At 36.5% G+C, this 144,179-nt stretch overlaps 1 protein-coding gene across 1 annotated transcript; it reads left to right on the top strand.

Moving 5' to 3' along the window:
* Window positions 1-23,265: 23,265 nt before the first annotated feature.
* Window positions 23,266-91,651, top strand: SLC7A11 (solute carrier family 7 member 11). Its single transcript, NM_001301862.1, is given in 11 exon segments — window positions 23,266-23,605; window positions 27,154-27,280; window positions 30,807-30,922; window positions 39,132-39,257; window positions 42,914-43,013; window positions 56,757-56,801; window positions 85,048-85,171; window positions 87,248-87,351; window positions 88,240-88,336; window positions 89,884-90,033; window positions 91,256-91,651. Coding segments are annotated over 11 exon segments (1,584 nt in total). The 5' UTR covers window positions 23,266-23,328; the 3' UTR covers window positions 91,574-91,651.
* Window positions 91,652-144,179: the final 52,528 nt, after the last annotated feature.

A 144,179-nucleotide genomic window follows, 5' to 3' on the forward strand; every position in this document is an offset into this window, starting at 1 on the left:
TCTAAACTTCTCATCTTTCAAATGTCTCTGCTCAGGCTCTAGTGATATAGTTAAAGTCCAAAGTGCAGTGACTGTTTACAAAACACTGAACATTTTTGGAGAACCCCTAGGAACTGGTTTAGTTTATGTCCTAGTGAAAGCATGAACTTAATAACCAATCATAGCTTTAAGCAAGTGGAAGGCATATCTTACTTTGCCTGTCATGCAGAAAGGTTCGTCTTTGTGTGCTCCCTCTGGTAGGCTGCATGATACCCGCCCCCCCCCCCCCCGCCAAAGATGTCCATATCCTAGTCTGAGCCTTGTAAATATGTTACCTTACACTCCAAGAAGAACTTTGAAGATGTGGCTAAGGATTTTAAGATGGGAAGATGATCTGGGTGTATGTAGGTGGGACCAGTGCAATCACAAGGGTCCTTACAGGAGGGAGGCAGGGGATCAGAGAGGAGTAGTAGATGTGAGGACTAAAGCAATGGAGTGAGACACAGAGTAGCCACGAGCCAAGGGAAGCAGGTGGCCACTAGAAGCTGAACAAGGTAAGGGAAATGGATTGTCTCCTGCAGCCTGCAGAAAGAACCAGCTCTGCTGACAGCTTGAGTCTAGGCCATTGAGGATGTTGAATTCACTTCTGGCCTCCAGAAACGTGAGAGGATAAATTTGCATTGCTTTAAGTCAGTAAGTGTGTAGGAATTTGCTACAGCAATCCTAGGAAACGAACACACTCCCGTATTCCCTCCAGCTTCAGTTCCAGTGTTCTCTTGCAAGTGAAGCTTTCCCTGAATCCTTTGTGTAGAATAGTCACGCTCTTCCTACCAACCCACCACCTCTGTGGCACCCTTCCTCTTCGTGTGATACTCTGCCGTTGAATCTCTCCTTGGTGCAGGGCCTCGTCTTGGAAGGCAACTCCATTTGGTTAGTTTTAGGAGTCTGTGAGGTGTGGGTAACTCAGCACAGTCACACCTTACTATGGTCCCCTTGTTCTCAGCCATAGACTGGAGCCTGCAGAACCCACTCGACATTTTGGTGGCTGTTTATAGCTGGCCCTACAGAGCGTTCCAGTGACTACTTCTGGGTAATATTTGGTTTCTCCAGTTCTCAGGGCCCTCAGAAGTCCCTTGTGCCTTGCCTCTTATCTTCTTAACAGTTTCTGATGCTATGTGGTTCGTTCCACGTATGGTGGCTTGCAGCCACTGACTAATATTTTGGGGTTTGTAGGGATACTCTGTCACTTAATTTTGCTGTTGATACCGTCTGTGGGTTTTAAGTCTTTGCTTGTTGATTATGGGGGATTCAGGGAGATTCCAATGCTATGCCTCCAATGCCATCTCTTCCCAGAATCTTCTAGTGTCATTATAAATATTCACAAATCTGGGAATGGAGCTCTTTGTTTTGTTTTTATTTATTTTTTTTTTTTGAAAACCGTTTTTGGAGAAACAAGAAATAACAATGATACATTACTTAGGGACTTTTGAAACTAGAATTTTTTTTTTCTTTCCTTATTTTTTTTTTTTATTGGTGTTCAATTTACTAACATACAGAATAACACCCAGTGCCCGTCACCCATTCACTCCCACCCCCCGCCCTCCTCCCCTTCTACCACCCCTAGTTCGTTTCCCAGAGTTAGCAGTCTTTACGTTCTGTCTCCCTTTCTGATATTTCCCACACATTTCTTCTCCCTTCCCTTATTTTCCCTTTCACTATTATTTATATTCCCCAAATGAATGAGAACATATAATGTTTGTCCTTCTCTGACTGGCTTACTTCACTCAGCATAATACCCTCCAGTTCCATCCACGTTGAAGCAAATGGTGGGTATTTGTCATTTCTAATAGCTGAGTAATATTCCATTGTATACATAAACCACATCTTCTTTATCCATTCATCTTTCGTTGGACACCGAGGCTCCTTCCACAGTTTGGCTATCGTGGCCATTGCTGCTATAAACATCGGGGTGCAGGTGTCCCGGCGTTTCATTGCATTTGTATCTTTGGGGTAAATCCCCAACAGTGCAATTGCTGGGTCGTAGGGCAGGTAGAAACTAGAATTTTTAATTGACATTTACTAAATAAACTATTGGCCCAGTAAAAACTTCTACTTAACACTTTCTTAGGATAGATCTCTCTTATTTAGAAGGAAAGTCAAAGCTATTTCCTTTACTATATGTTTGGCACCATGCTGAGTAATTGGTGCGCGTTTGGTCAAGTATTCTACATTGCCTTATGAGGATATGTTAGCTACATGAGACAGATAAAGAAATTTGGGCTGAGTATGTTTGGTTTGCTCAAGGCGCTCATAGAACACTGGTTTCTGAGTGTGATGCAAAGACAAGGGCTCCCAAGAGAGAGATAGTCAAGGTAGGACTCTCTAATTATAGTAGAGAAGATGTGGAGAAACAGGCAGAAAATTATTCCCATGGGCTGGGGAGTATGTTATGGGTTTGGAACTTTAGAAACAGGATGGGTATGTGAATGAGCAGGAGCTACTTTTGCTGGCCTTTGGGGGAAATAGGACACGGCTTTCTCATCCTAACTCCTGAGTGAGTGAGGCTGAAAATTCACTACCTGTCTTCAGTAGCACCAGGGTCAAGAGAGGAAAGAGTGCTCTGGAGACAAGACAAGGCCAGTATGCTTCAGATTGATACAACCTATTAGAAAACCTATTGATTTGGAATAAGACTACTCTTCCCAGAAAAAGCAAGAGATGCTTTGAAAGTTTCCATGCCAAACAGACAAGCAAAACAAAAACAAAATGAGACAAATAGACAAAAACACCTTCCTACACATACCATACCATCAATTGATTTTAGTTAGAAAATATGCCTTTGACCTTTGGGCTAGTATCAGCCCCATCCATACTTAGTATGTCTTCAGTGAGATTGCTTTTTTTCCCAAAACATAACAAAAATATTCAGCTAAAAGGATGGAAAGGGATGACCAAAGGATGCTAGCAATAAATTTTTCCTAATTTACCATTTTCCTAAGTGTGTTATTGGAAATGTTCTCTTTGGAAGACTCTGCATGCCACCGATTGCCTGTACTTCATCTTTGAAACCAAATTAATTTGGTTCTTCTTTCTTAAAATGCAAAAAAATGTACTGACTCTGTTAGAAAATGATATATAACACTAAGAGATACAATTTGAACCCTTATTTCTTTGGCATTGTGAATACCAAAACTTCAAAGCTATAACTGGTCAGATTTCCTAACATTCTTTTTTTTTTTTTTTTCCTATCATTCTTATCAAGAAATCCAAGACACCAAAATGGGCCAAATAACGAGTTATACACTGAATATTGCAGCTGGGGACTTCATTGAAATGGCTGCATTCTGACTTGATGTCAGTGGAAGGAAAAGGCCTGTTTGCCAAATTAAAACCTTGCTTCCAATTTAGAGCTTTGCAAATTTAAGTCATTGTCAATCATGCTGCATTTGAGTATGTAGTCCCTAAGCACAGATAACTACCTAGGTTAATTCAAAATTTCGAACACGCCCTGAGTCAGTTTTATTTTTCATCTTCCCCTCCTCTTCAACTTTCTCAAAAACACCTATCAGGTCTTGAAACTTTTTTCCTTTAACATTTTTCAAAAAGTATTGGTTCCAGATTCATTGACACTTTCCCAGGGCATGATATATGTTTTTGGTTAATTCCAGCCTGGCTTGCTTTCTTGGTTCTTTCCCAAGACATTGTGCATTTGATCATTGTAGAGTTGAAGGGGACAGACTGCTAGGTTGTAGTTTGCTCATTAACTTGGCCAATTAATCAATTCAGAGTTTCCATGGAAGGTAGAACAAATGTATCAGATTGATATGTTTTGTATGGTTGACACTTGAGTGGCTACTTTAGTTATTCTCACATTTACTATCCTCACTTTTTCAACCAACATCTCTCTACCAGTCACCTCCCCTGTACTCCCCACAGACTTGCACCATGTATTTAACTTCCAGGAGGCATAACTATGCCTGCATTTGTTAGGTTTCTGCTTGCCTGTTAGCCAAAGTCTTAACATTCTTTTTCCTTTGTCCTCTTATTGTGTTTTGCCATATATTAGACTTTTCATTACTATTTTAGAAACTAATAGACACACACAACACACACACATATATATAGTGTTAGATATAAACTTGTATTTATTGGAGGGAATTCTATGATGACCATTTTAATGAAACACTGTTACTATATGGCACTGGGCCAGAACTTTTAGACATATTTATTTCAGCACATTTTACCTTTCAATATTATTCCTTTCAGATTGATTTGTTTGCTTTTGTTTGATTTTTATTTACAATTATGCTTTCACAATTGTAACGAGGAGGAAAAAAAGAATCTTTTAGCTTCAGAGCAAGGAAAGAATTCCTCTGCAGTGAAACAAATGAATTTCTTGAGCATTGTGAGGGACCATTTGACTTCTGGAATGATGTATTTCATACAAGAATAGTCTAGGCTGGGGGGAGTGCATAGGTGCCTCAGTAGATTAAGCGTCCAACTCTTAAGTTCAGCTCAGGTCATGGTCATAAGGTTGTGGGAATGAGTCCCGTGTCAGACTTTGCTCAGTGTGGAGTCTGCTTCACATTCCCTCTCCCTCTGCCCTTCCCTGCTCAGATGCTCTTTCTCTCTCTCTAGTCTCTGAGGTGAATAAGTGAAATCTTACCAAAAAAAAAAAAAAAAAGTCTGGGCTAGGAGTGAGGCAAAGGCAAACCAGTTGCTCTGAATGGCAAAATAAGAAGTTTGAGTTTCTCTAGGCAGTGTGAGAGGGAGACAGAAGATGAAACTAGGTGAGGGAAGACAGGATAGTTAGCAACTTCCTATATGGAAGGAGGGTGGCCAGACAATGTCCCCAGTGTCAGGAATGGCTAAGAGATTTGAAAAACCAGTATGCCTAATGTTTAATTTCAAACTGTCCTCTATATTGCCCTGGTCGGTAACCCCCACCTCCAACTCTGATTGCACCAAAATTTTACTCTCGTCTGCTGGACACATGTAAATAGATAACTTTAAGTGGTTGTTATTTGAAAAGGTTAGGGCAGTGTCCAAAAGGGATGAGGTAAAGAGGGAAGGAAAATCAAAATAATAAGCAAAGGCAGAACAGGGATATAAAATTCAGCAGAAGTAAACAGTGGCAGTGGCAGTTGGCAGAAATGTAAGTGCTGCCCTCTTCTCCTGCCAAATCTGTAATAGACCTGAGATGAGTGGTTTGTCCAGCTTTGCTTAAGGGACAAGGCAACCTCAATACCATGGAGCATTTATTGCACTAGGGGCTGACTTTTGCATTATGGAGGGAAGATATATGATTCTATTAATGACCATGATACAGGTTTTAAATTGTGCATGTATGTGTACTGATAGCCACAGGAGATAAAAAGGAACACAAGGAGAAAGGTGAAAGGAAGTAGGAAACAAACAATGGGAGGGAGAAAAAGGCATGTCAAAGTTCTCCTGTGCTTTGAAAATTGATCCTGAACTTTCTGGTGATGCCTTTCTTTCCTTCTCCTTCTTCTTTTTTCTCTTCTTTCATTCTCTCCCCCTCTGTGCCCTTCTGCTCTCATTTTCTTCTTTGCAATAAAAGAGAACAGATTGAGAGGTAGAAGTGGCATGTGAGAATTTGGGGAAAAAGGTAGCTTTCCATTGGCAACTGGTTTTACTTTTGATACAAGGAAACAACCGTGTGAGTGCCCGGATGAGTCTTTGCACATTAAATGGATGAATGTATTTGCCAAAATTTGGAGATGGAGGCTAAGGATAGGCTCATTACTGAAGAGTAGACCAGGATGTGGGGAAGAAAGGTATAAGAGGGAGGAAAGGGCTGAGTAAAGTCCATAGGGGTACACCATTGACTTCCAGGGACAAGATGTTCTGGGCGGCTGGAACAAGGTAAGGTGATTGCTAGAAACTGAGAATATTCCTGTGCCTTCTCAGGAACATCATCCCTGACTCTCAGACCATCTCCCTGTCATTTTGACTCTCACAGAATTCCTTTTTAGTATTTATTATAAGTTTAATCAATTTATTAGTTGTTCCTTCCCTACTAGTTTGTAATCTTCATGAAAGTAGGGATTGTAAAGTGCTTACACAATGCCTGGACATAACATCATCATCATCATCATCCACTAGATATTCCTGCCTAGCGTTATGTGTGGCACACAGTAAATATTTATTGAATATTTGCTGCAGGAAGAACTGAATGGATAGAGGTACAGGAGGAATGCATAGACGGAAGAGGTCAACGAGTTAGATTAGGTCTTCTGAAGTGGATGGTCCCCTCTAAGGGCTGTATATAGTCAGGGATGGAACCTTGTATAGTATTTATATGCCTTCAAAGGATGTTCAAAGTGAAAAAGGATTTGTTTAGCAAAATTAATTCAAATATTTACTAACACAAACATATTTGAAAGATAATTCAGTTTTAGCAAAAGAATTTAATATTCCATTGGTTTTACCATTTATTTATAGTACTTTGCGACACCTGAGAAGGTGAGTCAACCAATTTATAGAAATTGCTTTGGTGAACTCTGGTCCCAAATTTTACATTGAGATTTTCATACACTTGTGGCTGAATTAACTTGGTTTGATTTCACAGTTCATTAGTTGTTTTGTTTAATAGATAAAGCATGTAAATTTATTTATGTTAGAGACAGGATTCCACCCTTCCCTCCTTTCAGGAATGCTTTTATTTTGTTTGCGAGTATTCTCTGGCAAATTTCTTTAATAAGCTTTTTTCCCCCCCCAGTATGGAGTATGAAGTATAGAGCTTCTAAGAAATTATTGTAGTGAAATTTGACATAAACCATAGTGTTGAGATGCTGTCAGTAGTAATGAAGGGTGTATCCTTTACAGACATTATAAGATTTCCCGCTTCTTAAAAGAACAAGGAGTGGAAATCCAAGTTGAGACTTGCCCATAGCTCTATTGTGATGACTCAATATCATGATTGAAATCAAGGCATACAATTTTTTTTTATAGCATCAGTTCTTGAAATGGAAATACCATAAGAATCATGGTAGTTCAGTTGTACCTATGACCCATATTTAAATGTATAAGTTACATTAACAATTTTTCTTCACTGCTTCTGAAATTTTCTCTGGAGCTCATACATTTTCAAAAAAATCTCACTACAAAAATTTGAAGATTTTAATTACTCTAAGTGTTCTGAAATTACTCATATAGGGATGATTTTAGTTTGTTTAGGTTTAATATAACTTCAACCATCTGTTATGAAAGAGTACTTCCTGCCATTCCCTGATGATTGATAAAAATTTATCTTATAGGAGGCTGAGTATTCTTCCCAAAGTCTCTTTCATGTCACAACTTAGGCTAAATTGAGTAAAATAATTATAAGCAAAACTGGATAATAATAATTATTATTACTCTGTGATTATTAATAATTACTTAGGCTAAATTGAGTAAAATAATTATAAACAAAACTGGATATATCGTACCATTCCAAGGATTACAATGATACCCTTATATGTGTGCTGTGAATTTTTACGGAGCTGATGGTGCTCACTGGACTTTGGGTACAGTTTGAGATGTCAAATTATTTTGTTACAAAATTCAATTAAATTTTATTGTTGAAATAATTCAAACCTACAGAAAAAGTTTAAAAATGTAATAAATACAGGGTACACAATCTGGATTCAATAGAATTTATTTTGCCATGTTTCCTTAAGTTCACACCTTATTTTTGTTTGAAAGAAATGAAATGTTAAAGATCTCCACAAAACCTCATCCTTGTAACCCCACTCTTCTGGAGTTAGCTATATCCTCATGTGTTTTGTTTTTTTTTTACTACTCATGGAATAGATTCATTAAAAATATGTAAAATTGTATTGTATGCTTTTAAAAATATTTATTTATTTGAGAGAGAGGGAGGGAGAGTGTGTGCAGGGGGAGGGGCAGAAGGACAGGAAGAGAATCTCAAGCAGACTCCCTGGTGAGCCCAATGTGGGGCTTGATCTCATGACCCTGAGATCATGACCTGAGGTGAAGCCAAGAATCCAACTCGCAACAAACTAAGCCGCCCCAAGTACCCCTGTATAAATTTTACATAAATGGAATCATACTGTGTATATTCTACTGCAACTTCCTTTTTCTCACGTAAGCTTATGTTTTGTAGCTATTAATGCAAGCAAATTTAGTTCATATATCTTATCAGTTGTATTAATTTTATAGGAATAAATTACAATTTATCCATTTCCTTATGATGAATATATGGGCGTTTCCACACTTTTATGGTTGTAAACAGGAGTGCAGGGAAAGATCCTTGTACTTATCTCCTTGAGCAGCTGTATGGGAATTTCTTTAAGACTAGATATCTGGAAATTTATTTATTTATTTATTTATTTATTTATTTATTTATTTATTTATTTATTTTTAAGATTTATTTATTTATTCATAGAGACACAGAGAGAGAGAGAGAGAGAGGCAGAGACACAGGCAGAGGGAGAAGCAGGCACCATGCAGAGGGCCTGACGTGGGACTCGATCCAGGGTCTCCAGGATCACACCCTAGGCTGCAGGCGGTGCTAAACCACTGCACCACCAGGGCTGCCCTGGAAATGAAATTTATAACTCATAGGGCAAGTGCAACTTTCAAGCGTTTTTAGGTATTTCTGCATAGTATTCTAAAGTGGCTGTTGTATGAATTCATGCTCTCAGATCAACATTAAGGTTATTTTCCCCACATCCTCACCACCATGTGGATGTTGTCCATCTTAAACATTTGTCAGCCTGGGAGGGGTGAAACATTAACCCCTCTTTATTTCATTTTCCTGCATAAAATATCTGGTTAAGATTTACTGCTATGAAAGCAGAAGATGCAGTTACTTTCCTTTAGGATCTCAGGCAGAAGGAATCACATTTATTATATTCCTGGGTTCATGATGCAAAAATCATTATCAGTCCATGCATAATCATATTTTTATTTCCCTATGTATGTATGAATAATGTCATGGACACCCCTGAACTTTTAAACCTCTCTCTTTGCCTCCTATGACCCTAAATTTTAAGGTGTTTATCATTTCCTCACTTTTTAGGAATTGTGTATTCATGTGTGTGTTTGTTTTTGCTTTTTGAACTTCATGAAGACAGTATCGGACTGAATGATTTTGGAGCCTTTATGCTACTTAACATTATGTAAGATCCATCCGTGTTCTTTCATGGATGAATAGTTTCTTCATCCTCACACCTCACTGTGTGAGTAAAACATAACTTTAAAAATATTCTCCATCAAAGGGAATTTGAATTGTTTGTAGTGTTTTGCTTTCTGATTGTTCTTGAGGACTTCTCATAGTGCTCACATGAGAACAGTTCTCTTAGCTAAACCGCTATGAGTAGAATTGTAGGTTGTAGGGTATGCATGTTGCCAACTCTAATAATCTTGGAGGTTTTTCTAAGACTCACCTGTAAAACCATCTTGATCTGTGTTACTCTCTCAAGCTTTTGCAACTCTCCAATTTCCTTAAAAGAGTGCCATTCAGATATTTTATGTCTTCACAAGTTAGTTTCGTTAGGCTAACGTTCCCTAATAATTTGTTCTAGGTTCTCATTACATTTGAATAAAGTTGTTGGTCATATTCACTCATTATCTTTTTAATGTCAGTTGCATTATTAGTATTCTGTCTCCTTTATCAATCATAGTATTTATGTGTCCCCTGTCTCTTCTTATCCCTCAGTGTAACCAGAGGTTCACTTCTATTTTGTCATCATTCAAAGATCTGATTTGCAGTTTATGGAACTTCTCTATTTCATCTTTCTAATGATTTCCTTTATATTCTTTGGGCTTATTGTTTGTTTCTAATTGTTTATGTTTATATGTTTACCCTTTTAATTTTTTAGTCCTCTTTTCTAACATGAGTTAGTGAGGTCACTAAATTTAAACATAGCATTTTGACTTTTATTAATCTCTACAAATCTTAAAATTTTTGTCACTTGTATTGTGACCAGTGAGTTCTTAATGAGCATTTTATTTTTCCTATGTGCAACCTCTAACTTAACTGTGTTGTGATCAGAGTACATGACCTATATGATACCTTTCATCTGAAAAGTTGTGAGATTTGTTTTATGGCCTAGTGTGTGGTCAACTGTGGTAATCATTACGTGTATATTCAAGAAGAATGTGTTTTTTTCTTCTGACTGTGTTTTGGACAAGACTATGTTAGCCTAGGGTGAGTGAGGAAGTTGAATGAAGTTTGTTCATGTTTAAGTGTAACGTAGGGTAACTTGCAATCAAATTGTAGATTGTATACTTCTCAGATTGATGAGATAAACCTAGGCCAGAGGAGATGGTTTGGGCACTTACCCAGATTAGTAGAATTAGTCTAGGATTATTTATACCAGGTGAGGTCTGGAGCATGGATGTCATGCTAACAGAAAGTCAGGGGGACCGCACTCATTCATATGATATGTTCTGTGACTGGTCAACTGAAACCTCCATTGCTGTTGAAGAATGTAGCCGAGATCTCTGAGGGATGTCTCGAGTGTATTTGCTTCCTTCTCTGTGCTTTAGGGAGGTAAACCTCATTCGATTTTTCCAAGTGGACTGGAAGTGGCACATTTATTCTTTGTCAGTAAAGTGGTTGTGCACCTAGCATGATGCACATTTTTATGTTTCTTGTCAGGTAGATTTTCTTTTCTGTGAATAGTCTGATTAAATCCTATCTTTAATTATTTTTCTTTTCTTATAGGTTTGCACATATCTTTACATATTCTGGGCATTAGGCCTTTCTCTTAGGGTGAATGTGAATGTCTTTCAATATGGCCTATTCTATATTCATGAAGATTATTAGAGAAAAATTTCAAATCATTGTGATAAATTTATAAATATTTTTCCTAGGGTTTTTTAAAAAGTATTTTTATAGTTCTATAACTGTTATTAAGAGAATACTATGTGCTAGGTCCTAGATCTCGGGGACAGAAGATTGAACACAGTAGACAAAGTCCCTACTCCCATCTCAACAATAGGAATAATTTGCATGATGACAAATAAAACAGGGTAATAATATAGAGAATATTGAGCATCAAGTATAGGGGCTAGTATTCTAATCTGGTGGCTAAAGAAGGTCTTTATGATAAGATGACATTAGAGCAGAGAACCTATTGAATAAAGAAGCAAGCCATGGAGATATCTGTCTTGTGTAAGAAATCTTTCACTATCTGGTGATATACATTCTCATAAAATATTTTTTTTAATTTGCTTTTCATTGTTTAAGGCTTTCTCTGTCTAAAGTATTTGTGTGTATTGTGTATGTGGTGTGTGTGTGTGTGTGTGTGTGTGTGTGGTGTGAGGTAGGGGTATAATTTCAATTTTTTCTGGCTGCGTATCTGTTCCTACACTGTGCATTAAACAGGCCACTCGGTCTCCTCTGTTCTGTAGTGTTACCTGTCAAATACCAATTCTCTCTATATAATTATTTTTTATTAGTGCTCTGTTCATTTCCACTGGTCTATTTGTTTTTGTACCAGTATCACATGAATTTATTTACCATGTTTTTGTAGTAAGTCATGATTTCCAGTTGGTTGAATTCTCTTCTAATTTTTTTCCAATGTGTTCTGGATATTCTTAGCTTTTCATCATAACATAAATTTGAGAATGAGCCATCTAGTTTCATAAAATGTTAGGTTTTGATTTTAGTTTGATACACAATTCATTGATAACTGACATCTTTAAAATATAGAGTTTTGCCATGCAAGAAGAGGGTATATATCTGTTTAATAAATCTTTTTTGTAAGTCTTTCAGTAAAGACTACATTTTTTCTGAACTTTGAACTTAGGATTCTGAATCTTTTAAAAAAATATTAATGATACTTTTTTTAAGAGGCATAACTTGGTATTTCACTTTTGATCATTTGCTAGATGGAAATAAGATTTATTTCCATATGTTAGCTTATTTAATTCTCTGCCACAGACTCATCATTTAGCAAATTTCAATTTATGATACTTTTTAAAGGATTATATTTTATAGTTGTTTATTGTTTATTTTTAAAAATGTAATCTTTTTATATAGTTATCTTATATCCAGAAACTTTCCTATTACTATATATATATATATATATATATATATATATATATATATATATATAGGTAGGTTCTCTTGGGCTTTCTATTTAGATAGTAATGTCCTCTATGAATAACAAGGATCTTTAAAAACTAATTCTTATGCTTTTAATTTCTTTTTCTGGCCTTTTTGTGTTGGTTCAGAATTCCAATAAAATATTGACTAGGATATGTATGTGTATATTTAACTATATATGCATACATAAAAATAATATATAGAAAAGATACAAAATTTATAATTTTTAGCATCCAACTAATTACATAATTTAAAATTTGCACTTATTTTTCTATTGTTAAACTAAGTTTATATGATTTAGGTAACATGATTTGATCATAATGAATGGTTAAATACATTATTGAGTATAGTTTACTAGTTTTTAAATGATTTATGTTAATACTTTAGCATGTATTTATCTGTGTTTCAAGTAAAACTGAATCCTCATTTTCCTTGTTTTTACTGTCCTTCTATATTTTGATATCAAGATTATACTAACTTAATAAAGAGAGTTGAGATTTTTTTTCTCTCTTGCTACTTTGGGTAACAGATAAAGTATGTGTTTCTTTGAAAAATATAGATTTTTCCTATAAAATCACCAGTATGTTTTTTGTTCATTTGTTATACATGATTTTTTAAATTGCTAATTAGTTTCTAACTATTAAAAAATTCAAAAATTCTATTCTTGAGTGATTTTAGTGATATAGATTTTTCTAGAAAGTTGTTTCATGTGATTTTTCAGATGAATTTGGTTTGAATTTGTACCACTTTATTAGTTTTTAAGCCTGTATTTTGTTGATAATTATGACCCTTATATTTCTTTTACAAAGATTTACTTTACTTTGTCTGGTTTTACCTTAATCCATCCTGTCAAAAGTACATGTAGTTTGTCAGCTTTTCATAGAATCATGTTGTTTCTTTTATTTGTTATCATTTTTATACCGATTTCTATTGCTTCATTATCTTCTTTTTTCTAACTTCTTTGAGCTGTCTCCAATGTTCTTTGTTAAAAGTGTTGTTATTGTTAAAATAGGTATTCATTCATGGTGATTAAATATCAAATAGCACTAAAAAAGTATATAGTGGAAAGTTCTTTCCTACTCTGACCCCATCTGGTCAATTTCCACGTGAAGATTTTATACAGTCATGTTTATGCACACACCCATATAATTATTGTTCTTCCTTTATTACTTAATAGTGTATATATTTTAGAAGTCCATGTATATTGACATTAAGAAATTTGCAGGTTTTGGGTTTTTTTAAATAGCTGGCTTGTTTAACCATTCTAGTTTGGATGGGCATTGATGTTTTGAAACATTTGCTGCCACAAACTATGAAACAATGTTAATATTTTACTGTATTTAACTTATCTCTCTTTACACATATTTTTGCTGAACCATTTGGAAGTCAATTGCATACATCATGAAATATACCCATATATATATATATACCCATATATACTTTACATACATCTCTGAAGAAAAATTATTTTCTCCCAGGTAATCCTAATTTCATTATCACACTTAAGATAATTAAGAAAAATTCCATATATTATTTAAAACACAATTCTTATTCAAATTTCCTCAGTTGTCCCCAATATATTTTTTATATCCCTTTTTAAAAATCTGAACTTGAATTATGTTTCACAAATTACCTTAGGTTATAATATCTTTTAAATTTCTTCTAATACAGAACAGTCCTCCTCCTGCCTTTTTTTATATCACACTGAATTTTTTATTTATTTTTTATTTTTTTTTATTTATTTATTTTTTTTTCACACTGAATTTTTTAAAAAAGCATAGGCTACTTGTTAAAAAATATTCTCTGATTATGTACATTTATGATTTTTGGGTTAGAATTCTATAGGTAATATTAGATTATCAGTATTGGTTGCATCAATAGGCACTATTGATGGTATCTACTTTGATCACTTAATTAAGGTAGTGACTGACAGTCACATCTCTGTGTTATAAAAGGTCTGTTTGCTTCTTTGAAAATTATAAATAATTTTTGGAGAGATAATTCAAGCTTATGCAAATATTCTCTTTTTCAACAAGGTTTTAACCTGTGGTTTTGAAACTCATTAATTATTGATCTGAATCAATTATTGTGTTGAATTGAAAAATAATTGATTTTCTAATTCTTCACTCCTTTTACATATTAGCTGTGATTCTTTAAAGAAAAACTTTCATTTTTTCCTGCCTCTCCCTTCTCTCTTTTTCCCCTAGGAAAACTATACTTATTTTTTTAATGATTTAAAAATTATTTTAAAAATTATTTTTCTTTCCAATCATTATTTTTCATGATGCTCAAATTATTCCAAGTTTGGACAATAAGAGCTGCTTCAAGAAAGCTTCTCTTCTTGACCAGCTCTACTTATTATTAAGCATATCCTTGATTTATGGAATTACATTTCTCTCAATATGAGTGGGCCTGAGCATCTTTTCATATGCCATTTGTACTTCCTTTTCTGTGAAGAATTTATTGATATCCTTTGCTAATTTTCTGTTGGGTTGGATATCTTTTTTCCCTATTGATTTGTATAAAATTTTTAAATTTAAACAATTTTAATATTTTGCTGTAATATTAAATAGATTATCACCATTTTCATTTTTGACTATGATTCTTTTGCCACACAGATTTTAAGTTTTAAAATTTGTATTCTTTTAATATTATCATTTTTTAATGGCTTCTGGATTTTGTATCACTTAAATCTTCTGCAGTCTTAGATTCTACAGGAATTCTACTATGTTGTTATAGGACTTCCATAATTCTATTTTTACAGTGATACCTTGGATCTATTAGGATTTTATTTCTGTTGTATGGTGTGTAGGACTGATTCAACTTCTTGTATTCTCAATGGCTATCTATCTTTCCTCACTTCATTATTGAATAGTTCATATTTTCCTCTCTAGTTTGAGATGATACTTTCATCATTTGACAAAGTTCTGAATGTATTTGGGTCAGTTTCTGGGTTTTGTATTCTGTTCTATTACTTTGTTTTTAAAATACTGATGCTTCGAAGCTTTAACTACTGAAGAATAAAAATACATCTTGATAGTAAATGCTCTTATTTTTCAGGTAAGAAACAACATTCTCATATAATTATAGAATTACCTTTTCTTGTTAAACAAATTTTTGGCATTTTCATTTGGATTGTGTTCTATTTACAAATTAATTTAAAAAGTTGACAGCTTTATATTAGTCTTTCTATCCAAGGACATAACATACCTTTTTATTTGCTTAAGCTGATTTTTTTTTTTTCAAGCTGATTTTTTAAATACAGGCTTTCCCAATTTCTTGTTAATTTCAGTCTTCAGTTTTAAATTCGTTATTGGTATTATAAGTAACATAATTCTTTTTTTATTATTTCATATAATTGTTTTTATATATAAACACACATATATATGAAATCTGCTTTTCTATTCATTTGTTTTTGTTACCTTATAACACTTTGATTATAGTAGGAATTTTTCATTGTTGTTGTTAAATGTTTTGTTTTTGACAGGTAATTATAAAATAGAAGTTTTTCCTTCACTTTTTCATTTTTTTTAATGCTTGAGTTCTTTATCTTATCTGATTGCAATGCCTAGTTCCAAATAGATAATCTGAAATGATAATGGTGACGTGAATTTATCTTATTCCTGACTTTGAGGAATGTTTCTAGTGTTCCCAAATACCAAAGAACTTGCGCAAGGCAGGGCATCCCTTTTCAACTGTGTTTTCTTCTAGTTCACCTCAGGGGAAAGTCTTAGTAATTGCAATACAGCAGCCTGACAGTGGCTATTAGTATTCTACTTGGCACTAGTGTTGGGGTCCTTCATGCTATTTGACAGGTGAGTGAGTAAATTACAAATCTCTTTCTTAGAGTTTGCTTTCTAGACTACTTTCAGTATCAACCATCTTTGGTCATATTCTCCAGAAAAATACTGTGCGCTGAAGAATCACATGCAAATGATCTACTAAAGAATGCTTTAATGACTACTGGTAAGGGAATACAGAAAGCAGGTCAGGGAGGATAAAGAAAGTAAAGATACAATTTCAGGTAAAATCCCAGCCTGTTCCTACAGGAAGAATTCTTAAGTCTCTTAAATAACTTCTCTAAGAAAGGAATTATTTCATGAAAATTCAATAGGTCTTACATGTAAAATAAATGAGGCCTAATTTTTGTTTATTGTTATTGTTGTTTTGATTATTTGGGTCAAGCATGTCCTTGATTACCATTTTAAATTGTTATTCAATTTTTCTATTCATTCAATATTTTTATTTCTCCTTGTGCCATTTCAAATCCTAATATTTGTTTTCCACAAATATGTCCATTTACACTAGATTTTCATAGTATTTGCCATATAGTTGTCTATTATATCCCTTTATTATTTAAAACCTGTCTAGCTTTCCAAAATATTTCATTTTTATTCTAGGTTTACTTAATTTCCTAATGTTTCCTTATTCACTCTTGTCAGACTTTTATCTATATTAGTCTTCGCAAATAATTACAATTTGCTTGTGGGAATATTTTCTATTGCCTTTTTGTTCTTTCCTCACTTCTGGAATTATCTTCTTCCTTCTTTGAATACAGTCTTTTGCTTCCCAAATTTTGTGTTGGATATTTGGCTTTTTTGCCCTAAATTTTTCCTATTTTTAATTTTTTAAATAAAAAGTGTAATTCCAGTATAGTTAACATACAATGTTATATTAGCTGTAGGTGTACAATATAGTGATCCAACAATTCTATGCTTTACCCAGTGCTCATCTTGATACATGTGCTCTCAATCTCCTTTACCTATTTCACTCATCCCTCTTTCTACTTCCCCTCTGGTAATCATCAGTTTGTTCTCTATATTTACGAGTCTGTTTTTTGGTTTATCTCTTTTTTATTTTGTTCCTTTGTTATGTTTCTTAAATTCTGCATATGAGTGAAATCATACAGTATTTGTCTTTCTTGGACTGCCTTATTTCACTTAGCATTATACCCTCTAGATGCACCCATGATGTGGAGATGACATCATTTCATTCTTTTTATGGCTAAGTAATATTCCATTATATAATATATATAATATTATGTATATACTATATCATATATACCACTACATATATTAATGTGTATATATATTAATATACCTCCTCTCTTTTATCCATTCATCTATTGATAGACATTTGGGCAGCTTTCATAATTTGGCTATTGTAAATAATGCTGCAATAAGCATAGAGGTGCATATATCTTTTTGAATTAGTGTTTTCATATTCTTTGAGTAAATGCCCCGTAGTAGAATTACTGGATCATATGGTAAGTCTATTTTTAATTTTTTGAGGACCCTCCATACTGTTTCCCACAGTGGCTGCACCAGTTTGCATTCCCACTAACAGTGCATGTGGTTTCTTATTTTTTTGTTAATGTAACTTATAGTTTTACATTTTTTTCTTTATTTTCTTTTACTTTTTTCTTTATTTATTATTTATTATTTGTTATTTATTTATTTTTCATTTATTTATTTTATTTATTTATTAATTTATTTATTATTACTTTTTTCTTTAATTTTATTACTTTTTTCTTTAATTTCCAGCAATTTGTGTATTTTCTCATGTTTCTTCTTTAATGTAAAGATAAATTGATAATATATTTTTAAATTTCCAGTCATGCAAGGTATACTTTTTTAGTTTTATAATTGTTATTTTTAATTTTGTTGCATTATATAAAAGTGTGTTAGTGTCTGTGTTAATTATTTGGAACATAATGGGGTTTCCTTTTATTGTAGATATGGCTTCTTTTGTGAAAATTTCATATATACTTTAAAATAATCTATATTTTCTATTTGATGCATAGGAAGTTCTCTATAGAGCTACTATCTGAAGTTTATTAATCATATTCTTCAAATTTTATATTGTTTTGCTTATTTATCTGCTTGATCTGTTTTTGAGAGGGTATCATAAATTTTCAACTGAAATGCTTATTTTTTAAAAATTGAATTTTAACATAAATACAGTAAAGTGTCAAAATACAAGTGTACAACTGAGTGATTTATCACAAAGTTAAAATACTAATGCAATTACTACCCCCTATTTATGTGTGTTAAATAGCACATTACCAGAACCCTAGAACTGCCTTTCTGTCCCCACTCAATAACTAGAATCCAGTTATCTCCAAAGATAATCATCAGAGTTCTTACCCCATAGAATCATTTACATTAAATATGTAAACTCAATCATATAGTATTTTATTTTGCATTATCTTCTAATATTATTGAGAGTACTCCATATTTTTGTACATAGATATTGTTCCTTTTTTTATTTATTATTTTTTAAAGATTTTATTTATTTATTCATGAGAGACACAGAGCAAGAGAGAGAGGCAGAGACTCAGGCAGAGGGAGAAGCAGGCTCCATGCAGGGAGCCCAACGTGGGACTCGATCCTGGGTCTCCAGGATCATGCCCTGGACTGAAAGGTGGTGCTAAACCGCCGAGCCACCCGGGCTGCCCAGATATTGTTCCTTTTTTATTGTCTTGTTGTATTTCACTGAATAAATACAACAATATATCTATCCATTCTACTGTTTATGGATATTTGTGTTATTTTTGTTATTGGACATTATGAATAAAGCTACTATGAATATTTTCATCCATATCTTTTGGCACATGGATGTGCTGCATTTTTTGGTTTATATTCCTAGGGATGGAATATATTGGTCAAAAGGTATGTGTCTATTTAATGTAAGTAGATTTTACCAAACAACTTTGCATAAAGATTGCAACAATCTATACTCCCAGCATCAGAGTATAAAAGTTCTAGTTGTGCCACATTCTTTTTTTTTTTTTTTTTTTTAAAGATTTAGTTACTTATTCATTCATGAGAGATACATAGGGAGAGGTAGAGCCACAGGCAGATGGAGAAGCAGGCTCCCTGCAGGGAACCCGATTCGGGACTCGATCCCAGGACCCTGGGGTCACAACCTGAGCCAAAGGCAGATGCTCAACCACTGAGCCACCCCAGCACCCCAGTTGTGCCACATTCTTACCACTCCAGGTGTTGTCAATCTTTTTATGTGAGCCATTATCATGGTGAGAATTAATATCATATTGTGGTTTTAGTTTTAATTCTCCTAGTGACTAATATGGTTTTGCAGTTTTTATAAAAATACATTGGCCATTTTATCTAGTGTCTGTTAAAATTTCTTGCTGACTTTCTGTTAGGTTGCCTGTCTTATTCCTATTGATAGGTAGGAATTTATTATTTATTCTGGATATGGGATCTTTGTCAGTTGCAAATACTTTCTTTTATTTTATGGTTCGCTTTTACAATCTCTTAATCATATCTTTTGATGAACTGAAATTCTTGATTTTTTTATATATTTCAATGTATCTCCCTTTTATGATTGGTACTTTGTATGTCCCTTTTAAGAAATCCCTGCTTACACCTATTGAAGAATATATTTTATGTTTTCTTCTAGATCAGCGACGTATATTAGAGATAGAGTGTGAACCAGATTTTGTACCATAGACATAATTCTATTTATTTATTTATTTATTTATTTATTTATTTATTTATTTACTTACTTACTTACTTACTTATTTGAAAGAGAGAGAGAGAGAGAGAGAGAGAGAGAGAGAGAACACAAGCAGAAGGGGCAGAGAGAGAGGGAAGGAAAGAGAATGTTAAGCAGACTCCATGCCCAGCACAGAGCCTGACACGGGGCTCCATCTCGACCCTGAGATTGTGATGTCAGGTAAAATTGAGAGTTGGACACTTTAGGGACTGAATCATCGATGCCCCATAAAATTTTAATTTTGAATAGCTATGTTAAAAAAATAGAATGAAACAGGAGAAATTAATATGAATAATACAATTACTGACAAGGGTTTTTTGTTCTTTTTCTAAAAATAGGATTTCAAATTCTGTGGCTATTTTATACTTACTGCACATCCTAGTTGGAGTAGCCACATTTCAAATGCTGACGATCACATGTGTCTAATGACTATCATTTATCAGCCCATTTTAGAAGCTTTGACGATACACCATTCACATTTGGCTCTACCACCCATGTTGCTGTTTTCTGGTGTGACACGAGGTACCATACCTAACAAGAAAACTATGTAGCGTATGGGATTGAAGGAAGATCTTCAGGATCTAAAGCCAATCTGAGGTCCCTCCTTAGGAACTAAATCAGGCCTTGATGATTCTGAGACTTTGAAAGTGCCTCTCACCTCTGCATATTCTCTTTTATTTCACGAGGATTTACTCAACATGGCAAGGCACCAGTTGTTCTGGGTCACATGTTTACAACTTCCAATAGTTGAGAAATGATCAATCTAATCCTGTTTAGTAATGTCCTGGCTCAGGTCACATTCCTTATCCATGGCAGCCAGGAAAAGGATATTTTTGGCCAGGATGTTACATGCCCATATTTATAATCATGGAACAGAAATTATGACCAGAAAAGGGAAGCCACCACACTATATCACATCTGGTCCTTTCATAAGATACTTTCAGAGAGTGGAGGTGATCCCTTATGCACAGAGGGCACTAGATAAATATTTGTAAATAGCACTCATCTGACAGGAATGCGTAAAATGAGGTCTGAAGCAAGGGGAAGGATATAAATGCACTTGCTTAGAATTCATTTTTATGATACACAAATATTTGAAGACTGTAAATTCTGAGTTTATAAGTTTAGGACTGTTGATTATAGGGGTTTGTTAACATTGAAGGTAACTCAACATCTTCTTTGTAACCTGAATTTTCTGCAAATGTGTGGATGGTTGGGAGAGGTATGTGTGTCTTTGGGGACTAGGTGTGGCTTTGCAGAATTTTTGAATATGACTCTCTTACGGGATTGTACTATTCTTTTGGCCATTAGTGAGACTTCAAGTTTTCTTCAAAAATACTGTCTTAAATACTGCAAAGAAGGAGAATGTTATTTGGTATTGAAAGAACATTGTTTCTTCTTGTAGAATTTATCTCACTTCCTGTCTGAGTGGGGTCCTTAGTCTCAATTCATGAGTTTAGTCATTTAGCACCAAATGTAAAATCGAAGTGTGGTTCCATGTGAGGTAAGGATGAAAAGTTACTCCCTGGGATTTCTAGTGTTCTACTTTTTAACTTCTATTTCTTCAGCACTGATCTGTTCTCCTTTTAGGGAAACAGAGACCTCTCCTCTGACTTTTATGAGGGGAAGGACACTAGAGGGAGAAGTGAAGAAGAAGCTTCTTTTAGCTTCCTTTTTTTTTTTGAGGAGTATCAACACGATTGAATGAGGGACCCCACCCATTTTTACTTTATGAAAAGCATAACAACTGGGAAAAACTATTTATTTTGGCTGTATAAAAACCCTAACTTGGGATACCCAAAGCAAATTATCTAGGATTTAGGTGGATAATATAAAAAGGAAATGATAGAGGCTCAACTATTTGGATGGAAGAGCATGGGTATCATAGAATTTTCTCAGGTGCCAAAATAACAGAAATAGTTCTAATCTTCTCTGAGCCACTTTCCCAGCGAGTGTTTCTTGGTTCCTCGTGAAGCTCCCACCCACCTCATTCTCACTTCTCACACATAGTTTTTTTGTTTGTTGTTGGGACATTTAGAAGTGTATTTAATGGGATTTGTAAGTATAGCTGCAGGGTAATAATGTTCCATTCTTGTCACTGAATCTAAAACCACCTATGACCACAGCCCGAAGTGATATATAGGATTCCTTTTCTTTTGGTATTTGTTCTATAGACACTAGATTAAGAAAGTTAGTAGGGTTTGAAAATGTTTTATCTTTCTTACTGTTTTAAGTAAACATTTTAACCTTAGCTTATATTTCTAATAAATTTTATTTTATTTTATTTATTTTATTTTATTTTATTTTATTTTTTAAAGATTTATGTATTTATTCAGGAGAGATGCAGAGGGAGAAGCAGGCTCCCCACAGGGAGCCCAATGTGGGACTCGATCCCAGATCCTGGGATCACACCCTGAGCAGAAGGGAGATTCTCAACAGCTGAGCCACCCAGACGTCCCTCCAATTCATTTCAAATTTATAATCATGATATGACAATAGTTCATACACTCCAGAAAAAAAAATCATATGTATTATCAACGCCTTCCAAAACTATCATCCTATGCATTCCTTTTCAAGTTTTTGGTATACGCACAGTTTTTTATGTCCTTGTAAGCATTGCTTAATTTTGAAATGAACTTTTTTTTGGTAAAGTCAATGAAACAACATGCAAATGAAGATTTTGTATCTTTTACTTGGTTCAGGAGATCGCCTAGAGCCGACGAGAATCAGAAAATGGCTATTTTCTGGAGTCACGGTGATTTTTACATCCGTCACACTCAGGTGATGCTTTTAAATACACATATATTACAGGTTCCAAGAAATAGTTTTTGTTTTTTACTGTTGAGTAAGTCTCACTGTTGGCATGTGCAGGACTGCGGCTACACAGGCTCATTCTAGCTCTGTAAATCCTAGATTTGACTCTATTACTCAGAGACCCAAAATTAAAAAAAAAAAAAAAAAACTAAGCAGGAACTCTTATGAAATCTTAAAATCTTTTTTGCTGTGAACAATGCAGCTTTTTTGGGTTGTGTTTCATTATCAAAGCAGCTGCGTGTGCGATGTTTTACGGGTGAGTTAAAAAAAAAAAAAAAGCAAACTCCTTTACAAAGCCGTGATCATTTCCTGTTTCATTTTTCATTTTCTCTTCGAGTGAAGCGCTTTTGTCCCTCTCTAGGAGTTGCTTTAAATCTCTGGGAAGGTCTGTTCCGAATTTACTACTTCTGGATTGGTTAAGATCCCTTTTAAGTGTGTGCTTTGTTCTCTGAGAAGCTTAGGTCAGTTGAGCAACATGCTGCTAATGTTTAAAAAAAAAAAAAAAAAGAGCTGAGTAATGCTGGAGCCTTCTCATGTGGCTGATGCAAACCTGGAGAATTTGCATCATCATTAAGCTGGAATAAGTTGGTGTGACAGGCAGGAGCTTAAATACCAGCCCATGAGGAAGCGAGCGGTCTGTAAGGCTAGGGCAGCAGCAGCAGCAGCTCAGCAGCAGAGCTAGTGGGAGGTAGGGGAGGAGCGGGAGCACCATGAGCACACAGGTGTTTCTGAGCAGTAATTAGATAGCTGGGAGGGGGCAAAGTACCCCCTTGGAGTCCTTACCTGTGCACCCAGTAGCACTGAGACAGACAACCTGCAAGCAGAGAGGAAGAGATTTGGGTCAGTCCCCCCAAGAGACACCAAAGTTGAAAGTTGGGGGGGGGCTGTTTATTTTTTCCCCTCTGTTTCACTTTTCCCTGAGTGTCACTACCATGGTCAGGAAGCCTGTGGTGTCCACCATCTCCAGTGGAGGTTACCTGCAGGGGAATGTTAATGGGAAGCTGCCTTCCTTGGGTGGCAAGGAGCCCCCTGGGCAGGAGAAAGTGGTGCTGAAGAAGAAGATCACTTTGGTGAGGGGCATCTCCATCATCATTGGCACCATCATTGGAGCAGGAATCTTCATCTCTCCTAAGGGCGTGCTCCAGAACACCGGCAGCGTGGGCATGTCTCTGGTGATCTGGACAGTCTGTGGGGTCCTGTCCCTGTTTGGTGAGTGCAGCTTCTTCTCGGGGGGGGGGGGGGGGTGTTGCCTGTGGCACTGGGCGGTTGGCTCTCTGGGAAAGCAGAGGGTGGTTCTTCATGAATGTTTGGAATGAACAACACGGGCTACATCAGATTTTCTGAGGCTTGCTTCAGTTTGAGGGGACCCAAACACTGTCCGCTCCTGGCAGGACCCTGAGTGTCCAGTTGCTTCCTGCTGCCCTCAGCCTCTTTTCCTGGCCAAGACGGACTATTTTCTGACTTTCTCTGGGGTGGTGAGAGCCAAGGCTGACTTCTGATGACCCAGGAAAATACAGGCGAACTTTCTGCACCAGGCAGTTTGCCTAGTTACGCGCCTTGGCAGCTGGCACGCTGAATGAAACACCTGTGAAGTGAAAGCCGGCATGGCCTATTTAGACACAGAAATGAGTATTCAGCAGAAGTGTTACGGTGTTTTTATTGCCAAAACAAACCTGGGGAGGGGTGAGAATGGGGTGCGGTCTTTTTTTAACTTTTTCAGTTGGTGTGCTTGTCCTGCCATGATATTTTTTTCAAAAGTCCTGCCATGATAATATGTGTTGGTGGCACATAACTCGGTTCCTGTGATGAGTGGGACTATTGCAAGGGTCCGAGCATATTTCTTTCTTTTTTTTTTTTCAATCTTTCACCTCTTCCTAACACCTGTAAACTTTTGCAATATAAATAGTAAAACTGGAATTGGGTGTTAGCTTGCCCTGCTTGCCCAGATCTGTTTCCTTCATTTATAGTTCGCTTGGTCCTCGGGGATGTAGATACCTAGTCCACTTGTCCACTGAGAGCCTGAACAGACCTAGAGGTAGAAGTATGATTCTCAATTATGCTTCAAAACCTAGATCTCTTGTGTGGATCTGCTGTTAATAGCAAAGAGGTAATAAATACCTTTCATGGGGTGGGCAAGTTACTAGAAAGTTACCTGAGTTGGTTATAAAGGTGACAAAAACTGGTGGATGCTGAAAAAAAAATTAAATTTGACTTATACTATGTGGTAAATGAATAAGACGTATTTATTTGCTCTTTTGTGGCAGGTAGTGTGTTTTAATGCTGAAAGGCCCTATTCTTTAAAGGTACTAATACAAAGCTAACTCTAGGGTTAAGCGTTTACTCTTGGCCTTACGTGTACCAATCCATTCATTCTTAAGGCCTTGTGATGTTTCAGTGAATTACTTTGGGTGTGCATCTAGAGAACCCACATTTCCATTATTAGGAAGAAGGTATTTCAAGTAAAACTTGTTAAAACAAAGCCTTAGTATAGAAAGATCTGTAGGAGAATTATTTTTAGGTTTTTACAAAGAGTTTGTGGTCTATAGGGTTCTGGTGTATACATTGAGACTTTGTGCCCCTCAGTCTTTAATCTTCTATAAATACTTGGTAAATTGAGAATAAATCAATGTCTAATAGGAAAAACCATAACCTATTTCCTGGACTTTTCATACTTACATACATGCAGCTCCCACTGTGTGATTTGATGTGTGTACACAATAAAAGGTTCTTCAGATATGGTAAAGGGGATTGTGCTTAGGATTAAACTAGTTAAAATGCTACTGTACTATGAAAATATGGTTCTGTGCGAGTAATTCAACTTAAGCAGACACTCAGGAAAAAAAAATTAAAAGGACTAGCTAAGGTTACACTTGAGTTGGTATCCTTTGATTGCTAATCGCAGGGAGCATACTCCTATATTAATCTACTTATCTGTATTTACATTTTATTTGTCATTTAAGTTCCTAGGAGCTTTTGACAGGAGCACCTTCCTAACAGGAAGCAAAGCAAAATGTAAGGAAAACAAATCCTTTCTCTCAAAACTCTAGAACTCTGGGACTAAGAGTAAAGAATCTGTATATTTGGTTTACAATTTTTTTTAAAGCCAGGGTCAATACATGGATTTTTACATCCTGTTTTGAACTTCTTTCATCGGGGTAAAATGGTTATGGAGCTTGAGACTTTTAAATGAAACTCTCATTCCTCCAGAACTCAATTTAAACCTAGGGCAACCATCCTGGAGTTTCAGCAAAGCGTACACAGGTCTAGGTATTGATTCTCTGGCAATAAATTCTGAGGTACTTAAGACTTTCCAATAACATTTTATATTGGAAGCTTTTTTTTTTTTTTTTTTTTGGCGCAGGCTACCAACGTGGCAACTGGTTTCCAACAGAGTGAATTGCAACTAGTTACGATTCATTACAAATAGGCCAGCTATATATTAGTGATCCTCAAATATCAACCTGCAAGCTAGTTACTTTAAAATCACCTGTACAAATTTTTAAAATAATGTATTTCTTTGGATCCCTCTCTTGGAGAGTCTGGACTTCCTTGGTAGAGAACAAGTGTGGGGTATGGCCTTAGAGTCTGTTCTTTGTGTTTAAATAAAACAATTTACTTCCAGGTGATTCTGATACAGAGCTAGGCTCAGGACTAGGATTAATGATACTCAGATTTCACTGAAAATCCAAATTTTACTCCTGTTGGACAGCTCTGCCTGAAGCTTTACTGATCAATAATAATTTCCCACACTTGTAGTCTCTGCAGTAGCTCCTCCCAAAATTGTGTTCCATTTGAGTTCTTGGTAGTATGAATAGAATTTTTCACATAGTGTCAAGATGTTTTTTTTTTTTTTTTTTTTTTTTTTCATTTTCTTGACAGTTCATTGCTCAAATAGTAAGTATATTTTGTGAGGAGTTCTCTATGTATCAGGCCCAGTACTGTCCTTGGCACCCATTATCCCATGTATACACACAACTCCCTTATGGGGTAAGAATTGAGATCTCCATTTTATAGAGGAAGAAATGTAGGTTTGGGGAGGTTCTAGACCTTGTTCAAATCCATGTGAATTGTATTGCTGAGTGTTAAAATTGCTGTTTATCATGATTTTTACTTAATATACATAACTTATAGCATCTGTTTCTAAACAGTATGTTGTTTCAACTACTCAGAAGTGTGCACTTCAGAAAAAAAAAAATCCAAGAAAACCTTTTCTAGAAATAGAATATTGGGGTCAAAATTCATTTTGTCGACAAACCATATCCTACAAATTAAATGTGTTCTCGTGAGGCCTAGAGTCTATACTTTTCTGAAGAACAAATAAATCTTGTTAAATTTGATGTGCAACACAAATATCATTTATTAAAAAGATTCTTAATATAATGAGGTCAATTTGAGATAATTCCTTGTCTTGGTGTGTAGTTCCTTTAAAAATAGGTTAGTATGATTGGCACCTGTCTTCTCTTTTCCTCAGGGTTGAGATTCAAAATTCTTAATAGTATGATACTATTTTAGAAGTCTGTCTTTACCATTTCAAATAAAATTATATTGTTTGAATACAATGAACTGAATCTCAAATATGAGGAAGTTATAAGGGGATTTGGTGGCTTCTAACAATCAGATGACTGTTTTTTCTCTTGAAATAAGGACCTCATTCTGACCAAATGATACAGTAACATAAACATTATTGTATCAGTTCTTCTATTGGATGAGTTGGTAATGTGTTAATTATGTACCTTTTTACTATGGACATTTCACAGGAGCCTTGTCTTATGCTGAATTGGGAACAAGTATAAAGAAATCTGGTGGTCATTATACATATATTCTGGAAGTGTTTGGCCCATTGCCAGCTTTTGTACGAGTCTGGGTGGAACTGCTCATAATACGGTAAGAGCATATATTAGAAAAAAATTAAGGAAAAATAAATCCACTCATTATACCCTTCTTTAAATCATCTTGATTATTTTTGACTGATCAGAAATAGGCATGTCATGTGACCATGTTGTAAGCATGTCTATTTCAGGATTTGAAATCTGTGATGAAACACTTCTGTCAATTAATGTTTTTATTTATTTTATTTTATTTTTTTTTTATTTTATTTTATTATTTTATTTTATTTTATTTTATTTTATTTTTTCAATTAATGTTTTTAATGCAGTTTTGTCACTGGCAGAAGTTCTCCATCCATGCCAGATTTGTAAAGTGTCTGATTTTCTTTAATATTCAATCATTCACTAACATTTCTAGAAAATATGTTGACCTGAAAGGATATGGAGCATAAAAAGCTACCTTAATAAATCATACCTTTTGACTGGCCAGGCAAAATTAAATGTTAAGCCAGTAGTTGGAGTTTTTCTTCTTGTGGATTGCATCATCATTTAACTTCACTCAATTGTGACTAGGAAACTTCTGTGCCTAACAACTTAGTGTGTCATTGAGTTTACTACTTTACTAAAGGAAAAAAAAAAAAAAAAAAGCCAAACCTTGAATGACTCACTTCCTCTTGTTAAGCAAATCAGTGAACTGTAATGGAAAAAAAAAAATTATATTGTTGTAAGACTTGTTCTCCTTTCTAATTGTCTGGGTTTAAAATCAAACCAAAAAAAAATAAAATAAAATCAAACCAAATAGTGCTAAGTCACTCTGAATAGCAAATTTCCTTTGCCTTTGTGGGAAATTTGTGATGTCATATGTGGAGTTTAGAGTATCACAGTTCCTTAAAGCTAACTCCTACCATAGAGTGTGACTTGCACATTCTGATTGTAGAGTTTAACAGAAATAACTGGAGAAACTTGCTCTTACTGTAAACTTATCAGACATACACAGCTGAGAGTTCCTGTGAGCTTTTAGCCTAATATTTGGGGCATAAGTAGCAAATGCAGACCTAGTAAGTATTGATTTAACACTACTCACGATATTTATAGTTGTGGGCATCTCTTTTTTAACAAGAAACTTAGAGTAGTATTTACTTCTATATGTCTGTTCTCATACTAGCCTATTCTGCATGATTTAAAACTTGTTATAGTGAAATAATGATAAAGAAGTATTCTGGACCTTTTCTAAAATCTGGGATTTGCCTGGGATGTATCACCTGCTCTTTTTTGATTTATCTGGATATTACTTTTCAAGGGTTAACCTAAATCCTATCTTTTCCACAGTTAATTTCCTGTTTTCGCTAGTTTATATTTATTTTCTCTCTTAATTCTTCTGAAAAAAAAATGCAGTCTCTCTTTCTTACTTGACATTCAACATGGTATCTTGTATTCTTACTTAATATTTCAGGTGTCTATGTTGTTTCCTCCGTTAAAACTCCAGGCATTTTAAATACATAAAATGTATTTTATCTCACACTTTTTTAAACCATTATACTCCTTAATCAGTATCCTGAGTATCATAGATAGTAAATTCTTTTTGAGCAGCAATGTATTTGTTGCATGGCTTTGGCTGATTGCTTGGCATTATGATAAGCATGATCACTCTGTTCATAATAGCACGGATACAGTGCTCATTCACTTATTTTTTTCATTCCTTAAACAGCCGCTGAGTGGTGCGTGGTAAGTTAAAGAGATCTAAAGTAGAATGAGCCTCAATACCTGTACTTAAAATTATGCTTCAGACTTGCCAGGGATAATCTGTAGTACACAGATTTCAAGAAAAGAAATATCATATATCAGTACATAGTGGGGATCATTAGATTGAATTCACATATTAACCATATATTCAAATAGTTACTGGGTTTATACTTAGGATAGATACTATATCAAATACTGGGGATAAAATAGTGACTAAGATGGACATAGTTTGGAACTCATGGAGCTCAGGGGCACATGAGGGAAATAGTTATCAATCAAGAAATCACATAGTAAATATAAAGTTGCTACTGTGATAAGCAGTGTGAAAGGGAAGCCATGAGATTCACTAAGAGAATGTACTTGGGGAGCTCTCACCTAGAGGGTTAAAAGAATTTCCTTGAGCAAAAATAGATTGAACAAAGATACGGGGTATAAAAAAAAAAAACTATCAATGAGTTAAAGGGGCTTCAGGCAAAAGGTATTCAGCTCCTTCTAGTTGGAAGAAGCAAACCAAAAGGAAGGGAATGCTTAGACCAGATGGAGCCATAACTGAAGGGTTTTTGCATATCCTGAGCATGTTTTGAAAGCACTAAAATGACGTGATCAGATTTTAATTTATACATTAAAAATTTGCAAGTGATGAAGAATTGGAAAAATCACCTTTTGGGGGTAGAAGAAGAGAGGGTCTTTAGGAAATGAAAATCAGAAAATGTATGGTGCTTTCTAGTATAAGCAGGGCAACATTGGAACATAATAGTTGTTAGTTTTCTGACAATCTAGGTATTGAACATGGGCACTGAGTAACTATGAGAAGAGAAGCTGAGAGCAAAGATTGGCAGGAGAAATTATATAATTCTATGAACTTGCCTGTGTATGGAAAGACTACGCATTTGTATAGAAATATAGAGTCACATGTCATTTTCTCATAGAAATATTAGAAGAATTAGAGTAGAATGCTTAGTTACCTATTTTACTATAGACCTGAACTTATTTAATTTTCTAATCTCATGCATGTTTTCTCAATTGTATAAAATCACAACAGTGTTTTTATTTTTCAACTTATACTCTGCATTTAAATGTTTTTATAAAATTAAGAATAATTACTTGGCTTGTCAAGTTTTTGTTGTACCAGAAAAATAAGAAGAATACAATGTAAGGACAAAAGTGTATATTTGCAATGAACACTTATTAATAATAATTTTTGAAGTTGAATTTTGTGTTCATTTTCCTGACTGTGCCCCCACTCATTCGATCTGCTCCCTTGACCCATTCATGCTGCAGCTGGAGTTTAGTTGTTGACTTATTGGGAGGACTGCTTCTTGTAAAGCCCAGCTTTGTCAAGATCTCAATAAACTAGATTTTTAAGGAAAAAAAAAAGTCAAATCCAGAAGAGCAGTGACAAAATTGATAGCACAAAGACTTACTTCCATGGACATGGGAAGTTAAAAATAGCCACTGAAGTTATAGGCAATATTTTCCTTGGAATGTCTATGACAACCTACTCAAATATGGAGTTTGGAAAATTATAGACTTTTATTTATTTATTTATTTATTTATTTATTAATAAAATATTTTATTTATTCATGAAAGACACAGAGAGCCAGAGACACAGGCAGAGGGAGAAGCAGACTCCATACAGGGAGCCCGATGTGGGATTTGATCCCAGAACCCCAAGATCACGCCTTGAGCCAAGGCAGATGCTCAACCACTGAGCTACTCAGACATCCCTAGACTTTTATACTTAGCATGTTCTTTATGTTGAATAACATTACCTCAAGTTAGAGAAAGTTCAGTAAAGATGCTACTTATATTTTCCTTTGTTAACCTAATTTTTTTTCCAGCCCTGCAGCCACTGCTGTGATTTCTCTGGCATTTGGACGCTATATTCTGGAACCATTTTTTATTCAATGTGAAATTCCTGAACTTGCAATCAAGCTTATTACAGCTGTGGGCATAAGTGAGTATCACTGGTACAAATATGAAAAAGAAAAAAAAGCAAAATAATTGATGACAAAATTTCTGTAGATTTTTTGCATGATGGGATTGCTGTTCACATCATGCTCTTTTGGTGTTCAGTTCCTTGCCCAATTTGTTTCAGAAAATAAAGAAAAGAATGAGGATTCAGAATGATCTCTGGTATTACATTTTATGTCAGTTTACACTGGGTCAATAGATATGATGGCTAATCTTTTGATATAGGCAAACAAAAACCACTTTATTAGTAAAATAATACATGAAGAGAGAATTTTACAGACAAAATCCCAATTATTTTATGGAGTTTTGAATTAGAAATTATCCTTCCTCCTTGATAATATGTTGAATGATAACTCACTTATCCTTATAGAGTGCTCCTCATGTGTTAGGTGTGTATGTTGTACTCAGACATTTTATAATGTTAGCAAACTGTCACTCCCAGTGTTACAGTTTTTGCTGTCCATTGATGGTCATGATAAAAATCTGCTTTTAATATTTGATTATTGGTAGCACTTCTCAAAATAGGTCTCCATATTAGGAATTTGTTCATTTTTATCAATGTGCTCAAATACTAGACATTTTTTTAAAAGACATGTAAAAGAGGAATATACACAACATTACATAAGTGGTATGAAGCCAAACCTTTGAATATTATGGAAAACAATAACTTAATTCTAGATGCTAATTGAGCCAATTTTAAGAATCAATATAATCATGTTTGATTAAGTTCTATTTGGAAATGGAAAATGACACAGGAATAACTGAATTTCATACCTAATGAAAAATTTTTCATTTATGTATCGTTATGGTATTTCAATAGAACACTGAACAATGCACATTTACTGGTAGGGAAGTGAGTGGCTTGTTTGCAGGAAATAACTAGGAATTCGACATAAAAATATCTCTAGTGTAGATACATATATTTTGAACATAGGTTCATTCTGGATTTTCTATCTTATCTACCAAACATGTACACACCATTATCCTGTGAAATCTTTAAAGAAAGATTTCTGAGTTCTGAAGGGGTGATGGCAAACTTAACTCATCATGGTCCCTAACGGACACTACAGATATGAGACTTAGGGACAAATCATCAAAGCTTTCCACACTTCAGTGTTCTTACCTGTAAATCCTGCAGAGTCTCATAGGGTGTTTTGTGAAGAGTAAATGATATTAGCTGAGACAACAAACATATAGTATTTTGGGTGATGCCTGCAATTTATTAAGAACAAATTACAAATAGTAGCTGTTTGTGCTCTTGTGGGAAAACATCATTTGAAGTTCCATGAGACCAGGGGCTCTTTCGCTGCTATATGTCTAGACCTTCACATGGTTTTTGTGTGGTGTTCGTGCTCAATAAATATTTGTTGACTCACTGATTTTGTGAGAAGACTTCTAAGAATTTTTCTCTAGTAGAAAAATATACTTGTTAAACCTGGAGGATTACACATCTCCAGTTTTCTCAGTAGGACAATGGCGGTAAATGAAATAGAGTTTGTTCAATGTGATCTTCAGATCTAATACCATGAGCTTTTGTGGGATGAACTATATTAGCATAGTAGTTACAGCTCTGGCTCTGAAGGCAAACAGCCTGGAATTGAAACTTATTGTGATAATTTCTTAGTTATGTGATTTGGAGCTAAATATTAAACCTTCTTAAGCATTACTTTTATTTATTGGTAAAATATCTGCGAAAATATAATCTGTCTTGGATGGCTGCAGAAAGATGAAATTACATCAGGTTTTTAAAGCCTTAAGCAAAGTGCCTTGCCTGTAGAAAGTTCTTGATAAATCTGGTATCCCACTAAGGGATTGGACTAACAGGCATTATTATAACCATGATATTTTTGTCCCTAAAATGACTGAGGCAGAATAGTAGCATGATTATTATATTCAAAAAGGAGATGGAGGTAATGTTTTTGAGAGATTTGTAGATTTACAATAGGAGTTTTAAAAGTTATCTCTAGTGTAGGCATGTGTATTCCTCAATTTAATTAAAAGAATTAGCAAACTTTCAGTAGATTTTATGTAAACGTTTACAAGTTCACAAATACTGCCTCTTTGGATTTCAAATGAGATGGATAATCATGACATAGTGCTATTTTGGTAAGGTCTGGATGGCTCTTTTTCTTTATCTCAATGCTATTAAATATTTATTTATTTATTTATTTATTTATTTATTTATTTATTTATTTCCTCTGGTTGAGAACCCTTGCTTTATATCCAGCCAACTGTCTTTTCTTTTTAAAGATTTTATTTATTTATCCATGAGACACACACACATACACACACACACACACACACACACACACAGAGGCAGAGACACAGGCAGAGGGAGAAGCAGGCTCCAAGCAGGGAGCCCGACGTGGGACTCGATCCTGGGTCTTCAGGATCACACCCTGGGGCAAAGGTGGTGCTAAACAGCTGAGCCACCCGGGCTGCCCCTATTAAACTTTTTGAAGGGAAAATTTGTATTTTGGAGGAGAGAATGGAAACTGTTAAAACCAAAATTTTAGTACAGTTATAGGTAAAGCTAACTAAGCAAGTTGTGCTTAAGCAAACTCCTGTAGTAGAGATTGGTGATAGAATAGGTCACAAAGCCTGAGTAAATCTTGGATGAACGTAGACATCTTCATCATTTTTGCCATTAATTATAATATTGGCTTACAGATTTTGATGTTCTATTTGCAAACTTGAGATTCTGAGGCAATCCATTCCTACAATCCGAAACAGTGAAAGAGAAAACAAGGTATTGTTAGGACTCAGTGGTAGGTAATATAAATCAGTGGCTTACCTGGGAGAGTGAAACTATCTTCTAGAAGGATTTAGCTTTACTGGAGCAAAAGGGTGGACATGGAAATGCAGAAGGAGAAATTTACCTGGGGGCAAATCTCTCTTATTCTGTATTGTTGAAAGTGAGTATGGTGATTTTCTGCCTGCGAAGGGTGGAAGGTTAGTGAGATGTGGAAAATAGAGTTTAATGGCACAAATTGCTTCCATGTCTTCCTTGGGGAAGGAAACAGTTTGTGATAGTTTGAAGTCTCTAGTTCAAGTGTAGAAGAAGAGCAAACCTGAAGGATCTTGTCCTAATCAAGTCACAGAAAAAAAGGAATTTCAAGCTTTGTGAAATGTTAACCAGTCACTTGAGAAGTGACGATGGGTTAGGAATAGGAAGTTACTAAATGCTAATTTATCTGCACTTTGTTGAAAATACTTGATATCATTTCTGGCAATTTAATAAAGAGAAAAAGTTTTTGCTTATGCAGAATCCTGTTCATTCAGGTAAACATGGCAGGCACAGGGAAATCTAGCTGGGAAATCTTATCTTTTCACATTAAGTGTTCTCCTCTAGCCCCGTCTGGACATCACACCTATGCAACATGAGCAAGTTTCACTGTCCACGTAGCTTTGTAAGCATTGAAGGATGCTCAGTCCTTACAATGGTATCCAGTCTTTTGTTCTGGTCTTCTGAAACTATTCCCTATACAACTATACATTTAGATGGCAGAGCATTATAATAAAAATACTTTTTTTTTTCAAAATATGAAATCTACCTCGAGATCCATTCCTAACAATCTCTGAGTCTCAATATCCTTTCTTGATTAGTGTTTATGGGTGAGTAAGGAGCCCCAGCCTGCTTCTCATACCTTGTGGGAATAATTAAGAGGAAGCAAAGACAATCACACTTGTGACTATATTATAAGAAAAAAGTAGGGATCCCTGGGTGGCGCAGCAGTTTAGCGCCTGCCTTTGGCCCAGGGCACGATCCTGGGGGCCCGGGATCGAATCCCACGTCGGGCTCCCAGTGCATGGAGCCTGCTTCTCCCTCTGCCTATGTCTCTGCCTCTCTCTCTCTCTCTCTCTGTGACTATCATAAATAAATAAAAAATAAATAAAAATAAATTTAAAAAAATAAGAAAAAAGTAGCCAGTTCCATTACTGTATCACTGTTCTTACTTTTCCCACATTATTTTCCTGGTGTCATTGAATTACATGAAAGAGAATCAAGGATTGGTTCTGGGCTAGGATTTCGAATATAGCCTGTGGAGTGGTTTTGCCCAAATATTCTGAAGTCTGGCTCCACCTCTTCCTTTTCGACCACACCTACTTTACCAAGACAATGAATTCATAGGTAGAAATATATGAACACTGAAAAACAATAACCATATCCTTCAGGGGAACAACAAATAAAATGTAGGATCAAAGTATCCTAAAATCCCAGCCAACATAAACATGAACCTTGGCAGGGAGGCAGAGCCACCAGGAGTTTGAGAGAACTAGTGAGATCATCTATGTCTTTGGAGCTACTTCCTCATTGTTACCTGTGAGCTAGGGGTAAAAGTGTGGACTCTAAAGTCAGTTTACCTAGGCTCCAGTCCTATCTTTATGCTTACCTGTGTGAATATAAACAAGTTAAATACTATCCCAGGGTTCAGGTGGCCATTTGAAGAATGCAGACAATGATGGTGACCCCAACATAGAGAGACGAGGATTAAATAACATTATCCATATAAAGTCTTTGTTCAATGTCTGCCATTTAATAATCCTTCACAATTATTTAATGCTCACCATTTTTATTCTCAATATCGAGATCCTAGATATAGACCATCTCTCTTTTTTTAAAGATGTTTATAGCTGGAGGTGTTTATCCTCTCGGAAATCAAGAAACTCAGGAAATGAATGCTAACAAAGGGAAAGGTAACCTAGGCAGTTGTTCTAAAGAACTGTGGAATGAGGGACTTTAACTCACCACATAGCATCCCTACAGCATCCATATATTTTATCAATTTAGCATGAAGCAGTCAGAAGTCAGAAACCAGGGAGAACCTAAACCTGGGAGGACAAACTAATATATCCAAGCTTAGTAATCTTACTCAGCAAATCCAAAGACAGGCTTGAATTCTAGAAGTGCAGAAACACTTGTTGGTCCTTCAAATTTCCTAAACAATCCTCTTCAGAAACAGCTCCATTCAAATATGTATTTCTTATCTCCCGGATTTATACATATAGCTTTTGTGGTTGTGTTTCAGTTCTTAGAAAACTGCACTATAAATAAGTAAATAAAAATTCTATGTCCCTGTATTTTATTTTGGTAAGGAAAAAAAAAACAAAATTGATATAAAGAGTTTTTAGCATGTAAAATTTACAATTATTATTCAAAGGAGGTAAAGCTAGGTAGGACCACAGAACTTACTCAGATTTCTTTTATTACAATGTGGGTAGTTAGTCTATAAAAAATAGAGTAGATATTATTTGTTGCAGAAACTCAGAAACCCCGCGCATTTAGTGAATCCCAAAGCCCCTTTTCAATATTGTTGGATAAGCTACATATGTAGACTTAAATTTCTGTGTAAAGACACGAGATGAAACAGCACTTCTAGTAACTTGAGGAACTTTACCGTGCATCTGTACTGGCTTCCTTGTTACTTGGTAAGTTGTATCCTTCAGGGTCATTTTTGGTGTACCAAAAAATGAGTGTAATGTCTGGATATTCAGATAAAGTGGGGTTTTGAGAAACCTTTAAGAGGAATCAGTTTTAACTAGAATTTTTACTTTACCTGCCTGAGAGGAAAGCAAGGTAAGATTATCAATTTATAATATTTACTGATTTTGTCTTCCGTTTTTCTAAGAAAACTTTACAAAATAGAAGAGAAAACCCCCGTATGCTCATTTTTTTCTATTTCAACAGGCATTAAGACACACTCTGTTTGAAAGTAACAAATCCTCTTTCTTCTCAATTATAGAAGTTCGCCAAATATGAATGCTTCTTTGTCTCTCCTCTCTCCTTTCTCTTCCTTCCCTCCCTCCCTTTCTCCTTTCTCCCATCCACCTTTCTTTTCTCCTTCCTCCATTTCCTTCCTTCCTCCTTTCTTCCTCCCTTCCTTCTTTCTTTCCTTCCTTCGTTTCCTTTTTCTCTTTCTCTTTGTCCTTTTATCCTCTATAAAGAGAAAAATTGGGGAGTACTTTCAGAAATAGTGTTTTAGGTTTTAGGAGCTCTATTTAAAAGAAAACAGTGCTCTTTTGTTGGTAGTAGGAACATGAGTCCAATTTTTTTCAGGCCAATGCTGGATCTCCTTAACTAAAAAAATCATGCTTTTTATATGATGACTCATTTATCACAGAATCATTTGCATAAAAAAGGAAAGAATAAGTGGATGATGAAGTGGAGAACAGAGTTGCATTAAATTATTTTCAGTATGTAAGTGCTTTATATTGGAGAAAGAAAAAGAATTTTATTTTTTATCCTTCCTCTGATAAAGTAATGCACTTTGCTATTAACAATAGCAAATGCTATTAACAATAGTCCTGCCTTTTAGCTTCAAGCACAGGTAAAATATTTCCCTAAGCCTCCCGTGGAGATTATTTGGGGTTCCAGTCTTCCCTGATCATTCTCAATCATTACTCCTTTGAAACATTTCTTCATTAGTAGCCCCCTAATTAACTTTATATGGGATCTTCTGATCCCTTATTTTCCCATCTTTGACTTTTTCAAAAATGAAAATTGTTGTATTGATTTTTCACTAAAAATACTGCATGTCTGTTATTAGAATTATTATATGCAGGAAAAGAAATAAAAATAGAATATTCAGTATTCTATCATCTATAGATACCTTCTATAGATGAAGTGTTTGTTAGTGTTTTGATAAACACTCTTTCAGATTTTTTCCCTTCATTTCTTTCTGTCTTTGTGTATTCATCTATCCATCCATCCATCCATCCATCCATCCTTCTCTCCGTAACTTGCTGTACTGGTCAGTAATATATCATGAACATCCTTTCATGCAATACATATTTAACTGTATCATGATTTTAAATGACTGCATAGTAAATCATTAAAAAGATATACCTTAATTAGCCTTCCTTTAGAAGGCTTCCTTTAAAAAATTTAAAAAAAAATTTGCTTGCACTAATTCTAAAGTTCTAAAATGAGCTAGTGATTATACAAGGCAATGGAAACTATGAAGATAAGGGATGATTGTATAATAGGAAAACTTCCTATTGCAACTAGAACGATAAAAACCGTGTTTTGTTTTGTCCCCTGAGAAGTATGTTCATACAATTGGGTAATTTGTTTAGGAGGGATATACTTCTATAAAAGTAAAGCTTATAGATAATAACTGCAAATGTCAGGTATGAGCAGCTTTGGGTAGGGATGAGGGGGTGTGTAAATACTTAATATAAACTTCTGGAAAGAGTATAAAGTTGAAATCTGTGGTTTAGAAGAACCTGCAGAAGTCATTCCAGCCAAGTATAGGAGGCAAGGTCTTAGAGTATCACCATTAATTTCATGCCTTCTTGGCTGAAGTTAGTTTTTTTAAACTGAGGATTCATTTATTCAACAAAATTGTGTTGATTAGCTTTCTGGGCCAAGCATGGAGCTGGACACGAGCATACAGGGATAGAAAATGCTTGTTCTATCCCTAGGGTTCTCATGGGCTACCACTGGGGGAAGACTGGATAGTTGAATGCTTCTTAGGAAACTGCAGACGGCGTCATTAAGAAAGGGAAATTCTGATGGCTTCAGAACCAAGGTGTGTCCTAGTCCGGGAACTCTTTTGAACTCATTACTTATAACTTTTTTCCTAAGTCCCCAAACACATCTCAGAAGTCTATATTTTTAAGGTAGGTTGAAAGTCAGTCCTTCCGGTGCTAATTGGAATGTAGAGAGGAAAACCAGAGTGCTGGCTAGGGCTAGTTCTGAGAGTGAAGAATAAGGTACTAGACAACTTTTTGACGTTTTACCATTTCTTGAGTGATTCCATACTGGCAGGTGCGTATGTGTAACATCATTATAGGAGGAAATAGTTGCCTGACTTACCAAGCTGGAGAGTCATATTCAGCAATTTGATTGCATATTATGATGACTTCAGGATTTGGTTAGAAGGTATTTATACCTGATTTTTAGGAAACTACAGTATATGCCCACTCTTACTGACATATACAAGGACCGAGAGATGAATTTTTACTGTCCAGGGTTTTATCTAAGCTTCTTCAACTTCAATGTGCATAAAAGTCACCTAGACATCTTGTATTTAAATCTGGGGCAGTGCCTGAAATTCTGCATTTCCAAAATGCCTCCAGATAATGCCAACTTTGCTGGTTAAATGGATGGCACTTTGAATAGCAGGGACCTAAGGTGTCTTCATGCCAATGAGAATTCACCTTTTGTAACTTCATCTATTTGTTTGCAGCTGTAGTGATGGTCCTCAACAGCATGAGTGTCAGCTGGAGCGCCCGGATCCAGATTTTCCTAACCTTTTGCAAGCTCACAGCAATTCTGATAATTATAGTGCCTGGAGTTATGCAGCTAATTAAAGGTATGGACTGGAAAGTAAATGCTTTTTAAAATACGTATCTGCTTTTGATCTTTCCTTGCACTAACTTTCGCTTGTCCTAGCAGAATCCCTTAATTAGTCTCGTTTCTGGAACTTAGACTCTACACTGTCATCTAATTGATTTGAAAGACTGCTGCATGGTGGTGGTGGGGGGGGCGGTGCATTGGTATTTACAGCTGAATGGCAGCAAGAGAATTAAGACTGGCCAACCAACAAAATAAAGCATCAGTGAATTCTATCCATATAAACTCTTTGGAGTGAGAACTTGAAGTGGAAAAACAAATCTGCCATTAGTTTTAACTACTGACAACTATACCTCTTACATTTACTTTAAACTAGTTCATTAATATAATAATAATAATAATAATAATAATAATAATAATAATGACTAAGGAGAAAGGATATCTGGAAAATAATGAAAGATGACCATAATTCTTTTACTCTATGGCTATAACTGCTTTTACCTTGAGAATAGAGTCTTGACAGAAGGAGAGATTATATGGGAAGAGCATTCCTAAAAACCAAATATTATCTGATAAAAAATGTTGTAAAAACTTAATTTTTATTGTTACATTATCTTTAAAGTAAAACATTCATTTCTATGGATATGTAATATTATTTGGGGGGAGTATTTGCCTAATAGATTTGACTGTTTAAGAGGAAAAGATGAAATGGTTGAAGAGGTGATGTTATTTAGAGTTTCAGTTATTCTAGGGAAGAAGGTACATGTAATTGCTTGAATCCAGTGGAACTTGTTGGAAAAGTATGAGATCCAGGTGAGTTATTTAATTAGCAATGGACTTAACAGTAGAAAATAGGAAAGTGAGATGGAATTGTGAAGGAGTGACATAATTTAGGAATGTTAAGTATTTAATGTTTACATTGATATTGTCCATTCCAGGAAAGGGAATTTATAGAGAAGTGTTATGAAGTTGTAGGAGAAGAATTACACAAAGCAAAAGGAAATGCCCAAATCCAGCAAAATCATCACTGATGGTAGAGGCCTCAAACAATAACAAACATTGAAAGATCCGTCACTCTGTAGCTAGGGAAAAGGAGCTGCTATTGTCCATTTACTAATGGAAGATCTTAGAACTCTCCTGGCTAAATGGTTGAATCAAATCCAACAAGTTCAGCCAACTCAGAGTAAACACAATAAAGATTTTAATGCTATGCCCAACACCAAAGAGAAGACATGAGCTTGCTCTTCTAATTCACATTGGCCACCACAGAGCTGGCCTGCTCATTTTATCTGATCCATTATAAATATAGAGAAAATAACCTGTTTTGTTAGTGCTTTCTTTTTCTGGCTAACTCTTCAGTCTTCTCTAAGGAGTTTCTTCCATTTTTGGAAAGTGCAGAGACCCTGAGTCATTGACCCTACTTTAGTTCTAGTTTAGGTTCCAAAAGATGATATACTGTTCCTTAAAACTACGTTTTTTTCTTTCTTTTTGATGTAAAACTGTAGTCATTTTTTTTTTTACCACCTATTTATATATGTATGTGAGATGAGGTGAAGTTTTCCAAACGTTATTTTATTGGAAATTCCTTAAGAGCAGAGATCATAATTTATCTTTTGGATCTTTTTCAACACTTAAAGTAGAATGATTCTTTAATTAATATCTATGCTATCAGTGCTTAATATGAACAGGCTTCCTTTTATAGCTCACCTAATAGAGAAATGCAGTAAGAATATTACCACATTTAAAGTGAATTTTAATATTTTACAGAGCATTTTTAGCAAGTAAATTTACTCTATTAGTACAAAGTGTTGATTTTTCTTTCTCTCTAACTTAATCACATATTTTTCACATTAATTTGAAACTCCAGGAAGAGAAAAGCTTTACTAATACAGAGTGTGCATTTATTTCCACTCTAATCAGATCCTGAAAACAGTTGTATGTTCTGTATTTACTTATGAGGATTTGTTAAATTTTCCTTTGACTATTATGACTTTCATATTTCTGAGACTTCTGTTATATAGCCAAAATATCCCAGATGTTTAGGAAAGCCTCTCTTTTGTAATACTTTCAAAATGATACTTTTTAGGATTTCTGCTTTAGGACCTGATCTTTAATAAACGTTGGTTTTTCTTACTGCTTATTCAGTCCTGTACTCTTAGAATATTATCTCTTTAGGCCAAGGAGACCACAGGTCATGAGAAAAGAATATTCAACAGATGTTTTTATCTGAGCTCCAGTATTTATATTTCCCTTCAATGAGGCACAGAGATGTTTTAGTAAAACAGGCATTTCTGAATTCACTGTGTCATTTCTTTTAAAATGAACTATATTTTGGAACTGGATACTTTGAGGGAAAAATTATTTAGTGCACAACTCAACCTTCTCTATTTTTTATCTCAAAGCAGATTATATTAATATATATTGTTGTCTGGGCAACCCAGGCAACTACTGAGATTTCAGTGAAGAGAGAGGTTCATAATCACATAGATCATCCACCTCTCCTATCCTTCTTTTATTTCATTAAGTGAAGACCAATTTTGAAACAAAGTCATATTTCCTGTTTGGGTGATTTCATTTGCCTTTTTCTTCAGAAAAGAGACACAGAAAAGGAGCCTTCAGAAAAGGGTCTGGCTGTGCTCCAGTGAAATTTTATTTACAAAAGAATCTTTGGAAGGGCAGATTTGGTCCATAGGACTTTCCAACCACTGAGGGTATTTAATGGACTACAGGGGAAAACAGAGCAGAAAGAAAGTTAAATGATATGTGAAGGTGGTTCTTGGGTTTTTTGCTACCTCCTCATTGACAGTAGACCTGTGGATATTGTTTTCCAAGTGTAGAGGCCAAGGGCACTCTGCCTCAAGATGTTTATGCCACTTTGACATAAACATTATTTTGAGTTAAAAATAATCAAAACCCAGCAGATTCAGGAAAAGCTCTTTACCTCTCCTCAATTGCCTGCATATGCCCAGAAGAGAGCTATTAACAGATTCCTCTTTACCAAAGAAATTCATCTTACACAATAGGGCAACTTTTGTTTTCTAAAATCTCCTCTTACCTTCCTGTTAATGTTCTTTCTCCTCTTTGTATCCTCAGAAACTCACCTTTCTTCTTAGCTCATGTAACTCATATTGCCTCACTCTCTTTAGAATTTCCATGTCTGTGGGAGTTCCCCATACATATGCTATTAAATTTGATTTTTTTCCTGTTAATCTGTTTCATGTTAGTTTAATTCTTAGTCCAGATAGAAGGACCTTGAAGGTCAGAGGAAATTCTTTCTCCCCGACATGAGCATTATATTATCATTATTTAAAAGAATTCTATCATACTCCTATAAACCATATCTTACAGAATATTCTTTAGCCTTTTTTCATGCTCAAACTTTTTAAAAGTAGAGGCACACTCAAGGAATTGCTTTGCTCTTTGCAATAATTTTATTACAAGAGAAATGTGAAATAGTGTTAGTAGGGATCAATATACTCTTGGGACTCCTCCTCTAGACTGGATACAGTATTAATAGATGAATCCGGCAATGAGCAAGGAGTGAGAAATCTGGACCTGAAACGGTATATATAGTTCATCCCCAACCTTCCCATTTCTTTCTCCATGTTTACAGTTAAAGAATGAACAATAACCAATTCTTTAAAAAGTCCTTAAATCTTTCTGTTGTCCTTGCAGGGCAAACACAACACTTTAAAGATGCTTTCTCAGGAAGAGGTGCGAATATTATGGGGTTGCCACTAGCTTTTTATTATGGAATGTATGCATACGCTGGCTGGTAAGTTGATATCTCTAGATCTAGTGGTTTGTATGGTTTATTAATTCTTTCATGTACTTTGGTTAAGTGCCAAGCAAGGTGCTAGACAAGTGTGAATAGCTACAATCCAGCACAATCTGCTTTACTTGAAGTGAGAAAGATGGTGTGGCTCCCTCTATCAGGCCAATTACTATGTATATGATTTAATGTAAGTGTGACTGAGTCTTTCAGTCAAGTCAACCATTAGATTTAGCCTGATGTTATAAAAAAACAAACACATGTGGGTCTTCATGTTACCAAAAGATCTACTGCAGCCACTAACTCAGAAAACAAATGGGTAATTCTTGGTGCCCATTGCCAGAGCCAACTGCTCCATCCTGGGGAATCCTGAGGGGGGCTAGACAAATAGAAAGTACAGCTCCTGGCTGGGCTTGCCAATGCTGATGCTGAATAAACTCAGATGAACTTGTTGCTAGAGAAGCCAACACCTCAAGTGATGAGGGTTTGGAAAAGGGAAAGAGAGAGATTTATTTCAGATGCTGCCAGCTGGGGCAAGTGGCAGGCTCAAGCCTTAACAATCAACCTCTCTGCCTGTAAGATGGATGCTTAGAGTTTTATAGGGTAAGGTTCGGGGGTAAGTGCAAGAGAGCAGACAGGGTGCATGTAATCATGGATGGGGTGGGCATGTGTTCAGCCTATGATTATGCATAGGGAAGGGGATGTGTGGGTGTGGTCTTCTAGGCATTCTGTTGCTATCAGGGTTTTTCTGGTCCAGTGGTTAGTATGTTCGGTCATTGTAAAATGTCTCTGTGCCTCAAGAAAGTGCGATAATAAATAAGCACAATGGGTTTTGGTTACAGCTCGAGTTAAGTGTTCTTGTCTATTTCTGGTTTTAACTGTTAGAGTCTACAATTAAGCAAGAGAACTTGCTGACATTAAGAACCAATACAAATCACTTATAAGTCTGTTTCAGTGAGGACATAATAGTGCCATGAGAAATTAAAGATTAATTCTTTGCTGTCAAAAGGCCTTTCACCTGAAGCTCCAAGGTTGTTTGTGAATAGTAATTAATTGATTTTCTCTACTTTCCCATGAGAATGAAATAATTCAGATATAGGAATAAGTAAGATGTTCCCAGGAGGTAAAAATGATACTCTAAAAGCAGGGTAGGAAAAACTAAGATAATGAAATCAGGTATAATAGATAGTTTGTTATATTTTAAAGGCTCTTACAAATTCCTCAAAATTTCCTCAACATTTAAGAACAAAATATGCAGGAAAGATGATTAAAATCACTATGATATGGTATATTTCCTTTGTGTATGTTCAACTGTGATAACCATTCTGGTCGGAGCATTAGAATTTTATATTTATGCCTTATTTTATTCAGAAGCTTGAATAACAATAATCATGGATAGAGTGGGATTTTTTACTAGGTACATTTTATTGCTCTAATATTCAGTGGAAATGACTGTTACAAGAAAGCTACTGGGTAGAAAAGTATTGTTTAAACATCAAAATCATTGTAGTAACATTAAATTTCACTGTTTTGGGGTACTTAGTAGCAATATATCTTTAGAAAATTATTTATGAGCTAATAGTTGTACAGCTTTACCTGTGAGAATGGTCTATGAACATAAAGATAGTATCAGGAAACCACACTAATATAAAAATTATATAAATGCATTTGATATAAATTTTATTTACATCTGCTTCTTTAGTTTTTAGAATCTTTTCTTCCAGTGAATGCATGGAATATAAAGATATATTTCAAAATAAATGAAGTATTTACCTTATTGATCTCATGGAATTGTGAAAACATAGCATTAGAGGAAAATTAGGAGGGTCTAAGAACTTAAAATTTTAACCTAGTTTTTGAAGCAAAGCATGTTTGAAAGGCATTCGAAGATTGTAGCTCTAGGCAGTATAGTGTGGAATATTTGTATATTTGAGAAATATTCTTATAACCATTGTCTGTAAGTATTAATCTTGAACCACGCAGTATATTTGAAGTCTTTTTAGTTTTATCCAAATCACAATGTGGTGCTGGACAGAGAGAAGAACAGAATTGTGATCACAGGGTTAGTAGCAGAATCAACTATTCTATGGCTCTTCAGCTTGGATCAAAGCTCTGGTGCCCTGGGGCAGCAGCCAAGCTACTGGAAGGGTAACCCAGAGACCAGAGTGAAGTGGGGAGGTGGTAAAAGCTTTCAGCTAGAGCCAAGTGTTGGGAGCCCAGCAATATTCAATCAGAAATGTGGAATGTGGAGATAGTCACAAGGGAGATTTGATTAATTCTATTGAATAAAGTTTCTTTTGCCTGTGAGTACCATGCATCTGTTCCCACGGAATCTTAAAATATTCTTGTATCCAACTCCATCTCCCACTACCGGCGCCAAATATTCAGGTCACTAGCATCATGGAGAGCAAATCTCCTCCACTTCTGTAGGCTTTTGAGGGCTGATAGATTTTTCCATTTTTTTCACTCTTTTCATTTTGAATTATCTTATTATCTTGATATCTAGTTTTATTGATGCTGAACCTAAAATGCCACTCTTGTTAAACTGATTTTAAAAAATAATTTAGGTGACATAGATAAACTTTATTTAACAATTCATGAAGTGGGCAGTCTGCTTTCAAGTGTCCAGAGAACTGCAAAATGGGATGGAAGACAAGAAGCTTTTTATAGGAGGAGCTTTTACAGAATTATTTCAAAGAATAAGGGACAAGGAAAGGAAAAATAGAAAGGAATAAGGAACAAGGAAATAAGCATAGATCCTAGAGTTGGTGTTTGGGGACTAAATGGCCCCATTTCGGGCCTAGACATGTATTTCAATGCTCTGTTTATAGCGAAAGTGGGGTTTAGATGAACTTTTGTTTATACTTTTACTCATTTGATCCTTCTCTCTATTCCCTATTTTAAAGAATAGAAAACTGTTTATTTTCTCATGTTCTTAACGGGGGTTCAATTATAGTACTGGAAATGAAGGCCAGGATTTTAAGTGGAATGTTATCTGATACAAGTGTCTTGTGTAGAGACAGATAAGTAACTGCTTTTCTATAACAGGGCTGTTCTGCTACCTGAATGCTGCTTTGTGGATAGGTAGAAATAATGTGGTGGTTATTCTGTGGCCATCAGTCTTAGAGAAAGGAAGCCATGTCTAGAAGAAATAAGCAGTTGGTTCAGAGTTCCAGAGGAAAAAAAAATTAATATCTGATTGAAAATGGAACAAGATGGAGATTAAAAGAGTTCACAGAGAGGGGTATTTATTCCCTTTCCAAATGTGATCCTGCCTCTCTGACCTCTCTGTTGTTCACAGTATCATGACAAAATTAGGTGGTGGAGTTATAAATGGGGCACTGTGAATGGGTCTCCACTCCCTGTGCTGCTGCTGTGACAACGTTTGATGCAAACGAAAAGTGTGTGTGTGTGTGTGTGTGTGTGTGTGTTTGCAAATAAGTCAGACAGAAGCAGCTACTGTCATCAGAACTCAACCACCTAGGGTGTAAGTAGAAGCAGCAAGACCTTTGTTGGCCAAGAGGCCTTGCTCTGTCAGCAATTCAGCTTCTACATGGTGAATCGGAAAAAGACCCTGCCAAAACTTGGGTCTGAATAGAGTAGGCTTTTGGCTATGAGGAGTGCGGGACCTTTTTAGAATGATGAAAACTCCTTCACAGAAACACGATTGGGGGAAAGAAATCATTAACCCAGCCAGGTCACAGAGTTGGGGCAGAGCAACTTTAATATTATTGCCAATGTCTGCATTCAGAGAGATATGTCTGCCAGTCTTCCTTCTGGCCCAAGGGAACTCAACCAATTTCAGTCCTATATCCTGATCCAAAGCTGAATATTGCTTGGTGGGTTTTTTTTTTTTTTAAACTGTGTAATAGAAAGTTTTTCAGTGTCTTTTTTCTCCCTTTTAAATCCTATCCTCAGTGGATTTAGACTTTCTAAAGCACCTGCTGGGATTATTTTGTACCATTGTTGTCAAATCTAATCTAAAGAATAAGCTTCTTTTTAAAATAATTCACATAGTTGGGTACTGGAATGCATTGCCAGCTTTGTGGTGCTTGTTATACACAATTATGGAAAAGCTGAAACAATAGATCTTGTGAACATTCTCTAGAGGCCTTGAGGAGATGTAAAGCAAGGAGAATGCTACAGACTCATTGCTGGAGACTAGGAGAGCATAAAGGTGTATTTCCCACAGGATGTGAATGTTTGGACCAAAATAAGAAGCTTTCTCCTTCACACCCCAACCCTGCCCCAAGCCCTTTCCTTTTCTCTATTCTCTGGAGCTATGGCAAATATTTGAAATTGTGTTCCTTTTTTCACAAATATTTCCTCTCTTGCTGTAAACATTGTTGGAAAAGACCAGTTTCTGAAACAACTGTTGAGAAGGACCTGGATATTTTTGACATGAGAAACTGGGAAACATTTCTGAGTGTGTATGTGTTCTATTTGATATTTTGGGTTTCTTTTTTCTTTCTTTCATTCTCCCCACACCCTGCATGTTCTTCCTGTATTTCCCATTGCTTTGGCCTTATAACAAACACATGAAATTGCTTAAAGTGCATATCCCAGATATAAGTATTGATTGTTGCTTGCCTTCCTGGTATAACTACAACCTTTATTTTTAGAAACTTACTTTCTAGTCATTAAAAAATATCCTTGACTGCTAACTTTTTAGATCACCTTTCTGCTACTGTTTGGTCAGCTATTCAAATGTTTCTACTTAAGACAGTACTTAAAATATTAGATGTCTTAACCTTGTCAAAAGATAAACTGAAGCAGGGCACCTGGGTTGGTTAAGTGTCTGATTCTTGGTTTCGGCTCAGGTTGTGATCTCAGGGTCCTGAGACTGAGTCCCGAGTCAGGCTCCATGCACAGTGTGGAGTCTGCTTCAGATTCTCTCTCTCTCTCATTACTTGAAATAATAAATTAAATTAAATTAAATTAAATTAATTAATTAATTAAATCCTTAAAAAAGATAAACTGAAGCATATTAAAATTGTTAATTTTAATTAAGAGTTTATTTGAGCAAAAGTTGATTTAATCCGGCAGCATTTAATTTAGCAGATAGAAAGGAGCTCTGAGGACTGTACAAAATGAGCCTTGTATAGGCAGAAGGGAGGGGAACAAAGACGTTAGTGTAGGCAATAAAACAGGTTGGTTTTGACAAGGTTACTTTCATTTAAGCAATAGCGGGACCTATCAGGTGGATTACCTAGCTAGTACTAATCAAGTGACTCCTGATTGGCTTAAAATACCATTACTGGGAGAGCAGAAACTATTATTGTCTTGGTTTGGTGTTGGGGGCTTAGCATAAGTAACTCTATTTTGGACTTGCTGTCTAGTTTTTAACAACCATGAACATCGACTTCCTACTTGTGAATTTAGATGGGTTATTATCAAGATGAAATAAGACATAAGACAGGTATTCTCTTTCTTGTTTTAAATTTGAGATACTCTAAGTATGTTAAAGTCTTATTGGGCTAATATTCTAACCAATTGGTTTTAGGTAATAGAAAATTCATATTTATAGACCCAAGCTTCTGTGTACCCATGTAATGGCTGTTTTACCTTCTAAAGAATAATAAGAGAACAGAAGAATATTTTGAAAACATGCCTTTTTTATTTTGTGGAAATGGCCTAGCTTATCAAATGAAATGTCTTTGTCTTTATATGTTTCACTCTTCCATTATGATCCCTTGGTTTTCCCATCTTCACAACTCAGCCATCTATGTATGCTTATTTGAGGATGGAGTCTGCCTCAAATGTATGTCTTAGAACTTTGAAAAAGAACTGTAAGCACTTTAATGAGTCGCCAGCCATCCATTTGGATTAGAAAAATAAGGATGCAAGATGGCAGACATTTCTAGGTGGGATAAGTAGCATCACAAAGTAAAAGAAAGGAATCTGTATTTCTCTAGGGCCATAATTTTAGGGTAATATTTGTAATCCTATGAAACTTGAGAGTGAAATATTGTGTGCCTAGAATGCTTTTTATGTCATGTAAGGAGCCAGAAAAGTGTTTGGAACTTGGGAAACTTTTCCAAAATGTTTTGCTCTTTAGTTACCCACCAATAGTGTAATGATTAACAATGTGTCAAGAAAGCAACTTCATAGTCTTATGATTTGAGGTTATTTGGATGGGCATATACCAGAAACCAGTGAATTGAAAGGAAGAAGTGCAAACTGAGAAACTGTTATCTTTGATACCATTGTCAGTTCTACTTGCCCTTTTGTGTTTATATATGGCCAATTCCCTAAAACCGCGAAATGCTATTGTCAGACTTCTCTTGCCCTGCAAGCTCTGATTGACTTGTCAACACAACTAAAATCTGGATTCCTGGAAGCCAAAGGCCATCTGGTACTTAAATTCTGTTCTTATGACTCCTGCTGCACTTTGCACTGCAAAATGATAAAGTGTTGCTCACACCCCTGTGCTCATGTGGTATACTCAGTCTGGAATGTTCTTATACCACTTCACTAGGGCTTGATGTTAAGCATTTCTGAAGACTCAACTTGAATGATGCCTTCTCTAGAAAAACTTTCTGACTTACCAGTCAGGGTTAGACCTCACCCCTGACTCTCATCGTGCTCTGTGCATGCTCCGGCACTGCTGCTTGTGCTGTGTTGCACTATTCTATTGGCCATTCTATAAACTATGAGCTCCTTGAGAAGAAATACTGTGGATTTCCCACTTTGTTTGCCCCAGTCACTGAAACATGATAATCTCCTATATTGCTGGGAGTGAAAAAAATGAGAAAAAATTGTTTGATAGTAAACATACACCTACCTCATGACCCAGTGATCATATTCTGAATATATGCTGAAGAGAAATGATTGCATGGTCCGCAACAAAACATGTACAGGCATATTTGTGGTATCTATTCATAACAACTCTAAGTTGAAAGCAATCCAAAACCATCAACAGAATATATAGTGTAATAATATGATAAACAGCATCAATAAAAATAATGAATTATTGCTACATATAACAGCATGGATGAAACTCACAAACAAAAGTTGGGGAAAAAAAGCCAAATACAAAAAAAATAATTATTGTATAATAGTAATACAAACAAATATTAGTTTATTGTGATGAAACAAGTAAAACTAATTAATCAAAGGTGATAAAAGTCAGACAAATAGTTGCCTTTACAAAGGAATGAAAGAGAGTATTGGCTGCTAAGGGCCATAAGGGAACCTTCTAGGGTTCTAAGAATGTTTTAAATCTTGGTCTTGTAAGTTCCATAGGTGTATAAATATCTAAAAATTCATCAAGGTGTAGATTAAGATTTGTGCACTTTACATTCATATGTTATACCTATATACAAATATTTAAAAAAATAACTATACATAAGGTTTAATAGAAAAATGATTTGTGGGAGCTTTGATTGTTGGAGATTTTTATCTTACAATAAGTATTTGTTTTTAAATTTTTTATAATTCTTTTTTTTATTATTATTTTTTTTAATTTATTTTTTATTGGTGTTCAATTTACTAACATACAGAATAACCCCTAGTGCCCGTCACCCATTCACTCCCACCCCCCGCCCTCCTCCCCTTCCACCACCCCTAGTTCGTTTCCCAGAGTTAGCAGTCTTTACGTTCTGTCTCCCTTTCTGATATTTCCCACACATTTCTTCCCCCTTCCCTTATATTCCCTTTCACTATTATTTATATTCCCCAAATGAATGAGAACATATAATGTCTGTCCTTCTCTGACTGGCTTACTTCACTCAGCATAATACCCTCCAGTTCCATCCACGTTGAAGCAAATGGTGGGTATTTGTCATTTCTAATAGCTGAGTAATATTCCATTGTATACATAAACCACATCTTCTTTATCCATTCATCTTTCGTTGGACACCGAGGCTCCTTCCACAGTTTGGCTATCGTGGCCATTGCTGCTAGAAACATCGGGGTGCAGGTGTCCCGGCGTTTCATTGCATTTGTCTCTTTGGGGTAAATCCCCAACAGTGCAATTGCTGGGTCGTAGGGCAGGTCTATTTTTAACTGTTTGAGGAACCTCCACACAGTTTTCCAGAGTGGCTGCACCAGTTCACATTCCCACCAACAGTATGAGGGTTCCCTTTTCTCCGCATCCTCTCCAACATTGGTTGTTTCCTGTCTTGTTAATTTTCCCCATTCTCACTGGTGTGAGGTGGTATCTCATTGTGGTTTTGATTTGTATTTCCCTGATGGCAAGTGATGCAGAGCATTTTCTCATGTGCATGTTGGCCATGTCTATGTCTTCCTCTGTGAGATTTCTGTTCATGTCTTTTGCCCATTTCATGATTGGATTGTTTGTTTCTTTGCTGTTGAGTTTGATAAGTTCTTTATAGATCTTGGAAACTAGCCCTTTATCTGATATGTCATTTGCAAATATCTTCTCCCATTCTGTAGGTTGTCTATGAGTTTTGTTGACTGTATCCTTTGCTGTGCAAAAGCTTCTTATCTTGATGAAGTCCCAATAGTTCATTTTTGCTTTTGTTTCTTTTGCCTTCGTGGATGTATCTTGCAAGAAGTTACTATGGCCGAGTTCAAAAAGGGTGTTGCCTGTGTTCTTCTCTAGGATTTTGATGGAATCTTGTCTCACATTTAGATCTTTCATCCATTTTGAGTTTATCTTTGTGTATGGTGAAAGAGAGTGGTCTAGTTTCATTCTTCTGCATGTGGATGTCCAATTTTCCCAGCACCATTTATTGAAGAGACTGTCTTTCTTCCAATGGATAGTCTTTCCTCCTTTATCGAATATTAGTTGCCCATAAAGTTCAGGGTCCACTTCTGGATTCTCTATTCTGTTCCACTGATCTATGTGTCTGTTTTTGTGCCAGGACCACACGGTCTTGATGACCACAGCTTTGTAGTACAACCTGAAATCTGGCATTGTGATGCCCCCAGATATGGTTTTCTTTTTTAAAATTCCCCTGGCTATTCGGGGTCTTTTCTGATTCCACACAAATCTTAAAATAATTTGTTCTAACTCTCTGAAGAAAGTCCATGGTATTTTGATAGGGATTGCATTAAACGTGTATATTGCCCTGGGTAACACTGACATTTTCACAATATTAATTCTGCCAATCCATGAGCATGGAATATTTTTCCATCTCTTTGTGTCTTCCTCAATTTCTTTCAGAAGTGTTCTATAGTTTTGAGGGTATAGATCCTTTACATCTTTGGTTAGGTTTATTCCTAGGTATCTTATGCTTTTGGGTGCAATTGTAAATGGGATTGACTCCTTAATTTCTCTTTCTTCAGTCTCATTGTTAGTGTATAGAAATGCCACTGACTTCTGGGCATTGATTTTGTATCCTGCCACGCTACCGAATTGCTGTATGAGTTCTAGCAATCTTGGGGTGGAGACTTTTGGGTTTTCTATGTAGAGTATCATGTCATCGGCGAAGAGGGAGAGTTTGACTTCTTCTTTGCCAATTTGAATGCCTTTAATGTCTTTTTGTTGTCTGATTGCTGAGGCTAGGACTTCCAGTACTATGTTGAACAGCAGTGGTGAGAGTGGACATCCCTGTCTTGTTCCTGATCTTAGGGGAAAGGCTCCCAGTGCTTCCTCATTGAGAATGATATTTGCTGTGGGCTTTTCATAGATGGCTTTTAAGATGTCGAGGAATGTTCCCTCTATCCCTACACTCTGAAGAGTTTTGATCAGGAATGGATGCTGTATTTTTTCAAATGCTTTCTCTGCATCCAATGAGAGGATCATATGGTTCTTGGTTTTTCTCTTGCTGATATGATGAATCACATTGATTGTTTTACGGGTGTTGAACCAGCCTTGTGTCCCAGGGATAAATCCTACTTGGTCATGGTGAATAATTTTTTTAATGTACTGTTGGATCCTATTGGCCAGTATCTTGTTGAGAATTTTTGCATCCATGTTCATCAGGGATATTGGTCTGTAATTCTCCTTTTTGGTGGGGTCTTTGTCTGGTTTTGGAATTAAGGTGATGCTGGCCTCATAGAACGAATTTGGAAGTACTCCATCTCTTTCTATCTTTCCAAACAGCTTTAGGAGAATAGGTATGGTTTCTTCTTTAAACGTTTGATAAAATTCCCCTGGGAAGCCATCTGGCCCTGGACTCTTGTGTCTTGGGAGGTTTTTGATGACTGCTTCAATTTCCTCCCTGGTTATTGGCCTGTTCAGGTTTTCTATTTCTTCCTGTTCGATTTTTGGTAGTTTGTGGCTTTCCAGGAATGCGTCCATTTCTTCTAGATTGCCTAATTTATTGGCGTATAGCTGTTCACAATATGTTTTTAAAATCGTTTGTATTTCCTTGGTGTTGGTAGTGATCTCTCCTTTCTCATTCATGATTTTATTAATTTGAGTCTTCTCTCTCTTCTTTTTAATAAGGCTGGCTAATGGTTTATCTATCTTGTTAATTCTTTCAAAGAACCAACTCCTGGTTTTGTTGATCTGTTCCACAGTTCTTCTGGTCTCGATTTCGTTGAGTTCTGCTCGAATCTTTATTAACTCCCTTCTTCTCTTGGGTGTAGGATCTATTTGCTGTTTTTTCTCTAGCTCGTTTATGTGTAAGGTTAGCTTTTGTATTTGAGTTCTTTCCAGTTTTTGAATGGATGCTTGTATTGCGATGTATTTCCCCCTCAGGACTGCTTTTGCTGCATCCCAAAGATTTTGAATGGTTGTATCTTCATTCTCATTAGTTTCCATGAATCTTTTTAATTCTTCCTTAATTTCCTGGTTGACCCTTTCATCTTTTAGCAGGATGGTCTTTCACCTCCACGTGTTTGAGGTCCTTCCAAACTTCTTGTTGTGATTTAGTTCTAATTTCAAGGCATTATGGTCTGAGAATATGCAGGGGACAATCCCAATCTTTTGGTATCGGTTCAGACCTGATTTGTGACCCAATATGTGGTCTATTCTGGAGAAAGTTCCATGTGCGCTTGAGAAGAATGTGTATTCAGTTGAGTTTGGATGTAAAGTTCTGTAGATATCTGTGAAATCCATCTGGTCCAGTGTATCATTTAAAGCTCTCGTTTCTTTGGAGATGTTGTGCTTAGAAGACCTATCGAGTATAGAAAGAGCTAGATTGAAGTCACCAAGTATAAGTGTATTATTATTTAAGTATTTCTTCACTTTGGTTAATAATTGATTGATATATTTGGCAGCTCCCACATTCGGGGCATATATATTGAGGATTGTTAAGTCCTCTTGTTGAATAGATCCTTTAAGTATGATATAGTGTCCCTCTTCATCTCTCACTACAGTCTTTGGGGTAAATTTTAGTTTATCTGATATAAGGATGGCTACCCCTGCTTTCTTTTGAGGACCATTCGAATGGTAAATGGTTCTCCAACCTTTTATTTTCAGGCTGTAGGTGTCCTTCTGTCTAAAATGAGTCTCTTGTAGACAGCAAATAGATGGGTCCTGCTTTTTTATCCAGTCTGAAACCCTGCGCCTTTTGATGGGGTCATTAAGCCCGTTCACATTCAGAGTTACTATTGAGAGATATGAGTTTAGTGTCATCATGATATCTATTCAGTCCTTGTTTTTGTGGACTGTTCCACTGAACTTCTTCTTAAAGGGGAATTTTAAGAGTCCCCCTTAAAATTTCTTGCAGAGCTGGTTTGGAGGTCACATATTCTTTTAGTTGCTGCCTGTCTTGGAAGCTCTTTATCTCTCCTTCAATTGTGAATGAGAGCCTTGCTGGATAAAGTATTCTTGGTTGCATGTTCTTCTCATTTAGGACCCTGAATATATCCTGCCAGCCCTTTCTGGCCTGCCAGGTCTCTGTGGAGAGGTCTGCTGTTACCCTAATACTCCTCCCCATAAAAGTCAGGGATTTCTTGTCTCTTGCTGCTTTAAGGATCTTCTCTTTATCTTTGGAATTTGCAAGCTTCACAATTAAATGTCGAGGTGTTGAACGGTTTTTATTGATTTTAGGGGGGGATCTCTCTATTTCCTGGATCTGAATGCCTGTTTCCCTTCCCAGATTAGGAAAGTTTTCAGCTAGAATTTGTTCAAATACATATTCTGGCCCTCTGTCCCTTTCGGCGCCCTCGGGAACCCCAATTAAATGTAGGTTTTTCTTTCTCAGGCTGTCGTTTATTTCCCTTAATCTATCTTCATGGTCTTTTAATTGTTTGTCTCTTTTTTCCTCAGTTTCCCTCTTTGCTATCAACTTGTCTTCTATGTCACTCACTCGTTCTTCCACCTCGTTAACCCTCGTCGTTAGGACTTCTAGTTTGGATTGCATCTCATTCAATTGATTTTTAATTTCTGCCTGATTAGCTCTAAATTCTGCAGTCATGAAGTCTCTTGAGTCCTTTATGCTTTTTTCTAGAGCCACCAGTAGCTGTATAATAGTGCTTCTGAATTGGCTTTCTGACATTGAATTGTAATCCAGATTTTGTAACTCTGTGGGAGAGAGGACTGTTTCTGATTCTTTCTTTTGAGGTGAGGTTTTCCTTCTAGTCATTTTGCTCAGTGCAGAGTGGCCAAAAGCAAGTTGTATTGGGAAAAAGAGAAAAAGAGAGGAGAGAAAGAAGGAAAGAAAAGAGAAAGAGGAAAAAAAAGGGGGGAAGAAAAAAAAGGGAAAAAAAAGAAGAAAAAGAGAAAGAAAAAGAAAGGAGGAAAAAAAGGGGGTGGGGGAAGGAAACAAATCAAAAAGCAAAACAAAACAAAACAAAACAACAACAACAAAAAAAGAACCACCGGGGAGTATCTTCTGATTCTGTGTACTTTAAGTCCCTTGGCTCCCCCTGGAAGTTGTCAGTCTAGCTGGTCTTCTGGGGGAGGGGCCTGTTGTGCTGATTTTCAGGTGTTAGCAGTTGGGGGAGCTGCTGTGCCCCTGCCTGGTGCAGGGCTCAGTGGGGGTTGTTTACCCCGTGAGGCCGCAGGAGGAACAGCCCCATTGGCGGGGCAGCTCTGCAGCCCTGGAGTCAGCCCCCGCAGTAGCTCCGGAGCTCTCCGTCTGCAGGGCCTGGAGGCTCCGGGGCGGGGCCGCGGATCTGCTCAGCTGGGGCAGGAGCGTCCTCGCTGTCCTGGGCCCTCCCGGCCTCTGCCTGTCCCGGGGGGAGGCCGGATCCTGGGCTGTGTCCCGGCGCCCTGTGCTCCGGAGCCTGAGCTGGTGGATTCGCGCTCCCGCCCCGCAGCCCCCTCCGCGGAGCCGCCCCCGAGCCCCCCGAGCTGCTCCCGCCCCGCAGCCCCCTCCGCGGAGCCCCCCCGAGCCCTCCGAGCTGCTCCGGGTCCCCCGTGCGCGCTGCAGCCCTTAGGGAGCTCGGCGCACTCTCCCGGGGCGCAGGTGTCTGTTAGTGTCCCAGGGAGCCCGAGGGCATCCCCGCCCTCCTGGGTCCTGCTCCACCTCCCCGCGAGCCCCTTTCCCCCGGGAAGGTCGGTGCAGCTCCTGCTCCTCCGGGACGGGGCTCTCCTGTCCTGGGGACACTCGCCCCGGCCTCAGCCCGGCTCCTCGCGGGGCCCCTCCCCCTTGGAGGCCTTTGTTTCTTTACTTCTTTTTCCCCGTCTTCCTACCTTGATAGAAGCGCGAACTCTTCTCACTGTAGCGTTCCAGGTGTTCTCTCTTTAATTCTCAGGCCGAATTCATAGATTTTCAGGATGATTGGAAGGTTTTCTAGGTAGTTTGGTGGAGACGGGTGATTTGGGGACCCTACTCTTCCTCCATCTTGCTCCTCCCCCTCTTTATAATTCTTATTTTGATTGTAAATGTTTGGATTATAATCATAAGATGTATTGATAATTCATAATTCATTTCATCTTTTTAGGTTCTATCTCAACTTTGTTACTGAAGAAGTGGAGAATCCTGAAAAGTAAGTGGCCATATTTAATCTGAAATATTTGTGAGGAATAAAATGTAAGGTTATACAGTTGAAAAAGCAGACCCAGAAGGTACTTCGTGTGGGCTAATTTAGCTTTAGCATTATCATCATCATCATCAAAATTTGTTTGACTTTACTCTAAATTAGATGTAAATAACTTTATTATATATTCTACATTTAACACTAACTCATCTGATAACCTGAAAGTATAAAATAATAAAGTTATATTTTAGGTAATCCATTTTATAAAAGCCTATATACAACTTAACGTGAACTTTCAGCTGTCCACAAATGTTCCATAAGACATGAGCTCCAGAAACTGATTATTTCTAAAAATTCATGAGTTTTTTCATAACTATTCAATTAAAGATAATAATGTATTTAATAAACAATTAGTATGGAAGCCTAGAAGTAACTGTGGAATACTTAAAGCTTGCACATTTTAGTAGCTGGAAGATTGCTTTTACTTTTTGTGTGTTAGGTAATACTTTTGATGGTTAGGTAATTTGATGATGATTTACATAATGTTCCTAAATTGAATTATTTTTAATCAGAACTTAGACAAATGAATTTTGTGATTTGCATAAAAACATTTGACTTTATACAGGAAAGCAACAATCTATGGGCAGAGGAGGGACATTTTTAGAAGTGCAATGTAAGAAATGGACTGAATTACAAAGTAGTTTCACTCATCTGGCAGTTATTAAACATCTACCATGTTTCAGTCATTGTGCTAGGAACTTCTTATATGATGAATAAGACTTGTATTCACAATTTTGTGGTCTAGTCAAATGTGTAAACAAATGAAAGTAACGTAGTATGATGCTATAATAGATTACTCAGTTTGACAGAGAGTAAAGGAAGAAATACTTAACTCTGTCTATGGGGATGTGCTTATTATATAGATTCTCAAATAATTAACAGGTGCTTTTAGGTAAAAAAGAGTGAGAAAGCATGAGAGTGATAAAGAGAAAAAGAAAAAGGGAGAAAGATGTCCCAAAACTGGGGGCACCTGGGTGGCTCAGGTCATGATCCCAGGGTCCTGGGATTGAATTCTGTATCAGACTCCCTGCTCAGAGGGGAGCCTGCTTCTCCCTCTCCCTCTGCCTCTCCTCTGCTTGTGTTCATGCTCTCTCTCTCTTTCTTTCTCTCTCTCTCTGTGTCAAATAAATAAAAAAAAAATTAAAAAAGGAGACATGTACAAAGGTCAGTATGAAATTGCCTAGGTATCAGAGAATAAGCTCAAGTGTTCACAATTCACATTAAGGTAGGCAAAGAAATTCTGGCACTAAGTATATCAGGAGGTAGTAAGCCAATTGGATCTGGCCAAGTACCGGGGTCATCAGCATTTTGAACAAGGAAACCAACAATTGAGGTTAAAATGATGTTTCATACTATCTGATTCAACTGTTATGCAAATCAATATGTAATTTAAACATGTGAAAGGGTTATTTTATTGAGAAATACGAGAAATTTAGGACAGTACTCTCCTATTTATAACTGGAATTGTGGTAGAGAACATTCACTTAGCAGGAACTAGTCTCTTTTAGCATTATTTTGAAATAAGCCACTTTATGACTCTAAATCTATTGATTACAGAAATAAATAGGTTGCCCTGTTTTTACTGTTTTTGAGAATAGTGTGTAAGTGGTAACACAGAGAACAGATTGCTCTTACTAGATTTTATATATATATATATATATATATATATATATGTAGGTACTGAATTTCCATTGTATAAAAGAGATTACAATGGTTTATGTCTTTTAAGTCTAAAGAGCCCAGTTACTAAAATCTAATATCAAAGAATATTTCTTATGGAAAAAAAAATGGCAAGCTGTAGGTTTGTGGATGGAACCTATAATGTGACATTTGTTATATGGTACATCAGTGGCATAGTTTAGATTTTCTTGTAATGGTATTTAGCAGTTTAAGTATAGTTTTATTTGCTGTATATATAATACTATTGTATATATTAAACTATTTTAAATTATTTATGCCATGATTACCCTGATCTGAAATTCTGATGTATTCTGTTCCATATTTCTGAACAGTATGCCAATCAAAGATTCTCTCTCTCTCTCTCTCTCTCTCTCTCTCTTTCTTAATTTAAGGGCCTTAGTTTCACACATTGATAATGTCTATGATTTAATATGTACAACTACGAAAGAACAGTGTTGTATTGACTCAGTGTTTTTTTGTTGTTATTGCAAAGAAGTTTCCTCATCTCAAAAAAGTGAGGTTAATTATAGCACTTACCTCACTGAGTTGTGGTAATGAGTTAATATGTATAAAATGTTTAGATTAGTGACTGTACTTTTTAATCTCTATATAATTGGTTGTTGTTATTATACTCATATTCCGATTTTAAGAACAACATAAAATCTTACTCATATAAGAGTATTTCCTCGGTTACAATATCCTAAGGAATTCTCCTTCTTCAGTATGTTTGAAAGAAATATGAAAAATTTTTTCACACCATGTTGAAGCCTGTTCCACCATCTTTCAGCACTGAAATTGAATATGCATTTTATGATCTCTCCTCTTCTTTTGTACAGATTTCATTTAATTTTTTAAAAAGATTTTATTTATTAGAGAGAGAGAGAGAGAGAGAGCACAAAGGAAGAGGGAGAAGCAGACTCCCACTGAGCAGAGAGCCCAATGGTAGGCTAGATCGCGGGACCTTGAGATCATGACCTGAGCCAAAGGCAGACTTTTAACTGACTGAGCCACCCATGAATCCCTAATTTTTTATATTTAGAAAAAATAAATATGTACTTAAAGAAAAAAAACATAAGATATGAGAGTTTCATAATAATTTAAAAGTAACTATCAAAATTGATTTAGACTGATTATCATCACTGGTTATGCCAGATGAAATATTTTCATTTTTTGGAAATCATAATTCTGCAAAATTCATTATGTATTTGTAGAATACTTTTAATTTGATATTTTAAGGTCTTAAACTAAGAAATTTCTCAGGAGAAATTAAGTAAGAATCTATGGAATTTTAGGTCAAGATAATTAGTAACTACTAAGATGTAAATTGAAGAAAGAAATCTCTGGAACCTTTCTGTTCGGCTGTACTAGATACTCCAATATTCAATTTTTACCTGAAAGATTCTGTATAAAACTTAGTTAATATGTTTTATCTTCTCAAAATCAGAATATGAGAAATCCACAAAATCCCCTTAATGGAAAGCAGAGATTAAATTTGTACTGTGTACTTATCAATGGAAGAAATTCAGGGTTTTAACTAACTTATTCAGTGTCTTAATTTTAAAAACAATATTTCCCTATAATGTCAGCAATCAGTCCAGGTCTCTTAAAACTGAATCTTATTTTTTAAACACAAGCAACAATTTGGGAAATATTTGTGGTTGAACATAGAGAACAGGTGGTAAAATTATGTGAACCTCGTCCAGATGTGTAATTTGTATGATTTCGTAGGTAGATACAGCTCCAAACTATCTTTAGTTACAAGGGAGAATAAAAAAAAAAAAAAAAAAAAAAAAAAAAAAAAAACAAGGGAGAATAATTATAATTCCATCTCCTTTGTGACATGCCAAGATAAATGTGTTTCCCAATCAGTCACGGGTGCATGTGTCCAGGTGTGCTGCAACGTGTAACTTTCTGGCAGCTGGTGAAATGAATCATCAGCTGAACATACAACACCTTTTACTATCCTCCTCCACCTAGGCAATAAAATTTTGCTAAAATTGTGACCTAATAGAAAAAGTGGTCATTAATTTAGATCACTGAAAATAACAATGTGATTTAAAATACATAGAATGTAGAATAAGGTTTCATGCTCACAATTGACTACCCTTTCCATATAATTTAATTTCAGTGGAATTCTTTCAAATTATCTAATGTCACTCTATGGAGTAATTTCAGGACTGCTATTATGAACATGACTTAGGGAACAGTTCCTTTAAGTGCAGTAACAAGTGAGGGGTAAATTGGGAGATGAATAAAATCAAATAACTAGCTCATGATTTCTTTTATTATTATCTCACTTTCTCTTTAAAGCTTGCAAAACACTAATCTTAAAAATTGGAGCAAAATACCTGCTATAGGATTGCATTTATAATGCTAAAAATGTTCTCAGTGTCTTTTTGTGCTGTTTTCTTCTCTAAGAGTAGCTTTGGATCTATGGAAGTAGGAATCCTTTAAGAGGAATTTAACATATTTATGTAAAATGACAGTAATTATCATTGAGATTTTCATAGCATTCAGTAATTATCTATAGCATGGTGGTTGACTCCGTGAGAGTAAAAATAGTATTTTGAGGAGCAAGAATGTCCAAAGGTTGGACCATAAAGATGAAAGAATCTCACTGAATTTAAAGTGTCTTCCCATCAAATGAAATGCCTGGTAGTAGTAAGGATCGCTAATATGTACTTTGTTTTTAAAAACCAAAGTGTTTTTCTTTGCAAATATAATGAGTTTTGCCTATGACATTACTTGTATGGCAACTGTGCAATCTATCATTGTTCCCAAAGTTACACAGTGCAAAGAACATATCATTGAGATGTATAATGTTTGTAATCCTGCTCTGCGATTGATCAATCATGTCTTGGGTTGATGAAAGCCAAGAAATGAATTGCTTTACTTTGACCTTGGGGGTCTGAGATTAGTCAGTTTGTCTATTAGACTTGTTCCAGTGTTCTTTTCACTTCATTTATTCCCTCTGTCTTGAGGAGTTGGAAATAGTAGACTTGGTGGAAGTCAGTAAAGCTTGATACCATCAGTCATTTTTTAAAGAACAGGCTATCAACATGGTCTGAGTAATCAACTTTAATAGAAGGTTTAAATAATCAGAGTGTCATGTTTAATTAATACTTTGTCTGCTTCCAATTTATATTAATTGATGCCTGAAAGTCATCACACCTTGTCCCAACGATAGCTTAGAAGAAGAGGAGTTTGACTTGAGGAAAATGCCCGAAGACCTTGAAGGTGGTGTGATCGATCAGACCGGTTCATAAATGATCTATAATCGTGTTATTTGCATTCAGCTCAGATACTGCCATCTTACATTCTTAGTATATGTGTTTCTATCCTCATTGATTTGTATTAAGTCAGTCTAAAAGATTTTCTTAGTAACATTATACTGTTTTATGAGGCCGGTTGCTTATAGGACATGTGAGACAGTTAACCTGATTAAAAACACAGCAAAACAAAACAATCTAAAAGCTTGCCTGAATGTGTTGTAGCCAAGTTGCATGACAGAGCATTAAAGGTTGATTTGAGGTCTTTTATTTTGCATTTTGGCACTTTAAGGATGCAGTTTTCTGTGAGAGACAAATCTTCAACTTTATGTACTTTGTAGCTTCCTAACTTAGCAGTTGCTGGAAAATAGCTTATAATGTCTTGACTATGTATGTGTAGATTACAGCAGTATTATGTGTCATGATTTTTTTATGACAATGCAGTGCTATCTGCATTCTTAGAATATTTCTAAAGTTTATTTTACAAATACTAAAGTGATATATGTTCTTAAGGAATGCAAACTAATTTTCACAGAAAATTAGCTCACTGCAAATAAATACATATAGAAAAATCTGGATTATTAAGCAGAGTTAATTTGTAAAAGTATTTACTAAATGAATTTCTTCAAAATGAAGTCTCCTGATTGAGTTAATTTATAAAATTGAATTTATATATCCAAGTTACAAAGATTTCTTTGGCAAAATAAGACATCTCTTTACGAATGACAGGAATTGTTAGAATTACTTAATATGTGGCAGTGCTTCTCTTCAATCATTGAAATTATTATACCTAAATTCAAATCATTCTATTTTGTGCATTTCTTCTGGAAATACGTGTAAAAAGTTTGGCATATCCATTTTTAAATATGTTTCAAATATGTGTATGATTGTACTGGTTTAGCCACTGATATCACAGGGATGGTCCTGTGTTCGGAGAACAAGGTCACCAAATTACTCTTCCTGCCTTTGTTTAGTCTAAAAATTTCTCAGTGATGGAACATGTGGTTGAAGTATCCTGGGATCAAAATTCTTGCATTTCTGAGCTTCACATATGCATAAAAAATACATTTGGCTCAAACACAGTTTGTTCATGTAAAGTTGAAGTGTCAAATAAGTGGTGCAGAAATTATAGGATTATATTATAATATTTTATCAGGCAGTAATCGAAGAAGACAGATATTAATCCTTCAAGTGCTTTGTGGGAGCCATTTAGTTTAGTTTTTTTCTTTTTAAGGATTCTAACCCCATTATGTGGCAAAAATTTAAAGGTCAATGCTTTTGACTGTTTTGTATCATATTACTTGTTTCTAAATTTTAATCTTAATTGCATTGAAGTTTATATTTTGAGCTTAGAATCATGAACTAATGTTTTGGGTGAAATAATAGTGGCTGATTTAAATTTACCCTGTGTTTTTGTTTCTCTTACTCATAAAATAAGAGACCACAAATAGTATAATGGGTAGAATCAAAAAAATTCAGAATGGAGGGGTTCTTGGACACTATGTAATTTAGCTTTCCACCAGATGCATTACTTTCCTCTATAATATCTTCAGATGTAATTTTTATAAAACAAAATGAGAAACTGACTCTACCTTCCTTGAACTGGGCTACCAGTATTTTTTGCTTTCACATGTTGATTAGCAACCTGCTAATTTCTGTGACCATTTCAAGCTTTAATACATTGTTAGTTGGGTGGCATAAAGAGGATAGGGCAAACATTTTGACTGTAACAGGTACAACCCAAATGAAAAATTAAATGACACACATCAGAGGTTACAGAGCTAGAATCCTTTTATCTGAAAGGAAATACCTTTTGCAATCAGAAGTAAATGTCAGTCATTAGATTGTCTCCTGCTTTTGAGTTCACACTTTAGTGACTCCCCTCATTCATATTCTCATTTATGCAAATCAGCTACTTTACTCTGTGCCTGGATTTGAATGTTAATGATTGCACCCAAAAAGTAGCTCATAAATAAATTTTACATTCTGGGCTATACTTGGTGAAAAACTTCTTAGACCACTAATATCTAGCCTGCTGTTTGGCATTCATTAAGATTCAGTGTTAAGAGTCTCACAAAAAATAGAATAATATCCCATGTTGTTCTTTATGCACAGAGACAAGATGTATCCAGGCCATTATATTTACACTGGCCATGCTCTGGAATAATTTTGATAATTTTGTTCTCGTATAATCAAACATTGACTCAGCTTATCGATCTACTCAGGAAAATGAGTAACTTTTGAATTTGTATAGGCACAAGCTAAAACTGTATTACCAATGTAAACATCTAAAATGAATCAAATGAAGTCGAGTCTTTCCAGTAAAGGAAGATTTCCTTCACTTTTATGAACTGTGAAAATATTTACTTAGTGAGTCTTTGAAAATAGCACTAGTTTAGGAAATCAAAATTCTAAGACTGTCTCCTCTTAACTAGCTATTTGACCTTGGACAGGCTTCTAAGTTGCTTCTGAATCTTTGTTTACCAGTTTTAAATAGAGGGTGATAATCCCCATATTAGAGTTCTCATGCGGTTGTAAGGATAAAAATATGTGAAATTCAAAAATGTTAATGAGCTTGACAAGTAATATACAAATGCCATCTTATCCCAAACCTATATTCTTCAAAGATTAGAATTTTTCATAATTTTTGCAAAAAATTAGAGGATTAGCATAATTGTTTTATGAACAGGGGTGCCTTTTCTATACAAATGACCTATTAATCAGCTTGAAAAGTTGTTCTGCATCATCAACAAAGTACCCAATTATTAGTAGTTAAAAGGTTCAAAAGATGAGAACTGCTTTTTATTTAGTAGTCTCTAATCTCCCTTAGGTGGCAATATGCTCACACATTATAATCAGAATAAATTTCTTGGCAGATTTTTTTCCCTTCTAAACCAAATATTTATATGTCCACAGAATGGGTGTGGGCCCATTCTGTCACTGGCACGCTGTTGGCTTATAGTGCTGATTTAATGGATGGACTATTTGTACTTCCACTGCATTCACTTTTTTTTTTTTTAAGTTTATTTTCTTACCAAGATACTCATTTATGAAATCTGACAAACAAGGGTTTGAGCTGAGTGACTGACATCATGAATTTAAATTTTTATTCTTATTTCTAGAAAAGGAGCTATTGAGTTGGTATAAAACAGGAGAACACAGTTAGTTTACCTCCAAATGTTTTTTTAAGAATTTTTGCCTAACATAAAAATGCATAGCCTTTATTAAAAATATAAATGGTATTTGTTATCTAAATAATAGATGGATTACAAAGTAGCACTTCAGATTATTTTCAGGAATATGATGTATATTATTTCCATTCTTTTTTTTTTTTTAACATGGTGTTCAAACTCATGGCCCCAAGATCAGGAGTCAGATGCTCTACCCACGGAACCACCCAGGCGCCCATTTCCATTCTTCAGTTGAGAAAGTTAAAGCCCATAGAAGTGAAGCAATTTTTCATGGCTGTGTAATGAGTGAGAAGATTAGGATTATAATCCATGCGCTGTTTGGTTTCAGAGCATGTACTCTTTTTAGCATGCCAACTGATCCCTTTGAGAAGCAAAGCAGAAGTGACTCATGGGTGTACACAGTGTTGTATGGCTAAGAAAGTAACTTTGCTATGGAAGAGGAAGTTGGGAGAAAAGTAGGATTTACAAAGGTAGAATAAAGAAGTAAAGCCATCTCACTGGGGGGTGTGCATACACATAGCCATGGTTGCAAATGGTGTGTAGACCTCTGTAGCTACAGTAAAGAATTGTAAAGAAGAGTATAAGGTGAAATGGTAGTAAGAGGTGGATGCTGTCATGAGGTGAGCCTCCATTAGAAGAATTTGGGAGCTGATCCAGTAGCCAATGGGATGGGTAGGTCGGGGGTGTGTTGCAAGTTTTGGGTATATATGAAATGGTGTTTAGAGAAGATGAACCTGATGGTAGTTTCAATGGATTTTCTTTTTGTGATATATGAACAGTTTAAAGAGAGTTATAATCCAAGAAGTCACATTTCAGTCTTCTTTTATATGTTTATTTTCAACAAAAGCAATATCTTTGAAACGTTAATTGCCTTCTGGGCCTGACAAATCATGTGGCAGAAAATTCTGGCAAATAGCCTCATAATGGCCACATTTTCCCAGTTCAAAGATATGAACTAAACTGCTTAGGGAAAATGGATGAGTCAACATGGTGCTCACATACTCTCTTAAAAAATAGAGTTGTCCTTTTTACTTTTTAATGAAAATGATGGGATCATTTATTCTCTATGCCAGAAGAAGAGCAAATAAAATCAAGTTAAATGAGAAGAAAGTTCATTTTAAGATAAAATTATATTTATAAGTATTGAAACAAGGGAATTTGATTAGGCATTAGGAATCCCAAAATAGAGATAAAAGAAATGATCATTTAGCTATGATTCTTTAGATAGTCAGGTGGAAAAATGAGGCAGGCCATTGCTTAAGCTTGCTTTTAATTCTATAATATTTTGGTTCTATTTTTAGATTAGTGAATATATGCGAACCAATGTGGGGAGTCATGTACTACACCATAGGTCTCCGTTACTGGGGGAAAGTGTCACATGCTAGGAAGATTAAGGGAACCCTTCCTTAAATTTTAAGGTCAAATAGAATCCTGAGGCAAGGCTTGGAAATATTTCAAATAAGTTGTGTCAAAGATCTGACTTTAAAACATTTGGTTTCTAGGAAAGGGTGGGTTAAGGAGGAGAGGGGAATAGCAAAGCCAGTGCAGGGCAAGATTTGGGCTGGATAGCAACTGACCTCACTGAAGCACAGGAGATTCTCACTGGTGTTGTGGAAAGAGCTTTGTACTTAGAATCAAGCAACTAAGGTTCTACTTCCAGTTCTGGAGATATGTAAATTTGTGACCATAGCTATCTCCTTTATCTTCTCTGAGCCTCTGATTTCTCAGCTGTAGGAAAGGAATGATGGAGTATCAAATTCTGAGTTTCCTTTCAACTCTAGTATGATTCTAATTGATGACATGCGAGTACCCAGTTTGACATGAAGATATCCTTTGGGAATATGGCCAAGGGAGAGAAACTTAGACAGATCTGTCTCAGGAAGACAAATAGACCCAGAGAAAGGGATTTTGTAGCCAGTTTCTAGATATCATGATGATTGGGAGATTGAATGGGCCTAAAACTTTGAGTTTTTTCAGAAAATGTATAAGAAGTTTGAACAGACAGATGGTGGGGGTGGGGGTAGGGTAAGGAGTGAAGCCAGATTGACATCCTATGAGAGCTTAATCATTAGATATGAAGATCTAGGATTAGATCCAAGCTGTGGAATCTAATTTACTGGGGTCATCTGAAGTGTAGGATCTGGAATGCACCAGGAGGGATATAGGCCGGTGTTAATGCACTCGTTGGGGAGATCAGTTATGTGTGTCATGATGGGTCCTGGATTCTGTTTACTGTTTTTATCATACGTGCCTAACAAAGGTGCAGAATGGTTTCTAAACTTCTATGGTGCAGGATGTTGTTCATACTAGTCTATTTCTGTGTGTTTTATATTTTTCTCAAGAAAAATTAGACGTATATGGTGACGGAATTGCCTATGCAGAGAGGTATCTTCTCTGATAGATCTAATAGGTCAAGCATTAGACATTTCTAATAGTCTGGTTAGCATTTAATGAATTAATTTATAATAATAAATATTTATGTTGCTACCTAAGAAAATAAAGAAGGAAAGGGTGAGGGAGACTGAGAGAAAGAGGGAGAGAGAAAGAAAGATTGATTTGTAATAACTTTCAAAAATGTATATTCATTCCTTTAGCCATCTTTTAAATGAACATTCTAATGCTTACCTTGTGGAGTTTTTGTGAGAATTGGAAATAATATACTGAGGTGTCTGACAATACTTGGCTTATAGTAGATACTTAATGGCAGACCATTTACTTTTTATTTTTTGTTATGAAACATGTCATTAGCTCATTTGAAATCTAAGAGGGATTATCAGATCAGGACTTATGAATTTGACCAAAGTATTGCTTTTTGTGTACACTGCTTAAATGTTGGGTTTGAAATCCATTATGACAAGGCAAAAACACTCTTATTTGAAGCATCTTGCCAAAGGAAGTGGAAATTATCTCAGTCTCAGAAGTAGGCTTTTCTAGTCTCATATGGTTGTTTTTCAAAAACATATAGTACTATGTTGGTTTTTCTAAGGAGACAAGCTCAGAGCTTTTAATAGTCAGATGGTTTTCCCAGTTGTTTTCTACTGTGTCATTTTCTCACTTGTCCCTTTTCTCATTCTTTCTCTCTTTTAAGTTTTGTGTTTTTTTTTTCAAGATTTATTTATTTTAGAGAGAGAATGTGCATAGGTGAGCATGAGGAGAAGCAAAAAGAGAGGGAGACAAGCAGACTCCACACTCAGTACTGGTGGAGAGCCTGACACAGGGCTCAGTCCCATGATCCCGAGATCCTGACCTGAGTGGAACTCAAGAATCAGACACTTAACTGACTGGGCCACTGAGGTGCCCCCTCTCTCTCTTTTAAAGTTAGATAGGGGGACACCTGGGTGGCTCAGTGGTTAAGCATCTGCCTTCAGCTTGGAGCATGATCCTGGAGTCCCGGGATCGAGTCCCACATCGGGCTCCCTGCATGGAGCCTGCTTCTCCCTCTGCCTGTGTCTCTGCCTCTCTCTTTCTCTCTCTCATTAATTAATAAATAAAATAAAAAAATAAAGTTAGATAGGTGGAACAGATCGGGAGAGCTACCTGTGACAAAAGCTTAATAATAATCAATACTAATGCATATTAGTTGAGAATGCGGTGATCAAACACCATGGCCACTGGTTTATATAGTAAGATAAGCAATATTATATGGAAGATTGTTTATAAAATTAAGTCTATACCATACAGCTCAAGCATTTCATAATATGTAAAACTAAAGTTTACAACATTTACTCATATGACACAAAATAAGAGAGACTAAAGACTATCATGCATGACTTTCTAAGCAGAGTTGTTTCTAGAGGCTCATTGGTTACCTATCACAGAGTTTGTTTGTTTGTTTGTTTGTTTTAATCACAGAGCTTTTTATAGGCATCTCATGTCTTACCTCCTCCAAAGTTTGTCTCCTGTAGGCCTTGGATGATGTCATTTTTTTTTCTCTCACTGACATTATCCCGTCATGGTCATTCTCTTAGGGATAGATAGCAAAAGAGGTGAGGATGTTTATTAATTTCTAAATTGCTTCAGTTTTCATGTTACCTATGTATACAAATAGTTCTCCACCCATTCACTTTCCTTCATTCACACATTGGCATGGCTGGCCTAGTTTATTAGACTAACTTCCTAATATAATTTAAAACACAATGGACTTGACCTTGAGGAAATATATCACAAAAGCCTGGGATTTTTTTTTTTTAATAATAAATTTATTTTTTATTGGTGTTCAATTTGAGCCTGGGATTTTTGAATTGGGCAGGAGGTAGCCATCAAATTTTCTATCCCTTTCATTGTAAAGATAAAGAACTGAAGTCAGAGAGATGGATTAATTTGTCTATATTTACATTTGTTTATATTTAAAATACTGATCCCTTTCTAGTCCTCCTTTCAAACACTTAGCACTGTTGAATACAAATCTAAGAGTGATGGATATGGCAAGATTTTAGCCTCGAAATTAGCTGGGGAAGAATGTGATCATTAGGAGTGACCTGTATGTTATTTGAGAATGGAACAAAAATGCTTTTAAAAATGTATAAAAGCATTAACATTTGCCTGCATTCGACTTTCTAAAGCCGTTTTTCAAACACATAATGAAAGGGGTCCTAGGCTAGCTGAATTAAATAATCTATTCCAGGTTGTTTATTGAAGGTCATCTGGTTGCACAATTAAAGCAGACACTTTATGACTGGGAAATGTTGAAATGTTAGGATATTGTAAGGAAATAGTTGCTTTTTATTTTCTTTAAGATTTTGACAGACACCCTGATTCTCAAAATAGTTTTTATATCTCTTTGTGGGGGGGGGGAATATTTAATTTTTCTGTATCGACATTATCAAACAATCAAGATATCACTTCCCATATTCTGGCCTGAGGCAAGCAAAAGAGAAATTGATATAGAAGACACGATTAATTTTGTTTTAAGCCAGAAAAATGACAAAAGAAATGAACACGATAGATGGCAAGAGGAGGTCATGCTTTAAAACTACTGATTTGTAGCTGCTCAGGGTCTGGTGGAAGAAAGGTTAAATGTGTTTTAAATGTATGTAAGTGCTTAGCTATTTGATCCTCTTTGTGCCATGGCCTCTGGCCAAGGAGAGGCAACTGCAAATCGAACTCAGTGATGTCCCTCTCTGGTGACTCAGAGCCCTTTGTGTTTTTGTTGAGCCACAACCTGAACTCTGAACTGCAGCGAGGGAGACAGCTCCACCTGGATGTGTAGGTGCTTTCCAGCCCTCAAGTTTCAGATGCAAGTCTGACCCACACAGAGGCAGGGTTTCCTGTTCTCGGAAAGATAAGGCTACTTCTGCTCCTGTTGTTGCCACTTCTAAGGCATTTCCCTGCAGACTTCCCTCCCCTCTGAGCCAGGCCTCCCCAACTCCACAGCTCCCAGGCACCTGGGAGCACGAGACATCCTGGTGGGCTGGTTCTCCTATTTCTCCTACCAGACACATCTTGTTTATGCCATTTTTTAATGACCAGGATGCAAATTTCCAACTAGCAGTTATGGTTTAATCAAGTTATAGAAAGGAAAACTCCTATGGTTTCTATACTCTGCCAGAAAGTAAAAGTAAAACTTTATGATTTTCATGGTATTTTCATTAACCGTACATGGTCTTTCCCTCTCTGTTTTAATAATAGAGGATAGTCGAATTTTAAAAGACCAGAAACTATGTAGAAGAAAATTAAAAGCACCTGTTATCTCATAATCACATCAAATAGAAACTGTTATTACTTTGATATTTTGCTTCCCCTCCGCCCCCGGGTGTGTATATATGCCTATGTTTGTGCCGTGCGCATCTCTATTTCATTATATTACTTGAGATAAATGTACATACACATTTTTTTCATATTTTTCTTCATCGCTTTGGCATTACACTATGGATTTACTTATTTATTTATTGTCTGTTTCCTTTATGAGGGCCGGGGCTCATTCATCTGTAACATTCATTGCTGCATTCCCAGCAGCTCAAAGGCATCATGACGTCTGTCCTGCCATTCCAGATTTGTTGTATCTCGAGCTCGACTCTCTTTTTATTCATCTAGATCTATCCTGCTTTTTTATTTAACATCATTTCATTAGATTTTCCTTGATCTCTAAAATCTTAGTAAGCAGCATTTGTAATGATGGTATAGTATTTCGTTGGGTAGGTATACCAGCATTTACTTATTTTCCTGTTAGGCGTTGAAAATGTTTCCAATTTTTTTAGTATGATAATGCTGTGGTATAATTTAATATATAAATCTTTGTACCTATTTAATTATTTTCTTAGGAAGATTGCTGGAAGAGAATTACTATGTCAAAGGCAATAAACTTTTTAAGTATCTCTTTGTCTTACCCAGATGCTCTCCAAAGCATGTACATCGGTTTCCTCACTCAATAGTAATAGTTAAGAATACTTAATCAGCATTGGGTGTCATTATTTACAAAAATCTTTGTTAATTGTAAAGCAAAAGTTATGCCTCATTGTTTTAAATTGCATTTTTAAAATCATATATAAGGCTTAATCCTTTCCCCATGTTTAGTTCTATGTGGTTGACATTTTGGGGCATGAATATTTGTGATTCAAAAGAGTTTTTTTGTATATTATGGGTACTAATTCTTTATTATATTGATTGCCAAATTCTGTCACAGTTTTTCACGTAACTAAATTTTCTTTATGATTCAGTTCATAGAAGTTTGAATTTATATATCATAATTTAATTAGTTAATATTAGTTATTTAAATTAGTTAATTTTTAAGTATACTACATTTAAATATAAGAGTGTAAAATAATATAAGAATTTAAAAGTATCTCTGTGGATGGCTTTTCCACCATAAGCTTTTTTTGTATCCCTAGATCACTTATATATCACTCATATTTTCTGTTTGTTTGTTCCTGATTTCTTTTGGACATTAAGCTTTTTAACTTATCTGGAATGGATTTCTTTTAGTACGATATAATGTAGGCTTTTGATTTCCCCCCAATATTTCAATGCCCCAGCATTTATTGAACAGTCATATTACTCCTTAGTTTATGATATTTACTTACTTAGTTTATAATACTTCTCATAAATTATGACAATTGCTATACTTTGTTATGTTATATACTATTTCAAGGTAATTTTAAGGTATTTCAAGGTAATTTATTCTGCTTGACTTAGTCTTTCTATTGATACATCAGCCAATTACTATATAGTTTTTATTGAAAGTTTAACATCCTTTCTTATCTGGACAGAAAAGTGACCTTAATTACTACTTTTTCTCTCTGAATAAATTAAGATTCTGTATAACTTATATTTGTAGGCAGGCAGTTACTCCTCTTGGCTTTTCATGAATGGGAAGGAAAACTGTATAATGCTTTGAAATTTAACACTCATAGTTTTTCTGCCTATATAAACATATACTCTATGTATAGCTAAATCCTTTATAGTCGAATTATTTCCTTTCCTGTATCCGACAGTTAATTACTAAATTGTTTTCTTCTCTTTCTTCTTTCACATTTTGAAAATACCAATTAAAATAACCTAAAAGGTATTTGTCAGTAATATTAGCCTTACTCTTTTCCCCCTTTTGCCTTTCTTTTTCTAATCTCTGAACTCTAACAGAGGGCCTTTTATGATGATTTTCTATTTCCCAGAATATTTTTTTTAACAAAACACCAAATGCTAAAATTTTAATGGAAATAAGCAAAAAATATTTCCTTATTATCCTTATAATTGTTGAAACTGCTCTGTAAGGGATTAAACATAAATGCAGTTAATTATTTTATATGTATATTTATACATTATGTATTTATATTATATTATATTATATTATATTATATTATATTATATTATTATTTGAACTAGTTGAATTCATATTCCTGAGAAAAATCCTTTACCACGTAGGTTTTAATCATGGTAATAAACACCATTCCTAAGTAAACATACATTAGAAAAAATAGGCTACTTTTTCCTTGATGTCCACATATCCATTGGAAAATATTTGAATCACATTTTTATACATATTTTAGCTGTCCTTTTTTTTTTTACAGAACAAAAATGGCAATGTTGGATTATTTCTTTACTAGGTTTTGCTTTCTTATGGTGGTTCCCAGTCACCTGGTATATTCTAAGTTCATGCATAAAATTCAGCACAAATGCACAATTGTGTTGCTCTCTCAAATCTGTCAGTCGGGAAGCTCAGTGTTTTGACCAGGAGTGTGGGCTGGCTGTTGTTGTATATTTAGAAATGAGTCTACCCTAAGCCTCCTTCCTTCCTCATTGACATGGGTTCAGTCTGTGGTCCCTTTCCATTGGCTGTTTCATCTTGATTGCGAGGCCTGGTCCCTCCCATGGTTCCAACACCCTGTTTGTTTGTTCTGCTGACGCCCCACTGATGGCTGCCAGCCGATCATGCCCTGCTGTGTTTGTGTTTTATGGGGAAATGTTCATGTGTGGCTGCTGTGTTTGATATTAAATCTGAGACGAACTTCAGGAGGTTTCCTGCTTTTTATTAAAAATGATTTTGGCTAGGGGCTGTGTTATCCTGTTCATAAATCAGGTGTTCTCAGAGATTTAATAATTTAGAATTCTCATGAGGATTTGGTGGAATAAACATTTCTTTTCTCTGTTAAAGCTGCCTCTTAACTATTTTTTTTCCCCCTCATTCCTCTTCATGGCTTCCATTTATTTATTTTTTTAAAGTCTTCTTTTGGGAGGGTTGTGCAGATTTATCGCATGGCTGTGAGAATAATGTAAAAGAAAGTTGAAATGATAGCTTCGTTTGGTTGAAGTAATTTACATTTGGTAAGTTTTATGAGTCCTCCCATCAGTATTGTAAACAAGTTCCTATTTTAAAGATTTCTTAAATCCCATGTCGTATCTTTTAACCTAGTTTTCTTCTCTCCCTGTTTTAATGAACCACATCTCCTAGAAATAAGAGATTGTTAAAAAGCAAAAATAAATAAATAAATAAATAAATAAATAAATAAATAAATAAAAAATACAAAAAGCCAAGGAGGCCAGTAACTCTTTCCATATGTGGTTACAAGCTATATGAAAAGCAGAGGTATCTTTGAGGGTGACAAAGAGTCCTGTCAACTTCTCTCAAAAATGTTTGTGCTACAGATTTAAAGGAAACATTTTGAAGGTACTTTATAATGCTCAGTGAATGGCCTTAAGTTCTTTCTAGAATTTGGTGAGTAACAACAGATGCAATTGACAAATGACAATTACTACAAATGACATTACTACAAATATTCTCCTAAAATTCAGATGATTTTTTAAAAATATATTTAGAGTAGCATTCTGATTAAAGTTGAGACATAGGGGCACCTGGGTGGCTCAGTGTTTGAGAGTCTGCTTTTGGCTCAGGTCGTGATCCAAGGGTCCTGGGATCGAGTCCCGCATCAGGTTCCTCACAGGGATCCTGCTTCTCCCTTTGCCTATGTCTCTGCCTCTCTCTCTGCATCTCTCATAAATTAATAAATAAAACCTTAAAAAGAAAGAGCTGAGACATAAAATATAGTGACTTGCAAAGACATTATATGAGTGTCTATGATAAAATGGTCTTATGATGTGGCCTTCCAGAGGTCTGACTGGATCTGCATATACCATTTTAGAAACTGGAAGAATGGACAGACCACTTTTCCTTCAAGTGATCTTTACTAATGATCAATATTTTCAGCCAGGCTGATACTTCGAAGTTGTAATGATAGAAGATGCTTTGATGTGCTGGTATTCCTGGTTGAGAATAGAATCATAATCTCCAGAGCCCAGGAGAAGAGATTGTAAAGTCAGCATCCTATTCTTTCCTCTGCATGACAGAACGAGGCAATGAGAGACATTGCCTCAGAATGCTCTGGTACATCAGCAAGTGCTCAACTGAGTTTTTAAAGAATTCTGTTGAACTATCTTTATGGATTAGTTTTATTTGCTAAAGTGGTTGATAATGAACTTTCAAGTGATACAGACTTTAGACTCTATTCATTCAATACCCCTTTAAAAAAAGACTTATCAATTTGAGAGAGAGAGAGCCCTTGAGTATGCAAGTTTGTGCATGAGTCAGCAAAGGTGCAGGGGAAGAGTCTAGAGCAGACTCCCCACTGAGCATGGAGCCTGACTCAGGGCTCAAACTCAGGACCCATGAGACCACAACCTGAGCTGAAACCAAGACTCTGAGGCTCAACTGACTGAGCCACCCAAGTGCCCTAATTCAATACTCTTTTTAACTGATAAGGAAGTGTAAACCTGGAGAGATTCAGTGATCTGTTTGAGTCCCTTCAAGTGACTGGAATGTGACTACACTCAGCCTTCAGATTGGAGTCCAGAAAATTTTTCAAAATTCTATGAACTTAAGTTAAAACAAAATCAAAGGCAAAACTCTGGGGAAAAGATATTGTGAAAAGACAGTTTATACCTGGGATGTTATATATATATGATATCTGGTGGTCAAATAGATACAATATTAATATGTTATTATATACTATATATAAATAATTATATATATATATACACCATATACTCGAGTATGCCTGTAAACACATATAAAAATATATGTATATATATACAAATACAAATACATGTATATACAAATATATGTATATATATATACAAATATGTGTATATATATACATATACCATATACAAATATATATACAAATATATGTATATATTTATATATACAATATACAAATATACAAATATATATACTCGAGTATGCCCGTTTGTGCATGAGTCAGCATAGGGGCAGAGGGAGAGAATCTAGAGCAGACCCCCCACTGAGCGTGGAGCCTGCCCCATAAGGACCACTTCTATTTTATAGTCCCTCAGCTACTGCACAGTATATTTGACTTGAGAAAATTATGCCTAGAGAGAGTGTGCCTATGAATCCTTGTAGCCTAAGAAAAGGCATTAGTAAACATAAAGCATAAAGCTTATTGTTCAGAGAGTTTAACTTTTGAGCTGAAAGATAAAAGATCACAAAATTTCCATTTCTGCTGCGAGTATGAATCTTTGCAAATGGGCAGCCTGCAGAGAGAAGAGGGAGGGCTTGAAGGAGGTGCTGCCATTTTCTGGGCCTTTGTGACCTCTTCAGGGAGCTGTGAACCATTCCAATCAGGCATCTTCATCATCACTTTCTTGGCAAGGACACATCACCTCTCTCGACTGGCAAGGTTCTTGGTCCATCAACTCTACTTCTTCTCATCTTTGCCTTTCTCTACTGCTTCATCAGCCTGCTGTGTCATGCTCTCTGTAGCCCTGCCGTATGGCTTTACCAACTTACTAAAGCTGGGTCATAGCTCTTGGAGCGTCTGTTGACTTTGTACTTTTCCTGCAAAGAATTACCCTAGGAGTATAAATAGAGACTTGTTGCGGTAAAAAAAAAAAAAAAATATATATATATATATATATATATATTTTCAACTTTATAGTGTCAAATAAATGCATATGTTAATCATTCATATATAGCAGCTTTACAAAACGAATTCATATTATTTTCAAAATGATACTTTAGGAAGCCGGTATTGGGTCCAAAAAAATGATCTGAAGACATAATTTGACTTGTAGAATGTAGAGCAGTGATTTTAAAACTATTGAAACCCTCAGTTGTATTACAGAGTATCAATGAATAGAACAAGGAAGAGAGGACCGATCTGGTTGACCTGAATGAGAACAGGGTAGTCTGTAACCTTGCCTGTTGTCCAGTTTCTGTTCTGATTCCCAGAGCAGCCAACTGGAGAGTCACTTATCTATTTGACCACCAGATATCAAAGTAAAATTATTACTAATAATTAAATTTGTCATCGTTCAGAAATGTTGATGGCAATTTTTGGTGGTATGAGCGGTAGTTATTTATCATGGTTGAACATCTCCACATTTACCTGTTCCGTTTCTTATCACGTGGCTGATCAGAAATGTGCCTGGAACTGGTTTATGCGTATATAGTAGGAGAAATGTCATCTGTTCCTTCCAAGATATGTGCTTATAGCCTGAGGGAATTTTGACTCTAATTTCCATTTACTATGCCAAAGTGGGTATATTTATTTTATGTTGCCTTGTTCTTGGCATAAGAGTATTTTTATTTAACATTGCATTGTGTTATTATATGCCTTTGGTCAAAACAAGAGACTATTGTGCTTTGGTCTTTGTTGGATGGGTGACAGTTGTTAGAAGTGCAGGAGATTTTCTATTTTTTTTAAAGATTTTATTTATTTATTCATGAAAGACACAGAGAGAGAGAGAGAGAGAGGCAGAGACACAGGCAGAGGGAGAAGCAGGCTCCATCCAGGGAGCCTGACATGGGACTCGATCCGAGGTCTCCAGGATCACACCCTGGGCCAAAGGCAGACACTAAACTGCTGAGCCTCCCCGGGATTCCCTGAGATTTTCTATTTTAAAGTAGCAAACAAGGAGATCTATCTTTGTTGCATTTCTGGGAAGTTTGAATAATGATTAATTTTTAATCTTCTCAGATACGATTGTTTTAATTTGTGTTTTGTAAGTTGGGACAGTGTTTTAAGAATTTTATACCATATACTGGTCTTTTATAAAACAACATAATATATGAGAAAATTTAATGAGGACTCTTTTAAGTCTTATATAAACTAATTGAGACCTTGATATAATGAGGCCTTTCATTCTTTTATTGGTCAGGGTAATGCCAGCTGCTACAACAAACAAACCGCAAGTCTTCAATGGCTTTCAACCATCAAAAATTTAATTCTTAAATCATGTAACAGTCCAGTGGCTAACTGGTGATGTGATGTTAGCCAGTGATGTCCCTGGCTAACCGGTGGGCCTTCTTATACATGTCGATTCTGTGACCTAGATTCCTTTCACAGTGTGGCTTTGCCACTCTATAGATTTTCTGCAACTAGCTGTCAGGCGAAAGGGGTAACGAGGCAGCCCGCTTTGGCCTTTAATTGCCCCATCAGTTGAGATCGAGGATAAGTCACCCTCTCACCCAAATACAAGAGAGTCTGGCAAATGTGGCCCGTGTGGGTAGCTCTTCCCAGGAACAATTTATACTTTGGAAAGAGGTACATAAATGTGTGGTTGGTGGTTATTTCATCCATACATCTGGATTTTAGGGACTCTCTTCCAAAGAACGGTTCCTGAGATGTTGCATTATTGTAATGTATTTCAGGCTAAATCCTGAGGAAAATAATGAAATTTTAAAAGGCATATCATAAAAACAGTGTAACAAAAATACGAATTGAACATTAGTGTGAAATTTAAGTTATTGTTCTTAAGATATTTTATCTTTTCAGCTATTTAATTTCTAACATTTTACTAGAAACCATTTTTTTTCTCCACTCAGACTTGCCCACTAATATCTTTATTATACCCATGATAAATATAAATAATTGTAGTATATCTGGAAGACATACTCTAAATCTCTAGAAAATGAGAGAAAGTGAGATGTAGCCATGTTAATCTTTTTGAATGAAACTCAAGCAAATGAAAATGTATTCTCAAGCTACATTTTGCCAAATAATTTTACTTAGCGATGAATTTATTCTAATAGGATAAAAAATTAAGTATTTTTAGGGATTGAACATTTACACTAATGCGTCTGATCGCTTATCACCCTGTGTTTCTGAATTGTAAGTTTTTGTTTTAGTTCTTTGTTCTATCTGGTGTTGCTGTACATTCTTCCCTCCTTACATTTTCCCGGGAGCTTCCTTCAGCCCTGCAGTCTTTTAATCTGTGTCTGTTCATTTCTTACATTTCTCTACAGGTCTCTCTGTCTTCTCTTTCTGTTTATGGACTTCTTCATCTGTGGACAATGGAGAATGGTGAGATTTAGATTAGACATCAGTAGTATTGAAATTTAAAATGCCTCAGTGACAACATCTGTAGCCTTGCCATGATCCTTTTAGGAGCAGAGGGCAGGTGTTTAATGCCTGAAATCAGTGGGATCACGGTGTACCTTTATGTGACAATCTGTTTGTCACATCTTTGTGTTCATCCTTGGCCCAGGAATTGTGATTAAGTTAGAACTGAACATGATTCTTCCTCTCGCTGTGTTTTTTTTTTTTTTCTTTCAGCGACAACCCACACATTTCCCCTAACTCCTTGCTATGTCTCCTCAAGTGCATTTCTTTTCTGTCATCAACAGCCCAATTCCCACTCACCATGGATAACTAGAGATATAGTGATAGCACTAAATGACAATGAGGCAAAATCACTGAAAACACACAAAAGAATTCGTGAGTCCAGCCACCTGTAATCTAATTGTTTCAAGTCTGGAAAACTATCAAAAACACTTATTTGTAAATCAATTTGTGCTAGAAATGTCAGAAAACACATAGCCAGATAAGATGATTCAGCGCCCAGGGCTCTCTGGAGTGTTCTGTATGAGCAAGAGTCAGGGAAAGTATGTAAAAATGTATGGAAAAAAATCATGTGAATGAAAAAATATAGATTGATTTTCTTTAAGATATACTATTATCTTTTTGACTATAACACGTGACCGAAGTTATAAGAGTGACAAAACTAACAGCAGTATATAAACCGTGAATCAGCAAAAATTAATTGATTGATAGTGGATACAGAAGAGAGAAATAAAAGAGATGTTTGAGTCATTTCTGTGTCTGAGCTATAGAAAAGCTTTCAAGGTCTTCATAGGGTAATTATAAATAAAGTGTTAAGAATGATTCTGGAAAAAAACTTGGAATCAAGAGATACTTAGTATAATTTTAAATACTTTGTGTTGAGATGAATCACAGTTCCATTTCAATTATATATGAATAAATAGTGCCTAGTTTATTAATAGAATTGAAAAAAATTAGAAAATTGTTTACTTTCTTTTTTGTATCTCACAAATTAAGAAGTTTACCATGTTCTTGCTCTTCTTAATCTTTCCTTCCCCCCTTTTTCCTGAATGTCACATACATGTGTTAAAATCTTAATGATTTTTAAATAGAAACTGTGAAATGGGATCCCTGGATGGCTCAGCAGTTTAGCACCTGCCTTTGGCCCAGGGTGTGATCCTGGGGTTCTGGGATCGAGTTCCGCGTCGGGCTCCCTGCATGGAGCCTGCTTCTCCCTCTGCCTGTGTCTCTGTCCCTCTCTCTCTCTCTCTCTCTGTCTCTCATAAATAATTAAAATCTTAAAAAAAAAAAAAGAAATTGTGAAACATCAGTCACTTCCCTCCTTAGAAGATTCTTGAACACAAAAAGAGCAGGCTTTAAGATTGTCATCATGCCCAGTCCCACGGCCCAGAGACAATTTTAGATGCCCCAGGATCAATGCGTTCTGTGGTCTCGATTGTATGCACCGCGACACTGAGGATTGTGTGGAACTCCTTTTGGTTCACAAAATCAGAAAATTTTGATCAAGTTAGAAAACAATTTTAGGAATATTCTAAATTCAAGTGATTACTAAATTACTCATATGGTTTGAACCTCAGAAATCCCTATAGCTTCAGGTATCCTCAGATCTCTGGAGAATCAAGCTAGGTTTACTCATTTGGTGTTTGTAGCAAGAGTCAACATAAACCCTTGGAAACAGTGGTCATTTCTGATGCTCTATCACAGTTGTAGAGCACATTAAAAAATGCATCCCATGGTATATTTATTATTTGCAAGTTTATTCATGAGAACTATGTGGAACCTAGAGAAATACACTTGGCTCATAACGTGTCACATCGTCACATTCAGTTTTCTGATATTTGTATCATACAGAATAAAACACATGTCTGTCAGCACCTGAGAATCCCAGGGACCTCGTGCGTGGAGTTAGAGCAAGTACAAAGTAGGGGTGATATGGCGAAAGATATGTGGTAAATGTGGAGCTTAGAGCTGAAAGATGTAGGCTCAAGTTTCAACCCTCCCACTTACTATTTTTGTGACCTTGACCACATCACTGAACCTTTCTGAGCCTTCTGGTTCTCATGTTTGAAAAGGGTGGGAACAATTTTGACAACCTCTTATTTGATTGTTGAGAATTTTGTTTCTTATTCGTCTATACTCTCTCTCATTCCACAAAGGATTTGGAATGACGTGTGTATATTTGAAGATAACGTGTATTTGTCAGTGCTTTGTAGATTATACAAATATAAGCTACCAGACATTACTTTTGGGACCCTTTGGATTCCACTTCATTCCTTACAATGAAGTGCTTTTAAGCAGATGTTCCAGAGACTTCCATTTAATAATTTCTAAGAAAACAAGTATTTATCCATGTGTGACATAGACTGGTTATAGGTACCGATTTAAAATAAGCCCACATACCCTCATGTGTTTGCATCGGGGAAAAAATAAATAAATAAATAAAAAATAAATAAATAAATAAAATGAAATGAAATAAAATAAAATAAAATAAAATAAGCCCACAGGAAAGGAAGACTGCCCAAGACCTTTTGATTGAAAACTAAGGGCAGCTAATAAAATTATTGGATTCTCACATACTTAATGGCCTTTAATTGAAAAGACTTTGTATAATGACTAGAGGTCCTAAGGATTAAGTAACTCTTTTCTTGTTAATCATAACAGGCATGCACAAACATTCACAAAAGAGTAGAACTCAGAGGGATGAGTTATTTTTATTCAGCTTAAAGACAATGCTTTCGGTGCACTTGGAATTGGAGGATACCTCACAGTAACACAGAGGCTTTGAAGTATCAGTGGTCTACTAGTCCCTTTAATTCATTTTATTATCACGTGCCATTTGCCTTAATCTTGAGTTACTAACTGTGCTTATCTGCCCTCTGCATCTAAAGCCTCCAGAAAGATTGCTCTGGCATGGCCTAATAGCTTTTATCAGCTCACCCAGTGGCTCTTAAGCTTTGATGCTTGAAACCCAGGAGTTAACCACATGGTGCCAAGCCCTTCTGAACACGTCAACTGCTTTCCTTGGTAATTGATTGCTGTTTATGCCAAGGCAGCCGCAAGCTCTTCTCCTCCTTCCCTTTGTCAAAATGCAGTGGAACTGGAGCACAGAAGACATTGGCTTTTTTGCCACACCCCCTCCAATTCCCATGGCTTAATTTTCTGAGAGAGGAATTCCTGGGCATGTTGTGAATTGCAACAAGGTTGGACCCTTTCTTACTTTTGTCTTATCGTTTAGGTTCCTTTGACTCTCCCCACCCCCAGAATCTATATAGTATATCTGGCTGATAGTAAATTTGTTAATAATCTATACATTTCAGCTTCTCTGACAAACATGCTCGCTTTTCCTCCTCTTCTGCAAAAATTGTCTAGGGAAATTTATTAGGTGAGCTTCTGTTGTCTTTTGAATCTACCCCCAAATTTTCTAAACATTGAAACTTTTTTTCAAAAGTTCATCCACTTTCTCATTCATTTGGGGAATATAAAAAATAGTGAAAGGTAATAAAGGGGAAAGGAGAAGAAATGGGTAGGAAATATCAGAAAGGGAGACAGAACATGAGACTCCTAACTCTGGGAAGCGAACTAGGGGTGGTGGAAGGGGAAATGGGTGGGGGGTGGAGGTGACTGGGTGGCGGACACTGAGGTGGGCACTAGATGGGATGAGCACTGGGTGTTATTCTGTATTTTGACAAATTGAACACCAATAAAAAATAAATTTATTAAAAAAAAAGTTCATCCACTTGACCTTAAAGCTCATGTTACACAAAAAAATTGTAAAAGTCACAGAATAACTTTTTTCCCTCCTTTATGGTAAGTAAAACTGCATTATTGGTCTTGATAAGAGTTTTGCAAAGCTCTTATATATGATTGCAAACAATTATGATTTCAACAATTATGATTTCTCTGAAAATTAAGAGTTAAGAGATTGAGGACCCACATGCATGAGAAAGAGAGTACATCTTAGTGGTTAATAAGCTGTGCCTTGAGCTAGGATTGATCAGTTGACTTCTGGGTTTCTACTTACCAGTTCTGTATCTTTAAACAATTATTTAGACTCTCTTAGACTTAATTTCCTCATATACAAAATGGTGATGATGCTCCTAACTCACAGGATTTTCTGAAGATAAAATGAGGCAAATATGTAAAGTACCTTATAAAATATCAGGCACATAACAGCCACCAAGTTAATGGCAGTAGCTAGTGCTATAGTTTTTGTCATTGACAAGTGGAGAAAAAAAAGTTGGATTTTTTTTTTTAGGATTTCCTTCTGCTAAAACCAATTCAGAAAACATCCCTCAGACATACCATTATTTTGAAGCAGGAAGTGGGGAGGTTGCCTTGGAAAAGCCCAGCTGAGGCTAGATTCTATGCTGGGAGGGTCACAGCCCAGATTTCAGACTGACTTCCCCTGCTAATTTGCAGCGTCATCTGATGGGACTTGTCCTGGACAGGCTAGTTACTTCACTGCACTTAACAATGTCACCTCAGTTTTTATTAACAGAAAACTTTATACTTCTTAATCCCATTCTTGCGAGGAATAGAGAGCCTCTCTCTCCCCGCCTCCCTCCCTGCTTCTCTCCTCCAGAGAAGGAGCTTAACACACCATTTGGGATGTTAAAAAAAAAAAAAAAAAAAAAACAGAAAAGATTCAAGTTTAAAATCATACAGTGAATGTTTGAAAAGCTGCACATATACCTGCAAGTTCGCCTTCTTAGCCCTTTGCATTTACGTATAGTCTTTCTTTCGAAGAAACAGAACTCATCTTTAGTATGCCTTATGCCACTCAGTCCTTTGTATTTAATTGGCCTAGTGATTTCCTCTGCTGAAATTTAGCATTTATCAATCACAACTAGCAATGCATGTTACGGTGCTAACTGAAAATTCCACAAGACCCTCTTCACACTGGGGAAGGGGAACATCTGCTACTTTTATATCAGGATGCCAGGATTTAGAGGTCAATGTGTTTCCCCATCAAGGCTTCAGGCTTTGGGGATCAGGGGAAGTGAAAGGCTCCAAGCAGCATAATGAATGGCAGTTGCTGACTGGCTAGCTTTGCCTGTTCTCAACAGGGGATAGTGCTGTTCAGCATAATGAGCTGGGACTTTGTGTGCTAAACATACCCAGCTTGGGGAGAGAGGCAGGCTGTGCCTTTTTTTCCCCCTCCCAGCTCTGAGCTGTATTTTCATCTTGGAAGAAATTATATTGAGGTCTTCATTAGTGGCACCCAGCAGGGTCTAAGGCCCCATGAGGGCTGATAAGCTGTATGGCTAAAAAACCCATCAGCCTTTGTGCAGGGAGCTGAAGGTTTAAGTTGCTTGAACTGGAAAGAGTCTGAAGAGGTGATTAAGTTAAGCAAGTAATGTGTATCGGTAACATGGAATCAAATTATTAGGGTCAGTAACTCCTGGCTTTGCCAGTGCATTAAATGAAGACATAACATTGCATTTGTGCTGGGTACTTCTTGATGCCACAGAGTGTCAGCACTGTCCGGTCATATGTACTTCACAGCATGTCACCTCTAATTTCATGGGATTATCTGCACTGTTGCTTTAATAGATACTCATGATCTGGAGCTTCCTTTGAACTCACAGCAGGGCAGTGCAAAGTCATTACTGTGAGCGCTTCTGTGCTTTTTGCGTTATATATAAAATTATCATCACTATCATTTAGAATGGTAGATCTATCTTGCTCTCATGCATCCCAAAGTGTACGACTTATTTGCTGATAAGGGAAGCTATCTAAGGCGGAAAGCTGAATGGGAAAGATCTTCTTGGGGTCTAGCATTAGAAAGGTGTCAAGGCAGTCAATTAGTATTAGAAAGGTATATAGACCCATGGTTCTCCAAGCGCGGTCCCCCGGCCAGCAGCAGCACAATTGCCCAGGAACTTGTTAGAAAGGCAAATCCTACTGAATCAGAAACTCTGAGGTGGGATCAGCAAACTGTTTCAACAAGCCTTCCAGGTGATGCATGATCGAGTGTGAGAAACACTGCTGTAGCATTTGTGGAGTACAAGAGTGGGATGGCCCCATATGTTCTGAGGGTAGCGCAGTAGACAAGACAAATGAAGTATCTGTTCCCATGGACCTTATTAAATTACAAAGGACTGTAGCACTTCACCCTGATAAAATATGCATACTCAACAGAGGCTATAATTATCATACATACTATTTTATTCTTTGTTTGAATTAGCCTGTTATCGTACCGTCTTTGCTTTCAGAGAATGACTAACAAAAGATAACTAATAAGCAATTCCTTTGTGCATTTCAGAACCATCCCCCTTGCAATATGTATATCCATGGCCATCGTCACCATTGGCTACGTGCTAACAAATGTGGCCTACTTTACGACCATTAGTGCCGAGGAACTCTTGCTTTCAAATGCAGTGGCGGTGGTAAGTCCAAGTTGGGAAAATGCCAATTTGAATTTAGGTTAATGAGTTGATGCAATTTTATAGTAGTTCCCTCCAGCAGAAAGTGTTTTGAAATTCAGTAATCTCTTCTTGACCTGAATGATAATGAGCATTTAAAAAATTTAGAAGACACCTTAGCATATTCCATTTAACTGATATAGCCAGAGTCCTATATGATTTCTTGGCACTGTTCGTTTCATATAAAACGTTTCCCCATATTCATGCTTGAAAACATATTTCCATGTGTGCGTGTGGAATAGAAGAAAACATTCTTCCAACATGACTTGCAGGATAGGTGGGCAGTTACTGAATTTAAACGAATGTATTTTTTGGTCTGCAAATTGCGATTTATTCTGTACTCCTTCCTGTTTGTAAACTTTTTTTTTTTTAGAAAGATTTATTTATTCATTAGAGACACAGAGACAGAGAGAGAGAGAGAGAGAGAGAGAGAGAGAGAGTGAGGCAGAGGGAGAAGCAGGCTTCCTGTAGGGAACCTGATGCAGGACTCGATCCCGGACTCCAGGATCATACCCTGGGCTGAAGGCAGGGGCTAAACCGCTGAGCCACCCAGGATCCCCAGTTTGTAAACTTTTCAAACTTAAAATCTTTGTTTGTTTCCCCACAGTGCCACTTAAGAATTTCCAAGGGACCATATGTGTTTGTTTTTTTCTACTATATCCTTAATTTTTGGAAATACTGAGTTATTCAAAGTTAAACATGTCATTGCTCTAGCACTTCTCAGAATATTAAAGATGCTAATGTGCATTTTTAACTCCCTAAGAAGCGGAGACTCATAATTTTACAGCATTTTCCAAAAATTTACTTGACCCCAGGACCATCTTTGCCCTCAAAGGTCATGTTATGAGACTGTCAATCTGTGACACATACTTTTAGTTTTGTATAAAAACTTAACTGGCAAGAAAGCATTTATTCATGACCTCATAACAATGAAGAGTGAAAAAGTAACTTCCCATCACCAGATGTCAGTTCCTTTTAAAAGAGTCACTATTACCTCATGTGGACAACATCCACAGGGGACAAATTATCTCATTTCATGGGAATCTATGTACGTGTTCACTGTATTAAAAAGAGACTTTCCCGCTGCCATAAGTCCCACCAGACAAGCCAGTGTCCAGAGCTTACTGATGTCGGGTCAGTCGTCTCATCTTACTAGACAAAGGGCAGCACTTACTTTTAGAGTGTGATGTGGTCCATTAATTACACAGCACCGGCTGCATCAAGGACAACTAAAGAATCCCACATAGTTGTTTTGTTTTGTTTTGTTTTTTAAATACATCCTTAATGGAGATTTGCAGTATTGTATATGCCATGGCGGAAAAGGAAATTTTGGAAGTCTTGTTTATCTTTTGTATTTTCTGTGGCTCGACTTTCGCAGACCTGTATATGTATTCCAGCCTTTTTTTAATGGGAAACCACGGAAGGAATTGGCCGATCCCTGAGAGGGAGAGAGTGGCTCAATAAACAGACATTCAGCTAATGTGATTATTCTGGGCAAAAGATTTTTAGAACCGCTTGTATATGCGGTATAAATGATTAAGTCATCGATTATGTCTCTCTGGACCTCTGTGTTGTAACAGGGGGATTGGTAGATGAAACAAGTATCTGTGACACTTCTCAGGGTACATTTGTAATTCGCTGTAAAAATGTGGCTTTCTAGGCTAAAGGGAAGGCATTTTACAGAAGGATTTCTGTCTCTAATAGGAGAACTTCTGAACTGAGCTTTTCCTACTTACCAGAATCAGAGATGATAGATATCATGGTTGATAAAGATTCAATAAATGGATCATTGCATTATGAAAGTAGAGAGAAGGTGCTTGTTTAGACTCTTGCCCATAGTTTTGCAACAAGCAATGCCATGGTGCCTGCTTTTGATTATTGTCCAAGAAGTCAGTCTGACCCTAACCAAAAAGAAAGATTATAAAACGTACACGTATCAGCAGGCCAAGAGAAAGTCATAGAACGAGTTTGGCCTAAATTGTTTCATTTTATTCCACTTTCTGGCAGAGCATTAATTTGCTTCATTCTGTCTTTCACTAGACCTTTTCTGAGCGGCTACTGGGAAATTTCTCATTAGCAGTCCCGATCTTTGTTGCCCTCTCCTGCTTTGGCTCCATGAATGGTGGTGTGTTTGCTGTCTCCAGGTGAGTGAGTTCAAGCATTTCTAGAAATGCATTTCTGTTTTTGAGATTGGCTGTGATGAGAGTAGTTTTAAAAGGAAAAGAAATAGTGCCTGCAAAGCTGTTGTTTTTAAAGAGACATGTAAGATCGAAGTCTTCGTCTGAGCATCGGTAGCATGGCTCATTCTGCCCATTAGAGGGCACTGCTTGTCAACTCATAGTCTACGCTGCAGCTGGGCATAGAACAATTTTTCTTTCTTTTCTTTCTTTCTTTCTTTCTTTCTTTCTTTCTTTCTTTCTTTCTTTCTTTCTTTCTTTCATTTTTTTTAAATAGAATGTCTGCAGAGTTCAACAACAGCATTTTATTTCTGGTGATAAAATCTTTTGTTTCTCTAAAGGTGACAAGAAAAAAGTAAAGTAAGAGACACCAGAAATCACCACCCCGCCATCTGTATCCCTTTGGTTTTGTTTGCTGCAAAAGTCCCTTTTATTTTACCATAAGATTAAGATCCAATCAGAAAAATGTAACTGTTATGTGTGTGTACACGTGCATGTCTGTGCGTACACACATTTGCATGTGTGTGTACATTGGACTGGATTGGATTGACAGCACACGTACGACACTCGGAACCTAGAACTATTTATATGTAGGGAGAGCTATGCTGAGTTGGATGTTGCTATTGTTTCTCCTCAAAGAATAAGATAAATGTTGGCAGATTTTATAAAATTCGAAGTCAGGTTTCTTTTGATGCTTCTCTGCCTTACCGGGACAGTGGAACCTGAATAATCACCTAAGAAATGTCAAACCAGTTGCTATAATAGTAGATGCAAGTTTTCTCTTAGATTTCTGGATTTTTCCCTTTGAAATGATCAATTTTACAGTCAATTCCACCCACATTTTTCTCCCATCAGGTTATTCTATGTTGCGTCTCGAGAGGGTCAACTTCCAGAAATCCTCTCCATGATTCATGTCCGCAAGCACACTCCTCTGCCAGCTGTTATTGTTTTGGTAATGCATATTAAAAAGTATACCTAGATATAAGCTTGAATAACAGGTTAGCGAAGAGGATTTCAAAGCAGAATTTAGATAGTGCTTTACTTTCCTGTTCATTGCTAAATTGGCTCTGTGTATATCTTGGTGGAGTTTGGGAGGCAAGATATTTTCCATCGCTTCCCTTTATTCAGTATTTCTGATGCATATTTGATGCTTTGGGACCCATCACTTCTTTTTCCCCTTTGTAGAAACTCGCGAGGTCTAAGGGAAATGATTAGACCTGGCTCCTGTCCTCGACACAGAGCCTCACAGAAAAGGATGTAGAGCAACAAGTCCCAGTTCTGCATACTGAAAGTGAAGCTGAAAGCCCCAGTCCAAAAACACCTAGAGGTACATCATAGTATCATAGGCACCTTATAATGAGTTGCATACAAAATTATAGAAAAAAAAATCGCTGAAGCCCTAGGCACTGCAGTGATTCTGTGATTAAAAGTGAGATATTTGAGAGCAACTCTAAAGGGAAGAAGGAAAAAGCACCACAGCTGAAATTTGAGTTGTAGAATTCTTAACGCAAGGTGTTCGTGAAGTGTGGGACACACATGGCTGTGTCAGGTGTAGAAGTCCTCAAATACCCATTGGCAACGTTCTGTTTGTTTTTACCTGCTATTTGGTAATATTTTTGTCAAGTGGACTTGGCTGTCAGGAGCACCATAGACTATATTGGACATTCTGTTTCATGCATTTGTGTCATTATGTTTCCTTGAAAACTCTCCGGAAAGTGTGCGTACGCTCTGTGCGGAATCTGGAAGTCAACGTCACTTGTGGGAACAGAATGTACTATTCTGTGAAGAGGGCTTTCATTTTGAGCCTCTGCTATCAGTGGAGCTGTCCTTGGCATGTGGAGCTGCAGAGACTCGCTAGGCTGATCTCTGGGCTTCCTTCTTTTCTGTGGTCTTGAGGGTCACACCTGGCAAGCACACGGGGAGAGCAAGTGTTGAGGAAGGAGAGGTCAATAATTTGCATTCAGGAGACGACAGAGTCACTGAGAGGTGGCTGTGTTTCCTGAGTGTGTGTAGCCAAGGGCTTGTCAGGAACCATTTACAGAGCTCTCTGTGAATTTTCTAATTGGGTACACTTGATTTTCAGTCTTAGTTATTCGCTTCTCATCTCAGTCTCTGGGTCTTTAAATGTAAGTCAGTGAATATCCGGTGTTTTACATTTTGGAAACACGCTCTCTTCTCTCAGATGAAAACACACACACACACACACACACACACACACACAACCGCACAAGTGAAAACTGAACATCTGTATAAAATTCCACTTGATTAAGTGGTAATGATGATGCTCTTCCCAGGCTGTTACTGGTGCGTAATGGGGTATAAGAGCAGAATAGAGATAGGAAGTCAGTCGAATATAGGTTTTTAATCACTGTCGTAGTTTATCCGTATAACTAATCATATGAAAAGGGTAATCGTAATGTGTAGTGATGTTATTGTTTGTTACCAGCTGTGTTCTCTTTTGACTCACCGAGCATGGTTTTTCTCCCCTTTCCCCCTTAGCACCCTTTGACGATGATAATGCTCTTCTCTGGGGACCTCTACAGTCTTTTGAATTTCCTCAGTTTTGCCAGGTGGCTTTTTATTGGGCTGGCAGTTGCTGGGCTGATTTATCTTCGATACAAACGCCCAGATATGCATCGTCCTTTCAAGGTAACCTCAGTAATCTTGATGGGTTTCCATAAATCTTTCTTCTAATACCTAGTCTTCCCGTTGTCATAACTTGATGATGGGGAGCTTGGGTGGGGGCAGCATCCTCTGGAATCAAATGTTTAACTCTCGCAGTTAGTGCCTTGATGTTGGATTTATGTTAGCTTGGAAAAATAACTCATCAGGTCATTTATGTGATGTATACCCAACTTTTTATGTCACTTTTCTGAAAAATGTTGCTTTTTCTTGGATGTGTCTAATGACCCGACGTGTTCAAAGTGTGGGATATGGGATACTCGTGTCTGTCCGCTGAGTAATTGTGGATAGGCGTGCTGAGCCGGGGCGGGGGGATACCTGCAGAATTGCCACTAATTGAAACTCTAAAAAAGACCCTGCTTTACAAAACAGGCGTTTTTAAGTATTCTTAAACGTTATGACTTATTACGTTGTTCTTTTTCTACATTATATGGTCTAGAAGGAATAAGAGTGTGAATACACAGGGCGTGTGAAAATGTATGAACGTACCGCATAATAGAATACCCTTCACCATTGTGAAGCTTTCCTTTTGGGAGGGCTGACGAATGTTTCTTGTCTCTAGCTGCAAACGTTCATGGATTGATCTGACCTCACTATTTATTTGCTTTTAAGAAATAACACAGATAATGTCGTCAGTCATGTTGTCAGAATTTGTTTCTAATTACATCCATAGCCTAATGCTAGCAACATCTTTATTAGCGGTTGAATAGGAGTTGGTCTGTTTTATTCCTGTCAGTTCTTATTGTGAGTCTCCAACAGAAAATCAATATGCACTGAAAGGCTATAACATGTAGCAAGCAGCCTGTGCTCTTGACTCCACATTAAAGCAGATTCTAATCATAATTATCCCAGAGCCAACCTTTTAAAATAAAAAAACGTAAGTCATAGTGGTACTTACCTAGTCAAACAATTCAAACAAAGCATCTCCAATGAAACATGCTTATTTATCCTTAGGTTTTATTCTATTCAAAATTAAAAAAAAATTAAGAGAGTATGGTTGCTCCATTCTGTGTGCCCTGTTAAAGAGATGTTGCTAGTAAGGTAAGGTAGGCTGGTGCCTGTCACCGCCTCTTCTCACGTGGCTGGTGGGGATCACCCCATCCAATGACTGATGAGCTCCTCTTGAACCCACCTTCTGTCTCTGGAACTGTTTGAAATGATTTGTTTTCCTCCCTGTGCTTTGTTCCAGGTGCCGCTGTTCATCCCAGCCTTGTTTTCCTTCACGTGTCTCTTCATGGTTGCCCTTTCCCTGTATTCGGACCCATTTAGTACAGGGATTGGCTTCATCATTACTCTGACGGGGGTCCCTGCATACTATCTCTTTATTATCTGGGACAAGAAACCCAAGTGGTTTAGAAGACTGTCAGGTAAGACTTTTACACAGTTTTGGGACCTCTTGAGAGACCGTGTTATAGAAAACCCAGTCTATGGGTACACACAACCACACACCCACACCCACACACACCCCTTAATGTTCAACAACGTGAGCAAGGCAACTGCTCATTGAAATACATTTTTGCATTTTAATTAGGACTAGCAGAAAAAGCAGGAAGGATGTTTGGGTTACAGCCGTTCCATCCTTGCAGGATATTTTAGTTTGAGCTGCTCTAATTACTTCTTAAGAGAATAGCTTCTTTAGATAGAATTTTATCAGCAGTTCTGGAAATGACCTCATTGCCTTCCTGACTCCCTTACTAACCTAATTATTTTTTACTCTGGGTTGAACTCAGTTTATTGATTCTATATCATAACATGCTACCTGCCGAGTGATGTGAGATTGGGTAGGGAGTGAGGCAGAGACCCACAGAGGTCCTACATGTCGTGATTACGACACAATCCTGGTTAATGGGCATAGTGAACCGCAAAGGGTCCTAAGAACAGCAAGAACACCGAAGAGAAGAATAACAACACCTCTCATGGATTGTGTGATTTCTGTGCGTTAGCACATATTTGACCTTATTTAATCCTTATAACAGTGTTCTGAGTTGGCAAAAGTTTATTATCCCTGTTTTATAGATTTTGAGTCATAATGTGGGAGAGTTTCTGTGCCTTGTTCCAAGTCATGCAGCCAGAATTCAAACTCAAGCAGTGTTGTATTTTATAAAAATCATCCTGGGTACAGGGAGGGTGGATTAGACAAGGTCAGGGCTGAAGAGATTCAAGACTGGTAGTTACCACGGTAACCCCTCACAAGGATTAAGAAAGGTCTGACCGAGGACAAGGCCCGCAGAATCCAGGAGAAAGTGAACCATGTTAAAGGGGGAAAAAGCAGAAGGGCTTGGTGACCAGGTAAGTTGGGAGAAGAGGAAATATGGGATAAGAGGAGGTAGAAAGGGTGCTTGGGAGCAGCCTTTGTGGAAAGCCTACCCCTCTGGAAGGGTCTCTGCTGAGTAAGGCCCTCCTCTCACATCATCTCATGTCATCTCATGTCATCTTCCACAGGCTCTGTGAGAGAGAGAGAGAGAGAGAGAGAGAGCGCACGTTTGTTCTTCTCTCCTCAATGGGAAACTGGGACTCAGGGACATAGGGAATTTATTTCTGCGTGTACAGATTTTAAACCATTGAGCTAGGATTTGCACCCACAGCTGCTGGGCTTCAGAGTCTATGCTCTTTCTGGGGCACAAGGGAGAAGTAAAAAAAAAAAAAAAAAAAAAAGTAGCCAGAGGCCATGTTTTTGCCTGTGAGTTGGGATGAGTTTAGTGAGTTTAGAAAATGATTGTTCTTAGCATGCATTTTCATTGACTTCTCTGACCATAATCCATTCTTAAAAGCCCAGCAAGAAGTTGAGGGAGATTTCTGATATTTCTGATAGAATTGTTAATAAATAATGTCAGTGTTACTAAACCTAAGAAAAACCCAAAAGCCCCTCAAAACATGTATACATATTGACTCACCAGTGTGCTCCACAATCTCATTTAGAAGTCAGCCATTTAAAATGGACTTTTGCTAATAATAATAATAATAAAAATAAATAAATAAATAAATAAATAAAAATAAAATAGAGTCTTGCTACTGTTCTTTTTAGCTTATAATTGGTGTTTGGTATCTTTAGACCTTATGCTACTATTTATGTCTAAATTTTGTTTTCTAGCCAGCAACACTGAGTCCCTGAGGAGGTGTTATTCTAAAAGTTGGGTTCCTTAAGGCTAACAAGGGCCCACTGATTGTCCCGCAGGGTATTTCACTTCTATTTCCTATTAGGTCACACTCGTTTTCTGTGGAGTATTTGTAGTTAGATTTTCTCTGTTGTAGGCAATACACACAGAGGCGTTTCTGAAAAGGGAAAAGGATCTTGTTAACCAATAACTGCCCATAGGGTTGCTGTCCTCATTACCAATGTCTGGAACAGACTAGGGATCATCATTGTGAGGTCTGTGTGTCTCAGACCCCGGTGAGAGAGAGTTCAATTCCCCGAGAGCCATGGGAAAGCCCGTGAACTGAGGGAGAGAGGGCTGGTAGCCCTGGAGTTGGGCCATGATGAGGCGGAGCTTGATGAGAGAGCCGATGCCATGCTTTCTCCCGCATAGTAGGCCTTGCGCTCCACCTATTGGGAGGCAGCCAACTCTGAACATCCCTTCCCATCGCTTCCACGTACATATTTTGCACCATTTCTTTGTCAGTGCCTACCGACTTCCAGTTTTCACACTAGATCCTTCTTTGACAGTTTTCCATGCTTATGTGATCTTGAAGTTTTTTGTTGTTTTCCTGTCTCTAATGATGTCTCAAACATCTCCAAGGACTCCAAATTTAGTGTAGCCATTTGCGAAAGCAGCCGCGATGCAGCAGTCCCATAATGGTTATTCGGATCTCAGAAATGCCATTAAGTCTTACCAGGGAGCATGGCAATTCTGTTTTTAAACTGTGAGCCTTGTAACCTTTTATCTTTATAGCCGCCTTGAAAGTGAGTAGCAAAAAACAACAATCCTCCATAATTTTGTTTGATTTTCCTCTTAGGCAGCATTCTTGTAGTAAAATAAAGAAAATTCATAATATTTATTGCTGCAATAGCAAGTGTTTTCCTAGCCTTTGGCCAAAACAAAACACTCATACACGGACCCACAGGCAGTCAAGTCTTGCCCACCACCTCGCCTCCTCTCCCAACTGCCTCCTTGTTAGGAAAAAAGCTCGGTGTGAACGTGCAGAGCTTCTGCGATTTCATATCAAATGTTGTTGTTGTTGTTGGGTAACATTCTCTAGACTTTCTATTATCATTTATTTTCACCCTAATATACACGAACCGGTCAGCCTCCTGAAATGATAGTTGATCAAAATACATCTTACCTAAGGTGCCTTCACAAACGATGCGAGGTGACTGACCAGCCTTCAGAAAATAGTGAAAAGCTGCTTGGCACAGAGAGCCAGGAATGTTCAGAACCCGAGGATCTGAGATTTGCAGGGATTTGATGAATTTCTCTGGCCACAGGATGCCAGTATTGAACCACGTTTTGTCTGATAGCGTTCCTAGGGTGAAAAGAAAATGTGCTCTTAAGGGAATAGTCAGATACACAGAACACATTTTTCTGCCATCTGTGACAGAGTCGTGAATTTTTCTGGGTATTTATTTATTTATTTATAGAAACACGAGCTTCTCACCAGGGAAAATGGGGCGGACACCCCACTGTCCGACTCAAATACATGGAGGTAGCTGGAGCTGGCAAGCTCCGGCGAGGGCTGGCGGTAGCTGTTTTGCTTGGCTGCCTCCATTTATCAGCCAGACTGTGTCACAGCCCAGATGACTGGGTTGACTGGGAGTGGATCCCTCTTGCTAAAGCAAGATATGGAGGATAGTAGTGTTGAGGCAACACCTTTGATTACAAAGCATCATACCGAAGAGCGCCAAGCAAAAGCATCATAGTCCATCTCTGTAGACAATGACTTTGCAGTTCCAGGGTCCTGAAAGCATATGCTGCTTACGGTGTGTCATTGGCAACCTGCCTTATGATGCCTCACTGAAAGTTGCCTGATGGCACGTGACTGGCTCTTCGCGAAGACTGTAGTACGATATTTTAAGTTAAAGTATGATATTTTAAGTTAAGCTGGCCCTACATTTCTTAGGGGCCCAAACCACCTTCACTGTAAGGATAAATAAAACGAGACCATGCATGTGAAAAGATTTGGAAGACTTTAAAAAAAAATATGTACTATAGTTTTACTCTGACTTGTGGGGAAGATTGGTTTTGTTCTAATACTTCACAGACTTACTCAGTTTTGGCTGCAGGACCCATGCTTGTACCAAGTGTGGTTGGGTAAATCGGATTTTGCAAAGTCAGTTGTTGTTTCAGCTGAATTCAAAACTACTAAACACGAAAAAGTAAAGCTGAAAACACTGCAATTGCTGTTTGCTCTTCTTGTAGCTTGCAGTTCCTGAAAACACCAAGTGTAGGCTTGTTGGCTCCACTTTACCTAAAAGGATGATATCATGGAGGAGCACCTGGGTGGCTCCATTGATTAAGCGTCTGTCTTTGGCTCAGGTTGTGGTCCTGGGATCTATTGAGCCCTACATGGGGGCTCCTGATCAGTGGGGAGTCTGCTTCTTTCTCTGCTTCTTTCTATTCCTCTGCCTCTCCCCTTCTTGTGCCCTCTCTTGTGCTCTTTCTCTCTCAAGTAGATAATTTATATATATAAATTATATAAAACTTATAAATTAATAATATAATAGTAAATATATTATTTTATATATCTATAAGCATATATTTATTTATAATAATTATATATTATATTATATTATATTATATTATATTATATTATATTATATATTTAGAGAGAGAGAGAGTGAGTAGTATCATGGAGCTGATTATCCCCAAAGTCAAAAGGCTCCTATGAGCATGGAAGCAGCTGAATGCCACATGGTCCACATTCCCTGTGGGCAAGTAGGAAGCTTCCACAGAGGCTTGTTGGGTTGCTGAGAGTACCCCTATCTGATCTCATCTTTGGAGGTGACCTAGAAGGAAAAGCTGGTGTAGTTCCAACGGCTAAATCAGTGCCATAGTCAGTCACTCTGGCCGAACCTCCATTATGAGGAGAATTATTTAAATCTCAGGATCCCAAGAGCAGATTTAAATTGTAGGAGAGAGCGTAATAGGACAATTTGAACATGGAAGAAGAGAATGGGTGTGCAGAACTGGAAAACAGATTCTTTGGCCTCATATGTCCTATTAGAATAGAAGACCTAAATGGAGCTTTCAGAAAGGAGAATGTCACAAAGCAAAGAATGTCACTAGCAAAGCATCAGGATCCCTGAATTGCTCTTCTTTTATCTGGAGCTGATACAGTTCTGTGACATGGGGAAATAAGATGTCTAAGAAAGCAAAAGACTGGGGGTCCAGAATGCAGAAACAGACATTCGGGAAAGGCTTTTGTTCGGAAGATACGTGCATGAATAGTCACACACACACACACACACACACACACACACACACACACACACGTCAGTCATTGTAGGGATTAGTTCAGGGAGGAAGAGATGGAGAGGATATAAATTTAACCCCAATGCTTTGCAATCCACCACTGAAAATGCCTAAAATCTCCTACTGTTTCAACCTATCGGATAGCCCTGGCTCCTTCTCTGCTTACAAAACCATATATCCCATACTGCTGATTGGTACTTCCTTTTCAACAATCTGTTTTTCTCAGATAATTTTACCACTTCCCTTTTCTGTAAATGTGGACTTTTATTACTCTTGAGCACTCACTTGTCTTCCACGTATATCTCAGTGTAGAGCGGGCTGTAATACATATATTTTATTCAAGAAACATTTACAGGGAGTTTACCATTTGCCAGAATTGTCCCGAGCTCTTTATAATTGATGTATCTTAGAAAATGAGTGTGTGGAGAAAAACAACTTTGGGGAACACTCTTCTAAGGCAGTGGATGAAAAATATACCTTTTTTTTTTTTTTAAGTGAAGTTAAATACTGCTTCTTGGAAGGGATTCTTCCAGGTGACAAGTCATGAAAGAGGAGGATGATTGTGTGTCTGGGTGAGTGACGATGTGGGTCTAACACTATCAAGAAGACAGGCCCTAGAGGCTCCAGGACCCGTAGCAGTCTGAAGAGGTTCTATAGGGATGGATTACAAAGATTAAGAGATGAACAAGAATGAACACCCTGGGAAACTAGCATCACAGAATTCTAGGACTGCCAAGATAAAATGACCTTAGAAATCATCTAGCCCACTGGTTTCTACATTTTAGTGTCTAGCAGAATCACAGTTTTGTGGGCCTCCTACCTTTAAGTTTCTGATTTAGTAGGTCTGGGATTGTGTTTTGAAAAGTTGCATTTCTGATAACTCAGGCTATTCCCAGTTCAGGGAATTACACTTTGAGAACTATTTTTGAATCCAAGTCCTTTCTTTTTTTTTTTTTTTTAAGTTATTATTATTATTTTTTGATGGAGATGTGATTTATATTATGACATTAGAGGACTTTAAGGTATATGTGTTGGTCTAGTACATTTGTATATCGCAATATGATTACTACACCAGCATTAGGTGTGTTGAGGATGGCTCAGAGGTAGTGTCTTAGCAAGTTTGTGATTTATTGTACTGTTGACTGTCATCACTATGTTGTACATTAGACATCCATAACCGAGGTTATACTCTTTTTTTAAAAATTTTTATTTATTTATGATAGTCAGAGAGAGAGAGAGAGAGAGAGAGAGGCAGAGACACAGGCAGAGGGAGAAGCAGGCTCCATGCACCGGGAGCCTGATGTGGGATTCGATCCCGGGTCTCCAGGATCGCGCCCTGGGCCAAAGGCAGGCACCAAACCGCTGCGCCACCCAGGGATCCCCGGAGGTCATACGCTTAAACAACATCTCTCCAATTTCCTAGCCCTCTAGTCCCTGGTAATAATCATTCTACTCTCTATTCAACAAGCTCATTTTTTTTTTTTTTAGATTCCATAATGTAAGTGCTATTATGCAGTATTTGTCTTTCTCTGACTTACCTCACTTAGCATAATGTTGTTGCAAATGGCAGGATTTCCTTCTTTCTCACGGATAAATATAGTCCATAATAACATCTTCTTTATTCATTTTTCTGTTGATGAACACTTTGGTTGCTTCCATATCTTGGCTTTTGTGAATGATGTTGCAGTTAACATAGCTTGAAGATACACCTATACCTTTGAGATACTGACTTCAACTTCTTTGCACACATAACTGGGAATAGGATTGCTAGATCACAGGTAGTTCAATTTTTAAGTTTTTGAGGAACTGCCATTATGTTTTCCATAATGGTTATAACCAATTTACATTCCCACCAGTAGTGTATAAGGGTTGCCTTTCCTTCACATCCCCACTAATATTTTTTATCTCTTTTTGATAAAAGCTATCCTAACAGGTGGAAGGTAATGCCACATTATGGTTTTGATTTTCATTTCCCTGGTGATTACTGATGTTGAACACCTTTTCATACACCTGTTGGCCATTTGTATGTCTTTTTTGAAAACATGTCTATTCAGGTTTTTGGTCTTTTTAATTGGATTATTTTCTTTTTTTTTTTTTGGTATTGTGTGAGTTCTTGATGAATTGTGGATAATGGTCCCTTATCAGACATATGATTTGTGAATATTTTCTCCCACTTTTATTTCAAATTATTGAAATAATCATTTTCTCCCACTTTTATTTTCAAATTATTTTATTTCACAATATTTTGTCAATTTGTTGATTATTTCCTTTGCTGAGCAGAGCTGTCTAGTTTAATATAGTCCCACTTGTTTTCATTGCCTGTGCTTTTGATGACTTGTCCAAGAAATTATTGCCTAGACTGATGTCAAGGATCTTTTTCCCTATGTTTTCTTCTAGGAATTTTATGATCTCAGATCTTACATTTAAATCTTTGATCCATTTTGAGTTAATTTTTGTGAATGGTGTAAGGTGGGGGTCCACACTAGAGTTTCATTCTTTTGCATGTGGATACCCAGTATTCCTAGAACCATTAATTAAAGAGATTGTCCTTTCCCCATTGCATGTTCCTGGCACCTTGTCAAAAATTAGTTTACTATATGTATAAGGGTAGGTATACATATATGGGTTTATATATAGGCTCTCTATTCTGTTCTTCTAATCTGTGAGCCTCTTATTATGCCAGTATCTTTGATTATTGTGGTTTTGTAATATGGCTTGAAATCAAGTATTGTGATGCCTCCAGCTTAATTCTTCTTTTCAGGATTGCTTTGGCTATTCAGGGTCTTTTGCAGTTCCAAACAAATTTTAGGATAGTTTTTTCCTATTTCTGTGAAAAATGTCATTGGAATTTGTTTGAGATTGCATTGAATCTGTGGATCACCTTGGTTCATGTGGACATTTTCACAATATTCTTCCAATTTAGGAACATGAGATATCTTTCCATTTATCCATATATCCTTAATCTCTTTCATTAACGTCTTGTAATTGTCAGTGTGTGGGTCTTTCACCTTCTTGGTTAAATTTATTCCTAAATATTTTATTGTTTTTGATGCTATTGTAAATGGAATTGCTTTCTTAATTTCTTTTTCAGATAATTTATTGTTACTGTATATAAATGCAACTGATTTCTGTATGTTGATTTTGTGTTCTGCAATTTTATGAAATTCATGTATTAGTTATAACAGTTTTTTTAGTGAGGTTTTAGGGTTTTCTTTTCTTTTTTTTTAAAGATTTTATTTATTTATTCATGAGAGACAGAGAGAGAGAGAGAGAGAGAGAGGCAGAGACACAGGCAGAGGGAGAAGCAGGCTCCATGCAGGGAGCCTGATGTGGGACTCGATTCTGGGACTTCAGGATCATGCCCTGGGCCAAAGGCAGACACTAAACCACTGAGCCACCCAGGGATCCCTTTTTAGGGTTTTCTATGTATAAGATCACCCATCTATGAAAAGAGTTAATTTTACTTCTTTCTGACATGAATATGATTTGTTTCATTTTTCTTGCTCAATTGCTCTGGCTAGGACTTCCAGTATGCGTTTGATATATCCTTGCATCCCACAGATAAATCCCACTTGACCATAGGTAAATTATCCTTTTATTATGTTGTTGAATTTTACTTGCTAATATTTTATTGAGAATTTTTGCATCTATATTCATCAGGAATATTGGTCTATGATTTTTTTTTTCTTATAATGTCTTAGTCTGACTTTGGTGTCAGCAGAATGCTGGCCTCATAAAATGAATTTGGGAGTGTTCCTTCCTTTAGAATTTTTTAGAACAGTTAGAAGGATTGGTGTTAATATTTCTTTGAAGGTTTCCCAGAATTTATCACTGCAAGCATCTATTCCTAGGCTTTTCTGTGTTGGGAGGTTTTTTTTTTATTAGTGATTTTATCTCCTTACTTGATATTGGTTTATTTAGATTTTCTCCTTCTTCCTAATTTAATCTTGGGAGACCATATTTTTCTAGGAATTTATCCATTTATTCTAGGTTATTCAGTTTGTTGGCATATAATTGTCCATAGAAGTCTCTCATAATACTTTGTATCAGTTGTAATGTCTCCTTTTTTTTTTTTTAAAGAAGGAGACAGAGAGAGAGAGAAAGGGGTGGTGGAGGGGCAGAGGGAGAAGGAGAGAGAGAATCTTAAGCAGGCTGCATGCCCAGTGCGGAGCCCAATGCAGGACTCAATCTCACAACCCTGAGATCATGACCTGAGCTAAAATCAAGAGTCAGATACTTGACTGAATGAGCCACCCAAGCACCTTTTCTTTCTTTTTGACTTTATTTTTTGAGTCTTCCTCTTAGTTAATCTAGATAAAGTTTTATCTTTTCAAAGAATCAGTTCTTAATTTCATTTATATTTTTGTTTGTTTTTCTGTCTCTATTTTATTTATTTCTGCTCTGATCTTTGTTATTTCCTTCCTTCTGCTAACTTTGGGCTTTGTTCTTCTTTGTCTACTTCCTTGAGGTGTAAAGTTAAGTTATTTGAGATCTGTCTCGCTGTAAACTTCCCTTTTAGAACTGCTTTTGCGGCATCCCACAGGTTTAGATATGTTGTCCTTCTGGATTCTTTTATTTGAATATATTTCTTGATTTCCCTTTTGATTTCTTCTTCAACCTGTTGGTTGTTCAGGAGAATCTCTACATATTTGTGAATTGATTAGCTTTTCTTTTTATTTGATCAATTCAACCAATTTCCTTTATTGATTTGATCTTCATACTGTGTGGTTGGAAGGATACTAGGTACAATTTAAATCCTCTTAAATTTGCTAACGCGTTTTGTGACCTATTATGTGCTCATCCTGGAGAATGTTTTGTGTGTGCTTGAAAAGAATGTGTATTTTTCTGTTGTTGGATGGAACGTTCTATGTATGTCTGTTCAGTCTGTTTAGTCTAAAGTGTCATTTAAATCCATTATTTCCTTAATGATTTTTCTGTCTGGATGATCTATCCATATTGAAACTGGAGTCATCGGGCAGTCCGGGTGGCTCAGCAGTTTAGTGCTGCCTTCAGCTCAGGGCACGATCCTGGAGACTTGGGATAGAGTCCCATGTCGGGCTCCCTGCATGGAGCCTGCTTCTCCCTCTGCTTGTGTCTCTGCCTCTCTCTCTCTCATTGTCTCTCATGAATAAATGAATAAAATCTTAAAAACAAACAAACAAACAAACAAAAAACTGGAGTCATCAATTTCCCCACTATTGCTGTCTATTTCTTCTTGATATCTGTTAATAATTACTTGATATATTTAAGTGCTCCAGTATTGGGTACATAGATGATTATGATTATAATTATTATATCTTTTTGATGAATTGACCCCTTTATCATTATATAATGACTTCTTTGTTTCTCTTTACCATTTTTGGTTTAGGGTCTGATATAAGTATAGCTACCCCTACTCTCTCTTGGTTTCCATTTGCTTGAATTATCTTCTTTCATCCCTTCACTTTCAGCATGTGAGTGCCCTTAATGGCTAAATGTGTCTTATAGATAGTGTACAGATGAATCTTTTTAAAAAAATCAATTCAGCCACTCTGCATCTTTTAGTTAGAAATTAAGACATTTAAAGTAATTATTGATACATAAAGACTTGCTATTGGAATTTTGTTAATTGTACTCTGATTATTTTGTAATTCCTCTGTTTCTTTCTTCCTGTGTTGCTTTTTTTCTTTACAAGTTGATGATATTTTGTAGTGGTTGTTTTTATTCTTTTCTCTTTATCATTTATGTATCTATTATGGGTTTTTACTCTGTGGTTACCATGAGGCTTTCATCTTATAGATATAACCATGTATTTTAAGCTGATAACAATTTAAATTCAATTCCATAGTAAAGTTTTACTCATTTACTTGCCTCTGCACACAAAATTTATTTTGATGTCCCAATTTTCATGTTTTTACATTGTATGTCCATTAACAAAATATTGTACCTATAGCTACTTTCACCACTTTTATCTCTTAACTCATATGGCAGATTTCAAAGTGATTCACACACTACCATTGCAACATAAGAGTTGAATTTGACTATATATTTGCCTTCACAAGTGAATTTTATACTTTCACTTGTTTTTATGTTACTTTTTTTTATCTTGAAGAATTCTCTTTAGCATTTCTTGTAGGCAGGTCTATTGGCTATAAATTCCCTCAGCTTTTGTTTGTCTGGGAAAGTCTTTAGTCCCCTTTATTTCCAAATGATAGCTTTTTTGGATAGAGTATTCTTGGTTGATGGCAGTTTTTTTTTTTTTTCTTTTTTTTTCTTTGAGCGCTATGAAAATATCATCCCATTCTCTCCTGGTCTGCAATTTTTCTGCTGAGAAATCTGCTAATTTCCTTACTGAGATTTTTTTTTTCCCCCATAGAAGGAAGTTCTAGCTAAGGAGTCACCACTGTGACTCCTGGTGGTTGGAGGGAATACAGCAGTGGCAAGGGTTCTGGAATTACAAAGTGTTGTCGTAGAGCAGCCTGAGGATGTGGGTGAAAGTCTCACTTCTGGCACCAGTATACCCCCAAGATAGCAACAGCATAACTCTGGTAGTGATCTGTTAAAGGCACATGTGGGGATCTGGACACAGAGCAGTGGCAGCCCTGCCCTGTCAATGACATTTCAGAGCTCCAACTCAGGACCTGAGCAGTAGAGTTAAAGGCAGCAGTAGCCTTTTTCCAGCAATGATAGGTCAGAGCCCCAACTTGAAACCTGAGGGGTGGAGCCTACAGTAGTGGCAGTGCCCCTAGCAATGATGGGTCAGAACTGTGACCTGGAACCCACAGGATAGGGATTAAGGCAGCAAGAGCCCATCTCATCAATGACAGTTCAGAGCCTTGACCTGGGATGGGGTTCTCATGGCAACAGCAGCACAGCCCCAGTAATGGTAGCCAAGGTGTGACTTGGGAAACAGGAAGTGAGTAACACTTAGGATAGTGGCAGTGCCCCTGGCAGTGATGAGTCAGAGCCAGGGCCTGGAACTGAGGGGTAGGAGTAGGTCCAGTAAAAGATTGTCTTGGCAATTATCATTCAGATTCTTGACCTGGGAAGGTTGTTGGAGGGGGACTCAGGGCAACAGTAGCATAGCCCCAAAAATGACAGCCAGAGAGTAACTTGGGACCCTGAGGGCAGGGCTCAAGAGAGGAGAGGTTTCCTCAACGATTATGGGACAAAGCCCCAGTCTGGGGCTGGAGTGGACTAAGAACAGTGGCAGCTCCAGTCTTGTGTGTGGTGATGTGCCATGGTGCCCCATCTTGAGAGTGGGGCACATCAACACCCAAGGCCCCATACGGGCAAGTCTCACCTCAACATGAGCCCCAGCCTCTGGGAGCAGATGTGGAGTGGGGATGCTCGGTGCCCCATCAGCTGGGACCAGTCATTGAGGAGGACTGTGGGAAGCCTATGTAGCTAAAGCTGCACCCTTCCACAACACCAAGCCTTGTTGGGGTCCTCCAGATTCTGACTGGGGGAATAGGGTGATGCAGGCAGGATACTTTCTTTACGTTTCTATGTAGGCATCCTCAATTTTTTTTTTTAGCTCTGCTAGATTTTTGTCCCCTTTTCTTTGTTGTTTAGAAATTTCCCTGATCTGTTTTCTTCAGTTTGTAGCTATTTATTTATTGTTCTTGGTTTTTTGTTTGTTTGCTTGTGTTTTTGTTTTGTTTTGTTGTTGTTTTTGTGGTGAGACAAGTGTTGGGACCTCCTAGCCCTCCATCTTGCTGATGGACTCCCAAGTCCCTCGTTCTGCAGATGAGATGATAAGGCCCTGGGACATAATGTGTTTTACTCAGAAATATGCTACAAGTTTGAGCAGGATGTTAGAGTATGAGTCTTTTGATTTTTCTGAGGAATTGGTTGTAATCTCATAGGTACTAAAACAACAAACCAGTTTTAAACCAAATATGGAGTATATTTTTGAACATTTATTTATATCTTGGTTCTGTTGCCTCAAAATATTTTCAGCCTCCTGGCTTCTGAATAAAAATTCCTATTTGAATACAAAATATTAATGTATTCTTGCTAAGAAGCCATCATGGGAAGTTACAGAAGTGACAAATAAATTAATTGAGAATGATGGGATTCTAATGAAGTAAATAATTCTTGAAAGTGCTCATGAAATAGGCGGTTGTATGTTTTCAGTATTCAACTCCAAATAATTCACATTTTGCTGTCTTTACGCATTCCTGAGTTCTGTGCATTTTTAATTTCTCTTCTTTATTTCTTTGTAGACAAAATAACCAGAACATTACAAATAATACTGGAAGTTGTACCAGAAGAAGATTGTGATAAATTATGAATTAATGCATTTGAAATCTTGGTGATCTATGCATGGCCTTGTTTCTGTCCAAAGGCTAAAACAAAATGTGGATCTTCATTTCATGAAAATCTAGAGGATTGCAACTTTGGTGATGGACTAAAGGAATCTGTTATTGCTATTCGTATCTTTTAGTGTATTCAAGCTGGTTTCTAAGAACTTTAGTTCTAACTCCATGTAGTTACTGAAAGCTGATATGCAAGCATTCCATGAGTTCACATGATTTTGGAATCCCTGATACCTACATGAAGTTGGAAGAAAATGACTACAGAATGAACTATTACTTTAGTGGCCTTTATAACATATTTTATCATGAACACTGAGATGTTTTCTGTATATATGGCTTTTATAGAAACAATTTTTATATGCTGTAGATGACTATACTGTGAAAAGTGTTTTCTACTCTGGTGGGGGGGAAGCATACGTCATCATTATAGACTGAGGAGGGAAAGAAATTTATTTTATGTTGTCATTGCATTGCTTACCCTTAGATAACCAACTTAGATGTCACTCATCTTTTAATGCATTATAGCTAGAGCATTTTGAACAAAAGACAGAAGGGATAGGCCTAATTTTAAGGAATATATTAAAGAAGAGCTTCTAGAGGCTATTGTTTATGAGAAAAATCCAGGAATTATGTCTAAAAATTCTTGATAATTGATTACATTAAGATTTTTTTCACTCATTATCATTTCACTCCAAGGTTATGGGCCACTTTGTTTGCATGGCAGCCCATTTGACTAGGAAAGGATGTATCATCTTTCTAAGAGCAAAACAATACTTCAGTTTGGTATTAAAGCCTCTTAAGTACAATTACAGATAATTTACCTCCTTGATAATATATCTAAATATATGCATTTTTAAATCTTCAAATTGCAATGTTCATATAAGACAGAAGTCAACAAGAGAGAAAATACCCAAAATATTATGCCCAATCCTATAATCATATCTATATGCAGTGTTAGTAATTAGGAATAATTTTTTTAATATCATAAGTTATTTTTACATCATGACAAATTTTGATAGTTTGTATGTTTTCTTTATATATTTTATATTCTGTTAAAGTATCCCTTCAAATGAACCTGTCCAGATTAATTAGGAAAAGGAATATATTTACAGAAAAATTGAGGCAGAAATGTCACTGCTAAATAAGATTTACAACGAGTATTTCTAAAAATTTTCCACTTCTTTATCTCAGCTTTGTCAGTAGTTTCCTTACCTTAATTATCATTCAACTTGAGAAAGAGATAACTGATAACAAATTCATCAAAAGGAGAAACTGTATGTATATGTATTCAGACAGATGTTTTTATGGTAGGTTTAGAAAATATTGTGGAATTTTGAATGTAATATAATGATGGAATGTGTAAACTGTTATTTACATACCTCCAAGATTAAATAGCCATACCAGACTGTTTCATCCCCTGATTTGAAAAGTAACAAGTTTTTAAGGAATTTTACTGATTAAAATCATTAAGAGCTGATAGTTCATAGACAATTGACCAAAACAGAAATGATGATTTATAATTTGAGGCAATTCTAATTCACTAATTTCAGTTTTTTTTTTAATTTCAGTTTTTGATCTTGATAATATTTAATACACATCCAAGATTGACATTTTTTTCAGTCAAACCTAGTATTTGGGTCTCTAAGTGAATTCATAAAAATTCTTTCCTTTTTCTCTTACCATATGGTTTTCAAATTTGATCTGTAGTTTCTGCTTCTTCTATCCATTTGTCTACATCTCTTGCCACTCTATTGTTGCTGAGGTAAAAATAGATTGTCCTTATGTTGTTTTTTTTTCTACAGTCTAAGCCCATGTAATATAAACCAGCAAACTCTTCTTGAGGTTTTTCGTGGGTTTTGTTTTTGTTTTGTTTGTTTTGTAGTGAAAAAAAAAAAAAAAAAGGTAAAAAAAAAAAAAAAAAGGTAAAATCTTATAGAGAAGTTTGTACAGGTCTTGATTATTCCTGAGAGTAATGTGCTTATATCTACAGTGGCAGATAGGTCTCATTTTATTTCTTTATTTTTTGTTTTAATTTCTTTTTAAATATGACATTGTAAAAGCCAGCTAGAACACATACTTATTTTTTCCATCATTTTCAAAAATGATTTTTGCATTGTTAAATTTCTAAACATTTGTTTAACATTGTTAAATTTCTAAAATTTCCATTTTAACCAGACAGAGAGTTAGTTGGTCAATAATTTTTTTTAAGTGATAAAGATTAAGTTGTACTTCAACTTATTTGCACGATACATCACGGAAAGATGCAGGGTTTCTATAATCAGGAAATCAATATTCATAATTTTTATTCAGATGGTATTGCATCAAACCATTCTAGTTGAAAACCCCCCTGCACAGTAATATGTATGTTTTATTTATACTAAGTAAATTTTTTTCTCGTATAATTAAAATTATGTATATAGAGAATTATATATAAACCATTACATGCAATATACTTGCACCAGTGTGAATATTCAAATGTTCATATACATATTATGAGTTTATTATACCACAAAAAGTATAAGTGGCCAGTACAGTTTAAGATGACTAATATACTATTTTCAAATGTACTGCTTTTTGGTAACATGGAATCTCAAGTATTTAATTGAAAATTAAACAGATTTAGTTAAAGACTTCCAAAGCTAAAACAATTTTATTAAAAAATGGACTGATTCTCCTTATGCAATTATAAATATTTCAGTAAATTTTTGGACTCATTTTTTAAAATGTTAGATTATTTTCCCAAGATTTTTCTTTGGTTGATTGTGGAAAACTGGACTGTTATAAATGTTTAGATCAACTGGAAGTAGACCCTATTCTTGTCTTTCTTCAGGAGATTAAAGATTTATTCTAGAAAAGATAGCAGACTCCAGTACCCAACATAAATGTTAGGCCTGTGTACCCACAAATATACATATGTGCTTATACTGTATCTTTCCTATCTCTGCTGGCACAGGAGTAGGATAGATTATTAGGTTACATTAGGAATGCATAGCATTTTCTCTAACATGTACGTTGAAACACATTTCTGGGTAATTTTATGTGTCTGGTAAAATTGTGTCCCCAGTTGCTATATTAACAGATAGTTAACCTGAGTATAATTACTTAACATAATTTTTTTATGAACTGTAATCAGTCTTCAGGAAACTCATTATTATATCTCTATTTGTAGACGAATGTAATGCCAACCACGAAAGAGGGCATCTTTGCCCTATAGTGGATTTCTTATAATTGAGTTAAAGGTTATGAAAAGATAAAATACTGAAGGTCAGAGTAGCAGGAAATGAAAGATAGCATGTGACTTGAAGTAATGATATTTTGATGTAACTTATTATGCAGCATAGTCAGAGAAAAATTAAAAAATAACTGTTGTGCATATGTGGATATCCTGAGTAGCTGATGGAATGTAGCTTCAGCGCCCCTTGCTTAGATATGCCCCTTCCAAGGTCCTGTACCTAATGTTGCATTAGAAAATTTGTATTTTGTTTCTTTCTTGAAGAAGATCAGAAAAATTGTATACATTTCTGGCCCTACAAAATCTATATCAGTCTCTGAGAATATGGTAAAATAACTTCCATTATTTTTTCTAGTAGAAATAAACATGGGACATTTATAGAATATATTTTTAAATAATAAAGTTTTGAGTTAATTGAAGTATCTAAATATAACTATAAATGGTTTTCTCATAATATATATCTTGCGACATATAAAGAGAGGGGTCACTTCTGACATATTTTATGATTAAGTTCTGAATGATAGAAAAACAACAAAATTTTTAAAAAATATTTTATTTATGAGAGAAAGAGAGAGAGGCAGAGACACAGGCAGAGGGAGAAGCAGGCTCCATGCAGGGAGCTTGATATGGGACTGGATCCTGGGACCTCAGGATCATGCCCTGGGCCAAAGGCAGACGCTCAACCACTGAGCCACCCAGGAGTCCCTATAACTCTTTTTCTTACTTAGGAAAGAAATATAGCGAGATTGAGGATTTGAATGCAGGGGACTAAAAGATTGATTTTACTTAAATATAATCTTGCTTCATTCTACCCTACACAACATGCTGTATGTTGGTGCTGACAATGTTTACAGAGTCATATTTTACTTTGCTAACAATTTAAAGTCAGGAATTAAAGCATGACAATATGTAACTGGCAAGAAGAAACTTGTAGCAGATATAAATTAGAGAGAAGATAATGAGACATTTTTTTTTTTTTTTGATAATGAGACATCTTGACAGCTTCTGTTTACATAATCTATAAGGTAAAAACTTATTACCTATAAATATATTTTAGGTTAATTTTCTCATAAACAGTATTTTTAAATGTATATCAATATATATAATACTTAAGAGTGTAACCTCTGGTAGTTCTAATACTGTACTTAAAAAGATATCTTAACAGCCAAATTTTGAAGATAATTCTTACTTCTTTTTGTTGCATTTTCAAATCAGTTGATTATGTCTAAAAATAAATGCTTGATCTATTCTTAGATACACTACAATTCTCAAATGTAAATCCTAGTCTCACAAAGTTCACCAGTTTTCCATGTTGTAAGATATTGTCCTTTGCAATCTCCTAAGGATATTAGCTTGATCTTTCTGAACCATTTCTGTTTTTGTCTTTTAGATCAATCAATTATTTCCTTTGTTTTATTTGTCCTATTTGGACATGGTATCCTCTAAATGGGAGTGAATCTTAATTAATTTGAATTTATGTTCAATGACTCTAGATATCTTTAGTGTGAAACTGCCACTTGGTTTACTCCCTTGGGAGTCCTCAGCTCTCTTTGTTACCATTGGCTTTAAAATATCACTAGGGGATGGTGATCTCAAGTAGTTATCTATTACATGTGTGTATTTCAACTCTTGGATCAAGGGTACATTTATGGTACCAATAACAGCCTTAACAGTTTAATAAATATTCTCTCAAGAAAACTGTGGAGTAGTAGGCCTTTGAGAGCCATGCAGATGGATGCACTGGTTTGAAAGTGGACATACTTGTTTTTCCCTCAACATACACACTACTGACTTTTTAAAAAGTATGACTTTCAAGTGAATTAATTTATTGGTTAGAAGATTTGTTTGCTGAGTCCTTATTACCTCTTGAAGTCTTTAAAGGTCATGCTGAAAGCTGAAGAAACAAGCAAAAAAGACTGATGCACAGTTAATGTCTTTTGCAGAAGTGACTATTTTGAGCACCTTGTGTGACGGTGTACTTTGCACAGAATCCTGTGGCAAAACATATTAGGCCTTTGGATGTTACATCTGTATAATTGGTTGCATTGTGAGGGATCTTAGATGATGATTGTGAAGATAAGGCCTCACTTACTCCTAGTTAACAGTCTTCAGTACATGCTCAGAAGCTCATTTGTGTTACACCTGGAGGCAATGCAATGTGGTTCCCTGGTTGTAGGTTTGATCTTATTTCAAAAGATTTATGAATTATTTTTTCCCTAGAATTTCTCCTTCATTCCAAATTTCCATTTACTGGCTAATGTAATATAAAGAATATTATATTAAAGTAAAATAATACTTTAGGGGAATAGATTGTTTGCAATGAGCGTATGCTTTTAACAGAATAGGAGTGATCTACATTAAGCTACTGTTGTTTTAATGATTTTTCAAACACTACCATATAGCACTTTTTAATTTCTCTGGAAGAAAAAAAAAACAATATATATCTATGGTTACTACACAAACCACAAGAATCCTCTAAAGATTTTAAGTGGTCTTGGGTTGTTTTTGATCTTCTCCCTTGGAGAAATTTTTTACCTAATAGTTTTCCCTTGCAAATAGTACAACTAACGCTATAAATCTGGAGCTAGACTGTTGATAACTCACATCTTGAAAACCAGATTCTTCTTTTGACATTATCCATGAGTAGAGAGTGATATATGACTTTCCTCTTTGAGGATATCTGAGGCCAATGCTATTTTCAACACAGGCATAGGCTTCAAGTTTCCATTTCTTTGTAGAAATGTTGCAATATAATAGTAATGAGTTTTCAGTGGTACCCCACAACATTTTGAGAACTTTGCAAATGTAAGCATCAGATGTGTTGAGAGTGCATTGCTCAGTACCATGAAATATAGAAGTCTTCTCTCAGTGCCAAATTGGTGAGCAGACATGTAGATGTGCTTTATAATAAATACAAATAAGAAAAAGGCAACAAATGGACTCTTGTATTGAGTCCTTGACAAATTAATTTGTCCTACTTTTCTGACAAAGATTTGACTCCAGATTTCACAGTTTTGTTTTGTTTTGTTTAATATATACTTACTTTAGTATGGATTAGCTAGTAGTGATGCACTGGTAGAGATGGTATTTAGCTATTGACTCAGAATTCATTTCATGATGAGTTTTTCGTGTCTTCTTATCATATGTATATCTGTATTTACTTTGTTAAAAAGAGATTTAGTGAGCTTCGTGTTAAAATCTGCCTAGGGATAGTGACTTGTTTTTCAGTTATCAAGGGATAGAAAATATATGTGCTGGTATGTTCATATCAGCATATTATTAGGTACTGTATATGAACGTATTTAAATGCCTCTGACATTCTATGGCAAGCATCAATAATTTGCATCCATGGAGTCAGGTTAGCCCGGTGGGAAAAAATGGTAGTCAGAATACTCTGGAGGGTTGTGCTGTCAGCCATCTCTGATCTATGCTTCAATTCTAATTTATAGACCAGCTCTATCCCCTTAACTTGGCTCTCGAATGTCTGTCATGGCCTTGTACCATCCCCCTAACTGAGGGGCAGTGTCCCCAGTGCTCCTCATCTGTGATAGGGTTTCTTCACTGTGGCATTATGGTGGTAAAACATGGTAAAGGGGTCTGTGTGTATTTTGTACAGATTTTACACAATGTCTTATATCGATAAATTCTTAAACAGCAAAATTCCTTTTATGCATCTACATTCCAACCATATTAGGAGTACTGATTTATTTAGATATTTAACTATGAAAATATAAATGGTGCAAAGGGACATTCATGTGTGGATTGTGTTGTGTTTCTTAAGGTTCTCTGGCACTGATGTCTATACCATCATGTGATATGTGAAATAAAAAGGATTTTTCTACAGCTTAATGATTTCCCTCTGGGGAGAGTTCTTGTGCAGCAATCACACTGCCAGATGGTGTTTATGGGCTATTTGTGTAAGTGGTAAGATATTATGAAATAAGAGTGCTTTCATCTGATAGAAAGTCTTGACACATGTGTTTTTTGTATGGAATAAATTTTGGTGCAATATGGTGTCACTCAATTTTGCAATGGATTTGATATCAATTGTACTTATGTATATGCATACCCGTCATGCTTCTAGTTGCTTCAACCTTTGTATGTTTTTTTGTCCATATTTTTACTTGAAAATACTTTAAATGGAAATGAAATAAACATTTGATAGTTTACATAAGAAAAGTCATGTATTGCTTTTTTTTCAAAAGTCAGTTTATATACCAATAAATTGAAGGCTTTGGTTTTATTTATTTTTTATTTTTTTTAAGGCTTTGGTTTTAATGACTGGATTTATCTATCACTGATTCTGTGTACTTGTTGGCATATTGCCCTTAGCATCATTTTCCTATAGTAAAAACTGAAAGTGTGGCAAACACTACATAAAGACCGTAGATACTTTTCTTCCTCATGGCTTATGTCTATCTATGCTCTGGTCTAAAATATTTACTAACTTCTCTCTTCTATTGTTACCTGTCAGTTCAGTCTTATTTCTTGCCTCTTAACAAAATTTTAATGTCCTGTCTACCTCTATTTCAGCCTTCACATGTTTCCCCAGAATGTTCTTTCTGAAACACAAATATAATAAAAGTCTTCCACAGCTTTACATTTACTTATTTTTTTCTAGTTGGATAAATCCAAACTCCCCTGTATAACACAGTGCTTTGCATAATCTGCTGTCCTTTCTCCAGCTACAAATGAGCACTTCCACTTTCTCTGCAGCCATATTGTCTTTTTAAATTTTTTCCAGTAGTTTGACAACAACAAAGATGCTGTTATTTCATTTGACACACTGTGGATTACGGAAATTATATTTTCCCTGCCCATTCCTGTCTTCTACTTTCAACATAGCAAATTTCTACCCAACATTCAAGACTAGTTCAAAAGTCCCCTCTTCCAGAAACCTTCCCCTGATCCCTGAATATCTTGACCATCTTGGGTGCACCTTTTTTGTAGAACTCATCACACCATTGGAATCGATGTACTTGACTCCCTTCTCTGCCTAGATTTGAAATTTGTGTGTGTGTGTGTGTGTTTCACTGACTATAAGCAGAGTAGATACTCAATGTTTATTAAATTAATATATTGAATGAATGGCTTTTTATTCATTAGGTTTCATAAGTTTCTCTTAGATACAGTTTCTATTACTTCTAAATTTAAGCAGTCCATTAGATTCTGAGGAAAGAATATTTTCCGTGGAATATCTTAACTTTAGAATGTAAGAAAGCTGGGGAGTTTCAGTCTCTGCTCTCCCTCTTTCCCCCTCTCCCCTCTCATTTTTCTCTTTCTCTCCCCCCCACCCCCATCCCCAGTTCATGACAGTAAATGCATCTTGACAAAGGAAATGAATAGTCAAATGACCTACTATGAACTTTTCCTGTGAAAAAAACATTTAAGTTTTTATATTTTCAATAAGGTATCATTTTAATAACATTAACTTGAGAAACTGTGGAGGGAACCTAAAGTTTTGATGACCAAAATTCTCTTTGAAGTAGACACAGGAGGTTGAGTAGCACTTTCCCCTGGTGAAATGCTTTGGGAGAACAATAAAAAAGTAATAACTTTGGCACCTGTTAAATTTAAACTATTTTGAAAAGAAATATAAACATATTTCTTACATATGCTTATTTTAAAATTAATGAGTGTTACTGGGAATGTGTTGAATAAAAATATGCAGAAAAACTAAGATAATACATAATGGCTAATAATTTGCTTTTAAACTATCATTAGGCTCTTAAACATGTTGGTTTAGGTTCACAAAAACTTTTGCTGCTGAAATACATCTAATAATTTTCTACTTGAATTTTCAGGCTATGTCCTGTTTATAAAGATTTGAGATCATTATATATGCTGGGATGGGGCGGGTGGGCTATGGATAACTACTATTGTTTTTGCCCTAAAAATCATATTTGCACACTTCCTAGAGATATGACTTTGAAGGTCAGGTCTTTATAGCCACTTATTGTTTTTATAGTCTTAAGCTTAAGAACACCTGGTCACCAGCAGGCATTGGCTAATTCTTTCAAAAAATGTTTGATGTTTGAAAAGAATTCAGAAATAAAAATGTAATTAGGATTCAATGGCTTTTAAAACTTTAGCTTTGAAGATTTATTAATCTCTGAAAGATGTGAAACAGGATTTCAAAGCTGTTAATTCAGGTTAAATACTACAAAAATTGAAATACCCTGCAGCTATAATAAAATAACGAAGTATAAATGAGTATAACCCTAAGAAAAATGCAAGCAAGCCAGTTATTTTTCTCTCATTTTAATTTTTCTTAAAAATAAGAGAAACTAATCTTACTTTTGTCATAGTAATTAACATTGTGATTATATAACTGCATGTTCTTTTATCATCATGCATTCCATTTCCTAAAATCTAAAGACACCATAAAAATGTCTTTCACGTTCTTAATTCTGCCTTAAACTTAGGGTCACTTCTTACTCTCACGTTGTTATGTTACTTTCAGAATTTGTTACTTAAGGAAGTAAAGTCAAAGTTTTAAGCACCTCCTCAGTGCTAAACCAAATGATGGGTGCTAGAGTTACAAAATGGTTAACAGTCTGTACTGCCTCTGTTTCATGGAGCTGGGGCGACAAATATTTTTTCTCTTAATCATTCAAATGTATTGATAAAATTAGGGTCTTAGGTCCTAAAAGCAGTCTACCCAAATGTGATCTAGTCCTAGGATGTCAGGGAAGGCTTTCCTAAAGATGTTGTATGAATTGATATTGAAGGATGGGTGCACATTCACCAGGTAGAGTGAAGTCTGGGTGAGGAGTGTTCTAGGCAAAGCAAACTGTGTGATAAAGTCCCTGAACCAGAAAACGAGGGGTTTATTTAGGGAAATCAATGCCGGACCAGTGGAACCAGAGCACGGGGACAACATACCTAATGTACCTCTAGAGAGGAGCAATGTAGAGCAATTGACTAATAGTCAATGTTCAAGACCTTGGTTTTTATCCAATATTTTGGAGATGGCATAGACAAATGAAATTCACACATAATATGAACATTGAACTTTATCAAAGTTTCAAATCTTACCCTCTCCTAAAATATCTGAATAGAATCATTTGAAATAGTAAAAACTAATTTCCATCTTACTTCTTTTGTTATTATTGTTATATTTTACCTAATTATTTTACACTGACCAAAGTGTAAACTGCAATAAGCTTGATACATTTTTTTTAAACAAAATAACTGGAGGAATTACATAATCAACGAATGAAGGAAATCTTTTTTTTTTTTTCCCAGAAATTTTATTTTTGTCTCTCTTTAGCATATTTTCCCTCCTCTCTTTCAAGTTAGAGTGCATCTGACTTACACTGTTGAGTGCTCACCACCATTCATCTCAAGGACAATTTGTAATTTTTTTTTTGAGAAATATTCTTCTGATGCTCTCATTTTTAACCTAATCATAATTTCTAAAATGTATTATTTTGCACATGTGAAAACATTAAACATTACCTTGCATGACATGTTATTAAACAGAATTATTATCTTAGAAGAAAAATTCTTCATTTGACTATAATGGTTTAATATGAAAAATACCAGTACAGTAAAATTAGTTGAATTTTTTCTAATTTTGTATAAATAGAATGAATTTTTCATTTTTTCACTCTTTATAATTCACAATGGATGAAAAGTGACTCTTCTGGCAAGGAAATATTTGTTTAAGGGATTAGAGAAATAAAAGTTATTAGAGAAATAAGAAATAAAGTAATAAAGTAAAAATTATTTAAAGAAAATTTATATGGAAAACGGAATTATCTGATACAGTTCTCCCCATTATAGCTTTATTGAGACATAATTGAAAATAATATTGTGTAAGTTTAATGTGTGTAATGGGATGATTTGATATATGTATATATTGTGAAAATGATGATCACAGTAAGATTATCACATCACCTCACATAGTTACCACTGTTTTGTGGCAACAACTTTTAAGATTTACTCTCTTAGAAGATTTCAAATATAGATTTTCATCATCCATTCATCTGCCATTAGACACTTTGGTTGTTTTTATATCTTAGCAATCATGAATAATGCTATAATGAACAAGGTTATATAGATTTGTCTTTGAGATTCTGATGTCATCTTCAGATATATAAAGAAGTGGGATTGCTGGATCATATTGTAGTTCTATTTTTTTTTTTTTGAGGAATTTCCACATTTTTCAATAGCGACTGTTCCTACCTACATCCGTACCAACAGTGTGCAAGGATGCTCCTTCTCCACATTCTCATCAATACTTGTTATTTCTTGTATTTTTGAACTAGCCATTCTAACAGGTGTGAGATGTTATCCTTTGTGGTTTTGATTTGCATTTCCCTGATGATTAAGGATGTTGAACACATTTGCATGTACCTATTGGCCATTTGTCTATCTTCTTTGGAAAATGTCTATTCAGGTCCTCTGCCCATTGAAATTTTTTTAGTTTTTAATTTTTTTTTCTATTTTGAGAGACAGAGAATATGAGTGGGGAGAGGAGCAGAGGGAGAGCAGACTCCACGCTAAGCATGGAGCCAGACACAGGGCTTGATTTCACAACCCTGAGATCGTAACCTGAGCCAACATCAAGAGTTGGACACCCAACCAACTGAGCCACTTGGGTGCTCTTCTGCTCATTTTAAAAGTGGATTTTAAAATGTGTTTTGGGGAGGTTTTAGGCTATTGAGTTACTAGAATTTCTTATATATTTTGGATATTCACTCCTTATCAAATATATGGTTTTGAAACATTTTCTCCTACTTCACAGGTTTCCTTAACATTTTGTCAATTATTGCATTTGCTGTGCAGAAGCTTTTTATTTAAATGCACTCCACTTGTTTAATATATTTTGTTACTCGTGCTTTTGTTGTCATCTTTGTCAAATTATTGCCAAGAACAATGTCAAGAAAATTTTTCTTATTTTCTTTAGGAGTTTTATGGCTTCAAGATTTACATGTAAGCCTTTAATCCATCTTGAGCCAATTCTTTTTAAAGATTTCATTTATTCATTCATGAGAGAAACAGAGAGAGGTAGACACGTAGGCAGAGGGAGAAGCAGGTTCCCTGCAGGGAGCCTGATTTGGGACTTGATCCCAGGACCCCAAGATCACCGTGAGCCAAAGGCAGACACTCAATCACTGAGCCACCCAGGCATCCTAAGTTAATTTTTTAAAAATTATTTATTTATTTGAGAGAGAGAGCAAGCACGAGTGAGGGGAGTAAGGGGCAGAGGAAGAGGGAGAAGCAGATGCCCCACTGAGCAGGGAGCCAGACATGAGGCTTGGTCCTAGGACCCTGGAATCACAACCTGAGCTGAAGACAGGTGCTTAATTGACTGAGCCATCAGTTGCCCCTTTCTTGAGTTGATTTTTGTGAGTGGTTTCAGATAGGGGTCAAATTTCATTATTCTGCATGTGATTATCCAGATTTCTGAGCACTATTTATTGGAGATTGTTTTTCCTTATTGAGCATTCTAGCTTTCCTTGTCAAATACTAGTTGGCTGTATATGCACGGATGTATTTCTGGGCCCTTGATTCTATTCCATTGGTCTATGTGTCTGCTTTTGTGCCACTGCCATACTATTTGATTACTATAGCTACATAATAAAGTGAAATCAAGAAGGGTGGTGCTTCCAGCTTTGATCTTTCTCAAGACTACTTTGGCTCTTTGGGATCTTTTGTGGGTTCTATACAGATTTTAGAATTTTTTTTCTATTTCTGTGAGAAATGCCATTGGAATTTTGGTATGGATTGTATTGAATCTATGGGGTGCTTTGGGTTGTAGGAACATTTGGAAATATTACTTCTTCTGATCCAATAACATGAGATATCTTTCCATTTATTTGTGTCTTCTTCAGTTTCTGTAATTGTCTTATAGTTTTCAGTATGAATTTTTCATCTCCTTTGTTAAACTTACTAAGTATTTTAGTGTTTTCAATACTATTGTGAATAGGATCGTTTTCTTTATTTCTTTTTCAGATAATTTGTTGTTAGTGTACAGAAATGCAACTGATCTTTATGTATTGATTTTGTATCCTACTTCACCGAATTTGTTTATTAGGTCTAATAGTTTTTGATAGAGTATTTTGAGTTTAATGAATATATATGATCTTGTCATCTTCAAACAAAGACAATTTTCCTTCTTCCTTTATGATTTGGATTCCTTTTATTTCTTTTTCTTACCTAATTACTCTAACTAGGACTCCCAGTAGCATGTTGAATAGGAGTGGTGAGAGTCATTGCTGGTCTTAGAAAACCTTTCAACCTTTCACCATTAAAGGTGGCAACTATGGTTTGTCATATAATAGCTTTTATTATGTCAAGATATGTTTCTTCAATATTCAATTTGTTGAGAGTTTTTACCATCAAGGATATTCTATTGTTAAATGCTTTTTCTGCACTTATTGAGATCATATGATTTTTATCTCTCATTTTATTGATGTGGTATATGACATTTATTGATTTGCATATGTTATATCATTTTAGCATCCCAAGAATAAATCCCACTTGGTGATTGTGTATGATCCTTTTAATGTACTCGTGAATTTGATTTGCTGGTTTTTTGTTGAGAATTTTTGAATCTATGTTCATTAGGCTTGGCTCCCCAGCCAATATAGGGTGCTACTGGCTAGACTCAGGATTCAGATTGGACTGCAGGCTGGGCTTTATGATTAGGCAGTCCGATGGTTTTGATCCACTCTTTGTCAAGGCTTCAGGCTGGGTCGTTAGTCAAGCAGGGCTACCAGCTGTGCCTTACAGTTGTGTGGGGCTGTTGGCTATGCTCCACGATTGGGTGGGGTTGCTGGTTGGGCTCTGTGTCTGGAAGAGACCACAAGCTGTGGGTGGTACCATTGGTTTAGGCCCAAGTCTGCCCAGAGTCACTGTTTGGGCTCCCTTGCAGACAGGGCCAGAGGTTATGCTCTGCAGCTGAGCAAGCCTGCTGGCTTGGCTTAGCCTGAGCAGGGCTACAGAATGGGCTCTATAGCTGCCCAGAGTCTCTTGCCAGGCTTGCTGGGGAGGCAGGACTGGAGACTATACTCAGGAATTGGATGGAGCACTGATTTTCTTCCCTGACCAAGAGACTCTAGGATGTGCTTGATGTGGTTTTCTATGGTATCTGGATAAAATATTTGAATCTTTGCCTGAGTTTTTCTCTTGATTGGAGGAGACAGATAGACTCTGGTGTTGTAGAGCAGAGGCCAATACCTGGAAGAGTGGAAGTATTAATCACATAAAGTACAAAGATAAGAAATGGAGAAAGAATGTTGCCTGGTTTCCTGTAGTTTTGCAGTTCAAGATTTGGAGCCCTTTCTGAGGCCAAACTTCATTCCTGATAAATGGTTCTTTAAGACACGGCTATTTTCTTACCATATTCCCCTTTTGCTTTAATTACTTGGATTGGTTTCCGTTACTTGCATCCCAAAGTTTTAGATAATATGACATAATGCATCACAATGAGGTTGTTAAGGCTGAAAGTACGTTTTTTTACTGCTTCTGGGAACAGAAGACAATACGATACAGTAATTATTGTTGGACATATTTTCACTTACCACATACCTGAAAGTACAAAGTCCAGGATAGCTGCCAACTTGAACAAAATATGAGAAATAGATGATGGCATCAATGGAATGTAATATATTGTGTCATCATCCCACACAGACGTTCATCTTACATCCAAAGTCTTAGTACGTTCCCACTGCTTTTCCCTTTTAGTGCCCCTGCTTCATTCCATTCCTCCGCAGACCATGCAAGCTTACTCCTTGGGGGCTATGCTCTTCTCTTTTACACACTTTTTTTAAAGATTTTATTTATTTATTCATGAGAGACACAGAGAAAGAGAGGCAGAGACACAGGCAGAGGCAGAGGAGAAGCAGGCTCCATGCAGGTAGCCTGACGTAGGACTTGATCCTGGGTCTCCAGGATCTGGCCCTGGGCTAAAGGCAGCGCTAAACTGCTGAGCCACCGGGCTGCCCTACACTCTCTTCAATAGAAAGCATCAGTTCATGTCATCTTCAACTGCCAATTTTATTTGCTCATGTAATTAGGAAGTATTTGTTGAGTAACTTGAGATTTTCTCGCCACCATGCTTGAGTTAGATTATGGACACAAAGTGCAGAAGACATGTTTTCTGAACTCAAGGTGCATTTTTATGCAGAGTATTCCTAATTGTGATGGGGTGGGGGAGAAGAGGAGATGGTTCTTTTTTTATACCTGATATTTACTTCCATGTGGAAGGAGTCATGTTAGGAAAACACTCTTAACCTCATTTTAGAAGAGGCGTGTCCTAATTTTATTGGTGAATTTGGAAAGGGGAAAAAAAAAAAAAACTAATTATGTGTCTTTTCTCTCTCGGGAGCCATCCTGACCTCAGAGAGCATTAATTCTGCTATTCTGTTCCATGTCTTTCCAGAGTCAGAAATCCTTGGGAAGAGGTCTGAAATTGCACAATGCTTGCAATGGGTTGGGCAAATCTTTCTAATCCTAGAGTTCCATATTAGAAAGCCCACTTGCCCTTAGCTAGGAATAACATTCTTCTTCATTAGCTGTTTCAGCAGCAAAGGTGATGTTTTTATGCCCCTATCAGCCTTACAATTTTGATTGATGTCTTCGTGATTTATAATTCAAGTGTGGAGGAGAAATGATATTTGTCAGCCTCCCCAAGAATATTAACAATGTGTATTTTGAATCCTCTTCTCTCTCTGTAGCTCTTGCCAATAATCTGATGATTAGGAGCTTTATCCAGATGGAATTTTCACTACCTCAAGTTCAGCACTTCATAAAGGTAAATGCGCTCAAATTTCCAACTACTTCATAAAAAGAAATCAGAGGTTTACCACCAAACATGCCTACTTCAGTCACATGCTCCTTTATTCATCAGCTCATTCAGGCTTGAAACCTAAGAGTCCCCTTGGACAATAACTCCATTTCATCCTCCATAATAAGTCAGGCACCAGCACTTACTGTTTTTTTCTCCATAATTTCTAATTCATCTGCCTTTTTATCTCTGATCAAAATCTAGACTTTATGCCTATTTATTTTAAAGCTCATCAGCTAGATTTTGCTGATCCCAGATTTTGTCTCATAAACCCTCAAGCAGATTTTATGATATAACCTTGCCCAGTAGCCACTTTGCCACTTTGACTGAATTATTCCCTTCAGCAATGCCTTCAGTGGCTTTCATCTTCAGATCAAACTCACTTTCCTGGTTTAAAGGCTTTGCCACAAGAAGACACGAGACAATCAACTTCTCTGAATTTACTAGCCTTGAATTTACTCAGACTTAACTCCTTTAGAAACCAAAAGTATTGTATGCTTGACATACATATCTTTTCTTAAATTGCAAATCACATACACACAGCATTGAAAATGAGTGTCTACCTTTCTGACCATCTCCTCCAAGTGCTTGAGGACCAATGCAAAGCCCAATACTCTTATCCTTTGGTGCATTTACAGTTGTAACACACAGTTTTACAGTTAATCATATGCTGCATTAAACTGTATGTTTCTGTGGCTTATTATAGTTTCCTCTTTATCCAAGCTGAATTACTATGAGTTCTTAAGGCTGAAGAATTATGGTATATTTTCTATATCCTAAAATGTATTGTTAATTATATAGCAATACAAAATAAATATTGAATGCCTAATTGACCTATAAATAAAACAAAGCCAATCATCTTCACCAAGAAATGGTTTGATTTAATAGTCTGAAATTTAAGAGTGACTTGATAATCAGAATGTCTCCTCTGACCTCTTTGACTTTCTCCGTTGCTCTAGGCAAGTCATTTTAGCTATTCTGGACGCATTTTCTTAATCTGAAAATGGAAGCAAGACTTGTCATCTGTCTTATTCATAAAGAGTGGTGAGGAGTATCCTAGTCAATGCAAAGCACATGGCTAATACAAAGTTTAATAAAAATGATAAATAACATCTATTACAAAATTGAACCATTGTTCAATTTCTTCTGCCCTTTCAGTTATTTGATTCAATATTCTCTCACTGAAATCTGAGAGCTTTAATTTGAGAAAGTATTTTACTAATAATCATAGACTTTCTACATTAACCTTTTCTTATCATTAGGCACACCTGGATGATATCAAATTATTCTTTTAAGGAAATCAATATGTCACTGTAAGTGCATAGAGAAACATCTGGTCATGGAACTTCAGGTAAGGCAAACCTGGATATGAAAAGCTGTATTAGGGCAAGATGGTAAAATAGATGGTTCCCAATTTAAGTTTTCTTCACAGAAGGAACAGCTAGCAACTACTCGTAGGTATGATGCCTTCGTGAAGATCTCAGAACCTGAGGGTGAGGCTGAAGCACCCCCTTGGGTGACAAAAACCAAGAAAAACCATGTTAAAAGGGTAAGAGGACTGATTTCATTTTGACTGCATCTACCTTCCCCCAGGCCAATGCAAAATCACACATAGGGTGGCCTCCTGGCCTGTGATTTCTCTAGTGGGTGAATGGAAGCCTAAGGTGGACACCCAGTTTGACCAGCATTCTGGGAAGCTTCCTATGAGGCCCACTGCAGTATTGCCTCACAGTATTGCTATGAGGATCGCTGGGGAAGTCTGCTAGAGATAGAGGAGGGGAGCAAGGCTCACAGTAATAAGCATGCAGATTTTGGCAGTGGTGCCCATATGCAGACCCAAGCTGGTGCCCTGTCTGGCCATGGAGCTTGGTTGGCAGTTCTGCTTAGTTTGGAGCCAAAGCCATCAGGCTGTCCCAGGGCAGAGCCCATTCTATGACTCCACCCAGACAGTAAACCAATCAGCAGTTCCATTTAACAGCTAGACATAGCTTCCGGCTCCTCCCAATCACAAAAAGTCAAATCTTTTGTCTGTTCAGGTACTTCGAGAAGCCACAGGTCTTTTAGTTGCAATTATAGGTAACAAATTTCAACACCAAGCAGAATTCAATAATAGCCCTCTGGTTCCTGCACAAGCAAATGGGTGAAAGGTTTTGAGGACTGTACTAACTGTAAAGGGTTTTCTCAAGACACATGTGTGCTGACCCCTACATACATGGATGTACATGCATATAAAGTATGAATACATCAAAGAATTGGAAAGAATAGGAAGTGTGAGATACAGCCAGAGAGAAGATAAAAATAATGTTTAACAGATGTGTGATAAGTGCCTTTAATAGTGTTCTGAGCACTAAGTAAAAACTAACTCATTTAATGCTCATGACAGTGTGACAGTGTTATGAGGTTCACACTATGGTTTTTTTTTGTTGTTGTTTTTGTTTTAGATTTTTATCCATTTATTTGAGGAGGGGGCAAAGAAAGAGGGAGAGGCAGACTTCCCGCTGAACAGGGAACCCAGCATGGTGCTGGATCCCAGGACCCTGGAATTATGACCTGAGCCAAAGACAGATCCTTAACCGACTGAGCCACCCAGGCGCCCCAAGGATTTATTTTTTATTTTTAGAGAGAGAGAGAACAAGTGGGAGGGGCAGAGGGAGAGAGACTCTCAAGCACACTCCATGCTGAGCGCAGATTCTGACTCCGGGCTTGATCTCACAACCCTGAGATCAGGACCTGAGCCGAAACCAAGAGTCAGACAGTTAACTAACTTTGCCACCTGGGCACCCCTGAGGTCTACACTGTTAGGAAGAAACTGAGCTAAGTTGGAGTCAAATAATTTGTTCAATGTCACATAGGAAGCGTTTAGCACATTTTAGGGGTTTTTACAGAAAAGCACTTAAAATTATTCCTATTCTCCAACCACCAAATGTTTTATTTTTTTCCTGTTTGTAAGTAATGAAATTTCTTTGCTCACAGGGCAAAAGGAAAAGAATCTTCCATCAATAAGAGTATTTTTTTTAATAAGAGTATTGTTGATGAATATTACTGATTCTTTAGGATATCCATAGGTCATGGGACTTATTAGTGTTTATCTGGACAATGCCTTACTTAGCTATGGGGGATGTTAGGAGTGGAAATGTAATTTTGGGCATTCTCTCACACTGAAAAATCCTGCAGAGAGTAAGGTAACTCAAGACAAATTACAGGCATCATTTCCACATCCTACCATGAAGCCATAGCTAGTAAGAAGATTTCACTTCTAACAATTCCACATTCCTCTTAGTTTCTTGCTTCCAGAGTAGTCTGTTTTTGTTTTTGGTTTTAGTTTTAGTTTTTGGTAGAGTGCAGGTGATCTGTGGACAGAACAACAGGGCGGTTTGGATGAATTACTCATTTTAGTTGGAGATTTTAACAACTTTAACACTTCCTCAGAAATGTGGAAACCCACAAGACATGAATATATAGAATGTTTGAAAATCACAATTAATTATATTTGTAATCATATATTTATATATAATTATATGTATAGTTACATATAGTAAAAAACATTTATATTTATTTGTAAAATTATGTGAATATATATGTAATACCCAATAGGAAAATATTATTTTTGAGCATTAGTGGACCATTCACAAAAATTGAGTTTCCATTGGGACTTGATGAAACCAACTAAATCTCAAGAAATCAGTATCTTAGAGACTATAGGATATAGCAGAATTGGAAATCAATAATAAAAGGAGAAGTTTAAAAAGTTTGTACATCTTCAAGACAGACTGCTGAGAAACTCCCAGGTAGAAGAAATTTATAAAATAGGTAGAATGAGATGATCATGAAGAAAACAAGCCAGTGCTCTTGGGCTGCAGCTAAAGCACTATAAGAGGGAAATTTGGAAGACAAGAGGAATGTAGTGGTGGGTACAAGCAGAAAATCACAAGAACAACACAGCATAATAGCAGTGATAACACCAGGAGACTGACTGGCTCTTTCATCCAGATGAAGGATTATGAACCCAAGAAGTGGCTCACAGTATTCTTAAAAGGTGACAGTTTTGAATGAATTCACTGTAATAATGCAACAATAACGTGTTCCATTAAAATTGGTTTTTTAGAAAAGGAGTTATTTAGCAAGAACTTAAGGGGCACCTTGGGGGTTGGTTAGTTAAGTATCAGACTCTTGGTTTCAGTTCAGGTCATGATCTTGGCGTCATACGATGGAGTCTCATTTCCAGTGTAGCTCTGAACATGGAGTTTGCTTGAGATTCTCTCTCTCCCATTTCTTCTGTCCCTCCTCCCATTTGTACTCTCTGTCCTAAATAAATAAATAAATAAATAAATAAATAAATAAATAAATGCACTGAGGAGGGCATTTGATGGGATGAGCACTGGGTGTTCTATGTTGGCAAATCGAACTTCAATTAAAAAAATATATCTAAAAAAAGAGATAGCTTCTAAAAATACATAAATAAATAACATCTTAAAAAAGAAAATGATGCTGAAGTGCAATGATAGAAATGTATATGCCAATGAGATCATTGTCAAGGCAAGTCATGAAATACCCCAACTTTTTCAGTGATTCATGCATCTGAGGTCCGTAAAAGAGAGAGGAAAAAATAAAGAAAAATAAGGATGGTTAATCTCTCTTATCCATAGATCAGTGCACTCTGTCCAGGGAATTCACTGTTGCTTTCTAGATTTCAGAGAAAAACCAAGTGTAGAACAAACTTCTTGCTGCAGAATCTCTGACCTAATAATGGGCAGTTTCTATGTGGTATAATTTTTAGGTGCTAATATCATATGAATCCTGAGATATGCTTCATAATTTATCTCTAATTCTATAGTAAAGGAAGAAACAAAAAGAAGCCTTGAGTTGGGTTTACTAACCTTTTAACCATATAGTAAGACAAATGGAAAATCATTTCAGATCCTTTCATTTGAGTCCCAGTATGACTATGGATTTTAAATTACTGCTTTATCCTATAAAATCTTTTTCCTTCATTTACCAAACTTGGGTCTTATCTCCAACTTATGAGTACAAAGGTAATTTATACTTTCAAGCTGGAAATGCACCATTGCAACCCTGATTTGTTTCATACAACATTTCCTGTCATAGATGAATTTTACAGGTTATAAATAACTGAATGAGTTGTGACGTTTTAAAACACACATTAAAATTTCTTTTACCAGTGACATGTTTCTATCATAGTTCTTCAATATTATTCCAAGTTGCTATTAAATAAGCCCCTTCCCTTTGCTAGAAAATGATGGATGTGCAATATTATGTATTTTAATTAAAAATCTCAATTCATTCAACAAATAATAAGCAACTACTATGTGCCAGGTTGAGTGTTGTGCACTCAAAGGTAAAGCACAGTTTTTCTCAGGTAATTAAGAGTCTAACCATGAAAGAGACCCACAAACAGGTACAAGATAGTATTTTAAGGGCCTGATGGAGGCATGCCTGGGCATTATGGGAGCATGTACTAGCGATACCTAACCCCACCTATGGAGAGTACAGATGAAATCCTGGAGGGATGATTCATAAACAGCATTAATGGCTCAGCGGGCAAAGGGTTATGGGCTGGTTGGGATTGTGGAAAGCATTTCAGCATGTGTATGGCCAAGGAAGGGGGAAAGGAATTGTGCAGAGTGCACAGAGACCTCAAGCTGAATTGGAGGCAGAAAGGAAGGCGTATGGCGGGAGCGAAGTAGGCAATAGGGCCACATAGGCTATGGTGAGCATTGTTTATGTGATTCCTTTGGGTGATAAGGAAGGGAGGCTTTCAGAAAACTCTGTGTTGAGTAGGGACTAGATTCTACAGTATCAACATGTAAGAAGGATTACAATGAAGAGGTTCTGACAGCGTTCCAGGTGAGACGTTGAGGAGAACAAAACTAGGGCTGTGGCCATAGAGACTGAGGTAATGCGATGTACTGGTTTCCTACTGATACCATAATAAATTACTGCGTACTGAGTGGCTCCACATAATACAAACCTGTTATCTTACAGCTGTGGTGCTCAGAAGTCTGAAATGGGTCTTTTAGAGCTAAAATCAAGGTGGCAGCAGAGCACCTGTGTTCTTTCTAGCTGCTTTAGAGGGGAATCTGTTTCTTTGCCTTTGCCAGCTCTCCTGCATTCCTCAGCTCATCGCCTCTTCTTTGCATCACTCTGACCTCAGTTTCTGTTGTCACATCTGCTCCAACTGTGACCCTCCGGCCTCCCTCCTGTAATGACCACAGTCATGCTGATTTGGCACATCCACATAATACTGGATAATCTCCTCATCTTGAAACTCTTAATCACATCCTCAAAGTCCCTTTTGCTATGTGTGGTATGTATTCCCAGGCAGGAGGGATTGGGATGCAGGCATCTTTGGCAGGCCCTTATTCTGCCCACCGCAGGGAACACATTAAAAAAGTATTTGGAAGGACACGTCATTTATGAAGATGGTGTGGGATGAGTAAAAGAGAAAGTAAGAGTTCCCAGTTGTTTAACTTACCTGACTTAAAGAAATGTTACCAACTGAAATGAAGAATATTGGAGGAAAACTCACTCAGGTGTGAGGTGTGGAGCATGTGGAGCTGGGGGTGCCCATGGAACTTTAAGCCAACAGGACATGTCTAGCAGATATGTTGCTATCTGAACCCAGTCTGGAGGAAATCTGAATCGGAGGTTTACATTTTCATGTTCTTAGCCTCTAGACCATAGAGTTGAATCCATGTTGGCTGGAAATACTCAGGAAGACATCGAGCATAGGAAGCATGAGAGGAAGCTAGCATTAAGGGGTGTTTGGAAAATGGGCAGCTCTCAACGCTGGCTGAGGAGGACTTGTCGGAGATGGAAAAAATCCATTGAAGAGTCTCATGAGCCAAGGGAGCAGAGCAATGGTGTTCATTCTGTGCTCCCCAAAGTCCCACTAGGTGTCACTGCGCTTCACAACAGAGAGGGGAGGAACTAGATGGGACACCAGGGCACTCACTAAAATTACAGTAGCTGCTTTCATTTGAGTAATTGGTTTACATTTTTACATTTTTTGGTTAGCTTTAATTCAAATAAGGGGTTTTGTGATAAAACTGCATTTACATCGGGAAAACCTCTCGAGAGTTTGAGGTAGAGTGAATGATGAATGTCACATGGTTGTTTGGCTGGAACATAGCATGAATGCAGCCAAAACAGTGCAGCTCCTGATTACTTTTATTGATCTGTATAATTGATGGTGAGTGCTGTTCATTCCCAGTGTTCTCAGAGCATCTTGGGTAGGGTTTTACCATGGCCCTTTCACACTCTGTTTTCATTTTTGGTTTAACTTCTCTATATCCCCCTGTAGACTGTCAACACACTAAAAAAAGTCTCTCCGGTGACTTTCATCTTTGTATCACAAGTGTAAAAATATCAAGAAATATGTATTCACTAGACCTCATCTTAAAGGAGAAAACTGCCTGTCTTCAGATACAGAGAGACAGACCTCATAGGCATGCTCACACAAAATATGATGCTTCCTAAACTGCTAGGCAGGAGAAAGAGAGAGAAATGTTTTGTTCCTGAGGCAAAAGGAGAGGGAAAAGAAGAATGAACAAAGAACAAAGGGAAAAGCAAGATTGCAGAAAGGCAGCAGATCTGATGATGCAACTCTGGCCCATAAATTGTCAATAATGTTTCTATGCTTATAAATCCTTCTCTTCAAATTAAAAACTGATAGAAGCTATGAATTTTTGGCTAGCTAAGATAGAGCACAACAGAAACAGTGTGTGCAGAGGAGGTATTTGACAAAAGTGCCATGAAAATGTAATTAATATACTGAGAATTTGAAGAGGCTTTGTATTATAAGGCAAGGGGTATTTGCAATAGGATATTTTAGGCCAGTGCTGCCCAATAAAAATATTATGTGAGTCACAAAAACCAAGCCACATATGTACTTTTAAATGTCTTTGTGGTCACATTGAGAAAGTGGAATTCATTTCACTAATAAGTGTTATTTAACAAAATATATCCAAGATATAGTCACATAAGCATTCAATTACTATAAAAATTAGCAGTGAAATACTTTACCTTTTTTGGTACTGTAAAAGTCTGGTGTGCATTTTATACTGGCCATACATTTCAATTTGAACTAGCCACATTTCAAGGCCTCAGTAGCCACCCATTGTTAGTAGCTTCCATATTGGACATCAAAGGGAGTAGCTGGTATACCATAGTATATGTAACCTGCAGCCAGTATTAAGATTCCATTTTCAGTGCTCCTCTGGGATTGTTGACCTGAGACCAATTGTGGAACTGCATCTTGAATGGTGCTTTTATCGTTTTTGCAGCTGGGCTCTCAGTGATTCCTTATGTTAGTCTGTGGGGTTTTGGAGAATGGAATCTGTGGATGATGTGTGAGCATGGCTTTCTAGGAAATTTCATAAAAGCTATTTGGCATAAAATGCAGATATTTCATAATTAAAAGAGATTCCTTCTGTGAACGGAGCGTGGTTACATACATTATTTGTGACCTCATATATAATCAGGGCCAGAAGGTATTCTGATATGAGAAAGCATGAGGAGCCATGCTAGGGATCTTAGACTTCTCTTTGCTTTGCCTGTGCCATGGATTATTTTAAGACTCAAAATATTACTAAAGCTTGCAATTCTGATTCATGTGAGTCTGATTTGATCAATCAGTCCTTTGTATTTTTTAAGATAGATAGATTTATTTATTTATTTATTTATTTATTTATTTATTTATTTATGAGAGAGAGAGAGAGAGAGAGGTAGAGACACAGGCAGAGGGAGAAGCAGGCCCCATGCAGGGAGCCTGACATGGGACTCGATCCGAGGTCTCGAGGATCACACCCTGGGCTGCAGGCAGCGCTAAACCGCTGAGCTACCCGGGCTGCCCTTGTTTTTTTTTTTTTTTTTTTTTTTTTTTTAAGAAGGTAGGATATTTAATATGAAGAAAATAGTATCTATGAAGGTAACCCTAATAACTTGGTTGCTAATACGGTCTTGATTATTAAGCAAGTACTTGATTGCTTACTTAGGCTATAGTGGTGCTGTCCACATGGTAGTCACTAGCCACACATGGCTATTTAAATTTTAATTAATTAAAACTCAATAAAAAATGCAGGTCTTCACTTACACTAGCCATATCTAAGATGTTCAATGGGCACATATAGCCAGTGGCTATTCTATGAACAAGATGAATATCCAACATTTCCATCACTGCAGAAAGTTCAGTTGAATAACACTGCTCTATAAATTGGAGAAACAATTGGGAAATGTCACAAGCAAGAGAGAGACTTTGTTTTGAGTTCGAACATTCCGATAAAATAAGGCAGAGATGTCAAGCATGTAACAAGGAAAATAATTTCTTTCGGTTTTAGAGATGAAAGTGCAGGAAAGAGAGAAAGGCAGGGAACAAGAGAGCTGAGAGAGGCTGTGTCTCCTGCCGTGGCAAAAATGCGTGTGTGTGTGTGTGTGTGTGTGTGTGTGTGTATTTCCTGTTAAAACAACCACGTTTCAGGTACATATAGGTCTGAAAGTGGATGATACCAAGAAAAAGTAGGGCTCTGGAATCTCAGCAATTGTGAGAAAGACTTGCCTTGCCTTGCCTTGTATTTTAGAATTTGTGATTCAAGCCCTATATCTAGGTTTCTAAAAGAGATGAGGAAGGTATATTTAATATTTTGATGATATTAGTATATGACATGATGTCTGGCATTAAATAAATCCTCAACAAAATGGTCAAATAAATGGATTAATCCAGTACCGCTTGACTTTCTTGAATCAACTTTCGTTCGTAGACAACTATCAGCGTATGGAAGGTTAACACAGCCTAATCTTTGACTTGCTTTGATTTTGCAATGACAACATAAATTTAGGTCAATGGTAGTTCAGATAGAATTACTTTTAGAAGCTGAAAGGCAGACCAGCTTGTCCTGGTGGCCTCTTAACGTTTGGAAATCTATAGTGTTTCTTTATGTTAGATCTATTGCTACCTTCAAAACTCTGAAGTAACCAAGTATGCACTAATCTGCAGCACGTCTTCTTAAGCTTCAGAATGAATCTTATAAATGGAAAAGGACTTTGCAGACACCTTCAAGTTGAAAATGCAAAAGAGTAAATTATATGAAGACATTGACCCTTTTGACTCATTCTAAGAAAGACAATTCTAGAAGTGCACCTCAGTTTTGATCCCAGCAAACCAGTCCCGAGGTCTGATTTAAGTGCCAAGATTGTCTTGTCTGGAAGCTGGTTTAGATTCAGAGTTACTAAACTGTATAAAAAAGACTTCATTAAGTTGGCTTTCATTCTATTTATGCCTTTGTCATTTCCTTCAGTGTTTAAGTGAAAATGGCACATAGGAAATCATTGCTGACAGGCCTAGAATTTATCTTCTATTATTTATTGTGATCATCCCCTCTCCACCCACCATTACATTCTAACAAGTCAAATATCAGTTAGAGGGATGTTTAAGACCCTGTAATTCACAGCATGGTATCTGTTTTGACTATATTTAATGGCCAGCACTTACTCCAAATGAGTTAAAGCATATTATTGTGTAAGCATTTATTTTCACTACTCTACTGCCTTGGTAAAGCATTTTCCTATTTCTCCACTGCTTTTCTGTTCTTTTGTAAAATTAAATCACAGGATGTAACTAGCTAATGAACAGAATTAGACCCTATACCAACTAGGTTGATAAGCACATGAAATTACTACTATACTGTTGTGTATTATATGTGTTTATCCATTTGTCTGACACCCCATCCTCACATTTTTATGAATGTCCGTAACTATGTGAGACTTTTTTCCCTTCACTTAATCCCTTTTCCTTGGGTTGCCCTCTCTTAGAGAGTGGTATCACCATTTATCTTGCTGCTCATATCAGAGGTTTGACTATCATTCTCAACTATTGCCCCCACTCTGTCTCATACACTACATTCAGTGAATGTAGAATGTAGAATTTAATTTATACAACATAAATTTGAGTGAGGCTAAATTCTCTCCCTTCACCCCCTTTTAGAATTATCTGGATTGCATAAATATGTAATGTTCATTTACAGATGATTAATTATAGAGACTTTAGCTTTTATTTATATCACTTCAACTTACATTACTTTTCTGTTTCATGATTGAATTAATAATGATCTTGACTTTGTAAAGCCACATTGTGTTTAGTTATTGAATAAGGAGGGAAATAGGAATTTGGGTATATCAAAATATTGGTTTTTACTGTTTTCCTTAAATTGTCTTCCAAAGAATTCTGATGAGAACCTACTGGCCATCTCTGCTATATGTAGAATAAAACTCAGTTCACGTGCTAAAATTAGCCTTCCTATAAATACATGTAAATGTTTATGCAGTCAGGTCACCCATATAGAAAATATCCCACCATCCTTGCAGTTGTCCCTATAAGAGCCAGAGAAGAGTATGTTTATAGCACTATTTGGTTAGTTGGCTAGTTGTAATTATTATATGCATTAGCTCTGTGTAATTTACTGGAATAAGTATCAAGGGAAATTAAGAGAAAATAATGAACATAATATGTGCATTTGAGCTACAATCTAATGCAAAGGACAACACAAAAAGATATTTTAAATAAGTAAAATCCGTAGTCAACTAAGGTTGTAAAACAAATAAAAAAAAAATGAGTATCAAAATGAAGATATTTGTTATAGTATCACTGGTGATGGTAAACAATAGAAGACAACCTAACTGTCAATAGCACAATAAGTAAATCAATGAGATAGAATATGACCATTAAATATGTTGCTTTCCAAAAGTGTTTAAACATGAAAATGCCTCCCAATATTATGTTGAATAAAAATAATGTGTGAATCAAAATCAAATACGCAACACAAAACCCAAAGCTATGCAGCTCCCAGAAATTATCTTTCACTCTTGTATTAAAAAAACAAATCTTTTTTTGCAACTCAGTTCTTACAGCTATGTAAGAACTTTATTGTTGCAGTTCTCTATTATATCCCCCATCGGGTCCGGAGAGCTTTGGCACGGCCTATATCCAGCAGAATCGGTTATGGGGCACTGCAGGAATCAAAAACACAAAACATCTTATTAACTTATAATGATGAATATTTATTTCCCTTATGCTAATGTCCCTCATCGTTTAGCTCTAGTTCTCTTGTATTTCCTCTAGAACTCAGGGTAATGGAGCCATCTCCCTCTAGAAAGTTGTCACTGCAGAGAGAAGAGAGACAAGGCAGTCCACACACAGGTTCTTAAAGACTCTACATCTCATCACCTCACGCCACTTCATGCACACTTAATTGGCCAAAACAAGTCTAAGTTCAGCAGAGTGAGAATGTGGAAGCATCCCCTCAAGAGGGACACTGAATGAAGAGAAGGAATAACATTTGATCTCACAGTAAACAGTGACCCTCATCTCTCATTTCTTCCAGTATCTCATGTTAAATCATTTGGGCCATTATTCCAATTTTAATTATCCATACTCAAGTCACATCCTATGCTCCGGTTTCAGCGTCTCAAAGGAGCTCAGATCCTCTTTCCCCACACAACCTCCTGACTTCTTATTCAAGAAGAGATGGAAATACTTCACTTAACGAGTCCCTAGAGGATGTGTTGCTCAAAGCCAGAGATGCATTATCATCCACTTGAAAATGGTTGGGGAATTTCTTTGTGCTGAAGTAAAGTGGTTCGGTAATGCGGGCGTCCTGAAGCATCCTGAAGCATCCTCCTTCTTATAGATGATTGGGCCATTTATATTTACCCTCTCTCTTCCTTTTGGATTTTTTCCCCCGTATAACCAGGTTGGATGGGGGAGTGGAATGGGGATAGGACCAATTAGCCTTAATAAAAATAGAGGTAACTATTCTCTGTCTCCTGAGTAACTTGAATATTCTTTTTTCCACTTGATTTGAAATGCAAAACATGTGACCATTATGTGGGCTTTGGTCTAGAAGTAGAAAGAAATTTCCTATTTAACACTTTAGTTGAGCTCCATAACTTTTAGACTTCGATATGTACATAGTAGGTCCTCTCTAAAAAGTTGTGATTGTCTCTGGCCTGTGGGACTACCTGTGAGCTTTTATTTCTTTTATTTTTATAGTTTACCAAATTTTCCAAATTTTTATTTTACAATAAATACATCATTACCTTTGCATTTAGAAAAAAAATACAGTAAAATGTGCAATAAAAATATAATAATTTTTTTTAAAAAAACAACGTAAGAAAAATATAAAATATTGCTAGGAGAAACTGGCAGCAGGGAAATCAGAAATAATTCCAGGTCATTTATGAGTATATGTAATACCTGGTTCATTTTTATATTTCTCATAATTCTCAGTGTTGAAAGATGTAACTATGAGCTTATGGTGTATTAGTCCTACGGACACACAAATACTCCAAATCTACTAGACAAATCAGCCATTTATTTTGCACTTCTGGGGAAAGAGAGACAGAGAAGCTACTTGGGGAAAAAAGATACTACTAGAGATTCTGGGGCTTCAGACTCATACTCCAATATAAAATTTGTGTGAGCTATCCTGAACCAAACAGTTGGAGAATGTTTTAGGCATAGTTTGTCCATTTAAACCGTGTAAGTTTCAGACCCTAGAAGTAAAAGAGACCAAATGTCCTGTCTTGTTATTTGCTTCCTGAAGCACAAATATACTTATGAATTTCTAATTTAAATCACACCCACCAGTAAGCAGAAGAGAGTGCAGGAAACAAGATATCAAGACTTGGCTGCTTGTTTGAATGTTTTCTTAGGCGTAGAGAAGCTTTCCATTTTTGCATGTATTTACCTAACAGAAGAAGATAGGGATAGATTAGTTAGTAGAGTCAAAGATCCAATGAGAGGGCGGGGGATGGGCATGACTGGGTGACGGGCACTGAGGGGGGCACTTGATGGGATGAGCACTGGGTGCTATGCTATATGTTGGCAAATTGAACTCCAATAAAAAATTTAAAAAAAAAATTTAAATTTAAAATTAAAAAAAAAAAGACCCAATGAGAGACACATAGAAGAGGGAGTGGGACAGGAGAGAGAGAATGAAAGAGAAAGATTGATTTTCTCAAGGGGTTTAGGTCATGGGACATTGTTTCATGGTCCCAGAAAGAAAAGGTCTAGAGAAGTTTACCCCCACATGTTCACTAACGAAGTGTCCAATAAAATATCCTAGATCTGAGCATTTCATAGCAACACTCTTTCTTGAAGTAAGGTGAAACTTGTTCAGAGCTTTCTGGAGCCAACACCTGACACAATTGCAGAAGCTAGTCTCTCACAAGAGGGATGTCGAAATGGGTGAAACTTTCACTATTTCAAATGGGTTGGAGGTAGATTAGGATAGTTTTCCTTAGAGATACAATCTTTGGCTTTTCTTCATCACAACGTTAAAGTCTTTACCCCAACCAAATGGAAGATTCATCATCAAATTTTCATGCACACATTTAATTAATATAATTAATAAATCCTCACATTCTCTAGATCTTCTAAGGAACACATATCTGAATTATCGATTTAGTTATCATAAAATGGACAAAGTTAACACTTTGAACATATAATCCCCTATCATAGTGACAGCTTTACTATCACTTGTATTACTTTATAAATTGCTTTTAGGGGTGTTATGGTTTTACCCTAGCAATACACTTGTATCATCATGGCTTCTCTGGCTGTTACAAAATTTCCTTTTGAAAACACTTTGGAAGATATTTATGACAAAAAAAAATCAGGTGAAATTATTAAGATTAAAACAATTCTAAGGTCAAACCTGACCGTGTCAGAAGTGAGTAAAATGTGGTGTAAGAAGAAAAGTTAAAGCAATCTCCAAGAGTTTAAAAAACTGGCATTTTCGTATAAAAAGAGAATTCTTTACCACCTTAATCCATTATTAAAGGTGACCATTCATCCTCAGTAATCAGATCAATTTGTGCTGAAAATTTAGTTCTATATGTGTGAATTGGAAGTGATCTTATTAGTGTTCTACTACATCAAGTTTGATAAAATCCCCAATCCATTTCAGTTAAGTTTCTATTGATCCACTTAAGAGATCAATTTGGACTTGTTCGATTCTTTTGTCAAGGGATTTCATCTGGCTTGAGTTTAGCGTTATGAAATAAATGTGATTTAGAAATGTAAGGTGAAATAAAAAAGAGTCCAGATGAGTGTTGACAATTATTTGAACTCAAGTTTTTGCATTTGAGCATTTGATAGGGTATTGCCACTTAGAAACGGACTAGAAAAGCAATAGGACAAAGGAGTCAAAGCGTGCCTCGCAAAGTAGTCACATCTTCCCTCATCCCACTAGTGATTATGTTTCCTGTGTCATTTAACGATTTGACATCTATTTGCCAATCAAATTATAGTTTTATTCATATGTTTGTTTTACATTTTCTTATACTGATTTTCATTAACTACATATTTGCTTCATACCTATTTTTCAGTTTCCTGGTATTTTCTACATTTCATTCTATTTTTTTTTTTTTAGAAGACAAAGAATGGATTTATAACGTGCAGAGATATTTGGGGGCATTTACAGGAGCTCCACCTGATGACCATTTTTCTTCCTTCCTTCCTTCCCTCCTTCCTTCCTTCCTTCCTTCCTTCCTTCCTTCCTTCCTTCCTTCCTTCCATCCATCCATCCTGGATAGCTTTAGGACTGGTCCTAGAAGACAACTGCCCAGAAACATTCCTATTTCATACCTAATTCTATTCTCTCATTCATAGAATAGATATGGAACTCCTTTTGGTGGGAAGCACCTGATATAAAAACGAGATGTATAGAATTGCAGTGATTCTGCATGTATTACATCATCAGGGAAGTTTAAAGCAAACAGAATACAGAGATTTAAAGGTAGGGACTAAACAGGATGCAGAAAGACCGGAGATTACAATTGGAGGCCAACATGCTATGTGATGCCATTGTACTCATCAGTTTCCAGTTAGGAAGAAAGGATTTAATAGAATTTGTAGAAGAAATTACTATGGAAGACTATGGGGGTTTGCTGAGGGGGTGATGTTCCAGAAGGAGATGTTGGAGAATTAGAGAAATAGTTACTAAAAAGCATGAAAATCTGGGTTTAAGTAGACAAACTGAATCTTGTAGGAAGTCCAAGACAGTAACCCCTCCAGGTGGCCAAAATGGGACCAGATATCCAGACACACACACTCCAACAGGTTCCAAGTGAAAAAATGAAAAGGAAGAAAAAAAATGACGAAGAAAGACAAGGCCACGAGCAAAGAGTCAGATTAAGATAGCCTATTTGCACTATATATATTTTTTTCAATTATGGGTAGTATTAAATGATTATTAGTATATTTTGAAGACCTCTGTTAAAATATTTATCTTTTTTGGTTTACCAGATGAAAGGTACTATGCTAGTTAGAAGGGGATATATAGATACTTGTGTTCAATTTTCGCTTCATTTTATAGGTGAGCAAATTGAGACCTGGAATGTGAAAGAGCTTCACTCAATGAGTCAGGGCAGGGTCCCGTCAGTCACTGTCTACCTCAATATTCTCTCTGTCTTATTCCTCCTCGCAGAGGCTTTTTGACTAAACGGCTGGTCAGGTCTCCTACTTTGAAACCTCTCCATCCTATAACTGGCCTTACTGACATTGACCTTAGCAAATCTACTTTTCAAGGCTTAGTCTCGAGGGGCAGGATTATCTCTTGCTTCCCTAGAGACCATACTGAAGGGGGGGGTGACAAATTGTAATTTACTGTATCTTTAAGACAAGAATATTTACCTTTAACTTCGCTCAGAAATTCTGAGAACCTATTGTATGCCTTATACCATGCTAGGCAACATGAAGAGGTGCAAAAAGGATCAAAGATGACCCCTTTGCTTTAGGATGACAGAGGTTTCAGGTGTTCCTACTATTCCATTCTGTTTTCTTGTGTCCTGTTCAGCTATGTTCACCTTAGCTTTTTAATGATTGAAAATACTTGCTGCAGTGGATGGATTAAAAATTCAGCTCAGATTTATTCCAGTAGCAGCAAAAAATAAAGGATATAGAAAGGGCTTAAATAAAGCAATTTGCTTTGGTCAAAGACACATAAAGATGGGGGGAGGGTAGTGCCAGTAATTGCAGACTATATTTTTGTCATAAGAAAATATGACCTCTTTGAAAATTGGAACACATATGAACCAAAGTCTACCCTAAGATTTTACAATTTAAAATCAAACCCTTGGGACGCCTGGGTGGCTCAGTGGTTTGAGCGTCTGCCTTTGGCTCAGGGCATGATCCCAGGGTCCTGGGATCGAGCCCCACGTCGGGCTCCCTGCATGGAGCCTGCTTCCCCCTCTGCCTGTGTCTCTGTCTCTCTCTCTATGTGTCTCTCATGAATAAATAAATAAAATCTTAAAAAAAATCAAACCCTGCTGGTGCAGGTAATAAAAATTGGAATGCCTAGATTTCTGTACCATTTAATATCCACTTTGTCTCCCATTTCCTTTTTTTTAATGTTTTTTTTAAAGACTTTATTTATTTATTCATAGACACACACACACACACAGAGAGAGAGAGAGAGAGAGAGAGGCAGAGACACAGGCAGAGAGAGAAGCAGGCTCCATGCAAAGAGCCCGACATGGGACTTGATCCAGGGTTTCCATGAGAATTCTAAGGTTACCTGAACAAATTATAATTGAATTTAGTTGTCTGTCAGTTTCTCTCACTATTGCTCAGTTGATGTCATGTAAAGCAGTAACTTGCTAACGCCATCGATTAATAAGCATCGTAGCCACCCTTGAAAGCTTAAGCAATCGTCAAAACAATGTGTTGTTTGTGCAGTTTCCAGTCAATGCTGCAAGAGAGAGTTTTCTTTTTATACATTTAAAAATCACAGAGAGACTACCGTTCTTTCTCCATCAGGGTGTGGGCTGTTCCTCCTCTGCCTTTCCGCATGTGGTTGGTAGGAATGAATTATTGGCAGCCTTTCAATAAGCTACTAAAGGTGGAATCAGATTTTCAGGAGAATAGTTGGCCATTTTACTATTCTAATGCCAAGAGAGAGTGGGGAGCATAAATGTATTGGGGCCGATGAAAATAGGACTAATGGAAGTGATACAGCAGTAGCTCCTAGGGTGAACTTATTGAAGAAGACATGAGCCGGAGGGGAAGGGTCGTGGATGTGTGCTCAACAGGCAGGGACACTTCTGCTCCAGCTTGTGATGCACATGCTTTGCCTGATTTCTTCTGCTCCCTGTTGCAGGAAGCTCTCCATGGACCGTGTGTGTTCTTGTCTGTCCTGCATCTCCACTTCCATTCCCTGGCTTTCCTATCTGCTGTGCTGACGAAATGCATTGCCTCTGTTCCATTTGAATGGAGAGCTTTGACAAACGATGGATGCAACTGGGCTCCAGGCCTGAGGTGGGTGCCAAGGGTTGGCTGCCTCATAGAACAGGAAAAGCCCAAAGGACAAAGGGGGGCGAGACTCCCAGGGGTGGAGTCCCCACTCTTCCCACTCTGACAGTGGTCATTCAACAAGCTAAAGAAGCAGGGCTTCCTCTCTGCTGCACTTGAGTTGGCTTCGTGAGATCGCCTCTCTGTTTCATTTCCTCGCAGATTTTCTTGATGTCTCTTTTAACCATACTTTATAGGGGAGGAGAAAACCCAATTTTGACTTGCCCCGGGTCTGATACCTCTGCCCTTTTGAAAGTATCATTACACTGAATTTAAAGAGCTCACAAATGGTCAGGGAAGAGCCTGAAGATGATAAAATTAGAGGGAAATAGAGCCCTATGAGGAAATATGTTTACAGAAATTGAATCATTTATCATAAAGAAATAAAAGAAGAGCAGGGATGATGAATGCATGGCAGCAGTGATTCCAGCCAACGAGCTAACAGGGTGTAAATAGCAACTTGGAGCAGCTAAAAGTACATGGGATAGAAAAAGAAACCCTGAACCGTATTATTGTACCTTCAGTTAGCGAGGCCCGGGAGGTGATGTCCTGTTTCCCACATGTCAGAACCACAGCATTATGGACAGATTATTATATATTATTACATTATATTTCTCAAGCCCATGTTTATGCCTCCCCTCTGATGCTACCTTTTCATTGTCCCTTCTGTTTCTCCTGCTAGTTGAGCCTTTCGTCTACACCTCCTGAGTCTCTTCTGTACTCGTAACCTGCCGTCATTCTTATGGTAGTTTTTACTCAAGTGCATTGCTTTCATGGTGACTTTCACAGGGACCTTGAGCTCCGTGAAGATAACAATCATATTCTTTTAATATTTTTATAATTGAAAATCTATCGCAGTGCTTCCTGTATAATTGGTGCTCAATGAGTTTTGCTTTTGTTATTTTTTTTTAAGCATCTGAAAGAAGTTGTTAGAGGAGTAAGTAATGTGACTCTGAAGCAAAGACTTTTGCAGAAGAGGTTTCACGTACCTAGATCTCTGTAGGGCACTAGGAAGTGCCAGCCTCTCACATCCCTGTAGCAGCTTTATTTTTTCCCCAGCTTTTTGAGTTTTTTTCCCCCACCATCTTCTGAGCTCCTTCTCAACAATTCCAATGAGCTACAGAAACCTAATAATTAGCAATCAAAATGAACTCAACCCAGTTTTAAAACCCCAACTAATGGGAACGAAAATGAGGACATAGAAGTGGTCCACTGCCATTTACCCACATGATTCATTGACTTTTCAATAGAATCTAGGGCAGCATATGGATGTGCTGAATGAGCTGATTCCCTGGGCAAGAAGTCTGAAGCAGCAACCCTTTGTGCTTCTATGGGAACAAAATAATACGAAGAAGATGTTCATTGTTGGAAACTGGCCCACAGGGCCAGAAAGCATTCATTTACTCAATATTCAGTTATTTTTGCGACCAGTCATAATTATGTCCAATAAGTAGCAATTACCAATCTAAATATTCAACAAAAAAATTTCCTGGTCCTTATCCTAGGTCTCTAAGCAAACCAAGAACAAAACACTGACCACTTGAAGTTTGTTTTTGACATTTCATTGTCTTTTTCCCTCTGATATTTGCCACCTGCCACCTTCACTCTCTGCTTTCTGTGAGCATGGCCATGATGCTTAATACAGCACTCTTTCTGCATAAAAGGAGTTTGATCCTTAAGTCTAATTGAACCAAAGGAATTTCATGTTCCTTTCTAAAGGATTTTGGGGAAAAATGAAAAAAAAAATCAGGCACTTCAATGAACACATGAAGAAGGAAGCAATTTATTGCATTGGGGGCAGAGCATATTCCAGGGCGTTGAAGTCTGAGTCTGTAGGTGGCCACCTCCTCTGTATGGGTAGGCAAGTCATGGCCTACAGTAACAAAGAGGGTTTTGAAGTATTTGTTCAAGTTTAATGGCTAATTCATTGCTTTAAATAATTGGTTTCTTTTTTTTTTCAAATAATTGGTTTCTTAAAAACATTTTTAATCTGAGTCTTATTGTATCCTGACTGCATGAAGGAATATGAGTCCCATAGTAAATAAATAGGCTCTATATGTTCTAAATGCATAGAATATTGACCTCTACTCTTCCCAGCAGTGTGGTAGAGCAGAATGGCAGAGATGACTTATGAGGCGAGTCTACTGCATTAATTTAGGTGACATACTCTTCCCTTCACAAACGGCTCCGACATTCTCTGCCCACACAGCAAGTGCCTTCCTCAGAGTCAGCAGTAATATAGCATTTGCTCACTTTCACACATTTAAATAACTAGTTCATAAATAGGCTCATAGAGTGTTTGTTTACACACGTTAAAAAAGGATGGGCTTTGTGTTTCTGAAACTTCATTGTTAGCCCCAGCCTTTCAATGACTGTTTTTAGTCAAAATATTGTTTTTGAACATTTTAATTGGAAATGAATTGGCCATTAAACTTGAGCAAGTGAAAGCAAAACGTATCATAATATTAGTAGGGATGTGAAATTTATGGAAACAAAAAGAAAAGTTATGAGAAAATTTCATTGCATCTGCAACAATTGTGCTGTTAATCAATCAGCTTCAAATCCTGAGTTTTCATCTTATTTTAGCAGAGGAACTACATACTTTAAAGATTCTTCTAAGTGCTGCATAGCCAAAAATGTATCATATTTATGGTTTATTTTCTTGATGCACTCCTGTAGCCTTGGAAAGCAAGGTCTATAATGAATACGACCACTCCGCATTTCTTGTAATCTTTCAGCACTGTAAATATTACAAAGTACTTTGACAGTCAAGATTTCTCACCTATATATGTACTTTGTGTTCAAATTATAAAAGTAAAGTAGATGGGCAGATGAGAGCTTTCTTTATCTTACCCTTTAGAGGAGAAAGTAAGAGATAAAATTAGTAAATGGCTTCCCTCAATGTTAGGAACAAATTAGGAGACCAATAGATTTTTCTTGAACCCTCCAGCTAGTTTTGAAATAATTCTACCTTTAAGAAAATGTCCCTAAAAGGGGCAATTCCTTTTTTTTAAGTTAATAATATTATACTTCTATGTAACATATTTTGACTCACGATGTCAAAGTGTAAATAATAATGCATCACTTTAATTTTTATATTTGTATTTATTATACATACCATTGTTAAAATAAGTACCTAAAGGGGCTTATAAGGGGCAGCCCAGGTGGCTCAGTGGTTTAGCATAGCCTTCAGCCCAGGGCGTGATCCTGGAGACCTGGGATCGAATCCCACATTGGGCTCCCTGCATGGAGCCTGCTTCTCCCTTCACCTGTGTCTCTGCCTCTCTCTCTCTCTCTCTGTGTGTCTCTCATGAATAAATGAATAAAATCTTTAAAAAGCAGGGGGCTAATAAGATACCAATTATTAATAAATTAATTAATTTTTTAGAGAGGGAGAGAGAGAGAGGGAGAGAGATGATCTTAAGAGGCTCCACATCCAGTGTGGAGTCCAGCATGAGGCTCTATCTCACAATCCTGAGATTATGACCTGAGCTGAAATCAAGAGTTGGATGCTTAACTGACTGAGCCAGGCAGGCAGCCCTAGATACCATTTTTTTTAAGTAGGAAAATTAGAGAATGGGAAAATAAGTAGGAGGAATAAGATAAATTTAGAGATAATACTATCACAAAATATATCTTATAATATCTGATAGACTTTGCTAGGAGCTTGGCTGAAATTTGACCTTAATCTTCCCAGCAACTAACACAAAGATCATTCAAGGAACAAAAGATTCCTTACTTTTGCTTACTTAAGATTAATTAATTAATTAATTAATTAATCTTACTTAAGATTTTTCCTGTGGATCCTACCATTAGTTTATATGAAATATATATTGAAATATTTCAAGCATTCACTTCTAAAATGATGAACCTAACAAAAGGATAATATAGTGAGAGAGGATTGTTACATTAAGAAAAGCAAACTAAATTTTGATCAAAACATAACCTAAATTAGTCTTGGTATCAGAATTTTAGTTGGAATGAAATGATTTCTTGGCTATCCAAGAAAAACTGAAGGAAATATGGGAAGGACATTATTGTATTTCCGTGGTAGTATTTACTCAACATCTTCCATTTACCTTAAGATGATAATGAATCATTTTATTTTGACAAATGAGCAAACTGACCCCTGAGGAACTGTAAGTAAATATTGAATATAAGCTAAACCTATCTAGCCATCTCTATAAAGCATATTGTGGGAATGTCAATAATACTGGCCAACTAGGAAAGCATCCAGAGACATATTTGGACCTTGATACCCTTTTCCTTGCCCATAGATCATGCAAATATTTGTTTCCCATCCAGATGTTAGTTAAAATAATGTCAACAATATTTACCGAGTAACAATTATACATCAGAGCTGCAGTTACTACAGTTGATATTAAGAAAGAACAAATCCATAATTTGCAGTGTGTGTAATATAGTAAAGACATGACACAAATAAACCAAAGACTGTAATCTACGATCTGCCTATGAAAGGCCACTGAGAATTACCAACCATGTCTGATGGAGAGCCAAAGAGGTAAGGGTGGCCTATTTTGAAGGGGTGGAAAAAGTTTTCATGGAAACGATGGAGGAAAATGTTCCTGTAGAAAGCCAGCCATGAAGCTCTGAAGTGGCATTTAGTTCCCCTCGCATCTTTAACGCTCTGTCCTGAGCCACTTGCTACAGAAGCAGCCACTATAGGAAAAACATTTCATCTCTCTTCTCCTTTATACAGCGTTAGACTGCATCTGAATCCCTCCACTTTGAAACATGTCTCCAATGTGCTATCTCTGACCTCTTGGTTTCACCACAGACTCCTTATTTGTCTGGACTACATCTATACCAATAACTTATTTCAGTGCCTGCATGATTTTTCTCATCAGCTGCTCTGAGAGATGATCTGACTCAGATCATGTCCTAAGTGGTACACCAGCTGCCTAGTGAGAAGACTACAAGGAGCACCTCTCCCTCCCTATGCTTCGTGCTGTCTTCCCTTGTAGCAGGCATCCAACAGCAGTACTTCAGT

This window comes from Canis lupus, chromosome 19, assembly GCF_011100685.1.
Source record: "Canis lupus familiaris isolate Mischka breed German Shepherd chromosome 19, alternate assembly UU_Cfam_GSD_1.0, whole genome shotgun sequence".
Classification (NCBI taxonomy): Eukaryota; Metazoa; Chordata; class Mammalia; order Carnivora; family Canidae; genus Canis; species Canis lupus.